The sequence below is a fragment of the Cryptomeria japonica genome, chromosome 1 (genome assembly GCF_030272615.1).
Source record: "Cryptomeria japonica chromosome 1, Sugi_1.0, whole genome shotgun sequence".
In the NCBI taxonomy this organism is placed as follows: domain Eukaryota; kingdom Viridiplantae; phylum Streptophyta; class Pinopsida; order Cupressales; family Cupressaceae; genus Cryptomeria; species Cryptomeria japonica.
Window position 1 is genome coordinate 636649828 of NC_081405.1, and position 144179 is coordinate 636794006.

At 36.0% G+C, this 144179-nt stretch overlaps 1 protein-coding gene across 4 annotated transcripts; it reads left to right on the plus strand.

Moving 5' to 3' along the window:
* Positions 1-37316: 37316 nt before the first annotated feature.
* On the plus strand, positions 37317-113104 carry LOC131042496 (1,4-dihydroxy-2-naphthoyl-CoA thioesterase 1). Of its 4 annotated transcripts, none has more exons than XM_057975806.2 (4): positions 37317-37696; positions 37793-37889; positions 85556-85747; positions 86472-86880. In XM_057975806.2, the coding sequence occupies exons 1-4, from the start codon at positions 37641-37643 to the stop codon at positions 86514-86516; spliced, it is 390 nt and encodes a 129-aa protein (XP_057831789.2). In that variant the 5' UTR covers positions 37317-37640; the 3' UTR covers positions 86517-86880. The 4 variants fall into 4 exon arrangements, with proteins under 4 accessions (XP_057831789.2, XP_057831791.2, XP_057831790.2 ...); XM_057975808.2 differs by lacking the exon at positions 86472-86880 and adding an exon at positions 89513-89545 and having other exon boundaries at positions 37318-37696; XM_057975807.2 differs by lacking the exon at positions 86472-86880 and adding an exon at positions 112827-113104 and having other exon boundaries at positions 37320-37696.
* The last annotated feature ends 31075 nt before the right edge of the window (positions 113105-144179 follow it).

Here is a 144179-nt window from a genome sequence, read left to right on the forward strand (position 1 = left end):
TTCCAAAAGCATTGTACTTACACATTGATAACATGTGGAAATATGCCATAGACTCAGAAAAGAAGATGAGAGAAAGAAGTCCAGTACATCTCTTTCCAAACATGTCAGTAGATGAGATAAGTGAACATCTGAAAAACTACCACACAAACTTCCTGGTCAAGCAAAGAGCCTTGAAACTGATGAATGGCCTTTATCTTGAAGTAGAGAAAGAGAAAAGAAAAATGGCTAGAAAGCTTTTGAATCAAGAGTACTGATGAGCAAGGTGAAGTTGAAATAGTGGATATCACCAAGCAAGATCCCACTGAAACTATACAACCTGATGAGGATGTCATGGATACCGAGGAACGGGAACAAGAAATGATCGAAGGGAATGCTTATGCCAAACTAGTATCGAGTGAGTCAATTTTGGAACAAGTCAAGTCCTATCCTCCGGTAAGTCAACATGTTTCAACCGAGACACCTCAGGATATTGAACAAGGACAAGAGGGTCAATAGTCTACCAAAGGAGAAGCTACTTCTCAGGCCACCGGGGAACAGATTTCTCAAGCCCCTTCAAGTACTAACAATGTTACAATACAATGTTACAATTGAGACACCGAGCAAGGATTCATCGAAGGCTACATCTGAGGCTAAAGAAATTGACAAAAGTGTTGCCTCTATCGAGAAACTGAATAAGCCTCCCAAGCCATTGTATTAGTTCAATCGGTGAAAGCCTCCTCCTCTAAAGAAAAGAAAATGAAAAAGCATTGTTTCAAGTTAGATTTGTCAAAACCAATTCTGTTGCCGAATGTAGACATATCCAAATTAAAAGGGAAAGCACTTATTGAATTCAGTGAACTATGCAAAGCCAAAGCTGAACAAGAGAAACAAATGGCTATACAAAAGAAAAACAAAGTACTTCAGAAGGTCAAAGCATTATTAACAAAAATGCTACCTGAAGCTACAGTGACAAAAGATGCAGCCATCCATATTCAACTAGATGAAATCCTCACTAAAATAGAAGCATCTGGAGTAGACGCATCTGAATACTTGAGTAAATTGAAGGACAAAGAGCTCACTGCAAAAATGATTGAAGAGGTCCAGAAAGCCATTGCTATCGGTAAAGTAAAACTTGTCAAATTTATTGCTGAGTTGTCCCCTCAACTCAAGCACATTCTTTATTTATTTTAGAAACTCTGTACATTTTCTTTATTCATTAAAGATATCAAGAATAAAATAGAAGTGATTGAGAAAGAGATCACTGATCTCTCCAATAAATTGACCACTGAGCCAAATTCTATTCAAAATTTCTATACCAAGTTACAAATGCTCATGGCTCAATAATTGGAACTTAGGAATAAAGAGCACAAAATAAGGATGGACATTATGACTCTTCAAACCTTATTCATTCCACACTTGTCCTCCATCCAAGAACAGATCAACAAGGCTACCTCCTTATCAACTCAGCCCAAGGGAAGCACTTTAGATGGTCTGATTTCCCTACTAGTTGATATTACAACTCAGAATTCACTCATGGATAGTGTCAAGGATGCACTCTTTGCCGCTCTCACTGATGCAAGAACAAAGTATAAATCCATTTTTGACCAGTTGCCTCCACCGAATGGTAACTAGTTTTGATGTTTGTCAAAAGGGGGGAGTATAGTGTATTACAAGAGAAGTATATCGAGCAGATCAACATATTCGAGTATACAAATAATTTTGACAGGGGGAGCAGTGATCACCGAGTAGTGAACCGAGCAGTGAATACAGAATATTGATCATAACACATGCATAATTAGAGTTATGTACAGTATATTGATAAGGGGAGTATATCCGAGTATACTATTTATTGACAATTGTATATACTGTCAGTTTAGTCAAATTTTGTAAGTATATAGATTTTTTTTGAGTTATGACTTTGAAAGAAATTTTGTCAAACATTTCAAAACTAATGTCAAAAGGGGAGATTGTTACTATTTTCTAAGTTGTCATTAGTTTTATGTCCAAAGTCATTCTATATACTCTAATCGGTTATTACTATCAAAATATTCAATCGGTAAGCACAAAGCAGTCGGTTATAGAAGAAAGGAGTCACATAGCTTAGTATACACCGAGATGTCTACTGAGTAACATTCTATGACTACCAAGCAGCAAAGATGGTATGCCGAGTTGATACACATCGAGTGAAATGTGTTACCAGATTCATTGAACCTAGACACATATGGGAAACGTGTTACAAAGATCGAGGAACAAGAAACCATTAACACATTGGAAATTGCACCTTAAGATTTTGTATGATTCTGAGGTCATCTATCCAATGAAATATTTTGTATGTTTATTCATTTAGTGAATCATGTTTGTAAGATCGAAGCATGAACAAGTTCGCCGTTACAAGAGATCTATTTATACAGCATGAATTGAGGTTCAATATGTGAGTGTGAAGCAAGACATATGTGAAAAGAAAAATCATGGGAAAGCACCGAGTGTTATGACTGTTATGATTGACAGAGATACACAGAGGTCACCAAGAAGGATTTAAGAGAATAGTCAAGGAAAAGAGTAAACAAAAAGGTTTACCAAGTTAATTTATGAGTTACCGAGGTATGCTATAAGCAAGGTAATTTCATTTTGAGCACATAGAATCTACTATAACATTTCAGATGTGAAGTTATAGATATTTTGTAACATTTTGATTGTAATATTTTGAGTTGTAAGAGAAACCTTTAACAGGGTAAAAGACTAACAAAGTCTATAAATTTTAAAGCCTTTAACCAGGGGCAGCATTTAGAATATGTGTTGTAAAATCCTTTAGCAAGGTAGATTTAAAGATCTTGATACTCCTAATAGGGTAAGCTATCAGAAATAGCTAAATATGTAGCTCTAACCGAGCAACCTTTATTATTGTAGTAGTGAAGTTGTGGGTGTCATCCCCACTGCAGTTTTTCTCTCTAACAAGGAGTTTCTGTGTAACCAAAATATATGTGTTATGGAGTGAATCATGTATGATTGTTATTTATTTGTTTTAGCATTATATTATGTTTCAGCAATATTTAGTTTATGCTTAACAGTGAAGTTATTATTGAGGATGTGTTTTGAAATATTGATTCACCCCTCCTCTCTCAGTACATTAGCTTTCCATATTGGGCCTAACACTTGAAGCATTATGTCCCTTATTAGTTCCCACTGAGAGGAAGGTAACTAATGCATCCGTTAGATTCAATTTTTTTAATAAGCTTGCCAATCGTTTTATAGTAGTTAAGAATATTTGTTTGCATTTGTATAGTTTTGATTTTTTCATATATTTATAATAAGAAAAATGTTGTTTATCTGTGACTATATTGGTAACAGTCATTGCATAATTCATATTTATTTTATTTTTAAAATTGTCGCTTCACCCAATGACCTGACATAGCTTTCTTTAATTGGCTCATTTACCTACCAAAGTTTTATTTGAAAGGTTCTAGTGGTTGTCAGATCTATTGCCACATCAACAATTTGTTATTGTTCTTTTCAATTGGACATCTGAGAAGCTAGCTAGGGCATTTTGCCATAAACGTCTTGTTAAAGTCTATTTGAGGACTCTAGTTTGAATAATGTTTGTGATGCTTCAAGGGATCATTTTTCTCGTTGTCATAGTAGATTAGGTTCTAGTCAATGGAGCCTTCACCTAATGGGTGAGCAAAAATTCTTTGATAAACAAAAAGATACAAGTTGCGCTACGAGCAACCAGCTATTTAGTCATTAGGTAAGTAAAATTTTCCCCATTTCTTTGTCTATTGTGCATTTTTTGGGGGGTTCTTTTTCCTACTTTTTTCTTTTTCTTTTTGTTGGTCTCAATCTCTAAAGGACATGGTCCCATTGGGTGGATTATGATCCACAAATATGCACAATGAGGAGTTAAAAATTCATGGCCAAAAAAGAGGTTCAAAAGGGTAATATATTTTTTTTACTCATTGTTATCTTCTTTTTGTGTTTTGATTTTATACATTTTGCTTCTTCGATGAAATTTTTAAGAAAAAAGAAATTGCAGAGTTGATATCATTCTCTAAATTATATTTCCGTGACAATTATGATGAAAACTACCAAACCATAGTTGTGATATTTCTAGAATGAAGAACATGTGTAAAGCTAGATGGCCTACTTTACTCAACAAGAAGCAAACATATTTGCTTGTCAAAAATCTCAAGCGTAAATGCTATTTTATCTTCTGAATACCTTGAAGACCATAGCAAAAATTGCCAATTCCAGAGATTAACCATGTTAACAATGTACCTTTTGCAGACATGCAACCAAAAATAAATAAAAATGTCTGATTTTGAGATCCAATTAGAAGGACATACAATAAAAAATACAAAATTTCTCACTAGTTTAGCTTATAAAAATAGAGGTTGAGATGGGGAGTAAGAATAGAAAGAAAGAGGTCATCAATCTATGTCACTGACGCAAAACTAATAAACAAATTTTTAAAAAGATTTTTTTTTAAATGTTGCATAATTAAATTTACCAACAATCAGCCCCTCTCCAAAAGTTTGTTTAAGAAGTAACAACACAGAACCTTGTAGCTAAATTCCACTTTGAAACTATTCTAGAGGAGTCTCTAATTACAGAATGCAGTACAACACATTCTCCTCTACCATTGTGTGTGTGAAAAGTGGACCTGTATCTGTATCTAGAATACACAACACTTCAATTAAGTCATTGTATGCATGGTTAGACAGATATAAACAATGAATAATAAAACCATAACAAAGCGACTCATTACCTTCTAGTAGATGCGAGTTTAAATTGCTCTCAAATTGCTAAGCTATCCAGTGACTAGACAACACCTAAACGAAGGGTTTTTAAATCTATATGAGCATGGATTTAAGCTAGATGGATGCAAGATTTAAGCTAGATATGCAAGATTAATCTAACATGATTTAAGAAATAAATGAATATTTAATATGCAATATCTCAATGCAAATTCTCAATGAACCTAGAGCAAAAATAGTATAATAATAATAATATATTCTCCAGGATTTTTTGAATGAGAGATGAAAGCCTGAATTTATAGAAAATTCAGAAAGAAACCAAAGGCTGAGATCAAATGATGATGAGCGGTCAAGATTTTCCAAGAGGAAGCACAATCCAAGTGAATTCATGTGATTGAATGCTTTTCTCAGTTTTAAAGGAAATTGAACTAAAATTAAGCTAAAATCAAGAAAAAACCGATTTAAATGAAATTGAACTAAAATTAAGATAAAATCAGGAAAAAAATGATTTATTATCTATTTCATTCAATTTTAATATTTAATTGTTTTAATTGCTTTCTTTGAGATTATCTATCAATTTTTAATTTGTTTTTTTCAAGATTATCTCCAATTCATTTCTTTTCTCAAATTTTAATTCTTTTTTGTCAATTAATTCCTTTTTTGATTTATTTCCTTTTTTGAAGATTTGTGCTCATAATTTCCAATTCCTCTTTCTTGATTTGTTTCCTTTTTTTGAAGATTTATGACAAATTGATTTATTTAATTAAATATGCTAGGATATTCAATAAAATAAATAGGATAATTGTTTAAAATGATTTACTTGGAATGATCAATTAATTAAATAAATATTTAATTAATATTGGTTGATTAATTTGCCATGTGACATTTGATGCTTAAAGAATTAATTGTGTGCTCAAGATTTATTTAATTGCCTTTGGTTAGGACCTTGGTGATGTTGTCGAGATTAGGGGCCCATGGTTTAGATGACCAATTTTAGGGTATTACATTTGCCCCTCTTTGAATTAATGTGCGAGCAGCGTGTTGGTTCAAAGAATAGTTGATGTCTAGGAGATACCAGTTCTGAACTTGATTGATCACGAACTAGATGAAAAGTGAGGTGTTTAGCTTGTTTCAAAGCGATAAAGTTGAATGAAGTCTGATTAAAGCGATACCAATCCCTAACTTGATTGAACTTAGGAAAGAAAAAAAAAGATACCGAACTTGAACTTGATTGATCAAGAAGCGAATCTTACTGATCTAGAACTTGATTGATCTAGACACAACGAGTGATGATAAAAATCAATCTTGAACTTGATTGATCAAGATACAATGAGCGAAGATAAATTATCCAGGTTGATCCAAAGAAACGAATACTGAACACCTACTTAGATTGAGTGTGACTAAAGATACTTTGTAAACCCTTGATTGAGCTTAAACGAATAATTAGCTTGATGAAAAGCGATGAAACTGATTAACGTTAAGAGATTGATTCGGATAAAAGACAAATATTAGCTTGATTTGATTTGATGAAACTGATATGCCCCTAGAGATTGATTTGATTCAGATGATCAAGAGATCTCAACTTGATATAAAGCGATGAAGTTGAGATGCCCCCAGTGATGAGGTCTTGTTTGATTTTCTTTAGTTGAAAAATATTTTTGGCTCAACTTTTGATGAAGGTTTGAAAATTTTCTCGACATTTGAAGATGTGAGGTCATAAGGTCACGAGTATGCCCTCTCGGGAGCGAAATCGAAAGATAGCGAGGGTACATAATGATTATAGGCAATTTTTAGCGATGATAAGTTGTTTGAGCACAAATTGATTCGGAGGAATTTTTGAAAAAATTTGCGTTGATTGATGAGAAATTGAGCGCAAAGGTGATTTGTAGAAATTAAATTGAGATTCAGCATTGATTCATGATAAATTGAGCTCAAATTGAAGAAGAGAATGAGAAGCTGATGAAAGCGCTAAGTGGTTGAAATTTTGTGAAATTTTGATGAGAGAGTTGACATCAGATTTCAATTTCGATCCTGAAAATGGACTCAGGATAGCCGATTTACAAGCTCGTGATTTGATTTCATCGTACTTGTGTTGATTGATTATGAGATGTTGTTCTATATGCTTTATTCTATATGTATTCATTTCTTTTCAGTATAGATGAATGAATGCAAATGGAATATGGGTGTTTATTTTTGTTTCTTTTTATGCAAATAAATGAGGAGAATGAGTAACTAGTAATGCAAATGTTTATTTTTCTTCATGCAATAATATGAATGCAAATAAGTATAAAATGAAATGTATGGATCTATATAAGATGCTCATGTATGCAGCTAACATCTCAATACACAAGTACTCGATCGGAGAAACGATGATGAAAAAGAGACCACTTAGGTGAGAAATGATGAAGATTCCAACTTCTCATTCAGAAGATAAAGAAATCAGTGTTACCATACGGAAATCACTCTAAATTCACAAAATGCAGAATGAAATGCAAGATGAGATGCAAAATGAGATGCAACTGAAACCTAGTCACTGGATTTGAATAGCTTAATTTTCATCATTGAGCGTTTTACAATTATAGCAGGCAGAGTAGAGTTCCTTTCTTTGCATGTGCAATATTAATTATCTTGTCCGCAATGACCCTTTTTTTTTGTTCATATCCTTGGACAGATTACGCATGGACCCAGATTGCACAATAAAGAAATTCCCTCAAAACATACAAAGAAATGATGGGAACCTCCCTGTAGCATTCAAATAAGCGGAGTCAAGGTATGTGTGGCGATTTCACCTTAATGTGAAGGCTCTTATCACAGACACCCAGCTGATTAGATGTTTTCAGATCATTGGAATCATTCCTACAAGCAGAAAAAAAAAGAAAATATTATGCCCCCAATCCTTGCTCCTCTTAGTCAAGATAGACTTCCTCGAGTTACTCAGAGGGATAATAATTGAAAACCAATATAAAAACAACACACAAAGAAATTTTCATGCATATCTCAAACAGTTTAGTGATTGTTTTCAGTTGTCTTGTTTTGCTTGTGTACTCAATGATAAAACTCTTCAGTATTCAGGAGATAGGTAACTGACTCGGAATGGATGACCAGGTTTCACTGATTTAAGGTTGACTTGGTTGATACTGCTTAGGACATGTAATGTGCCTTGTCGATTACCCAAGACTACGACATTGATTGGTTTCAAGCCATGAGGGTTCCAACAAACCAGGATGTGACAAAAGTGTCTGAAATATGTACAAGCGAAAGCAAATATGCAGGAAAGTGGGAATGCCAACGTTGCGTTGCTAGATGGAGCGCTTGAGTACAAGAGGGGCCTGCTTACTAGGTTTTCACCTGCTTGGCAAAGATTCATATATTTTATTTTTTTACCAAGGTGCATGTTTACCAGGTTTTCACCAGGGCATTTTCTCTCTTTTTTCATCATTTTTTTTTTCTTTTTTTTTTGAATTTCTTCAGGTCTTTTTCTGATTTTTATGATTTTTTTAGGACTTTTTCTTATTTTTATGACTTTTCGAGAATTTTTATGATTTTTAGGATTTTTTAAAGACTTTTTATGATTTTTTAGGAGTTTGTTCAGGACATTTTAGGATTTTTAGGATTTTTTAAGGACTTTTTATGATTTTTTAGGGGTTTGTTCAAGACATTTTATGATTTTTAGGATTTTTTTGAATGTTTGCCCCTGGTGTCTAGCAAGGCAAAAGGGATTTTGAGTACATGAATGGATAAGAGAATGATGGTGGACACTTTCAAGGACTATCTCACAATGTTAATACAAGCACAGGGTCTAGATATAGCAATGTAAACCAAGGATTTTAGCGATGTAAAGCAAGGATATAGTGCAGCGAAGCAAGGATATAGCGTAATGAAGCCATATGGTCAAAAGAAGTGGCCATGTCAAGAGGTTTGTGGAAAGCATGTTTTTGCATTTTGTCCATAGTGTTGATCAAGATCAAGGGATAGATTTGGATAAGAGGCATATATGATAAGCAAGATCAAAAGGGAGTAATGAAGGATGTAAGAGAGCAATGGAGAGGAGCTAAAGGGTCTAGATCAAGTGTAATAGATAGGACACATGGAGCCTGCAAAGATTCTTAACCTTGTCAAGATCAAAGGTGGAAAAGGGATATGAATGTAGATAGAGCGAATGACAGACAATGGAGGGTGAAGGATAATGGAGGAAGAAGGATAATAGATGGATGTACATGGATGGAACTTGCCCCCATTGTAAAGTGCAAAAGGATAATGGATTACGCATGACACCTATTTTCCAGGTTTCATCATGGTACTTGCACAAGGCACCACAAGAAGTGGTTTTCACACAAGGACAAATTTATTTCTCTTTACTTTTTTTTCATTTTTTTTTCATTTTTTTCATCATCTTTTTTTTTGTTTTTTTGAAAGATAATGAAGGAATGATAGGGGATGGAAGAAGGACCCCAGCGTATCGCTTCTTTGGATGGTACCATTAGAATATGAGTTGCAATAGACCATGGCTATGAAGGTATGCTCAAAGATGTTGGCAGGATAATGAAATGAAACTAGGGCAAGGATTTATGCAAAGGATTGGATAAGAGGGATGGAAGGGTGAAAAAGAGGTATTGGATAATGGATGAGATGTTGGAAGAATTGTGTATGGATAGATGGAAATGCTAGAAAGATCAATATTGGCGCACACCTTGAGGGATGGTGGACATATGGAGGAGAAGTGAATATCAGACTTTGATATTTGGATGGAGGAAAGGTTACAAATTCTGGGGCATAAGAACCCAAAATGGATGAAGGAGGTGATGGAGGAATAGACTCGGAAGGTTTGGATGGAGGAACAACAATTTTGGATGCCAATTTTGATTTTTCTTTAGACTGTTGTGCTTCAAGCAGCCACTTAGGGATCCACATGGCTTTTAATTTTTGATGCTTTTGTAGTTCCTTAGAGCGCATTGCTTGTACAAGTGCCTTAGGAACCCATATTACTTTTGATTTTTCTTCTTTCTTTATGGGCCTTTGTGGCATTTTGTATTTTTCTTTTTCTTTTTGGATCATATTTTTCTTTATTTTGACATGTCGATTAGATGGGACATGTTGATCCTTGGATACATGTGGATTACTTGACTTATGACTTTTATGCTTGGCATCTAAATTGCTTGGAGGGAGATGTGTGGATAGAAAGGAATGATATGGAGGTCTTTTAGATGGATGGAAGGTACTCAAAGATGTGTGCCTTTGTTGATCCCACATAAGGGATGGAGGGATATAGGGACCGAGAATGGATGGAAGCGACGAAGGAGAAGGCATGCATTTGGATTTAACTAGAGAAATGTAGGATTTATGAGAGATACCGACATCTTGAGAAATTTCCCTGAGGCCATGACCTTTAACATTTTCTTTAATATGGAGGGGTTCTTTCTTTTGGAGATTTACCCCTTTGCCTTTATAAATATTTTGACTTGTAGGATACACTTTTCTTTGGAAAGAAGGCACGAGTCCATTATGAGATGAAGGTGGAATGTAGGGAATGATAGGATCATGAAGTGAACATGGAGGATTATGACAAGGCGATGAAGGGATACTTTGATCTTGACATGGAAGAGGACCATTGGATAGGGTGTTTGACTCTTCATTTTGAATAGGATTGTTTGAAAAGGTCGAAGAGGCATCATGATCTTGCTTAGGAAGTGGATTAGGAATGAGATTTGGAAGGATGGTTTTCTCTTGAGATGGAAAGGGATCATCCTGGAAGAAATGGAAAGGTATAAGGGGATCATCATGGGATTCTAGGGAGGTAGGATATTTTTCAATCATTAGATGGGATTGAGGAGTTTTGGTGTCTTGATCTTGATTTATAATAGGACTTGTTTCTTCGTTCTTCAAATTATCCTCTTGACATGGAGTCACTTCTAAGGAAGGGGTAGGATTGTGCATAGGCGTAGGGGATTCTCGGAAGGTCTCCATATTTTGACATGATTGGGAAGCATTTTGAGTGGGAATCTCTGGAGTGGGTACATTTGGAATTGGAGTGCATGATGGCATAGGATCTGGGATTTTTAAATATTTATAGGAACTTGTATCAATATTGGGATTAACTTGGATTTCCATAGGAGATAGCCCTTGAAGATCAACATGAGAAGTTTCATTGTTTGAAGGAGATGGTATGGATTATTGCTGAGAAGTTTTAGGAGATGAAGGCATCATGGAAGGGATGGAGGCTACATATGGAGCCTTGATAGACATAGGTTCATGATTTTGATTATGCTTAGAAGTAGTTCCTTCTTTTTATTTAGGTGAGTCGTTAGGATCTTCAATTTCATTGACACCATCATCAAGGAGATCTTGAATCTTATTTTTTAATTCCATACACATTGAAGTCCTATGTTTGCTATGCCTATGATATGCACAATAACTACTCAAAACTGCACATCCCCACGTGGTCTTTTTAGGCAATATGATAAGATTGTTCTTAAGAAGCTCTTCCAAAGCTGACTCAATAGATTGCTCCAAAGGTGTAAATTGTCTATCTAGATAATATATGTCTTTTTGTCTTGGTGAAGGTGTTTTGTGATCTTGTATGAGATTTGGTCTTTGATTGTCAATTATTTGTTGGTATTCGCTTGTCAAATCACATAATCGTTTTAGCATTCCTTGAAGTTTCTCACACTTGATATTGTATATTTGTTTTTCAAATGGAGTCATTGATTTATTTTGTTGGATTTCCATGTCATATATTTCTTTCTTGATATCTTGAAGCATTTGAGCAAAGGTAGCCATGGGAATCGGAGCTAAGGTATCCATGAGATTCTTACTTTTGTCAAAAAAATTAGAAGAGCTTCTGGTTAGAACATGCATTTACAACTGACGGGACCGAGAGCTAGATGTGTTGCAGAAGTCAAGATCAAATTGTAGCTAGTTGTTCATTTAACGTAGTGATTGAGTGAAGTAACTAAGATCTGGTCTGGTTTTAGGAATGATCTATCCCATGTAAGACATTATCTAAGTTAACTTAGGTTTGATAAGATGTTTGTTTGAACTAGCTTTAGAGATGATCGACAAAATAGTGCAACGCAACAACAAACGTACACTATCAAGGTTGTTTATGCTCAGGAGGATGATAACTAGTTTTATGCTTGTTGTAGACTGATCTGGGCAATTTTGACTATTTTGACTGACAAGATCAGGAATTCGTACGACAGAGGATTAGACAGAAATGAGATTCTGACAGATAGAGTTTCAATGACTGACGACTACAAGTTTTTGATAAGGACTAAGTTTTTGTTGATTGACAAGGACTAGTTTTGGACTAGAACAGAGTTTTGATCACTGAGTTGTTGATTTGTTTGATTTGTTTTCTCCAGTTTCAGTATTTCATTTTCAGTTTCAGGGATGAAAACACAGAAAACACAAGATAAATAACAATTCAATCACAACATGCTAACCCTATGGAAGTTGGCTTAGAGAAGAAAACCTTTGCTTGCTGACTTAGGTACACACCCAATAGCTAATCAGAATACGGCCACTGATTCTCATGCAATGGATTCTCAACACCATATTAGCCGACTCCAAATGCTAATGGGGGCACGATATGGCAAGTGTCTTGGGAGAGTTACTACCTCTCTTGCACAAAGATTATCAACCTTTCGGAGGTGAATTGGGTAGCTTCCAATCTTATAGTTCTTAGTCAAGAATTCCATTTGAAATTACCCCTTGAAGTCACGCAAGCATGATTGAGGCCTATAGCCCGACAAGGTACCGAAACAAGTTGTAGTCACATAAACATGATTGAGACCACGAGGCCCTACAAAATGCTCGATATGAGAGATCTCAAAGAGAAAAATCAAATAATCCCATCCTCTGAGACTTTAATCACCAACAACCTATTTATTATAGTGAGTTGGAATGCTCAGGTCCAGCTGTACTCACTTGGGTCATTCTCACAGGGTGATTACTTTTTCCCACTGTGACAGGCCCGCTAAAGGTATACAAATCTCAAAACTTAGAAAAAGCTTCAAGGGTCTAGATTTCTGATTGCCTATAAAAGACAAGAGCATACTCTCCTACCTCTTAGATTTTTCTGAAAACACGAAAGACAATTTTTTTCTTTAACCAGATAGCAATTTAAGTGCCTGAGAAATTACTAAATGAATACACAATGTTTAGTCGATTCTCCTTAGGCAATCTGCAAAACCAATATGTCAGTAGTCATCTTCTTCTTGATTCTTTGGCAGGCGTATGTTTGATTGATAGATTCTTTGACAAGCGTCCTGCAAACATTAAAATCCCAAAATTAGTTGCCAAAATAACATATAAAAAAATCATCAAAATAAAATTCTATCATGCAAACTGTAAATTAAACTAATCTAACAAGAATTTCCATTTTTTATGATTAGCCTAGTTATGACAGTTTTGATAGTACTGCACTCTGTCATTTATAACTTTTGAACTAGAATTAATTTGGAAAATCGCTTCGGTGAAAATGTGGACAACTTGGTTTTACAGAACATATTACAATTTAGTTTAGATCCAACAGTTTAATAAAAAGTTATTCCCTCATAACAGAGACCATTTGTGACTATCATAGAAGAATACGTAAAATGATAGTACTTCACTCTATCATTCATAACTTTCAAACAAATTTTTTTTAAGACAATCGCTTCTGTGAAACTGTAGAAAACTTGGTTTTCAATAAAATATCAAAAATTGGTTTAGATCCAACGGTTCAATAAATAACTATGCTCTCCAAACCAAGACCATTTTTGACTGTCATAGAAGAACAAGCAAAAAGAAAGATTTTTATTTGCAAATTTAACACACGTTTATTAGTTATAAAAACCAAACATTAAATTTGTTCAACAAACATTAGAAATCTTGTAGTTGTGGGTTCGAGCCCCACGGTGGGTGCCAAAAATGTGTGTGTAAAAAGTGGACCTATATCTATATTTGAAATACACAACACTTCAATTAAGTCGTTAGATGCATGGTTAGTAAATCAATGAATAATAAACCATTACAAAGTGACCCATTGCCTTCTAGTAGATGCGAGTTTAGATTGCTCTCATATTGCTAAGCTATCCAGTGACTAGATAACACCTAAACGAAGGATTTTTAATCTATATGAGCATGGATTTAAGCTAGATATGCAAGATTAATCTAACATGATTTAAGCAATATTAAGCTAAATGATTTAAGCAAAATGAAATAACTAATATGCAATATCTCAATGCAAATTCTCAATGAACCTAGAGCAAAAACAACATAATAACAATATACTCTCCAAGATCTTTGAATGAGAGATAAGAGCCTAAATTTATAGAAAATTCAGAAAGAAACCAACGGCTGAGATCAAATTATGATGAGCGGTCAAGATTTTCCAAGAGGAAGCACAATCCAGGTGAATTGATGTGATTGGATGCTTTCTCAGTTTTAAAGGAAATTGAACTAAAATTAAGATAAAATCAAGAAAAAACTGATTTATTCTCTATTTCATTCAATTTTAATATTTAATTATTTTAATTGCTTTCTTTGAGATTATTTATCAATTTTTAATTTGTTTTTTCAAGATTATCCCCAATTGATTTCTTTTCTCAAATTTTTAATTCTTTTTTGGTCAATTAATTCCTTTTTTGATTTATTTCTATTTTCAATATTTGTGCTCATAATTTCCAATTCCTCTTTCTTTACATGTTTCCTTTTTTGAAGATTATTTATTTTTCAAATTAATTCCTCTTTTTGATGATTTAATGGCAAATTGATTTATTTAATTAAATATGCTAGGATATTTAATAAAATAAATAAGATAATTGTTTAAAATGATTTACTTGGAATGATCAATTAATTAAAAAAATATTTAATTAATATTGGTTGATTAATTTGCAATGTGACATTTGATTATTTTAGAAATTAATTGTGTGCTCAAGATTTATTTAATTGCCTTTGGTTAGGACCTTGGTGACGTTGTCGAGATTAGGGGCCCATGGTTTAGATGACCCTTTTTAGGGTATTACAACCATAAGCACTACACAATCTAAATAGTTGAGTTTGTTTCCCCTCCGAGCCAATATGGAGTACCACCTGTGCAGTCAAAAATTATTTTTGAAGCTCTAGTATGATAATTGCTAACCTAATATTACCCTCTGCCTGAAATATGTCTGGTTTGGATCCAAGCTTCATAAACTTCATTTTGGAAGATGTCTGTTTTGACTCCTCTTCATCCCAATTAACACTGCCCTTACCACAAAAAAAATCCCCCAGGAATGTAGTCTTTGTATTACGAACAATACTATTCCCAACCCAGAACCTAAATAGACATAACAAATTTAGATTTAGAAGTTAAACATAAATTAATGTATCTCAAGAAAAAAATTGAGATGGGTAGATGTGAAAAGAGTTGGATGGAAGTTTCCTCAAAATGTGAAATCGTATAAACCCTACTTGCATATTCCTGACTACACAAGGATCAAACTACTCAACGTAAATATATCAAAACTAGGGAGAAAAATATTGTATAACATGCATTTCATAATCTACATTAAGTTAAACACTTGAAATTTTTAAGCCATTTTCTGAAAATAATATTTTTGGGTACTTTATTGATCTCATTGATTATCTAGAAATTTACAAAAAAATGAAAAATAAAAAAATTAAGGGTTTAACCTTGTTGGTGTAATTATTTATTCATGTTGGATATAATTACACTTTACTTAAGTTTACTTAGGTACATGCATAACATAGTAGTTTGCATAAGAGACACTTAGGGAGATGTCCATACCTTTTATGGTGTGATATTGTTATTACTTTATCATATCCACTTATTGTGGAGTGATAACTCTACCTTCGGTGGGTGATCCACCTCATGTGGAATATTTTACTATTTCTCCTACCTACCATTGCATCTCATTGAGCCACATGTCATCATTGTGTGCTCTCTTGTCTCTTAGTCTTACCTTTATAGGAAGGCTCATATACATTGTATGCAACTTTTGATGATCCAATTGATCAGTATTTGCATATTGATAGAATACAGTTTATTCTCATCAACTATTTTATCTCTCTTTGTACCATTCATTGACCTCTGATACCATGTGAGAATTTGTTAAAAATAGCCAAGATCTAGGGCACAATGAATAGCACAATAGATAGAAAAAATAGATTGATAAGAAAAAACTGTATTCTAATCAATAGCAAAATGAGATCAACTGGATCGTTAGAATTACATACAATGTAGACAAGTTTGCTTATAAAGGCAAGGCTAAGAGACAAGAGAGCACACAAAGATGACATGTGGCTCAATGAGATGCAAGGGTAGGTAGGAGAAATAGTAAAATATTCCACATGAGGTGGATCACCCATCGAAGGTGGAATTATCATCCCACAATAAGTGGATATGATAAAGTAACAACAATATCACACCATAAAAGGTGGAATTTCTCCTACATACACACTCCTAATGTATGCACATCCCTAAGTGTCTCATATGCAAACTACGATGTTATGAATTTACCTAAGTCAACTTAAGTAAGGTTTTTTTTTTTTTGGGGGGGGGGGGGTTTAAACCCCCCCACGACCCCTCATACACATAATCTTCTCTTTCCAAACTATACCCGTGGTAGGCCTGCCACCCAACAGATCTCGACCACCGTACCAACAAATTTGATTTTTGCAGAGCTACTAATATTTGTACTTTTCGGCTCCCTGTCGGTCGCTCCATCTCCCGCTAGGCACCCATCATTTTCTCCCATGTACCTCCCTCCTCGATGGCTAGCTGAGCTCGTCGACATCTCTACTAGTCCCCACCAGGCCCACACTTACCACTGCCGCCACACGACAACTTGTTATTTGCCAAGTCAGACACCACATCACTAGCCACGTGAGCGACACATTGCCATGTGTTAGCTAGTGATAGGTCCAGATTTGTACACTTTCGGCCATATCATTCATTGACACAGTTGACACGTAGGAGCCAAACTTCCACGTGACCTTCTTTGATTTGACAAATGTACCACATCACCTGCCAACAAGCTGCCACACAGATTTGATCTACTTGCCATGTCATCAACCAGCCATCACATACAATCACCATTTTGTACAACCATACGACATGTGGCATCATCTCATGCATTTGCGTCATCATGTCTATATGGTACAAACAACCATGCAAGGGGATGTGAATTTCTCGCGATGGCCAGACGAGCATCAAATTTGAGCCCGTCGAATGCTGACATTAGCACTGCGTCAGCTTTTTTTTTGAAAATTTGTAGCCCCCTCTCATTTGGCTTTTTTATTTTGTAGTCTGACTTCAAGAGGCCATAACTTGCTCATTTTAGGTCTTTTTTGGTGTATTTTCTTTTGATTTGGGCTATTGTTTCATCCTCTTCACAGTGGTGGGGGAATTTTTTGATTTTGATAGACAAATTTTTCACAATTTGCAGTTTTTGATAACTGTACCTGTCCAATCCTCAATTTTGCAACTTCAAAGGCTTTGTTTGGAGTCATACAACCTCCTTTTCAGGTGTCATTTTTTTGAAAGTGCATGGTTTTTTGTCTACTTTCATAATCTACCATCAGTTTGCAGTGATTTTAAGTAGAAATTATACTTTCAGTATGTGGTCACTTTTGGCCTATTTGGTACTTGTATTTTGCTTGGATCTCAGTTTAGATCACTTGCAGTATGTTTTGGGGTCTCTTATAGCCTATTTGAGGCGGTTGTAAAGTTGAAATCAGAATTCCACCTTGCCTTGTTTTGCAAGTGGCCATTATACACGCACTAAGTATAAAGTGCCAAATCATCATTTTATTTTATTTTTTATTTTTTATTTTTTGGGGGGGTGTTTCTTGATTGATTAATTTGGGGGGGTGTTTTGTGTGATTGTGCATGTCTCTATCTTGTGTTTTTTTTCATTTTGGTGCTATGGGTTCTCCTAAATTTCCACTTTTAACTCCACATAATTATGCATCATGGAAAATTAGAGCATGGAGTAAGTTAATGGAAAAAGGAATCATTCATTATGTAAATGAAACAATAACACCACCACCTAATCCTAAGGCTGATCCTAATGCTTAAGTTGAATGTCTCATTAAAAATTAAATGGCACTTGAAACATTGAGAAAGTATGTGTCAAATGACTTCATCTTTCACATTGAGAAGTGTACCACAGTCAAAGAGGCTTGGGATATTTATGCAAAATTGTATGGTCAAGTTGATGAGATTAAGGGCTACAAGCTTGATAGTGAACTCAAAACATTGGATCCCAAGGATTTTGATACAATCCAAGATTATGTCATAAAGGCAAATGAGCTAAGAGAAAAGCTTAAGGATTGTGGCATTGACAAAAAGGATGCTCAATTGGTTTACAACTTGTTGGACAAGCTTCAATCAGAGTATCCAGCCTATGTGTCTATCTTTCACACCCATTAGTTGGCTCAAAGTGTCTCCTACACTCCACCATCCTTTGATGCATTCACGAAGATGTTGATTCTTGAGCAATCTAAGTTGGCCAAGATGGGGATTCTCAAATCTTCAAAGTCACAATCTTTGGTGGTTAATAAAGGGAATCAAAACAATCAAGGAAAATGCAAGAATCAAAAGCAGTCCAAGCCAAAGCCACAACAAGATGGAGCACAATCCTCCTCTCCACAACAAGGTGATTCTACATCACCACCTGAGGAGATCATATAAGGACAATCTTTTTTGTGCATATTGCAAGAAGTCGAGACATGATGAACAACATCCTTACAAGAAGGATATTGATGAATTGAAACATCTTCTTGAGAAGAACAAAATCAATTTGCCTTATAGAATGTCTACTTCGGCTTCTTCTTCCAAAGAAAAGGATAAAGGGAAGGATCACACTTTTGAGTCAAAAGGAAAGGGACAAGCTCTTTGTGCTACTACAAGTCATGATTCAGGGATATGGCTTCTAGATTCATGGGCTTCTCATCATATGGCATCTTCACAGTCTATGTTCTCTTCATTTGAGCCTTGCCACATGCCATAAATTTTGATGGGTAATCATACATACATGGATGTGATTGGGAAAGGATCTATTACCATTGGGGATAACTCCTTCAATGATGTGTTGTGTGTACCTCATTTGACAAATAACCTTATTTCCATCTATCAAATCACATATGAGGCGACAAGGAAAATTGTGGAGTTCACACCTGATTCGGTTATCATTAGAGACTTGGAGAGTAAAGATATCATTGCAACTAGGGTGGTGGATCATGCATCTCAGTTGTACTCCTTTTCACATTTTGGTCCTATTGATGAGGTTGATTCTTCATATGTTGATAATTCAGATATTGAGGAGAACATTGGGTACTTGAACTTGGGTGTTCTCACATGTGACCCCATTCTTGAGCCTTGCATTTCATCTCCTCCTATTTATATCACACCACCTATTGTACTTGATGATGCAGATGTTGCCACAGTTTTGCCTTCTTGTGATTCAGTGTAGCAGGATATTCCTTGTCTTCCAGCTTCAGTTCATTAGGATGACTACTTGACAGATATTGCAGGTTTGTTTGTAGAGTCCTACATTGCAGATTTGGGAGACATCATTGATGATATTCATCTTCTCTTTGATGAAGATGATCCTTCTTTGATTGTTGTGAGGGAACACTCTGACCCTCTTGTTCATTCTCTACATGATCATTCTTACAAGGTTGACATGATTGTGGATTCTTATGTACAACATTTGGAGGAGGTCTCTTTATCCTTAGAGCATGGATAACTTTAGGAAACCCCCCCTCGGTAAAGGTGTAAAATCCTGGTGAATCTTTCAATATTTAGGGAGAAAATATTAATTTTTTGGCCATTTTTTTTTAATAGGGGAAAAATGTTAAATTTTGTTGATGATTTTTTCTCAGTTGCATAAGAATTGTACGAAAATTAAGGCAATTTTTTCATTATATGCGAATCTTTTTCTTTTGCGTGATTTTTTTGAAAAATTAAGGCAAATATTTCAATATTTTGAGGGAAAAATAATAATTACATTGGCGATTTTGTTCATATTGGATGAAAAATGTGGAATAATTAAGGCGAATCATTCATTAGTTTTGGGGGAAAATAATAATTACATTAGCGAATATTTTTCAATCACATAAAAAATGTAAAATAATTAAGTCTAATCTTCCATTGCTAATTGTAGAAAAAAACTAATATAGCAAACACATCACATCTTAGTTGTTTGTGTCATTCATATCTGTATGAAATCTTTTAGAAAGTCACTTTTTGGCATGTATGAAATCTTGATCAAGGATTCTCTGCTATCCTTTTCCACAGAAAACTCAAAACACTACATGTGTCAGAAGAAGAAATATATGGAGGATAACACATATTTAATATTCAATGAGAAGCTACCAGTATTAATCTGTGTAGAGCTATGTGAGTCATGTATAGGTGTCAGGACTATTGGAATGAAAGCTTTCTTATGGAATGAGAGAAAAGTACATCTCACACAGATTAATACAGTATGTGGAATAATCCAAACTATAGGCCTGACAATCAATTGTTGCCACTTTGCAAATCAATAAATAGGGTCATTATTTGCATGTTGCATTTTGGAATATAGAAGATAGAAGTTATATAATTTGCATGCTACATTTCAGAATGTAGAAGATATACATTTTCTAGAGATAAGTTTTTAGGAAGTGTTGTTGCCTTACTTGTAGAGGTTTTAAAATGAAGTGCATAGAAGGTGCAACTGAATTCTGGCATAAGGAGATATGGCTGAAGGTTTGTAGATGCCATGAAGTAAAGAAAATTGATGAATTACCTTGTAGCTAGAGGGTTATTAAAATAGACAAAGATAACTAGAGGGTTATTAAAAGGCTCGAGTGCAACTACAGGCTTCGGCTGCAATTGCAAATAATTCTGATCTCTTTGGTGACCGCCATGTCCCCCTTATAATGGGTAGAATGCAGAGAAAGATGGGTGAAGGCATAAGGTAGTTCACATTCATGGAAGCTGGCCCTACCCAACTATTCACTTATCAAAATTTTTTTGTTCAAATGATTTATTTTGGCTAATCTTTCTTTATTTTGGGGGAGTATATTATAATGGGTGATGGCCTTGCACAACTATTTATTGTTAGGGTTTATCAAATTATCACTTTCTGGACCTACCAATAGGTAATATGATATTTTATTGATTTAAAGCTTCATAAAAGATTACAAAAATATTGGAGTCATCAAATAACCTCCATCCAACCCATCTATCTATACCCGCCACCACCGAAGCAAACTCTGAAACAAACCCTAACATCCCCCGACTACATCACTTCCAAAATATAATTATGAAAGAGTAGTATTAAAACATATAATAGTTTAAAAGTTTAACAAAATGCAGTATATCAAAATATACATTCACTTTCCACAACCTATTACAAGAACATACTAAGAAAAAAGATTGAATATTTAGCTGTTGTATTCTGGATCATCCTTGAACTCTTCCAACTTTCTCATCGCCTCTTCTGTGTGTGCCCTCGGCCTCAGGTCTCAACCAACCTCCACCCTTTCCACTTCATGTGTCACTTGGAGGACATCATTTATCCGTATTAATTCTGCAAAAGTTTTGAACACCTCCCATCCTCTTCTTGCGAGCTCTTTGCATCTCGCTTTCATCTCATCCTCTTGCTAGCGAACAAAGGGTAGTGGGTCCACAGGTTCCACTGACCCTTCAGAAATGATGAAACCCACTCCTGGAATAACCCACTCCCAAATTAAATCCATCCCTCCTAGGTATTTTGCCACAATTAAAGTTTGCAAGGCCCTCTTCACCTTCTCCACATCCTCTTCAAATTCTAATCCCCATGTAGTAACAAGGGAATATATTTCCATATTAGTCATGTAGATGTGACTAATATGGACAATCTCCTCTCCCAACAAGAGCTTCACCGCATCCACAAGTCTTTCATCCTTGAACAGGAATAGGCCCTTCAATCTCTTATTCGACACTTTGCCCATGAAGGCACCATTTTCTTCTCTATTTTGAATGTGAAACTGGCTTCCATGTTCCCTCTGCAACACTGTTGATACCCCTTCAATTCAATATTAGCCCCTACTCTCTGCAACACACTCTCTCAAAGAACGCTTAAACATGTTTAATAGAAATGGCAACCATAAATGAATAAATAATCAATACTCCTCATGTCCTACTGCATCGTCGAGAGCCAAGCTCATCAATGCTCTGCCATCAATGTGTTGTTTGAGCTTTGTTCTACAATCAATCCGCATGATTCGACATTAATTCCACCTCTATAAGTGCGAATGAGGCACTTTTTGATTTTAAATTTATTCATTACTTGGATTTAAATACTAGATTAATTTATTCACTTGTAATATTAAACTACATTAAATTTTATCTTTAATTTTCTTTCAGCTATCCATATAATGAGCTGCAAGTACTAGTTAACTATAATTCTATAATTAATTAATCAATCAACTTAATGACCATTGGATGATCACAGATCAACAACATAAGCTTTATTTCGGCTTGAAGTTCTGAAAGACAAAGGTTTCTTCAAAAAGTCATCAGAATAGAGATAGGTCTGAGCATTGTCTAATTAACTATTATAAATTGTATACTTAATTAATGAGGAGGATAGATTGGGCCAACCTTTTCCGATGTGTCCTTTGACCTCCAACATGCATAATCTTATTGGTCCACTTAAGAAGAGCTTGACGTCAACAGGGCCCATGTGTCAGGTGTGGGGCGGGGCTGCAGAGTTAAGGTGAACGAGCATCTTGATCTTGAACATTAAAAAGATTAACAATAACCATATCCCTCTAGCCCGCATAAATTTTTAGCTTATGTCGAAGACCGTGCGAGGGCGAGTGAATGTCTTTTGGGTGGCACAAAACATGGCCCCACTACCCCTTGTGGTTTACTTAACCATTCAAATACTCTTGTGGGGTAGAGGGGTGATGATACTCTAAATGAAACAAGCCTATCCCTCCCTCCCAAGGCATCATTTCTATCATTAGAATAACCACACGGGGGTGTGGGGAAGCATACAAGATAGAACCACAAATATTTTCCCTCTTCCCTGCAACATATTTTACTTCTTATGAAAGGCCTTGTTAGAGGAAAGGTCGTCACTTAAGTGAAATAATTTAGCATGTGGCCGCTTAAACTTAAGGTTCAAGGGGTTATAGAAACTTTGAGCGCTACGATAATTTAGACCTTAGATAAAACAATAAGCGACTCATGAACAAAATTTAACCTGTAAAGAAATTTATTTCTTACTACGAGGCACCAGTAAACACATGGTTTTAAACCCTCGAAGTCATAACTAAGGACCCCGTTAACTGTCTCAACCAATCAAAATCAAAATAGAAAGGAGGAAGGTGATCGCTTAGGGAAAATTTAAATAACTTAGAACTTAGGAAAATTTTCAAAACCCTAACCCTATAGGGGAAAAATGGAGCAAAATGCCAACAAAATTTTATCCAAGGAAGTGCACGATGGGGTAAAATATGAAAGTCGTTAATTTTAATTTTTGTTATATTTTGTTGTTTATAAATTTATTCATTACTTAGATTTAAATATTGGATTAATCAGTCAACTTAATGACCATTGGATGATCACAGATCAATGACATAAGCTCTATTTTGGCCCGAAGTTCTAAAGGACAAAGGTTTCTTCAAAAGTCACCGGAATAGAGACAGGTTTGGGCATTGTCTAATAATTAATTAACTATTATAAATTGTATACTTAATTAAATCTTAGTCTATACTTAATTAATTTTAATTGACGACATAAGCTCTATTCCGGGCCGAAGTTGTGAAGGACACGGGTTTCTTCAAAAAGTCCTGGAAATAGACTTTGACACACGTGTGAGCACTGTTAGGCATAAAAGGTTTTAATAAATGAATGTTTTTATTAAAAGAAAGAAAGAAAAAGAAACAAATTTTAACCATGGTTTTTCCCTTTGAGGAAGCTATTGAAATGAAATGAGATTGGACTTTGGAGTAACCAATTAACCAAGGAGATTCAGAAATTAGAATCCAGATTCGAGGGTGCAAGAAAGTCATTTCAAATTTAATATTTTGGGTAAGTTCCTGAGATAAATATAGAATGAACGCAACAGTGCAAACATATAGAGATGAATTCAAAATAATATTATAACACTTCAAAAATATGATCACTCACCTTTAGGTCACTAGCAGTCGCCAATGTAGTCAACAACAATGGTTGTTTTTGGTCTGAAACTTCACCAGTGATCCAAATTCAGAGCTCAGAACCGACCAAATTGTGTAGAGATCAATCTCACCTTTGACTATATTTATACCAATCCTTATTTAGCGATTTCGACAAGAATTTTATATGGTATACAAATATTTGGTGAATCACGCTTAATTATAACACATCTTATGTAATTTTCAAGGCGATTATGGGTCGTCCAATTAATTGGTAATTATAATAGAGTTGGAAAAAATTAGGGTGAATTGAATCACACTTCCACAAAATGCCAAGTGAATTGGGTCCTCCTAGCCAATAAATCTGTATATGGCTATTGGCGAATTATGGTCATCTATTAAGACAACCTCAGAAAGTGTAGGCGAAAATATTGAATTTATCGTGTGGAAAACGTAGATTCTATTGGTGAAATCTTGATAGAGATATAATTAATTACATAAAACAATGGGCAATTGGGCCATGCATTTGACAACTATTTATAAATTTTGAGCAACATGGCCACACCCTATCAGTACAATATATTCACCATTTTATAGGTCGTCAACGTGAAATATTCACCATTGGCGAATATTCGCCACTAAAGTAAACCCTTCCTTAGAGGAGACATGTGAGTATTTGTATATTGTTCTACATTCATCTCCACTAGATCTTGGAGTGCCTTTTTCAACAGTGTGGATTAGTTACCACCTTTGGAGGGGGTAACTTTCAACATTGACATGGGGACACTTGAGCAGTTTTCAAAGACTCCATACATCATGAGTTTTTTCCTATATCGTCCCTTCATGGTTGGGGAGACTTCATGGATACACCTTTGGTTTTGTTTCTTCCCAAGGGGAGGAACATTGTTCGATGATCATGGAGCAGTTTCTTCATTCAGTTTCGAGCTTCTACCATTGGTGCAAATTCTACTTTGAGGGGGGGCTACTTGGTCTCTCTTCTTCTCTCATATTGGGGGGAATTTTTCCTCACATGGGGTTTTGTCCTTCTCATACTTCTTTGAGAGTTCCTTTGTATATAGTTTTCATCTCTCTTTTGGGGGAAGGTTTTTTCCCATTGGGTTTTTCTCTCTTTCCCTGCTTTATGGGAGATTGCATTTGCATTTGTACATGGGTACCTAACATGGGCTCATAGTTGGGACCCATCTTGCATTAGTTTGTTGCATTGTAGACTTAAGTGCATTTCCCTAAGTTGCACTTAAGGAAGGGTGTTGGTGTAATTATTTATTCATGTTGGATATAATTACACTTTACTTAAATTTACTTAGGCACATGCATAACATAGTAGTTTGCATATGAAACACTTAGGGAGATGTGCATACATTGGGAGTGTGTATGTAGGATAATTTCCACCTTTTATGGTGTGATATTGTTACCAATTTATCATATCAGCTTATTGTGGAGTGATAATTCCACTTCAGTGGGTAATCTACCTTATGTGGAATATTTTACTATTTCTCCTACCTACCCTTACCTATCATTGCATCTCATTGAGCCACATGTCATCATTGTGTTCTCTCTTATCTCTTAGCCTTGCCTTTATAAGCAGGCTCATCTACATTGTATGTAACTTTTGATGATATAGTTGATTAGTATTTGCATATTGATAGAATACAGTTTATTCTCATCAAATATTTTATCTCTTTGTACTATTCATTGAGCTCTAGATCTTGGCTATATTTGTCAAATCCTTATAGACCTACGTTTATAAAAGTCATGACTCATTCCTATTTCATCGTTGCAAAGATTCACTCTTTTTCTAAATGGACATACTCTTGTCTACCCATATGTTATGTACACGGGAGAAATATGGTTTTCTAAATTCAGAAATCATACAAGAAGAAACCCTAAAATTAGGAAGATTTAAAATAGATCAAAAGAAGTGGACTAGCGCATGGTAATAGTGTGCAAAACCGTCAATATTGAAACCCAAATCGTGAAAAATTACACCTATTTTCCATTGTTCCTAATGATAAAATTTGTTTCTTTTGTGCAAAGCAGAGGCTTGATGCTCTGTTGGGTGATAGGCTTAGCCATTATATACAATGTAATGCTTAGTGCTTTTCAAAAAAATAAAAAACTTTGTAGCCTTCAAAACTTATCTGGCATGTTGCAATGACAATCCTATTCTCTGTTTTGTAATGTAGTTGGTGAAGAGAGAAAAAATGTGGAAGATCGATCGCTCTATTTATAATCATAAACATGTGTCAAAGAGAAGCCACATACACATAAAATAAAATGCCAAATGTGGAAATTAAGTCATCCTTACATGCCATGTGCCCACCTTCTTGTTGTCCAATGCCCAACATGTCATTTAATTTGTTTGTCACGCCTTAATTTGTTCCTATTTCCTTCCTACGAGACTGTAGATGGATTTTTTAAACAAGAGAAACCAACTGGCTTTGTATTTTTTTTATGTGCAACCACAATACTTGCTCGATGAAATTTTAAAAACACTTGTTTATTTTTTGAAATTCTTTAATACCCTATTGGCCTATGTAGTGAGCTTCTAGGCTCAAAAAATGTGGGGAAAAATCATTCAAATGTTAGAAAAAAATTCATTTTATTATTTAAAAATAAAATAAAATACAGAATGGTAAATTATGGATATTGAATTCAGTTTTTTTTCTTTTGCTTCTTTCAATAGTCCATCTTGTTGAAAAAATAAGTATATCTCTTTATATGGGTGCATTTTTTTGTTGTTACATAACACAATGTTCCTAACACCGTTCACTATGAGCTATCCATTACAGTAATAACATAAGCATTACATTTGTCCTTTGTAAACTTTGACAAGCTGATATTGAAAACATAAAATTATGCTCTCTAAAATATATTGATTCATCACTAATAGTTATTTGAGAATAAAATTTGCCCTTCAAAGCATGGCCAAGTTGGTTCCTAGCTTTATGTTAGACATGGATTTTTACTTGGATTGCTTCGAAGTAGCAAGCATTCTCGCTTGGAGAAGGTAACCACTATTTTACCTCCTCCCACCCACCCCTAGGGCTCAATATTGACTTGGTCGAATGATGGAGTAACTATGCCCATACTCCGACCCGTTTCATACTCCAGCCCAAGTATAACTGGTAAGTAAATTTGGATTGGGCCAACAAAAATAGGTGGGGGGTCTCATTCATGTAAAACTGGGCAACTATAGAGTATCCACAATTTCTCCATTTCCAACAAATACCGTATGTCTTTGAAACTAGATATGTTTTATTTCCCCTTTCTTGGATCTTGAGTCAAAAGGCACAGGGCTCAATTCACCTTGCACTTATTGCCATTCACGACATTAAATATTAGCTACGTGAAATTTCTACAATAGTAATCTCCCATTCTAGAATAAAGTAACATAACTCTTTATAAAGGTGCAAAGTTACATTATTAATTGCATTTCTTTAAATCATGAAGAAAATGCAAATAGGATTTTTAATATTCCACATGCACCACATTAAGCATTTATAGTACTTCTTGCACATTCGCGAAGATATAGAATACAAAAACATATATGTTTATGTATGAATATTTTAGAAAGTTATCAAAACCTTCCACTGTCAAAACAATTATCATTATTAGTTTCTTTATCAGTAAATTGATTTTCAACACTACAATCCATTACCTATTGTTTCACTGAAACAATCTCATATACTTAGCATGTACATTAACCTTCTCTAACTCCTCTCTACCGCCCATACATTTCCTTATCCTCTACCATCCACATTTCTAACTCTTGCCATCCAATAGAACAAAAATATGATACAAGTTAATAAATGGCTCTACTTAGCTGCTAGTAGCTTCTTAATTAAATTTTCTTATAGGCCTAGGATAAATCAGATTACCCAAACATTATCCATGTTCAAATATGGATAGGAGTTTCTTAAATGAAAAAAGAAGTGTTAGAAGTCTATTGTACAAAAGTGGAGCATGGAAATTGAAGATGTCCATATGCACTTTTAGCAACCAAAACATGTATGCTTGTGTGAGAGAGGTTAACTTAATGTGAAGAATTTTAAAGGCACCAAATCATCTCTACGACATGATATTGCACAAACATTGTTGGTGTTAAATATCTGATTGATAACTACTAATATTGATAGATGTATAGATTTTATGGTAGGCATAGGTAAATGAGTGCATAAGAATGATAAGACAAAGGTATCCAAATCTACATATTTAATTATCTTGTTAGGAGGTTCAAACCACTTGTCGGCGATGAATATGCTAGGGTAGCATGTGAAGAAGGTCGTCCATATGTAAAACTAAGATTTTATGACCTTATAGCCATTTTCTTTATTGGTGTGGTCACAATATTTTCTTTCTTTCACATTTTCTTCTTTGAGAATTCAAACAATGCAATTAATGACATAAGATTAAGGATCATGTGGGCTAGGGAGACTCACCTTGTGACTTCATTTCTATGAGAGGAAGCTCTCATACATGGGATTAAGGAATTGACTACTAGGAATGGGTGAGGTTAGAAAGGGGACATTTCTTTTTCTTTTTCTTTCAAAAGCATTTGAACGTAATCTTATAAATATATAAATTATGACAATCAAATTACACATCTAATTTTGACATTCTTTATATTCAATGTTCTTAATTTATGGATGAATTCCTTCGTACAAATTAAATCTTTTATAAAAATTTATATTGAAGAGAGAGAGAGGTCAAGAGGCATTTTCGTGGTTCGAAATTAGGCAGTTAACTAATGGATCCGTTAGCTTCAATTTGTTTTATAAGTTGGCCAATCATTTTACAGTATTTTAGAATATTTTTTTGGATTTGTATAGTTTTGATTTTTTTTTCATATTTTTATTATAAGAAAAATGTTATTTATTTGTGACTTTATTGATAACCGACGTTGCATAAATCATTTTTATTTTATTTTTTAAATTGTCACTTCACCTAACTATAGCTTTCTTTAATTGGCTCCTCAAAGTCAATATTTAAAACATAAAATAATTAATTTTTGTTTCCTCAACAATCACTTTATTCTCATAAGTTTCCCACATGTACGACTCCATCTTATCCAACAAGATATTTTATTAAGCTTCAAATTTATCTATACAATAACAATAATTATTAAATAAATAAATAAAATATGCTACAAATTCATGTCATCATAAACATCATTCATGTGTTGGGCTCCTCCCACTTTATCCTCTATGCCTCTTTTTAAGGGTTACATTCATTATCATATCTGTCATAAAAATTTTACATTGAAAAAAATAAAGAATTGGGAATGTATTTTTTCTAGTATATAGGCCTATATCTTTAAAAACATTTGTATAAAAAAGGGACAAATATTTTAAAAATTATATATTGGATTTTAATATTAAGTTTTGTTAAAAAGATATTAAATTTATTTATGTAGAATTGATAAAGATTTATTTGTGATTTATTATTAATATTTCAAACATGAAAATTAATAATTACAAAGTAGGAACTTTTAATTTTAGATATGAAAGATAAAATTAATAAATTAGTTTAATCAGATTCTCCATGAAAAATACTTCTATTTTATTTCCAATCTTGTAGTCATCTACATTTTTGTAATCACCAATAGTTATGAAATGCATTTGACACTGACATGAACCTAAAGATTGCACTCTTTAATATTTGTAAAAACTATTAGACTATTAGATTCTTGATGAAAATTATTTCCACTTTATTTCCAATCTTGTAGTCATCTACATTTTTGTAATTATCAATAGTTATGAAATGCATTCCTTCTTGAAAAAACCATCAAGACGTTGATAATTGCTTTATATTTTATATAATTATAAAAATATCACTTTTCTTTATTCTCATTTGGATCATATTGAAAATAATGGATAGAAATTTCAATTTTTCAAACAAAAAATCTTATTTTTGTACATTTAATAAATGAAAGCCTGCTATTTGTATAAATAGACCAGTCAAATAATTTAATTTTTTTTGGCATGAATGACATAATTATGCCGAATGCATACCCAATATAGAGTTTTCCACTCACTTTATCAAATCAACGATTCTGAGGAGAAGGATGTAGAATTAATCACAACCACATACTTAAACTTATATTAATTTTAGAAAATATATCTTGAATGACAAAAAATTAAATATGAAGTTTTCCACTCACTTTGTGAAATAAAGATTCAAATTTGAGAAGGATGCAAGACTATAAAATTAATCACAACCACATACTTAAATTTATATTAATTTTAAAAAAGATATTTTTTATGATAAAAAAATAAAAAATAAATATTTAAATATTATGAATTAGAAAAAGAATATTCATAAATGAAAAATTATAATAGAAATATTTTTTCAATATTATTTATTTTATTAAGATATTCTATCTTGTTTTCTAAGTTTCTTAAAAAAGAAAAAGAAAAAGTAGGAAAATAAATGTATTATTAAGTTTCTACAAAGAAAAAAATAATATTAAAAAAAGTAATTAGCTTTATTCTAATTCATTTTTATTCTCTTATAATGATTATTTTTCATTACGTGTAAAATTTATTTTAGTTATTTATGTCTTTTTATGAAATTATGAATAATAATTAAGAATTATAAAAAAATAATTTAATTTATAATTATTTATCTTATCATAATGTTAGTTATTGTAGAATAATCATATTTAGAATTAAAATATTTCTTTTATTACTATTTTCTTTGATGAGAACATTTTTAATGTTACCTTCTTTTATTTATTTTTGGACAAGCCAACGAAAAAAAATGTTACCTTCTTTTATTAGATATTCTATTTTTTAATTTATTTTAATTCTTCTACATTTTTTTTCAAGATTATCTATTTATTAAGTTAAAATTTAATTCTAATTATTTATATCTTCTTATGGAATTGCAAATAATAATTAAAAGATATTAGAATTAATCTAACTTGTATTTTTGTCCTATTAAAATTTTGATTATTGTAGAGTAATTAAATATTTGAAATTTATTTTAATTAATATAATAAAATAAATTCCAACTGAAAACCTAAATTAAACATTTAGAGAAAGAGAGCAGAGAGCAAGAGAGAGAAACTAAGTATTGATTAGTCATTTCATACCAATAATTTATAGATAGTTGTGTCCTTGAAGAGTTATACTGAGGGTAACATCTCTCTCTCTCTCTCTCTCTCTCTCTCTCTATATATATATATATATATATATCTTTCACTCACACACATTCCATATTTCTTCTTCCCTATCTCTATCTCTATATCTCTCTCACCCACACAAACACATACTTCCCATTTCTCCCTCTCCCTTGCTATCTTTATCTCTATCTCTAGATCTTATACACTCCTTTTACTTCATCTCTCCTACTCTCTCTCTATATCCCTCTCTACCTCTTTACATATCATTTCCTATATCTTTATCTTTCTGTCTCCCCCTCTCTCATAGCTACCCTCTTTCTATCTCTATGTCTCCTCTCCCCTTTCTATCTCCTTCCATCTCTTCCTCTCTCTCACCACCTTTATATTTTACGAGTTATATTTATTCTCTCTCTCCTTTATTTCCCTATCTCCATATCTTTCTATTCCTATGCATCCCTCTCTCCCTCTTTCTATCTTATCTCTCCCTCTCTTCCTCTCCCACCATCACTCCCTCTTTTTATATCTCTCTACTTCTACTCTTTCTAATGTATATACACATACACTCCCTATTTCTCCCTTCCTATCTCTATCAGTTTTATCTCTCTATTTTCTCCCCCTATCACTCTCCCTCTTTCCAAGGTCTAAACCTTTTTGTCTATTACTTGTCTTTATCGCCTTCTTTCTCTCTCATGTTTGCCCCCTATCTCTATCTCCATACATCTATATCCCCCTCTGAATCTATATATCATTATCTACACCTCTCTCTCTTATTCACTCCATCTTTCTTGTATGCTCTCTCTCTCTCTCTCTCTCTCTCTCTCTCTCTCTCTCTATATATATATATATATATATATATATATATTCGTCTCTCTCTTTCTCTTCATGTATATCTCTACATCTCTCTATTTCTCTTCCACCAAATGTGCATCACTCCCTCTATCTCTCCCATTTCTCTCACCCTCTTTCCATATCTATTTGTCTATCCCTAGATATCTTTGTTTGTCAATCTCTTTATCTCTCTCCCTCTCCCCCTCTCTATATATGTCCTTAGATATCTATCTCTCGCTCTATCTCGCCATCTATTTATATGTGTCTCTCCCTCTCCCTTATAGATCTCTCTATCTCTTCCTCTATATCCCCCTATCTTTCTATCTTTCTATCTCCCTCTACCTCTCTCTCTCTCTCTATATTTATCCATTTTCTGCCTTTCCCACTCTACCTTCATCTCTACCTATATCTTCCTCTCTCCCCTATATCTATAGACATGCCTCCTTTTATCCATCCATCTCTCTCCCTCTCTCTATCTCCTCCCTCTTTTTAGACCTCTATATATCTATATCTCTTTTCCTCTCTATATCTATCTCTCCCTATCACTTATTTCATCTATCCCTCTATCTCTATCTAGTTATCTTTATCTCTCTCTACCACATCTTTCCCACTCTTTATACATCGCTTACTATCTCTATCTTTTTATCTCTCCCTTTCTCTCTTTTTTTCCTATCTTTATCTATTCATCTCTCATCTCTCTCTTATCTCTCCATATCTCTCTCCTCCTCTCCATATTTCTCTCCTTATTCTCTATCTTTGTCTCTAACTCTATTTATATCTCTATCTTCTTCTTCTCTATCTCTTTACCCATCTCCATCTCGCTCTTCCCCCCTCTATCTCTCCCTCCTTCTAGCACTATCTCAACCTCTCTCTCGCTCTCAGCATATTCTGTTGGTAATGAGACTTGATTTTCTTCTCAATTTAAAGGTTTTGTTTCAATTATGATTGGATCGTTGTAAGTGGATGCATAGATAATCTGAAGCTATCACTTCTTTAATGAGAACTTTGTTGCACAAACAACAATATGAACTACCTAGTGACCTCATGTATTACCCAATTATATGCAAAAAAATAGACCAATGTTTCTACTAATTCACCTTACACACTTCTTTCGGTATACCCATTGCACACCAAGGTGCAATGGCTAGTTATTATTATGATGAAGGCATCTCTTATTTGAAATGGAATACCTGCATTTACAAATCAATGGTTTCAAAATGAATAAGAAAGGATGCAAGACGATTCAGAAGATCTCCACTCTCCATTCATTTGTACGCATAGCTTATTGTAGTCATCAATGACTGCATTCGTGTTGCATCATCATTTTTTCCGCACTTGTCTGCCAGTCACATCGGTCTCAAGTGTTGCACATCTTTGTAACTCTATTTTGGAAAAGAAAATAAAAAATTACAAAATGAAAGGACCCTTGCATGGGCTCCACCAATTTCCCTATTGTATACATGTTTAAGTTCACCGACCATAAAGCGTGGCAACGTATTATTGTTTACCACTATCTAGCCAAATCATGCTTACTTTCTGATATTTGCTCCGCCTTAAGTCTTTTTCAGTGCACATATTGCTAGGGTATGCATGGCTCTGATCGCCCTTCATCCTCTCTAGTTCGTTGGAATAAACAAATTTTATGTTGGAACAACTATGACAACTATGCAGTTATTCTGTTTTGTGTTAGGATTTGTTTTGAAAGTTTGGCAATCCTGAGAACTTTATGTTCAGCCAAGATCGGTTGTGGAATGAGCTTCTATAATAAAACTAAATCCACAATCACCATTCTTTGAAACCCATGACGTTGCATTCCGTTGTGCCACCTGTAAGATTGTTCCATTTCTGTTGGAATTGGGTTTGAAATGCTGACGATCAGGATTTGGTTGGAATTGTTCAGTTTTATGTTTAGTTGTGGAGAAAAGCTTCTGCAATTAAAAACTAAAGAGGAAATGCTCATGGAATTAGTTTGAACGAATATAATTTAAAGTTGTGCCCAAATGAATAAATGTCTATGGAAAATTGAGATCCATCTATATTCATGAAGGCAGGTTGCTCACACTACCGAAAACGGTTGATTGTAGGAAAAACAAAGCCTCTGCAGAATTTCAAGTTCCGTTTCAGTCATTTTTTCTAACCAATCCTTCCACACAAGATTTTGTGCTTTTTCATTTTAATTTCAAACTGGACTTTTTAACTCTATCAAGCCAGGTTTGCATTTGGGTTTCAATTTGATAGCCGTATGGTTGTATGTATGGTTAAATATTTTCAATTATTTTGATATATATTCAACCTCCATATGTATTTATTTATAATAAAAGTCTTATTATGTGAAGATGAATTTTAGTAGTTCATCGTCTTAAAAAAATATTTAAGAGTATTGTGAATTTAGGTCATGGAATTTATATAATATTATGATAGGAAAAATGTATTTCTAATCTGGAAAATCAAATTGCAATATTTATTTATGATATGAAAGTTTAAAGGTATAATTTGAAATTAAATTACTAATCCGATTTTGGAAAATATTTTTTAAAACAAATCAAAGATAAAATTAAGGATCCAAATATTTGTATAAATATCTTTTCTATCTCTATCTTCTTCTTTATATGTATCTTCTTACCCGCTCTCTCTCCTCAACTTTATTTCTCCCTCTCCCGCCCTCCCCCTCTCTCTATTTCCAACATAATCTTAGACTAATGGTAAAGGATCTTAATTATCCTTTTAGTCATGTTTGGATACCTATTACTGTATACAACAAATAAACCAAAATTTTCTCTAATTAACCTTCCAAACCTATTCGGCATACCCATTGCAAACCATAAGTGCAATTGCTAGTTATATTATTTGGATAGGGCAAATTGGAAGAACAAAAATAAATGTATGGCTAGTCATTTACCTTCGTCATACGGAAGGGATGTTTCTAGAAATTAAATTATAATAAGAAGTTAGTGTGGGTCCCTCCCACCTCTGGACGTGGACAAACCCACGTGACATTACCTTTTCACAACTTTTTTGGATATGTAAGAGGGGGGAAGAGGTGCTTTTCTGGTTTGACTCTTGGGATGGATATCCCCCCATCCTTGATTAGTTTACCAACCTTGGGAATCTTTTCCAGAGGTTCCTGGAGGCAAGGTGGTCTAGGGTGAGCGACTTTAAGGCTGTTTATAGGTGTGGGCATTTGGAGTTGGAGCGGTGGAAGGCTCCTAATGAATGGTCAATTGGTAGTATGGATGAAGAGTTTGCCGAGCTGTATGGCATTTTGGCAAGTAGACACTGTATCTCCCTTAAGGGTAGGGATAGACTTGCTTGGTTCCTGAATCCTAAGGGTATTTTCACTGTTGCTAGTGGATACCAGGAGCCGTTGTCTCGAAGATTAGAGGGGAGGGAGGTGCTTTGGTGGAAACATGTGTGGAATAATTTTTCTTAGCCGAAGTGTAACTGTTTCGCTTGGACTTTGGCTTTGAATAGATGTCTAACTTGGGACAATATTCGCAAGCAGGGATTCCTTGGGCCTTCCATCTATGTTTTGTGTGGTAATGGGGAAGAGGATTCCTCACACTTGTTCTTTAGATGCCCTTTCTCGTTGCTAATTTGGCATTACTGGTTGAGGGTGTGGAAGCATCCTTGTGTTCACGTAGATTCTTTTGTGGAGTTTTGGAGCAGTTTGGGCAGGCCTCCTATTTTGTCCTCTTTTCGCCAGACTGTCTAGCATATTGGGCCCATTTTCATACTGTGGTAGATATGGCTGGAGAGGAATAGGAGGATCTTTAGGGAGGTCGGATTGTTAGTTCAACAAGTGTGGAATAGAATCATTGGTATGATTCTGGAGATGATGGAAGCTAAATGTGCAGTGAATTTTCCTCTGGATAGAGGAGAGGCTGATATTGTGAGTAGGTTGGGTCTGCAGGAGATGTCACTCGCCTCAACATGTGTCAGGAGAGGTAGACGTGCTTTGAAGAAGGTTCAAAGGATGGAAGGTGGATGCCCCCTCGGGATGAGTCCATCAAGATTAACACTGATGGCTCCTCTAGGGGTAATCCGAGCCCTGCTGGGATTGGCAGTGTTGGTAGGGATAGTAGGGGGGAGGTGGTTTTCTTCTTCTCGGTGCATAAAGGGCAGTAGTCAAATAACTTTATGGAGGGATTAGCAATTTTCTATTCCCTGAAGCGTGCCTTGGAATTGGGGAGGCAGAAGGTTATCTGCGAATCAGATTCACAAATTATTGTTAACTTGTTGCTTGAGCAGAAGGTGAGTGGGGTTCATTGGCAATTGACAGGGATCGTTCACCAGATTCTTAAAATTAGTTCTATGATGAAGAAGGTGTCTTTCATCCATATTCCTCGTGAATGGAATAGAGCAGCTGATTGTTTGGCTAAGTGGGCCTTGGAACATGATGGTGATTGGAAAGTTGAAGGTTGGGAGCAACTCTCCCCGGATTACTGTCAGGACTTGCATAAGATATTTGCTGAGGATATGGATAGTTACGAAGCCGACTGATCTTGGGTTGGGCTTGTGGTTCCCTCATGGGGCTTTGAGACTCTGGTTCTCTTTTGTAATTCTTGATTCTGTCCTTCAATAAAGTTTTTACCCTTTATTCAATAATAACTCTTCCTCTACCTCTCTACATATTGAGCTCCCTCCCCTTCTTTTCTCTCACCCTCTCTACCTATCTCTCATATATTTCCATTTCTCCCTCTCCCTCTCCCTTTACATCTATCTCTCCCCTCATATATTTATCAATTTCTTTATCTCTTTATTTCTTTCTCTCTACCTCTCTATCTTTATCTCCCCCTCTACATCTCCCTCGATATCTGTCAATCTCTTTACCTCTATCTCTCTATTTTAATCTCTCTCCATCTATCTCTATCTCTCTATCTATTTCCCCCCTCTCCATCTCCTCCTCTATATTAGGAAGAATTTATCCTTTGCATATCTTGTTGATATTTACTATTATACCTACCACATACATTAACATTTGTAACTCCTCTCTACCACCCATACATTTCATATTCTCCTCTACCATCACATTTCTAGCGGTGGAAACAAAATGACATTTCATCATGGAATGCACAACTTACGAGGATATTCACAATCAATACAGAGATAGTTTGAAGGTTGACAACATGCATCAACTTTTTGAAGAAGATTGGATTAATCAGACAACCAACCTACTAGTTAAGATTAATTAAGATTAATAGCAAGAGACCCGACATGAAACAAAGTTTCAAGAGAAATTAAAGTTGTATTCCTTGATCTCATAGATTAAAGTTGGATTCCTTGATCTCATAGACTATTTAGTCTCATAAACGTCATTAAAATCTTTCATTCATTCATTCATAATTTCCATAATTTCCAGCGGGCTCATTGAACCTTACATCTACAGTTTTTTCATTCGTTGAAAATGCCAGTTGTACATGCTTGTGGTGTCTTATTCAATGTCAAGATGGATATTAAATTTCTTCTTTTCAATGGACAATTTTATGTACTAATTTCCAGTAAAACTAACGTTTTAATAAGTTCCCCATTTCGGAATACGAAGGCTAAGTGTCGGCGTGTTTTATTCTGCAGGTCTGCAATACAAAATTAATGCGACATTCTGTTTTAAAGACGATCTTTCGTTCTTTGACGGGTTAATCTAGTTCTTGGAAAATTTGTGCCGGTGGCAGAGCTCTTGAAGGGGTATACAGGATGCAAATTTGACCACTAGCATAGAAGACCCTCCGAATTTTAAAAACTGTAGGGATTGAAAATAATTGGTTCTCTTGTTTTTGAAAACTAAACTCTGCTTTCACATGGCAAAAGGAGGAGATAAAAAGAGAGTGATATGCCCAGAAGGTTTCGATCTCAGGTAATCTTTTATATGCTTTTGTTAAAAGAAGGAGGATGTTTTGGTGCTTAAGGGTTTAGCAGGAAAAAGAGACATAAATGCTCCAAATTGACACAGGCCACTACAAGTGATGGAATTCATTGGTTTTGAATTGGAAATTGTGACACCCACATGCATTCAAGGTCGCTTTGTGGTTTCAGAAAGGTCCGCTCAGGTACGATTAGGTGCTTCAATCTATGACCATAATTTCATATTAATCGTTTGAAGGTTTGTATGTTTCTCATTGCGGAAAACATTGGATCCAGTGTTTTTTGAGATTGTGGGCTATTCCAACCTCTTTGAACTTAAAATCACCTATAAACTCTGGCAATCTTTTTTCTTTTCCTTTCCGTTTTTTCATTATTGAATGAGTGGGGTGTTTTACACAAATGTCCAATTATTGATCAAGATGTCAGAAGGTTATGCAAGAGAGAAGTTGAGGTTATAATTGTGGACAACGAAATTTGGAATGAAAAGGACAAATGCTACTGCAATGCAGAATTCTTTAATTCGAACCACTGATGAAGTATAAGACTCTTTTGAAAAAAAAACAAGTCTGTAAAAAGAACTGTTATTGTCTTACGTTACGTGAATATCTGAAAGAAAATATAATCAACAATACTCAGACATTAATGGCACTTTCTCTGTCAATAGCCTTTAGTAATGCATAATTCTTTAATTCGAACCACTGATGAAGTATAAGACTCTTTTCAAAACCTTTTATAGCACTTGGGCACCAATGAAATGTTTCACAACAACACGATATCTTCTAGTCCATGACAGCATTATGATTCTTCATTCTTCTCTTTACAAAGTAGGCATTCTTTCTCACAGCAATATGAAAATCGTATTTATCACAACAACGCCCTTTTTATTGATATGTACATCAGCATACACTACACACCTCTAACTCTCCATTCGAATCAAAATATATATATATATATAGATAATGCCTCAAGTGGTTGGCTAACTGTATATAGTTTAGGAAGTTACAAGTAATTGTAACCAATCTCCAACCGCCAACTGCCACTCAACCTTCTTTTCATCGTGGCTTATTTATCAACAATCTACCTTCTTATTAAAGCATCGTACCTTCTTGAAACAAAAACGAGAGACTTTAATTATTTTGAATCAAGAAGATACAAACAAATAAAAGACTAAGAGCAACGATCTTCTCTTCTTCATTAAGGTTTGAAACTCATTATTTTCTGAAACTTATTTTCTGTGCATTCGATACAAGAAGTCTGCAGACATAGCCAAATGAGATCAGACATACACAAAAGGATTTTAATCAGATTACAAATAATTGATGCTGAGACAATCACAATCATTCCACAGTCGCTGTGCAGTCACACACACTCAGACCAGATTTCAAATGCATAGATAAAAAACGTGGAATCCTGAAGCTAAAGAAATTTTCAGATTCTCTGTATACTTCAGAAATACGATTGTTCTAAAAATATTTCTGAGAATATAAAACCTTGCGTAAATTCTTTGTGCAGCCTGTAATCATTTGACATCAATGACAAGTATTTTAACAACTTCCATTGTGGCATTACCCCCATTGGCATAAAGATCATTGTTGATTGGAGTATACATGTTGCTATAGACCAATCCTTCTGACCAATGTGAGATTAATTTTGTAAGAACCCCTGTTGTTATATAACTGAAATATAGGGAATATTGTCAAACATTTGACTGACAATCTGTTGTTCTAGTTTTCAGACTGAGAATTCTGCGTGTTATTAATTTTGAGACAGCTGTTATGCTGTTGCGTGTTATTGACACTGGCTGTCTTTTCTGATATTTAATTTCAGACTTATATTATGAATGTAACTCCCAAAGAAGATTGATGCAGGGAGCTCCAAACAACCAAGGAACCTTTTGGTGATGTTTAAGCAATAGTTTTTGGATTTTCAGATGCAATTTCATGAATTAGCTGCAAGAAAAAGAGTTTCTACAGCAGACTGGAATTTAAACAAACAATTGGCATGCATACACAAGACATCATGTAAAATAGCATGCAATCTTGTCTCTCCTTATTATTGAAGCAATAACCAATTACAACATGACTTCCAATGGTCAAGGCTTTTCTTTTCCAATGACTAGTTTCAGAATTTTCTGAGTACAAAGACAGCCATGACTTCATACATAAACAACATTAAATCTCATTGAAATAAGGGCCAAATGGAACCTGATTGAAGTGCCTAGCTTATAAGAAGACGAAGTAAGCAATAACCCCAAGTCTGAAACGAAATACTGTAGCCGTGTTACTGTTCACGACTACTGTAGCAGTGACACTGTTCACGCGGGTACTGTAGATGCGGGTACTGTAGCAGCTCTCAAAATAAATAATGACAATGCATTGGCAATGTTTTCCCCAATCTGGTCTTTCAACTTCCAGATGAATTTCATTAATCAGCTCAACATTCCATGGATTCTTCTTCAATTTGTGCATAAATAGTGACCCTGATTAAGTCACTCCCAATGGCAAATATCAGTGATTATTTCAGCACCTCAGATGCCCTAACTTCGAAGAATTTACGCTCTCCAAAATCCAAAGGTTGAAACCCTGGTTTCTTCCTCTCTCAAACTTCTCCCATTTCAAAAAGCACAATCATCAATAATGAGCTCTTCCTTCAATTAAACCTTTTATAGCCTCCCATAGAGCTCAATTTCTCTCTTATTATGCATTTATGATTATTAAATGACATTTAATATTAAATGTGCACAAATTCATTTAATAATCACTTGATATAAGAGCCTAATAAAATAATATAAATGGCCCCCTCATTAATGAAGTCATGACCCATAATAATAAAGTCACTTATAACTTTATTATTAACTTTTAATTACTAAATTATAACATAAAGTCATTTAATCATTAATAACTTCATTAATATTTAATACCTCGCCAAGCGGTCAGAAATGGAGGTCACCGCTGCAATTCACCAAATGACTAACTACCCGGCTAAAAATAGTAAGAGGGTCCATCTTGCAGATATCTGACTTACTAAAAATAGTATGTGTAGCAAAAAGAGTCCAAATGAAGCCGAACGAAAGCCAAACCTACAAAACTCTGACCACTAGAGAAGCTGCATCCCTCAAAGGACCCTCTATTCAATCTTATTAGCCTACGAGGGTCAGTGATAGGCTAATCTACCAAGCTGACAGATGTCAACTAGAAGTGGACATCACAAATTTTTGGATGTAATATAATAATAAATAAGTCATAGAAGCTATTTGTTTCAAGAACTCTATCAATAGAATCCTATTTAAATGAAATAATTTCTTGCAATAGTTTGGCCATGTGCATAGTGTTAACTGTTAAGTGATAAGAATGATTGCACTTACCATGATAAAATCTTTAAGAAAGATGATCTTTTATGTGATAGACATACTTGCTAGGTGTAGAGTTGAAAATTGCCTACTTTGCAATTTCTCCTCTATGTTCAGCACTTCGTTTAGTGTTTATTCTAGTAGTATGTTCGAGGACTCATTCAACTTATTCCTTGAGCCTATTACTACTCTCACCAAGCTGTCAAGATCTACTTTTCATCTACCTCAAGTATTTTCAAGACTTCAATTTCAACTTATCCTTAGTTGGATGCTAGGGCAAATGTGTCTAAATATTCAAACAAACTGTACAATGTCCAAATCTTAGTTATTATCTTTTCCAATAAACAAAATTAATGGTTGTTGCTTTCTTGTGTTTTCCCAATGGCCTTTTCAGTTCGTTTATGAAATGTCGTTTTAGTTGTTGAAAGAGACATGAATCATTCACATTGCTTCTTCTATTCTTTTTTTTTAAACATTCTCTACAAATTTTCTTTTTATTTGCTTCTTGCGACTTTTGTAGCTTCCTAATAGCTCCTCTCTATAGTTACCTTTCATTTGGTTTTAGTTTGGTTAAATTTCATTAAGTTTGGAGAAATTTATGACAATTTTAGTGCAGGCTGCCTGGAACTCTACCTCGGGTTATAAGTTTGGGAAAAACGACATAACTCTGAATTCCACCGTTGGATTTTGATAATAATTTGAGGAAAGGTCTGTAATAAGGTCCTTTTCAGTCTCACCGGAGTGATTGGCCTAGTTCTTTGATTTGTGAAAGTTATAGGTGACTGTTCTTTTATTTTGCATGCATGTTTGTCTAATTAAGTCTAGTCAAGAAGTGGAACAGTCAAGTTTTGAAGCATTCCATACAAAGTAGCCTACCTTGGTTCTGAGATATGTTGTATAAGGTCCAAACGGGTGTCTGAAACTATGTTTACATTTTTGATGTCGTGCTTGCACTGAAAATTATGACTGGAAAACCCAAATTGCTGTCCTAATTAGGCCTAGTGGAGAAATAGGACAGTCAATTTTTGAGCCCTTTACTCCAAAGTAACCCGTGTATTTCAAGATATGTTGTCAAATGCCAAAAAGGGTATCCTAAATGGTGATCAAATTCTGGATTTGAGGCCTGGTTGGGATATTATGCTAGAAAAACCCTGTTTACTGTCCTATAAGGCCTAGTGTCAAATTGTGAAAAAAATCACTTTATTTGAAGTGTTAGGATTTTGGCAAAGTGTTGTTCGAGCTGGTTAGAAGACAACCACCCTGCTCTGCATGAGTAATCCAAATCTTTTCTTCTGTCCTAGATACAGGTTTGGTATTACTTTTCAACGCACAAGCTTTGGATTCAAATTATGCAAGCATCGTGGTCATCCACAAAATGACATGTACTTGCTCCAAAAATTTGAAATCCATATTGCAAAAGGATACTATTGCAATTCTAATGTCTCTACCACAAATAGATGTGACCATAATTATTCTGGAACTTTGCTAGTTTGTGTTTCTCAACCTCTTGAATACTTATGGTTTTTAATATTAGGACACCATAGCAACTTTGTGTTTTCATACTTTTACTTGATTAGAAAGCTTTGAAATTGCCTACATCAATTTGCGCATCTCTCCTCCAGCCCATGACACCTTTGGCAACCTTCAAAATTAGGGACACACCTCTTTTCCTCTTATTTTTGCTAGTTTCTTTAAATTCTTTTCAATAAAGCAAATCACTAGTTATTTTGTTTAGGGAATGAATGTAGAATTATTAGGAAAAAATACACATAGATAAGGAAAAACTTAATTTTGTTTTATGCTTATCTAGAAAGGATAAAACGTTTTCTTTTATTATATTTCTTGTTCACTTAGATTAGAAATATACCTTTTTTTTTGCTTTCATCAGGATGACACTTATTACTGAGTAATCACTACTTTTATGGTAAATAGTTTCTTTAGCCAAAAAAAATCACTTCTCAATCTCCAAGAATTTGGACTTGCCTCAAGCACGTACTTGTACTAGATACTAGTTTTGGTTTGCTAAATGTATCCAAACGCCCAAAATACATTCCTCAATTGTTGCCCTATTCGGTATGACCTAGGTTGTAATGCCCCCTTTTTCAGCCTCGGTGAGTGGAAAGGAGATAATTTAATTAATTAAATAAAGTAGTCTTAAATTGATATTTTTAGGCGACTTGCATTTAGTTAATTATTATCATGAATATTTTAATGACTTCAGTTGGGGACCAACAATAAAATAATAGTCATTTTTGTGGAGGGAAAAGAATTTCAATTATTAATTATTATTTAAAGTGACTTTTTCTAGAAAGTTCCAAAGTAGATTATGTAATGTCTCCTTCCTAAGCTATTGATAATTGGTATCTGTTGGTCTACTCCTCGGGGTTTCTGTAGGCTAAGGTGTTGGATTAGGAAACTCTTAAGGTCTTGGAGACCTGTAGTTCAACTTATATGGCCTTTTCTAGGTGTTGCTTTGAGCTCAGATCGTTAGAAGATTCATGATGACACTTTTTGGGATGTTTTCGAACACTTTGTTAGTTATGGCTAGTATTAGTAAGTCACTGTTTTGGCATTGACGTTGTCACTCGGCATCAGTTACACCCTGACATAGTCAGTTTATGCATTTAATGTTGATTGGCGATTATTTATAATAAGAGATGTTATTTTAAGTGATGCTAATTGTTGTCATTTTATGAGACCCTTGGTCCATCAGTGAGAACCGATCAGAGATATGTTCCATGGACTAGCGTTGCCCCAGTTTGATCCAAGAGAAGACGATGGAATCATGAAGTATGAAGTGTTGTCTTGTTGGGAGTTCCTTTCCCAAGCCTTCTCTTCCTCTCTCTTTCTCAGAACTCCGGAACCCAGAGGTTCCGAAGTTCCTTCCTCGGTCTCTTGTTCTCTTGCCCCGGAACTCTGGAACCTCGAAGTTCTGGAGTTGCTAGTCTTCCCAACTTCGGTGACCTAAGTCTCCGAAGTTCCCCCAATTTCGGTGACCCAGGTCTCCGAAGTTCCTAAGCTTTCTATTCCTCTCTCTTTCCCAGAACTCCGGAACCCCGAGGTTCCGAAGTTTCCTTCCTTGGTCTCTTGTTCTCGTGCCCCGAAACTCCAGAATCCCCAAGTTCCCAAGTTCCTAAGTCTTCCCAACTTCGGTGACCCAGGTCTTTGAAGTCTTCCAAATTTCTTTCTGGTTGGCAACACTTCTGGGTGGATGACTTTTGTGACTTGTGCACCTTCTTTTGTGGAGCCACAAGGGTGCATTTAATGTTTTTGGCAGGATTTCCATCAAGGGAGGTATGGGGCCATGCTTGTTATAATGACTTATGTCATGTCTGCATACTGTGACTTTGGAAGGTCACTCAATCCACCCTTCTCAGGGTTGCCTTTTCAAGGTATGGCTAGGTTGCTTGCATGTATAGAAGTCAAGTACATGCACTTCCCTGCACTCCCAGACTGACATACAGGGGTCATGATCACTCTTGTAACCAATTTTCTATATAAAGGCTGTTAAGCCTCATTGTAAAGGGTTCTCTCCTTGTTGTCTTGAGCTATTCTATGCTCTCTCACTTCTCTTGTATTATTTTGTATTTTGCAACTGTAAGTTGGCCATTGGCCTTATAATTAATTGAAATCACCATTCTTGCCTTCTTTCAACTTATGTATGCTATGTTAACTTATTTCTGAGTGTGACTTGTGGGAAACCTTCTCCTCTCTTGGCATTCAGCAAATTCTAACCTCCATACATGTGTTGGGTCACTCATACAACTGAAGTTTGTGCATCTCCTAGGTATTTCAATCGATTCTTTGTGTCATTTCGGGTAGGGAGAGGAACAATCTCTTCTTGGTGCATCACCTTCTTTTATTTCAAGCAATTCTCTCTTCCCTTTACCTCTGCAAGTTGTTAGGATAGGCTTAGGAGTACGTTTTGAAGTGTTGAGTTGGTTCAACACTTGCACCTGGGTGGAGAAGGAAGCCGACCTTCTTTGGAGATTCAACCCCCTTGCACAAGGTCCCGCACTTCATGGTTGTTTCCATGTTTCACAAGGTTGCTGAGTTGATAGCTTAACAAGGGTGCGAGCTTTCGTGATAACTGTTTTTGGCACGCCCGGTGGGATTTAATTTCGACATACAGGCTAAGGATTCAGTGTTGTTCTTAGTGTCTCAGCCTTTGGAGGCAACATCTCTCAAGCACTTGGCGACTCCGCTCAACAAGTCCAGTTCTTGTTCATGCGAAGTTCCTTCTTCGGAAGTCCGGAACCCCCAGGTTCCCAAGTCACCACCTCCAGAACTCCAGAACCCCTAGGTTTCGAAGTTCGCAAGTCTGAAAACCCCAAGTTCCGAGGTGCCTAAGTCCTCAAATCCGAAACCCTGAGGTTCCAAAGTCATGCAGTCCTAAGCCCAAGCCAACTGAAGATTCGGTGTGTTCTTCAGTTCATCAGGCCTTTGGAGGCAACATCTTTCAAGCACCTGGAGACTCTGCAATCATTTGGTGGATCTGTGGTATGTTATTAGTCTCTGGTTGAGAGGGTCTGTCTGCTCTCTTTAAGCATTTTGTTAAACAAGCTCCATCTCTTTCAAATGCTTTAATATGAGTTCATATCATGGATGTAACTTCTATTCACCCCCATTCTATGAGAATGCCAACCATTTTTTCCCTCCTTACCAACAGGACCGAACTAGGAGTGCTCCTAGTTTCAACCCAAACAACTTCACTTCAGCAATAGGTGGGTACTTTCCTAATGCTTGCCACCCACCCACCCCTACTCAGCCTTCTTGGCAGCCCAACCAGCCCCAAGATGACGAAAAAAGGCAAATCGCAGAAATCAGAAGTGTGTTGCTTGATTTCACCAAGCAGCTAGAGGAGTTGAAGAGGCAACAAGAGTGGGATTTGCCGCAGGATCAACTTGCTTATCAGGCTCAGCTTCAGCAACAACAGATAGGGGCCCAAAGACAACAAAAGGAGTTCCTTGCAAGGCAGCTTGCCTCTGCTAGGAACGAAGAAATTAAGCAACTAGCAGCCATAGAGATGCGGCTCATACAGGAGGAGGTTTCTGCCCCTAGGTTTCCTAAGTTTGAAATCCCAAGCTTTAGGCAGGGGAGACCTCCCAAGCCTTTGACTACCCCCCCTAGTTTTAAAATTCCAAGTTTCAAGGGAGCTCCAGCTATTGTTATACAAGAGCCTTCTCCTCAGTGCCTTTTGCAAAACTCCCCACCACCTAGGCCGTTTCTCGATGCTATCTTCCTTTTTAAGGGCAGACTTGTTGTATGGAGTACGGATGGTTCCCACCCTCATCATGAAGAAGGGGTTCAATCATCCATTGGTGAGTCTTCATATGCTCTAAAGGAGGAAGAATCGACAATGCTGCAAGAGGATATTGAGGATAATCAGTTGCAGCAGTAGGTCATTGAACAAGAGTGTGAAGGAAAAGAAGAGGACACTGTCCTCTCATTTGACAATCTTCCTTTCTTTATTGATCATGAGGAGAAGGATATGTCTACACCTCCCCCGGTGGTAGCTTTGGAGCAACATGCTAGTCTTGAGGAGGGCACAAGGGGTAATGTTTTTACTACAGATTGCATGGTGGATGGATCGTTCCATGAACCCGAGGTTGTTGCATTCTGTTGCTAGGAGGAGGAAACAAAAACAAAGAGACAATCTAAAGATTTTAGTTCTTCTTTTGAGGTGTCTCATAAACTTGAGATTTGTGCTGATGAGTTGGATATCAGCACATGTGATTATGATGTATGTTGGTTCTCCCCTGTCCCTAAAAATGATGATGTTGAATATGAGGTCTTCATTCAAGGTGAAGATGTTTCTTTTAGCATTAGGGATGATGTGCCTGAGCTTGAATGTTTCACTTGGGACCAACATGCCAAGTTTGATGACGTTGAGCAACAACATGTTGGTCATGCCGGCAGTCTTTTGGTTGCTCAACTTGACAGTATACTCGAGCTTCAAAGTTTCCAATTTGATGTGTTTGAAGGTCTTGTCGGAAGTTCCTTTCCCAAGCCTTCTCTTCCTCTCTCTTTCTCAGAACTTCGGAACCCAGAGGTTCTGAAGTTCCCTTACTTGGTCTCTTGTTCTCTTGCCCCGGAACTCCGGAACCCCGAAGTTCCCAAGTTGCTAGTCTTCCCAACTTCGGTGACCCAGTTCTCCGAAGTTCCTAAGCCTTCTCTTCCTCTCTCTTTCCCGGAACTTTGGAAGCTCGAGGTTCTGAAGTTCCCTTCCTTGGTCTCTTGTTCTCTTGCCCCGGAACTCCAAAACCCCCAGGTTCCCAAGTTCCTAAGTCTTCCCAACTTCGGTGACCCAGGTCTCCGAAGTCTTCCAAACTTCTTTCCGGTTGGCAACACTTCCAGGTGGCGTGATCAACACTCAAAGCTTTAAATGCTCCGACGACTTTTGTGACTTGTGCACCTTCTTTTGTGGAGCCACAGGGGTGCATTTAATGTTTTTGGCAGGATTTCCATCAAGGGAGGTACGGGGCCATGCTTGTTATAATGACTTATGTCATGTCTGCATACTTTGACTTTGGAAGGTCACTCAATCCACCCTTCTCAGGGTTGCCTTTTCAGGGTATGGCTAGGTTGCTTGCATGTACAGAAGTCAAGTGCATGCACTTCCCTGCACTCCCAGATTGACATACAGGGGTCATGATCACTCTTGTGACCGTTTTTCTATATAAAGGCTGTTAAGCCTCATTGTAAAGGGTTCTCTCCTTGTTTGCTTGAGCTATTCTAAGCTCTCTCACTTCTCTTGTATTATTCTGTATTTTGCAATTGTAAGTTGGCCATTGGCCTTATAATTAATTGAAATCACCATTCTTGCCTTCTTTCAACTTATGTATGCTGTGTATGTTTTCTTACCTTCATCATAGGTGTATGTTTTGTGGCTCTTCTCTCATTTATGCTGTGTTAACTTATTTCTGAGTGTGACTTGTGGGAAACCTTCTCCCTCTTGGCATTCAGCAAATTCTAACCTCCATACATGCGTTGGGTCACTCATACAACTGAAGTTTGTGCATCTCCTAGGTATTTCAATTGATTCTTTGTGTCATTTCAGGTAAGAGGAACAATCTCTTCTTGGTGCATCACCTCCTTTTATTTCAAGCAATTCTCTCTTCCCTTTACCTCTGCAAGTTGTTAGGATAGGCTTAGGAGTACGTTTTGAAGTGTTGAGTTGGTTCAACGCCTGCACCTGGATGGTAATGGAAGTCGGCCTTCTTCGGAGATTCAACCCCCTTGCACAAGGTTGCTGAGTTGATAGCTTAGCAAGGGTGTGAGCTTTTGTGATAACACTAATGATATAAAGTTAAGTTAAATATTTAATTTAGTGTTATTTAAAATATTAACGGTGATTTTATAAGCTGGATGCCATGGGGACATAAGGATAAGTTAAATTAATGTTGTGTTTTAAAGTGGGGTGTCCAAAATGGGAGACATAAGGGAATTAAAAATAAAGTAAATATTTTATTCTTCCAAGGTTGGCGCGGGGTTTTGGAAGAGAAAATAAAATAGCTGTGTGATCTCATTTGAACTTATGGCATTGTGCTTGAGATTTGATAATAGGTTGTTGCTGGTTTGAACTTCGTTCATCCAAGGGCTTTGTGAGGATGAAAATCCTCATAGAGGACATCAGCTGTGGAAGTGAAAGATCTTTTCTGGCTGATTTGCAGGTGGTTTCATTAAGGAACTACGCTTGGGATTCATTGAAGAGATTTTCAGGTTGTGAAACAAGTGTATTAGAGGAGCAAAACATAGAGATTGCTTAATAAGTATTCTGGATATTGCTGGACAGATTTGTGAAAGGGATTATTGCAGATTTGAAGAGTCTGGAATCAGAATTTTTGCCCCTTATTGCTGGCCGTGCTAAACCCTTAGCAGGCTGACAGTCTGGGAAGAGGGAGGTGGATTGCTGGAACCTAGTTGCCTAGGGTTTGGAGGCATTCTTGCAGATTTTGGGATGCTTCATAGCCTTTTACTCACAACTGGTAATTTGGAGTTGGAGTAGCTAGGTTTTGCAGATGTTTTGACACCATTGGAGTTATAGTTTGTTGTTTTCAGTCCTTTGTCAGACTTATTTATTACAGAAGCAAATGGGTATGTTTGTGTTATCATTTTGAGTTGATTTAGCCATTTGGGTATTGTATATTCCATTTATATGTTGCTGTTCAAACTCTTTATCAGTTCTAAAATTTAATTGCAGCTTGTGTGTATTTCATAAAACTGTTTTATCGGTTATATGATTATCTAGGTGTTATTGCAAATATGTCTATTTGATTATATGCTTCATATTTGTCATTGAAACTCAATATAACCGCAGTTGGGTTAATGACTGGTGCATTTTATAGTTTTCCATTGGTTGCAGTATTAAACTATTTCAAAAAAAGTAGGGAGTATATTACAGATTATAAAAAGATGATGAAGGGATTCATTTGGGATTTAGAGCATTTGATATTTCATTAAAACCCCAGCTATGGACTTGAGCAGATTTCTATCACTGCAAGACAAAAACCCTTAGGAAAAGATTGGTTTCAGTGGTGTAAGATTCCGTCGTAGCCAATATGGCTTGATTCAGTTGGAGTCATGAATTGTGTGGAAATAGAGGTTTCGTGGTTATTTGCAAGTTTCAGGGATTCATTGTGTGCATTTAGAAAAATAATTAAAAATAATAATAAAATTTTGTACAATGGAGTGTTTCCCAGTCGTATGCCATATTCAGTTATAAAAGTGTTGTACCATTTCAAAATATTATCCAAGGGGTCAAAGCTCTGTGTTTAAGGCTTAAAAGCCTTTTTAGAATCCCCAGACCACACTATGCAATGAATCCAGGTCTGGTGTAGTAGGTTAAAAGACCACGTAGGCACATGAAGAATATTCAATGCAACAAACATGGGAAAGAGGTTGCATCAGTCGTACCATTTATTAAAGACAAATAAAGGTCAATGTGTTGAAAACGAGGCATTAATCCTAAAATAATCCGCTGTGGCAATCTTTATATACTTTTAATGCCAACGTTGCACTTTACCAAGGGTCGAATTGTACTTTATGAAGCTTAAAAGCCTTACACATCTATCTAAGGAATATTCTTGTTGGTCTATGTAATTTAGAAGAGTGCTGTATGATTTAGGGAGGCTAAGGGGGTGACATGAAAGGTCTTGAAGTCAATAGCAATAGTCAAACATTGGGCACAACTTTGTGAGTGGTTGCCACCTATAAAGTATTAATTATGCCCAAGATCCCAACCTTCCCTTGTTAAGGTGCAGTCACCACTCATAAAGGGAATCATTTCGTCTTAGTGAGTTGCTGTACAAATCCAAAGGTTGCTGTACCTTGTAAGGAAGGAGCCATACATGCTTTGGGGATCTGTCCAGCTTGGATGGATTTTAGAAGTTATTTGGTCAATCTATAAGGTCAGGAATAATATTTTATTATGTACTCAAATTGGTTAAGTATTTTCTGATGTAATTGTTGAACAGTAATGCCAATATATTTATAATGTGTTTTTTTTTTTTGATAAGTCACAGCTAAAGCGGTATTTTTTTGCTTTTCCTTGGAGCTAAGAACTAGTCGAGTAGACTTGAACCCAAAACCTCCCATATAGGAGGCTCGCAGCTAACCACTGCATTGTGGGGTCATCCCCATATTTATCATGTGGTATTAATGGTATGCAATGTTTCATATTTTGTAAGAGAAATTTGCTATCAGAAACAAAACTCGAGTAAACAATCTATTATGCGAAAATTGATTCAAAGCAATATATAATTATATTTGCAATTTAGTTGCTTGCAAGCAAAATTTCTTTAGAATTATTTCTAGTTTGGTACAAAATTTCTTTTCCCTATTATGGCAGTGGTATCAGAGTGATGTATCCTGCCAGCCAGTGGGGATTTGTGCAAGTTTATGATAACAAAAATCTCTTATGCAGCAGGGAGGCTCTCATATGTATTATTTTAAGTGAAGGCCAAATGATCCATCAGAACAACCAAAGATTGAAGAAGAAATTGGTATTGCAGATTTGTTTGGCAAGAGAGCTATTGTAATATTCCTATGATGGTCATTTTAGTCATTTAGTTTCTTTTTAGAAAATTTCTGTTCATGTCTTCTATTCTCAATCGTTTCCATTATGGAAAGATCTTTTGTATTTGCTTATTTATGGAGCCTTCGTCTCCTTTGTAATTATTCAATAATAAGAACATTCAATTATCATTTCATGTTATTAGAACCTTGGTTCCTTTTTTTTTTTAGTAAACAAATTCATGGCTCACTTACCTAGAAATTTCTAGAAGTTTTTTGAAACAATTTTGTTTTGTAAATCATGGGCTTTTATATTTTTTTCCAAAATAATCATGATGTTTTTTTACAAAAAAAATCATGGTGGGTTGTTTGATTATTTTCCAAAAAAACAAATCATGAAGGGTTTGGCAGGTTTTTTTCATGATTTTTAGGAAAAATCATGGTTGTGGGTTTTTATAGTTTTTCCACAAAACAAAGGTTTTTGCTGATTTTTTCACAAAATCGTGTGTGATCTCAGCATCGCATCGAGGGTTTGATGATTTTTCCACAAAATCATGGTTTCTTACAGCTTGTTGTGGGTTGCACCTAGGGTTTCTAGGGTGAACGATGTTCTTCTGCAAAAGTTTTTGATGAATTTTTTACAAAATCATGGGTGTTTTGCTTTTCATGATTTTTGGAAAAATTGTTGTTTTTCAAATGTACGAAGGTATTTAAGAAGCTATTATTTTTGTCTTGGTTTTCGTGTCTCTAGATAGAGGGAGGGATGACTTCGTTACCCAACATCATGGTGGAAGGCATTCAAAGGTTCACTATTGTGGTAATTTTGGTCATATGAGGAAGTTCTACAGAAAGTGGTTGGCTGATTAGAAGTCCAACCAAGGAGGATCTCAACAACAATCTCATGTCACAGCGCGTTTTGAAGAGGAGTTAACCTTATATGCATTCATGGCCAAATGACCGGTAGATTATGTCAAGTCTTTTGTAGGGTAGTTAGTAGAATGACCATTAAGGGAGGGTATTAATTAATATTGTAATCTTGCTATAGTGGTCATCTTAGTCGTTTAGTTTCTTTTTAGAATGTTTCCGTTTATGTCTTTATTTCTCAATTGTTTCTATTGTGGAAAGATCTTTTGTATTTTCTTATTTAAGGAGCCTTCGTCTCCTTTGTAATTATTCAATAGTAAGAACATTCAATTATCATTTCAAGGATGATCGGCAAAATTCTAGTATTATGCAAATTTTAAATGACTTGGCTAGAGGACAACAATTGATTCATTTGATCACTCAAACGGTGCAAAACAATAATGCCAACTAGAATAATGTAGGTAATAATGACAACAATGGAAACAATGGCAACCATGGAGAGGCAAGTAACACTAATATTCCTACCAACAACTCCAGGGCAGCTAGTAGAACAACACATAGATCACTAATGCTTGATTTCTTAGAGGCACAACCAAGTGGACAAGAATTACAATAGGGAGATGGTGAAAGTTTTATAGACTATTTGTGGGAGTACCACTCATTAGGTGATGAATTTCATGCAACCATGCCCTTGGAGATTTTTGCCAGGTGAAGTACAGGGATAGGCTTAGAGGAGACAGGGGACAAGGACCTATCTAGGAGTTGCAACGTAGAGTGGGCAAGTTGTCCATTCCTAGCTACGATGGTTCCAACAAGTGTACTGCATGTTCATGGGTTCATAAATTAGACTCCAACTTAACCCCATGTTAGAAAAAAAACCATTAAGTATGCCTCGCTTCATTTGGATAGGGAGGCTCATGAGTGGTGGTACCATGGTTTGGTGACCTTGGGACATGACAATATCACTTATGTAGATTTCACATGGAGATTGATTGATAGTTTGATAAAAAGGATTTGGAGGTGCAATCCTGAGAGTTGGCACAGTTGAAATAGGTGGATTCAGTTGACTCCTATGTATTTGAATTCTAGAAATTCGCAGTTATAGTCATTAATGTTTCAGAGCATAGATTGATTGTTGTATTTGTGGAAGGATTGATAGAGATACCATGTGGTTAGGTGAAAGCATTTGACCCACCTACTTTGTGTGATGCAACAAGAAGAGCACGTAACATGGAGTTTTCTACTCCAAAGGGTAAATTCAATTAGAGGATTCACATGCAAGACAACAAAAGAAGCCCTTTCAAAGAATAGTATCTTAAATTCAACCTCATCGGAGCTTACCATCCAAGACAAACAAAGAAGATTAATCTAAGGAAGAACATAGAGGGAAGAAGTCGTATTTCAAATGTAGGAATTGTGGGCTCCAAGTCATGGATGTCTTGGAAACGGGAAGATACATCATGTTGAGGTGATTTCTAATGAGGAGGAAGAGACTATAGATCCAACAGATTTGAGAAGAAAACAACATCAACAATGGGAAGAACTTAGAAGGAAGAGACTATGTATTTGAATTCCTGAAACTCTCAAATTTGGTCATCGATATTTTTGATCCTAGATTGATTATTTAATTTGTGGAAGGATTGATAGAGCCACTATGTGGTTGGGTTAAGGCATTCGAACCACCTACATTGCATGATGCAATAAGAAAAACATTTAACATGGAGTTTTTTACACCTAAGTGTAAATTTAATTTAGAGGATTCACATGCAAGACAACAAAAGAAGCCCTTTCAAAAAGAAGAACCTCAAATTCAGCCTCTTAGGAGTTTACCATCCAAGACAAACAAAGAAGATGAATCTAGGGAAGAACTTAGAAGGAAGAAGTTTTGTTTTAAATGTAGGTAACTATAAGGTCATAGATGTCTTGGAAAGGGGAAGATACTTTATGTTGAGGCGATTTCTAATGAGGAGAAAGAGACTATAGATCTAGCAGATTTGAGAAAAGATCAAGATCAACAATGGGATCTCAAGGATGAGGGTACTAAGGGAGGTATACTCGCTTCTCTTTTTGGCACACCAATGTATACCTTCAAATTTCAAGGAGTTTTGTGTGGATGTAGAGTTATAGTACTTCTTGATGGTGGTGTTACTCACAATTACATTGACAAGGAATTGGTGGTAAAAAGGGATCTACATGCAGATGAATTTGAAGGCTTCAATGCCATGGTGGCTGATGGGTTTACCATCCCTTGTAAGAAGAATATCAATAATCTTAACATCTTCATTGATGAGCACACAATTTGTGACGATGTTTATGTTATTGGCTTAGGTGGGACTGACATTTGACATAGTTCTTGGAGTTCAATGGTTATATTCATTGGGTGAAATTTCTCAAAATTATGAGACCATGGAGTTTAGTTTTCAGCATGAGGGGAAAGAGGTGACATTGATGGGCATTCTTCACTCTCTACCTCATCAAATGATAGCTAGAAGGATATAAGCTATCAGCTCCAAATTTCCTATCATAGCTTTGGGTAAGCAAGAAAAAACTTATTTATAAACCCCTCATGCTCACACATCTTCCACACATAGCATTTTTGCACCCTTTGAGTATCTTTGAGCAATTGTAGTGGCAAGTTTCATAGAAGCATGCCGAGAAATTTTTGGTTTTTAGGTTAATTCATTTTTTTTCCCAATCATGTAAATCTGTGATGGAAAAAAAATTGTGATGATGTGTAAAAAGTTGGTTGTCTTTTTGGACTTGGGGTGTTGTTATTTTGTGGACTGTTTTTGTACTTCAGTAAAGTTGGATAACCAAGTTCATGAGAAAAGTCTTGAAGCTTGTGGAAAGATGCTTGTAACTTCTAGACACATGTGATGATGTATCTTTTTCATGTAGACTAGATGTCTCATAGTTTGATTACATTATATTGGAAATTATTTATAGTTTTTTGTTCTACATTTGCATACAAATTGCAGCCTTGGTGTAGTGATTTGGATGAGAAGTTTGCAAGTTTATAGGTCTTGCTAGAATGATATTGGAATTTAGAGAAAAGTGTGTTTCACAAATGTAATTCTTGTTTGTAAAGATAAATACATACCCGGCGCTCTGTTTGCTGGTGGTGTTTTTTCCTGAAAGGATTTCTCCATGTAAATGTGGAGGTGTTTAATTTTTTTCTGTGGTCTGTTGATTTTGTGTGCTTTCCCTTTTCCATTATCATACTTGGTTAATACATGAACATTAAAACTTGTGCATGAAGTTTGTATTGTTGCTACAATAGTTCACTCTATTTTAAATAGATGTCACGTTGGAAGACACTACTCTACTTGGAAATATGCTGTAATGTAACTGGTATAAGGGAGTGTGGTTTGTCTTGTGTTCTCAAAGAAATTTAATGGAGACATCAACCACTTCAAGTACCATATTGCTTACATACCCTGTTGCAATACCTAGTTGTGTGAGAAAACCACAAAAGAGGCAAAATGAGAGATGTGGGCATCCTTGCATTGTCAGATGAGGATCAAATAGAGATGGTGAAGACATAAGTAGCCAATGATATTGACATGCCAATTGAAACGGAGGTAGATATGATAAGCATTGTGGGCTTTAGTTGTGGTGCATGCATATGGGGCTCATCCACCTTATCCAATTCAATTAGAGCTTGGTCAGACAACTTTTTTTTCCTTGCAATGTACCTAGACCACAACCTTTGTTGCAAGGTACAAGGTGGAAGAAGGAGGTGCACCTAGAAGTAGATAAGGAGTGCAAAATTCTAGTATTTTTACAACAAGATTCTCTTTAACGTGGTGAATGGTTGTATTGTGTATTGTGAAAATTTGGTGACAACATTTATAGTTGCAAAGAAAGGATACAAGGTGCCCTCTTCAAAGAACCTTAGTGGAAAGTTGCATCAAGATGTATTTGTAGATGCAAAGTCAATTTTGGAAGAACAAAAGAGCTTGTGGCAAAAGGTTGAATGCACTATTCTTTCAAATGGGTGGATCAATGGAAGGAACTCCACCTTCATCAATCTTTTAGGTGGCTTCAAATGTTGATATGGTTTTTTGAAGTCAGTTGATGTTTCTAACAAAATAAAGAATGTAAACACTTTGAGTTTAATGTTGGAGGAGGTTGTCTTAGATGTGGGCATAGAGAATGTGGTGTAAGTTGTCACTGACAATGCAACAACATACATGGTGGCTAGAAAATTGTTTGAGGAGAGGCATCCATCATTTTTTTGAACTCCTCATAGAACACATTTCCTTGATCTTCTCTTGGAGGACATAGGAAAACTTGATTGGTTGAGATTGAAGAAGATTCAAGAATCATCACATAATATATTTATAATCACTCTTGGGTTCTGTTGTGACGTTTTCACACATCGCCCCATTGCAAATGGGGACCCATGTTTTTTGCTTTTTAGGGTTTGTTTTTTTGGTCTTTTAGGGTTTTGTTAGTTAGCCTTTGCATTTTGAGTGTCGCCCAGATGATCACATGGATAAGCAAGTCCGGCTTGAGTGATGTCTTGATCCTGAAATTTGACTAAGTCTGGAATGTCCTGAAATTTGGGCTAAGTCTGAAAGTCCTGATCCTGAAATTTGGCTAAGTCTGGAATGTCCTGATCCTGAATTTGACTAAGTCTGGAAACTGAAAAACCTCAAAAAACTAGATTTTGCAATATAACTCCTGGAGGTCTGAAACCACTCTCAAACATCCTGAAAGTATATATGGAATATAACTTAAAGTATAAGAAAGAAGAAAGATAGAAGGTTATATTCCATTAAAATTGTCCTGATAGAGAGTTCGAAAAGTCAAATTTCGCTCCTGTCCTTCACTGAGGATCCAGAGCAAACTTCGCTCCTGTCCCTCCCAGGAGGACCAAGGCGAAGCGCTCCTGTCCCTCACCAAGGGACCAGGGCGATAATACTTATTTGGGCCATTCCTGACCTTGTTTCGACGAATTGAGACATCAAAGGCATGGTGAAGGGCAAAATGAGCATGATGGAGCATCCAGACTTGATCAAAAGCAATGAAATGATGAAGTTTTGCCTAGAAGGTCAAATCGCTCCTGTCCCTCACTGAAGGACCAGAGCGATTTTCTTTATATGCACAATTTTAGACCTTTTTTTGGACATCAACTTTTATTCATAGCATGAAGCAGGATGATATCTTCCCTAGCAAAGACATTTCATGGTGAAAAGTGAAGCATTTGGGCCTGGAGGACAAAAATCGCTCCTGTCCCTCACTGAAGGACCGGAGCTTGAAATTCAAAATTGCCTTGTCCTTGAAAGATTTGAACGATTTCGCAAATTGAGAAGATCAAAGGAGATACATTTTATCAGTTGAATATAACTTGAAAGCGCAATCATGAGGAAAATTGACCCTAGAAACAAAATCGCTCCTGTCCCTCTGCCAGGGACCAGGGCGAATTTAAGTGATAGCTCCCGTCCCTCTCTCAGGGACCAGAGCGATTTTCCTTATAAGACAGGTTTTGGGCGAAGATCAAGTAAGTGTTAAGTTTGAGGCAAGCAAAGGAGGCGTAACGAGTCCGTTGAAGATAATTTGAAGATTGTAAAAACGCCAAGTGAAGCCCATATTGTCCTAGGCGCTCCTGTCCCTCTCCCAGGGACCAGAGCGATTTCTTCCTTAGACAAATTTTTTGCCAAGTTAGAACGAAATCCAGGCCAAAGATGAATGAAAGGGTGCACAACGAGTCCATTGAAGATAATTTTGGAAGTTAGCAAAGTGTGATTGAGCTTGAAAATGCAAGTTCGCTCCTGTCCCTCAGCCAGGGACCAGGGCGAAATGGTAGTTATCTTGCCTTCCTCCCAAGTTTAAACCACTCCAAGTCAGGGTGTAAGGTGGCAAGGACGTTTTGAGGTGTCTCGACGAAGAATGAAGTTGCAAGGACCGCCAAAGATGAAGGAATTGCACTATATGCTCAAATTCGCTCCTGTCCCTCAGTCAGGGACCAGAGCGAAATTTCTAAACATGCTTAAGTTTTGAATGATAATCACGTTTCAAGTGTTCAAGAGGGATCAAAGGACACCGTTTTACATTGTGAAGGCGATTGCAAGTTGATAGAAACAAAGATGAGCCCAGGATACCAAGAATCGCTCTTGTCCCTCACCAAGGGACCAGGGCGAAAATCCTTCAAACATCAACTATGCCTTGTTAAGGACGAATAAAATAAGCGTGGAATGGAGGAATGACGTTGTTGCTTGCCTCATGATGAAGACTGGCGATCGAAGAGACAAAGGTCAAGGAGAAAACATAAGGTTCGCTCCTGTCCCTCACCAAGGGACCAGGGCAATTTCAACCTTAAAAGGCATTCATCCACAAAATCAAGTCGATCAAGCTCGAGGTTCCTAACAAAAATGCCAGTTTCAACGTGGAGATGATGGTTTTGAACGTCAAAGGCAAAAGAATCAAGGCTAAGATGATAATTCGCTCCTGTCCCTCAGTCAGGGACCAGAGTGATATGGTTTGTATCTTTCCACCTCTCCAAATTTTGGCGCTAAAACATTTTTTTTGAATTTTATTAAATGCTAAAAATCGATAAATTTAATTAAATAGCATTTAAAAAATTGCGCATGAGTATTTAATTAATTATTTTTGCCTTTAAAAAATCGAATTAATTAAAGACGAAGGCATTAATTAATTAATTATTAATTTAAATAAAATCAAATTGGAGCGCATGGATTTAAATTCTCAATTATTTTGCAAGGTCGGCCCCCTCTTTTATTAAATTTTATTTGTTTTTGGGCCTATTTTTCAAGTCGGCCTAGGGGCAATTATCAAGATGAGCGCCTATATAGGAGGGGTGTGTTGAGCATGTTAATCCATCATTCAATCATTTGTCCAAGTGCGCTTTTGAAGGAGCAATAAAGGAGTGCGAAATCTGGTCCAGGAAGGAGCGATCTTTGTTGAAGGCTAGAGGTGGAGCGAATTTTCCTCAAGGCGTTGAAGGCTAGAGGTGGTGAAGTTGATAGAAGAAGCACATTTTGAAGACTTCGATCCACATTTTGCTTAGCAAACTTGCTTAATTTTGCATCTTTTCTTAGAGTTAATTCCCAAGTGGAGGTATGGCGAGATTCTCCTAGTCTCAATTTTGAATTTTGAATTTTCAATCTCAGGTGGCTTAGTAAATTTAGGACATGATAATTCAAAGATTTATCATGAAGTTTCCTAATTAAAATCTTGAATCTTCCTTTTAAAGTTTAATTTTTAGATTTCAAGATATATTACTAATTTTGAAATGTTGTGTAGGCATCAAATGGAGATCCCGGAGTTGGAAAATCAAGCCAGATCAAGGACGATCAAGTAAGGACAAGGACGACCTTCTTCGATCCAGCCTAGCATCGACAAGGACAACCTTCTTTGGACTAACTTCATCAAGGGTGACTTCCCCAATCCAGCGTTCCAAGGCGAGGTACATCATCATCCTGCAAATCAAGGACACAAGAAGTCAAAGCAAAGGGTTCGTTGAAGAAGCAGATAGTTCCAGAAGAATTAATTAAAGCTAGCTTCTCAACAACATCAAGTTGAATATCTACCAAGTTCCAAGTGTCAAATGAGGTGGCATCCTAGTCATCGCTCATCCAGTCAGTGTAGTCCACCTCAGCATGTCCAGATTCGATGTACCTAACTCATGGAAGGTGGCACAAACTCCGGTGTACCTACCCCGGCTATCCATTGGTCGATTTTTCCAGAGAGGACATGTGTCCAAGCAATACAATTTTATCATTGGTCAAGCATTAAATGTTATGTAATGGTTGTAACAAACCCTAATTAGGGTTTTCATTGTTGAATCTTGGCCATTGATCTCGAATTGATCTAAGCCATCAAATTGTATTGAGGGCACTATATTAGCCCTGGCATTTCATTTGTAAAGGCGAATTAGCAATAGTTAGAGAGTTAGAAGATAGTTGGAAGAGTTAGAATATAGTTGATAGAATAGCAATTAGAGTAGAGTAGAGAGAGAAGGCAAAGATTGTTGCCAAGATGTTGTTGTAAGAGACTTGTAACTTCATTGAAGAAATGGTGAAATTCATGGGTCGATTCGACAATTTGCATGGTCTTTATACTTCTCATATTTGATTTCATGTTATTAGATGAGTGGAAGAAATATGCTTGATTGATGGTGAAATTCGCATATCCATACTACTAGCAGTTTGTTGATTGCAGACTTGCCTTGTGTAGTCAACTGGAATCATTCAGCTTAAGCTTAACTTCAATTGTCGCTTCTTCATTGATATGCATCAACCTGATGGTGTCTATGCCTGCAGTGATGATTTGAACATCATAAAGCTTCCCTTCGAAGATCACACTAGCCTTGTGGAGATGGTCCTGCGATGTCAAAACAAGACCTAGTTAGAGTTTCATCAAAGATCAATCATTGCTCCTACATTCTTAGTATTAGGATTAGATCCTCTCTTCGCCCTCATCCTTTTTCCATTTTTTTCAAATCTAAGCTAGTAACAGCCTTTGTTCCAGCAAAGCAGATCAGAAGTTCAATCATCAAATGTAAGTCCCCTTGTGATTCCAGCAAATCACATCATACCACTGGAGCTTGTCCACACGTAGAGACCCTACATACAAGAACCTTGGAGTCATCCTGATTGATCCTTTTTCGCGATATCTTCAGCAATCAGAGGCTTTATTCAAGAGAGGATAAGATGCCTTTGGGTATTTTATTCTGTGTATGATTGTGTACAAAATACACGTCAACAGGTTCTCAACTTGATGAGAGAACACACCAAGGGGAAAGAGTTTGTGTGATTGGGTTTCACAAGGTTTGCAACTAACTTTTTAAAATCACAAAACATTATTAGTGTGTTGCCATCATTGAAATAGATAGTTGTGAGTCAAGCTTGGCTAAACTTAAAATATTCAAAAAAGGCTGATGGAGGGAAGATCACAAAGACAATTTTTGATAATCTTTTTGAAAAAATAGCTATAGAGATTGTCAAGGTAACTTCAAACTTCAATTTAGATTTCAAATTGAGTTCTTTATTAAAATTTTGAAAGTATTTACTTTCATTGTAAGTTTGTAACTTTAACTTGTTTGTACTTGTACATGTTAGAGCTTTTGATGATGGTTAGGCCCTTAGTGTATGGTGTTGGATATTTTGTCATTGATTTCAAAGGTTGATGATCAAGGTCATATAAATCTCAAAGGATTACTCTAAGTAATAGATCAGCTTGAGTTGCTTGAGGTGCTTGGGGTGCTTGGTGGTTGCTTCAGCGACTTGGTTTCCTGCTTCAACTGCCTGGTTGGTTGGTTGAGGTGCTTGGGTGCTTGGTTGAGCTGGCTGGTTGCTGTTTGGTTGGTTGGTTGAGGTGCTTGGGTGTTTGGTTGAGCTGGCTGGTTGCCTGCTTCAGCTGCTTACTTGGTTGCTTCAGCTGCTTGGCTGTTTGCTTCAGCTGCTTGTGTGTCTACTTCACCTAGCTGCTTGCTTGTCTTCTTGTTTGCCAAGTCAGTTTTATTTGCCATGCCATCGGTTGGAGGTGGTTTCTTCAAGACTAGTCGGCCAATAATGGCACGATTACTTTGGGCAGTGATTGTCTTTGACTCATGGCAGAAAATCTTAATATGCCTTCATTCCAAGTACTCACGGTTTCTAGAAGTGTCAGATTTTAATGATTGGAGGTTGTGGTTATTCTCTTTTTTGGAATGGCATGTTATTGCTATATAACACTTTTTCTAAGTTTGGTATTTTTGATGGAAGTGAGATTTTCTTTTGAAAAGTCTATTTCAAGCCTGGCCTATGCATTTCCTTTGCTGTGACGTGGATGAAGTTTTCATCGGTTTTTTAAAAAGAGAATTGTATTTTTTAGAACATGGTTGCTGGGTTTGAAATATTGGCAGCAATGATTGTTACGTTTGGAGACAACTTTCCTTACATCTGGCGAAGTCTGGTATAGGTGCACTCTAAAAAAATGCAACGCTGCTGAAAATCGGGGTAGTGCGGGTAAAGACAGGATTGTTAGAATTAATTGTTTTGTGTTTGAAGAAAGGTCGTCTTTTTAATACGGATTCAATAAAAAAACGTTTTATTTTGAGATGGAGAATATATTGTGGGCTGTTATAAAAAAAAACAGTGGTGATACCTGTTTGGGTTTTATTAAACCTTTTGCAGATGCTTATTATCCATTGGAGTCACGTTTAAGAAGTATGGGAGATGATTCTTAGAGGTTTTTTTAAAAATATTTTTGGATTGCCATAAACCAGTATATGTGGGCATTTTTCTTTTAGAAAAGCTTGAAGAATGACTGGGTTAGTAGCATGAAAATCTTTTCTTTCACCATTGCCTTGGGAGACTTCCACCATAATATGAGCCTTAGGAATCAATGCTGAAGGTTGCTGTTAACATTTTTGGAATGGAAGCTTGCCAAGAGTTCTTGGGTGTTTTCTAAGATTTGTTTTCAACCTATTGTGTTATCATTTTGTTTTTTAAGACTCTTTTTTGAGGTTTTGTTGCAGGTAGAAGTGATGTGTCTCCTTTGGGGATATACGATTTTTGAGTGTGTTAGTTGCATAAAATGATACATTAATTCAATAGCACCGAAGCCGACAAGGACACTTTTCCCGTGCATTGTCAAAATTCTTAGTTGTGGATATTGAATAAGTCTAGTGTATATATATATATATATATATATATAGTCAAAAGTACCTTATCCGGGGGCTGTGTGTGAAATCCATCTCATTTGAAAGGAAAGAAAAAGTGGTGTGTAGAAATGACAAGTAGTCTAGTCTTGATATACAAATTACTAAGTTGGTGTTCTATTTGAGGTCGGTGCCTTAGTTGTTCTAAGTTGGTGCTCTATGTGTGAGTTGTAGCTCACTTTTGTAATTAGAGTTGGTGCCCATTTATGTTAATGAAAGCTATTTGATGCTGTGGTTTTTAACCCGAAAGGGTTTTCCATGAGAAATTTGGTGTATGCGTCTTGATGATTTCTCTTTTCATGTTTTATGTGGTTTCAAGTTTTAAAAAGTTTAAAAATCTGCAATACTGATTCGCCACCCATTTCCCCCTCGCAGTATTGTTTGTGTGCTCTTCAGATGGGCATCAAAACCCAAAGGGATACATATATGGGGCCATGGATAGGGCCAAAAAGGCCACCCAAAACTATTACAAAGGGAATAGAGACAAATTTGATCCCATTTGAGAGATCATTGATTGGAGGTGAAAAAATGTGGAGCGGGGAATTACATCCTCAAAACCCAAAGGGATACATTTATGGGGCCATGGATAGGGCCAAAGAGGCCATCAAAAACTATTACAAGGGAATAGAGACACATATGTGATCATATTTGGGAGATCATTGATTGGAGGTGAAACAATCAACTCCACTACCCACCATTTATAGAGAAGGGAAGTACTTCAACCCTAAGATTTTCTAGTTCAATAGCTTCATAGATATTAAAGGGGAGGTTATGTAGCACCTCTCAACATGCATTAAGAGAATGACACCTAAGGTTGAGGTAAGGGACTTAATTGCAAAATTACAAGAAAGCTAAACATAAGCTCCTTTTTTCGACACTAGCTTTTTGAAGGAGATCCATAGAGACACTAGGTAACAAAAAATAGAGTCTTTACTAGTGCAAGTTAATTACAATTGGTAATAGTGCTTACTTGCAAATTTTTGAATTTTGTCTCCACCTTGTAAGACTTTTAGATGTGAGCATAATTGGAGTTTGTTTTAGTCCATTCACATGAAGAATCAAAATAAATTGATTCAACAATGCCTTAATGACATAGCTTTTGTGAAATACAATCTTTGGCTAGACATGTTTACACAGAGCTTTAGATGATATCAATCCCTATAGTGATTGGATTGCACTGGATGAGGAGACGCATATGTTTACAAAGGATGGTATTACTGATTTCAAGAGGCAAGCTATGGAAGGTGTAGATGCAATAGAAGTAGGAGAGTTTAGATTGGAAGACATCATTGTAGACGATGTCCAACGTGAGGTAGAGGAGGACTCACTGCCATCTAGTATCATGGTGTCATCATAGGTGCAGCCTACTAGGCCAAGTGAGGAGTTGCAGCTGATTGTGAAGATTAGACCCTTTCCCTAATATTTTACTATAATGGGGAAGAGAAAATTTTAAAATCTCATAATTTGTAACTATGCAATTTATGATAATGATTTTCAAAGATAATCATCATAAATTCATAATGATTATGAGCTAGCTGTTTTATTTGCATGATGATGTGGTTTTGTACACACCCGCATTAAAAACACTTTCCCAATAAGTTCTAGATCCATTTGAAACATTTTGTATAACATTTGTGCATTTTATGAAATTTAAGTATTTTTTTAAGTTTATGAGATTTTGTTGTGTCAATTTTTTTTGTACTTTTGAGTCCAAGTTGAGTTCCGAGTTTTTGAGCTATGAGAGAGTTCATTCCATAGCCATGGCCACCAAAAAGCTGCTTGCATTATCACCCCCAAATGCAAAACCTTTACACTCTTTTATAATCTTTTGTGATCACTACCATTACCCATTTGAGCCCATCACTTTGCACACATTTGTATTTAATTTGCCTCTCAGGGTTTTGTCATTTTGAGCACTATTATTGAGCATACACCACAATCAACAAGCACCTAACCTATATCAATGCTGTTGTTTGGTTGAAATGTACCTCCTAGGGGACTGATTGAGGCAGTCACCCAAACACAGTAACCAATTGTTTTTTGTCTCCATGCTTTAAAGTAGATACAAAGAGATTTGGAGTGAATAGATGACTATACATGAGAAATAAAGCCTATAGATAATATTAACTATAGAGTAGCTTTGGAAATTTCATATCCATACTTGACAAGAGTACTAGCACCCAAGGAGGTCCCTCACGCCTAGCTTGTGGTGTTGACACACCCAGGGTTGGGTGCAAACACACTCTTGTTTTCAAAATGTTCTAAAAATGTCTCCAAAATCACCACAGAGCATATCTAGGAACTGCACAACACATTTCTAGTCACAAAGTTAACAAACACCAAGTGCAAACTTTCCTTTTTGTAGTTCCTTTCTAGTAGTCATTACCATTTACATTTCTCAGTTTTAAAGACTCATTATCACTTCCTAGCGTTTTGTTCTAGTTGTTTATAGCTTAGATAATTGTTTGTTCATATTATTGCAGCCATTTAGACTTATTTATCTGATTTGTTTTAATAATTAGTACGAAAGAAATAAAATGGACTATTTCGTGGGAATCGCCTATTATTTTTATATTGCAAGAACCTATTGAGTTTGGCTGGCCTCGAAGAATTGTCTGTCATAATGGATGACACTAAAATTTTTGGAACTGTGGGGCTTGTTGGTTGAGACAAGATGCAGGCACATATATTGTACATCATATGTTGCCATTAACTTAATATGATCCAAAAGTTGGGCAACCAAATTTAATGTATAAAATAAGTTTATATAGAGGGTAATGATATTTAGATTTATTTGAGAAATCATCATATTTCATAAGCCACCATTAAATCCTTTCAAAGTTGAAGTGTCTGAAGCTAATGTGGTAAAGTTATCTTTTTATTCTTATTTAATTTAGATTTTAATGTGTAATTTATACTTTTTATATGATCTACTTTGTTTTTTAATTGTTTATCCACTCAACTTGATTATGCAAAAGTTTTGCAACCAATTTAAATGCATAAACCTAATTTATAGTTTATAGAAAGGCTAATGAGATTTATAGGTTTGTAACCAATTATCGTATAAATCAAAAGCCATCTGTATGTTTTTAATGAAGTTGAGTTGTTGAATGTAACTTACAATAATAGAATTTTTTATTGAATTTAGTTTTTTTTTTAATCTATTTTCTAGGTTATCTAATTTGTTTATTAAATGTTAAATTAAAAAACAAAGTAGATGTTTTAATTTAAATTTTTTGAAACAACTTAGAAATTGAATTTTTTTTTTTTAATATCCCAATAGGTTTCTAACGTGCAATTTGCCTTACATATAATCATCTTGAGACAACATGTGAAGGTGTGAGAGATATTGTGCACCATGGTTAGCCAAAACTTTTGTTTATATGGAGACAATCAAACACAAAGAGAGTCCAAAAAGTCAAAGTGCTTATCCTGGATGATAATTGATGGGCTTTTGTGGATTACTTGTTGATGTTCATTGAATCCATCACAAGTATGATAGACAATTAGATCAAATTAGCCAAGTTTGGTTGACAATTAGATCAAATTAGCCAAGTTTAGTTGACAATTAGATCACTATTGACTCAATTTTTGAGTAAATAAGGGGCATTATAGCAACAAAAAAGCTCACCCCTTTTGAAACATTTTACAAGTAGGTAGAACAAATTTGAATTTAACAGTAAAACAAAATAACTTCCTCTTGCATCTCCTTACCTTTGCTTTGACTCCAAAATATTAGAGCATAGAGTTACTCTCTTTGCCTAGAGGGTGCCACCCTATTGGAATGTTGTGGTTAGTTATGGGTATAGCATTTACTGAACTCGTCCTTGATTTAGATATAGAGGATATAGTTGGAGAGTTTAGAAATTTCATAGTTTGAACAAGTCACAACCTTAACATTCTTTGGGATAAGCACAAATACATTGATAGCCTCCATTACTGAGGCACCATTTACAGCTTCTTGCTATTCAGGTTGTGTCATGGGTATGTAAAAAAAATAATTCTCTTTATTTTTGAAATTCCTTGGCCACCTTTACCTTTATAGTTTGTAATTTTATAATTTATAAGTTGATTCAAAGTTTTTAATTTTGTATTGACTTTGTTGCAATAGGTTGCAAGTTCCTCTTTAGCTAAGCAAAAATGGAGTAGATACTCCTTTTTCCACTTATTTGAGTGTAGCCAATTGGTATCCAAAAGGCAAATGATTTAGTGTATGTGCATTCTAACTTGTGCTTCATATCACACAAGCAAGTTGAGTACAAGGATGGGTGGTGAGGCATTGAGATGTAGTGCCAAAGTACCTAATTTGGACGCTTCTGTTGCACAATTTTCTTTAGTTAGAGTGAGGGGCATGAGGCTACTATGTAGAAGTTGATGGAGATTGTAATCTTGACTTGGGCCTTTTTATTATGCTTCCCATTGAATTATAAACTTCTGGCACACCTTTGGGTTACGTATTCTCTTATTTTGGTACCTTGTACCTGTTGATTTTTTATTTTATTTACGCACATACGAACATAGAATAAAATACCCAAAGGTATCTTATCCTCTCTTGAACAAAGCTTCCCAAATGCTGAAGATTGGCTTAAAGATCATTTGAGACAACTCCAAGGTTCATAAATGTCAGATCTTGACGTGTGGATAAGCACGAGTGGTTGTTGTGATTGCTGTTTCATCAAGGGGCCTTTTTTGTATGAAGAGACTTATGAAGTACTTTGCGGATGATATGCAATGAAGTTCTTTCATACTACTACTGGATGCTAGTAAAAAAAAATGGCAAAATATGAGTATTGCGAGGTTCTAATCTATCCTAGGAATGAATGGACGAGGGACGACTACTAGTCTTAGCATTGCCATACAAGAACAACTCCACCAAAACTAGTGCAATCTTCTAAGGATGTTTGGAGATTTTCATATTGTTACTAATGTTGAAAATGTTAGCTAGTTCGGATACTTGATTATTGAGTTTGAATTTTGTCAAATGACAATTAAAATTCATATGTATTATCTCAATTAAATTTGTTATTGGGCTGGACCCAAATGTAACATCGGAAGCAATTAAATATATTATTGGGCTGGACCCAAATGTAACGTGTAAAGGGAATTACATATGTTATTGGGCTGGGCCCAAAGGCAACGTGGAAAGGCAATTCAATGACTATTGGGCTGGACCCAAATGTCTAACGTGGGAAATGTACAATGACAATATTACATTATTAACATGCAAGCCGACTTTAGGATAATTGGCGCCAAAAGGTTGATATATAACCACTTCAAGATGAAGCCATTTGAACACAATAATTATCAAATGATATTTGCTCTCCTAGTAGCGATCCTTCCTCATGCGAACTTGTATAAGGCAATTGTGCAAACTCTTCAAGGTTGATTGTGGTGAAGTTGTCAAAGCTCTTCATAAGGTCTCTTGTGCGAATCTAATCTCAACATCTGCTGCTCCTCCTAATCATATGCTGTTAATGAAGGGCTGCATTCATCACCGATATCTTGAACAACAATTTGAGATAAGTCATTGCCTTGTAAACTGTCTACATTTGAGATAATACATATAACATTTAAAGGCTGGGTTTTTCACCTCCAAGAGGGAGGTTTTCCCAGGGTATTGGTGTCTTGTGTCTTGTGTTTTATTGTTGTTACTGTTTATGCACAGTCTGATTATAATCTAATTGGTTAAATTAACATCTGATTGCTTAAAATTAACATGGTATCAGAGCTTTAGGTTCATTCAAATAATCAGATTATTAGTTGCCCTTCACTTTCAGTTTGTTGTTTTAGTTTTGCAAGATGGTTACAGGTCTGAAAGTAGAGGATAGACTTGAAGGTGCCCTCAATTTCACACCATGGAAGGTTCGTGTCCTCCTTGCTCTTGAAGAATTAGAGCTGTTACAGTTTGTGGAAGATATGGATCTGATTGAACCTTCGGATCCGGAAGAGCTAAAGCAATTCAAGAAGAATGCTCTCAAAGCAAAGTTCCTTATTGATTCCGTAAAGGATCATCTTGTTCCAATCATCTCCAAATTGAAGACAGCTCGAGAGATGTTTAAACATCTAGAAGGGATATATGAGATCAACAACATCAGCCGGACACTTACATTGAGGCAGCAACTTCTTCAAGTCAAAATGAGCAAAGGTGATTCAGTCATGTCCTCCTTCATGAAGATTTCAGAATTGAAGGACCAACTCAATGCCATTGGAAGCGAGGTTGTGGACAAGGATATTCTCATGATTGCTTTGAATGGTCTTCCTGACTCTTGGGATCCTTTTTATTCAAAGCATAAGTGGAAGAGCTGAATTCCCTTCCTTCGATCGCCTCCTGTCAGATTGCATTCAAGAGGGGTCACGCCTTGCTGCCAGAGAAATGCATAAAGGCTCTCATGGAGGAGATCAACATGTGTTTGCATCTCAACATGTTAGAAGAAAGGGAGGTCATTGGAATAAGAACAACTTCAAAAGAGATAGAGACTTCAGACCTCTTGCTTACGATTCAAGGAAGAAGCCAAGGGATCTTTCACGTGTCCGTTGCTTCAGATGCGACAAGTTTGGACATTATGCTAAAGAATGTCAGAACTCGCCCATGCAAGGAGAGGCCAACCTGAATGAAGTTGCAAACTCAGAAGACAATGAAGACTACCTCTTCATTTCTACCTTGTCCAACAATGTGTCAACCGATAGCAACACTTGGTTGATTGTCAGTGGTGCATCTAGACACATCATGGGATATCAAGAGCATCTCTCAGACTTGATGGAGAAAGAGTCCAACCTTCATGTGGTAATTGGTGATGATGCTCAGTATTCAGTAAAAGGTTTTGGTAGCACTTCTTTAAATTTAGAATTTGGCATGTCCTTGCATCTTAGTGATATCTTCTTAATTTCTATTTCTGCTCTAGAAGATAAAGGTTATCAAATAGCATTTTCTGAGAGTAAAGTACTTGCATGGCCTAAGAAATCTAGTATTAAATCTGCTCGTGTTATTGGAAATAGATATGATAGTTTGTATAAGTTTTCAGCTAACCCCATTCGAGCACTCATTCATGAAGCTCCTGAATCTAGCGAGCTATGGCATAGAAGGCTTGGTCATCTTCACTATTAGGCACTTCCTTCACTTGAAAGGATGGTTAAAGGTATGCCTAAACTTAATCAATCTCATGATGATGCTTGCAAAGGTTGTGCATTAGGGAAGAACACTAAAAGTCCATTTCATAAAAGTGAAAGTAGAGCTAAAGAAAAATTAGCACTTGTTCATTCTGATCTATGTGGACCCATGTCTATTCCTTCACCTAGCGGATTTCTATACTATGTTACATTTATAGATAATTTTTCTAGAAAGACTTGGATTTACTTTCTAAAATCTAAAGAATTTGATGAAGTGTTAAGTAGGTTTAAAGAATGTAAAGCTTTAGCTGAAAATATGTCTAGTAAAAGGATTAAAGTGTTAAGATCTGACAATGGAGGTGAATACACCTCAAGTAGCTTCAATGACTTTTGTGTAGAAACAGGAATTAAGAGGGAGTTCTGCGTTCCCTACAATCCTCAACAAAATGGTGTAGCTGAACGAAAGAATAGAACCATTGTTGAAGCTGCCAAAGTTTTGATTCACGATCAAGACCTGCAGATGTTTTATGGGCTGAAGCATCCAAGACTGTTGTGTACATTCAGAATAGATGTCCTCACCGTGTCCTGAAGAACATAACTACATAACTCCTGAGGAAGCTTTCACAAGAGTCAAAGCAGATATCAACCACCTAAGGATCTTTGGAAGTCCTGTCTATGTTCATGTGCCAAAGGAAAAGAGGACTAAGTTAGAGCCTTCCGGGAAGAAGGGTATCCTTGTTGGATATAGTGAATCTTCCAAGGCATTTCACATCTACATTCCTAGTCAAAGGTACATTGAGGTAAGTAGGGATGTCACCTTTGAAGAAAATATTGCTTTCAAGAAATCTAAAGGTTCTCTTATTGATAATGATAAAGAAGTTAATGATAATCAAGATATGGATATTGATACTAACCCTGAGATTCAGAGGGAGCCTATTGAGCCTCCTGAACCTATTGAGCATGATAATCCTCCTGAGCCTCTGGTTCCAACTGATAGACCTAGAGATATTGCAGTTAGCAAGAAAATACCACTTTGGGTTAAAAGCACAATTCAAGATGCAGAAAAGTTTGCAGCTCCCAGTGGCACTTTCAGAGAAAGTAAGAGACCTCAGAAGCTCCCTAACTATGTTGCAATGATTTGCAACATCATTGAGGTTGAACCATCCAGCATAGAAGAAGCTATGAACCAGCAAGCATGAAAGTTAGCTATGGACGAAGAGTATCAATCCATCATCAAGAATGATGTCTGGGATGTTGTGCCTAGACCTAAAGGTAAGTCTGTTGTTTCTTCCAAATGGTTGTTTAAAATTAAACATGCTGCTGATGGTAGTATAGAGAAATATAAAGCTAGTTTTGTAGCTCGTGTTTTTTCTCAAAAGGAAGGCATAGATTATGAAGAAACATTTGCTCCTGTTGCTAGATATACTTCTATTAGAACTATTATAGCTATTGCTGCAACCAAAGGTTGGAAATTACATCAAATGGATGTAAAGACTACCTTCCTTAATGGTGTTATTGAGGAAGAAGTCTATATTGAACAACTTGAAGGCTATGAGATTCATAATAGAGAGACTCATGTGTGCAGATTGAAAAAAGCTCTCTATGGCCTCAAGCAAGCCCCTAGAGCTTGGTATGAAAGACTTGATAAGTACTTAGTTTAGGATTTTATAAGAATGATGCTGATCCTAACATTTACTTTAAAGTATTTAATGGTGAAATGCTAATTTTGGTTCTATATGTTGATGATTTATTTCTAATTGGTGAAGATAGTCTCATCATTAGGTGCAAGAAAGAATTAGCTACTGAATTTGAAATGAAGGATCTAGGTCTAATGCATTACTTTCTAGGGTTAGAAGTGTGGTAAAGATCTAATGAAATTATTCTAAGTCAAAGTAAATATACTATTGATATATTGAAAAGATTTGGTATGATGGATTGTAAACTTATGTCTATTCCTATGGAAACTAACTTGAAGAAGTTGAGTATTTCTGCAGCTAACTCTGATTTTGCAGATCCCTCAGAGTACAGGCAATTGATTGGATCCTTGATGTATCTAGTCAACACTAGTGTAATGTCCCCTTTTCTAGGTGACATGAGATGAGCAAAGGTTGACCTACCATTCGAGTTCCTGTAGTTCAGACGACAGTTCCTACATTTTAGGGAGGTCTCCTATTTTTTAGGGAGAACTGGCAGTTGACTGAATGACCACCTAGGGGACCAAGGAGTAGAGCATGATCCTTTTGAGTAGTTACAGGTGTTTGGAGAGAGGTCCCTACTTTTTAGGGCGATTCCCTACTTTTTAGGAGGTTGTGGCAGTTTCCATATTTGAGGTTCCACGAGACCATACCATGGTTTCAGTTTCAAGAAGATTGGGTGTGTTTCCTAGTTTCTAGGAGCATCCCTAGATTTTAGGGATGGGACTACCAGTTGGCCCATCTTGTTCGACATCAGTCACAGATAGGTGACAAGGTTAGATTCATGTTTGGTTGGTTATTTTGGGCTATTATTGGATCTATGGAAATATTTTAATATATTTAAATATTTCTTAAGATAGTGATTAAATAAATTAAAATAAGGCTATGTATATAGCCATTTCGGAGTAATAAGGGGTTTTTGGCTTCATCTGGTTTGATATGCCTATGTGTTATAGCTCGTTGGAAAGGTCTTGAATTTTGCTACATGATTCTCACCTCCCGGAGTCTTTTTGGATGCTTGAAGCTATTTATTCGCAATAAAGTGATATTTTTCTATAGTTTGACGCCATAATTGGGAAAGTGTCACTTTAATTATAAAGCGCAAGCTTTATTATTCGTTAGGGTTCGACTTGCAAAGGGAAAGGAGTTATAAGGAGATGAAAACCTAATTGATAGCATCTTTGATCATTTTGAAACTTGCGAATTTGGGAATTGCTTTGGAAGAGTGATTTTGGTCTGGGACGCAAACCTCAGGTCTGAGCTTGCTGGGACGTAGCCCTCAGTAGGAGTTGACAGTGGATTTATCCAGGACTGCACAGAGATTGTCAGAGGTAGAAGACACATCTTCTTGGCCTGAAGATTCAACGTGCATATTGGGGGTTTCAACAGGGCGGCTGGTCTATTTCAGCTGGCACGTGATTTGCAGCAGCTTTCACGCCTCCTTTGCAACCACGCCTTGTTTGTATGTTGGCTTGAAGGGTTGTATTTAGCTTATTTGGTCTTCCTTGTTCGTTGCCAGTAATATTCCTCCATCTGGCATTAATGTAGATTGAGAACCGCTCCAAATAAATGTATGGATTCTTGCTGAATACAAAACTAGGTTATTTGCTTGGTATGATTTGCAGTATTTTTAGATTGCTCAAGTGTTCTTACATATGAACATTGTTTACTGTTTTATTTCACAGTTGTTGCTATTTATCACATACTTTACTTATAACATCAAAACCCAAAAAGAAACAATCCCTTTTTGCAACTTCTGTCTATTCTATAAGATCACCGGAAAATTACAAAAATATAGTATGTTTAATTAAGAATTTACAGCAGCAACAACAAAAGGATCCATTTGGGATCTTTCAAGTAGACCAGATATTTGCTATGCAGTGAGTGCACTTAGCCAATTCATGAACCAGCGAAAGCATGTTCACTTGGTGGCAGCCAAGCACATCTTGAGATACTTGTGTGGAACAATTAGTTATGGGCTGAAGTATCCAATCAACACAGTAATCAATTTGGAAGGCTACTCTGATTCTGATTGGGCTGGAAGTGTTACTGACAGGAAAAACACTTCAGGAATCTGTTTCAACTTGGGTTTCGCTATGATCTCTTAGGCCAGTAGGAAATAGTCCTCAGTTGCATTAAGTACTGTAGAAGCTGAATACATTGCTTCAAGTGTGGCAACTAGAGAAGCAGTTTGGCTTCGCAAGCTTCTTGCTGGATTGTTTGGACAACCTTGGGAATCCACTGTTATCTATTGTGATAATCAGAGTTGTATTAAAATGTCTAATAATCTCGTGTTTCATGACAGGTCAAAACATGTGGAAACTCATTATCACTATATTCGTGATATGGCACAAAGAGGTGCCATCCAACTGAAATATATCAGCACTGATGAATAGGTTTTTGATGTTCTCACCAAGCCTCTAGCTCGGGTGAAGTTTGAGTACTTTAGAGAGAAGCTTGGAATAGTGGAGAACACATAATTGATTGAGAGGGAGTCTCAATCTTAGTGATGCAATTCAGTCTACATCTTCCATCCTCTGCGGGCAATACAAGGTGACAACGTGTCCTTCTTTGGGAGAAGGCTGAGGTGTAAGACCGCTTCCACCCTCTGCGGGCAATGCAAGGTGGATCCATCCTCTGCAGGCAATGCAAGATGGACATCATGAAATGAGTTCATGATATTTATGTGTTTTTGTTGCAGGTATACTCTATAGAGCCTATACATTCATCCTTGCAGGCAATGCAAGATGAAAGTCATGAATGGATCATGACATATGGCAGATATCCTCCCTAGCTAAGAGGGAGTGTTGAAAATGTTAGCTAGTTCGAATACTTGATTATCGAATTTTAATGTTGTCAAATGACAATTAAAATTCATATGTTTTCTCTCTATTAAATTTGTTATTGGGCTGGACCCAAATGTAACGTGGGAAGCAATTAAATATATTATTGGGCTGGACCCAAATGTAACGTGTAAATGGAATTACATATGTTATTGGGCTGGGCCCAAAGGCAACATGGAAAGGCAATTCAATGACTATTGGGCGGGACCCAAATGTCTAACGTGGGAAATGTACAATGACAATATTACATTATTAACATGCAAGCCGACTTTAGGATAATTGGCGCCAAAAGGTTGATATATAACCACTTCAAGATGAAGTCATTTGAACACAATAATTATCAAATGATATCTGCTCTCCTAGCAGCGATCCTTCCTCATGCGAACTTGTATAAGGCAATTGTGCAAACTCTTCAAGGTTGATTGTGGCGAAGTTGTCAAAGCTCTTCATAAGGTCTCTTGTGCGAATCTGATCTGAACATCTGCTGCTCCTCCTAATCATCTGCTGTTAATGAAGGGCTGCATTCATCACCGATATCTTGAACAAAAATTTGAGATAAGTCATTGCCTTTTAAATTGTCTACATTTGAGATAATACATATCACATTTAAAGGTTGGGTTTTTCACCTCCAAGAGGAAGGTTTTCTCTGGGTATTGGTGTCTTGTGTCTTGTGTTTTATTGCTGTTATTGTTTATGCACAGTCTGATTATAATCTAATTGGTTAAATTAACATCTGATTGCTTAAAATTAACAACCAAGCATAGACACCATCACTTGAATGCATACCCATGATTGAGTAACAATTGAACTTGAGCACTTTCAATGATTCTAGTTGACCACACAAGGCACACTTACAATCAGCAAGAGGCTAGTGGTATGGATTACGAGTTTCACAATAAATCAAGTACAACATTCCATTATTCATTCTAAATACTTAAACTAATATCAAAGACTGATTTGAGAGGGTGAAAAACCATAAAATAAGCTTCAAAGATTGAATAGAAACACCATAACTTCAATGTTTTATTAATCCAAAAGCCAAATAACAACAATTCTTCAAATCCTTCTCTTATCATTCTTGAACTCTATCTCTTATAGCTAATATCTAATCTCTCTAGCTGATATCTAACTTTCTAACTCTTTACAAATAAAATCAGTGGAGTTTATATAGTACTCCCAAATACAATGAAGGGTCGAGATCAAATGAAGATCAAAGGGCAAGATTTTGCAACCTAAACCCTAATTATGGTTTGATACAAATGGAACCCTATTTAGATAAGCATTATCATGAAATCAACCAATGAGAAAATAACATGTGATGGCACGAAAATCAAGGAAGCATCCTCCAATGAGAAAATGAATTGCCAAGTAGGATCATAATGAACTCTCTTCTAGAATCTTGTTTCCTTTCTCTCCTTCCCTTCTGGGATGTTCAATGAATCTAGTCACTATGCCCTCTATCTTAGTCATCGGAATTTCGGGTAGAGACTTAAACTGTTCCTCCATGTGCATGACTTCATCAAAGCTTTGACGATGGCATTCTCCCATTCAGGTTCGAGCTCTTGAGTCTTGTTGGCTAACACTACGAGTTCAAGCGTATCATCCAACTGTCCTTTTGTGATCATTCCATCAGTCCCATGAAAGATAACTTTTACTCTTTCTTCCAACTCTCTGGCTTCTATAATCATCCCATGATCAATCTTCCTCTCCAAAATGATCTGTGCTACTTCTACTATCTTATCATGAATACGATGTATATCATCTTGAACTTGACTGCACCCATTTCCAATCTCTTAAAAAATGATCTTCTTCGTGCGAAGTAGACTACTCCATTGTAGAAAGCTGGGCATAGATCCTTCTCTTCTTATCTTCTCTCTTGATAAGACTTCCTTGGGTGTTTTCCTTATTTCTTGCAATACTGGAATGATAACATCTCTGGCATGAGCAAATGCTTCGAATGTAATGTCCCCTAATAAATTCTAGTTTAAGTTCAACTAGAATATTATATTAATTATCCATTTCATTAATATAAATTAATTAATAATTAAATAAATTATTCTTAGGTTAATTATTTTATATTAGTATTTCTTCACTAATATAAACTAATTAATAAGCCAATAAACTATTGTTTTTTTTTGAAATGGAATAAGTTTCGGGTTGGTTTCCAAACTGTTTCGGGATGGAATGGATTCCTTTCTAAATTCGTTTTTAAATGGAGGCACTGTTGGAAATGGGGCAGCAGAAAATATCATTAGATTTAATAACTGGTAGAGAGGTCATATTCATCTCTGTAGTTTTCGATAAGAAATACAGAGTATTCCTTTCGTCAATAATAATTGGCCTATTGGGATTTTCCTATTGCTATTATATCCATGGTGGAGTCGAAGCAAGAGGAAGGATGCAATTAAAACAGAACGGTGTGATGAAATTTCCAGAAATTCAAAGATTCAATATCTTTATGTTTTATTAGCAATCTTTTGCTTGACCTGTGATGGTGTTTCCGGAAAGAGTCGTTTCAGTATAATAATTTGAGTCAACACCGAATTGCCAACTTGGCTGTGAACGCTTTAGGTGCACAAATATTAAAATCTTTACCAGTTGCAAACTGCATATTCATTTCCTTTCATTTGCAGAATTAGGAACATTATTTGAAATGATCAATAATCATTCCCCTATTATATCGAACTAGTATAAATTTGTTGTGAATTAAGCAAGAGGAAGGATGCAATTAAAAAATTCAAAGATTCAATATCTTTATGTTTTATTAGCAATCTTTTGCTTGACCTGTGATATTTCTTTTCCTTGCAAATAAATTCAGTTAAGGAATTTTACATCGAAGGCCTCTATGAGAACATGATTTCTTGCAAGGACTTTTATGACTGTGTCGAGTGTCTTCATTATGCCCTTCATGAACTTACGAACTTTGGTATATGAGTCTTCTATCTATGTATCCATCAATTGTGCCGAATTCCTCATCTTCTACATATGATCAACTGATTCTGTAGGAAGCAAGGGTGGTGGTGTAGCTGTTGGACTCTGATGTCTCAATGGTTCCTGGAATTGTTGGAAGTAGTTCCTCCACGCACTTATCTCCTTTTCTAACCTTCAATTCTTTTCTACTTCGGCTCTTAGCATATCATTAACTGCCTTCAATGAATCATTTGCATCACCTATGGCATGCTCGGAGGTGAGTGGACCCAAATCAATAGTCTCCATATCATACTCATCTGCTGTGATCTCACCTTCATACTTATCAACCCTTGGAGTAGCTATTTGCAACTTCCTAGATCTTGAATCATCTCTAATCACTGTGGACATCTTTGTAGCTTTCCTTTTCTCGGTGACTTCTCGAGTCCGGCTTAGACGGCTCCCTATGTCGTATGTTGGTTCTTCATCAACTACTATCACTTCTTGGGCTAATCTTTCCTTAAGCTATTCAGGAATAGAGGATCTCCCTTCTTGAACCTGTGTTTCTTCATGCACTTGCTCATCTCTAGGTGGTGAAGTAGTCTCATCGTTGTCTTCTTCTTCATCTCCTTCGATCTCTTGAATGTGATGGGTGAGATCTTCTTGTCCTTGTGATGATTTCTCTTTGCCTTTATCATTGTGAACTGTGGATTCCATTGATTCATTTGCTCCTTGACTCAATTCCTTCTCTACCCGCTGTTCATCGTGTCTTTCATCCTGGTTTAACTCTTCTTCATGCCTGGAGGAGGGACGACTGGAACTTGATTTATGCTTTTTCCTTGATGATTTCTTTTCTCCACGATCTTCTTTTCTCTTTGTACCTCTTCAGTGAGATGGTTCAGAAGCATCCCCCACTCGTGCCTGCTTCATCTTCACCTTCTTTCCTCGCTTCTAAATGGAATGTCATTGTTATGTTTTGCTTTTTCAATTTGTGATGATGTATGTCTATCCATATGCGAGTGTATTCCAAGACTTGTTTCATCAACTCCTTCAAATCTACATCCTCCATGTCAACCCAATTGATGTTGATCTCCTTGCTTTCTTTGGCATAGGCTAATTGAAGATATTTGCCACTATCGTGGACTTGATCAGCAACATTGAACAACTTACATTTCCTTATGAAATCGAGAGGCAGTCTGGAATATATCTTTTTCTACACTTCCACATCATCTTGAATGTTCATCCAATAGTCCTCCAACTACCACTGGTGTTCATACTTCTTTCCCAAAATTCCTTTTACATTATCATATGGATCAAAGTGATCTCTGGGAGTGAATGGCTTGAGTGAATAGAGTGCTAACTCTTTCTCGGCATCCTCAGCTACCTGAAAGGAAGGACACACTTCAATAGAGTCTCCAAGCGTAATAGGAAAAGAAACATTGGTTCTGTGCTTATGCCTGTATGCCCTGACATATGCCACCAATTGTCTCACCACCTCAAGTAGAACCACTATGTCTGTCGAGTAGCGTGGCAACATGTAGGGAGGAGAAGGACATCCTTGAACTTTGATATAAGTGAATTTAGGGAATTGGACGAACCATGCACCATGCTATTGAACCAATGCTTGTGCTTTTGGAGAGTCTTTGCTGAAGTTCTCCTCAAAGCGTCCTTGTGATGTGCATAGTGAATGCATCATTCACTCTCCTATAGTGTTGTTTAGGCGGATGATGAAGCTGCGTATAACATTCATGCACTTTTATTTCTGCCAGTCTTCTTCCGTCTATACCCCTATACATTAGTCTGGCATACTCATAATTTCTCGCAAGAGAGTATATGACATAGGAGCTCATGTAGAATGTTCTAGTGCGCATCAACCGTCTTAATTGTAGATTGATACTATTGCTGATGAACCTCGCCCAATTGATTGCATCCTTGCCATGAGTAACCGTCTCTATGAAGTAGAACATCTAGTCCTCGAAATATGAAGCCTAAGGTGCACCAACCACTCGATTAAGTAGGGTGATGAAGTCTCTGAATTCATCTTTGAAGTCCACCCTATGTAATCTGTCGGGTTATCTACTTTTACTACCTCTACTCTTATTTAACCAAAACTTGTCGATGATCTTTGAACAAGCTTTTGGATCATCGTCGTAGGTGGACTTAGCTCTCTCCACACTTATGTAGACCATGTCCTTAGGCTTAGGTAGATGAAATGCTTCACTGATTGCTGTCTCTGAGAGATATGCAAGTACTATTCCATCCTTCCCCACTATTCTTCTTGAGGGAGAATCATAATGTTGAGCACATTCAACGATTAACTCATAGCATTGTACCGTAGGAGGAAAGCCAGCTGCATTTATGATCCTACTACCAATCATCTTCTTTGCTGTAGCAGTAGGTTCACTTGTGTACAATGGGTTCCGGAACTTCTTGGTGTCGAATTTCCAGAGATTGGTGTCTCCTATTTTGCTCCAATGAGACGTGATCCTGGTTTCTAATGCACTGTTCCTCGAGTCTTCCTTGATGAGTGCTTGATGGGTCATGGTTTTATTTGGTTTAGGAGCTGCCATCTTTCACCTATAAGAGATATGTAAGTTAGGATAATGGTGAAAGGTATGTGAAATGTTGATACAATGAAGCCTATTCGCTTAGTAGGCTACCTATGATATTGATCTAAACCAATTTTACATCTGAATGAATATGAAATTGAATGCTAAATAAGACTGATTTTACCCTTATCTGCACTTTCTCAATGAAACAAGGAGGTCTAATGTGTTAAGACAATCAGTATCTGACTTTAATCAGACCTGTACCTGATCCTTTATCAATCAAAGTGATGCCTTTACCTCTGATTTTGATATTTGACCTTAAATCTGATCGATGAGGTGAATGCTAATGTCCAAGGGTTTGCTGTAACTGGATAATTTCGTCTTGTGAAGGGTGAATTCAGTTCTCTTTAGGACGAATTTGGTGTGATACTGGTGTAGTTCGCTGTGAATATATCTCCTCCCTGAGCAAATTCGTTGTCTCTTTGGTGAATTTCCCTGCTCAGTGATGGAATCCGCCTTGCTTGATCACTGAACCTGCACCTCCAATGACTGAATTTACTTTTGATGCTGACTGAGATTGCTAATATTGCTAATAAAATTCGCCTTTTCTGATGAAATTCGCTGACCTTAATGAAGTTTGCTGCTTGCTGATTAAATTCGCTCAAGAGATAGAGAAGTCTGTTTGATTTGATGGTTTGAAATGAAGGTTCAAATTCCTTCTTATAGGCAATCAAGGCAGGGGGTTGTGTCTTTTCCTATAAAGGCCGACTTGGTTTTGATAAAAATAAAATTACAAATCACTTTTTAATGCTGGCCGACTTACATCTTTCAAATTTGGATTTTGTTTTTGGGTGCCAAAGTAGTGTTTAGTTAATCTTTAAAGTGCATTGAAATATCAAGGAAATTCGCTCTCCTAACTCAATTCATGAAGTTCGCTCCTCTATGCTTGAAGATGAAGTTCACTCTTGTATGCTTGAAGATGAAGTTTGCTCCCCTCCTTTAATTCATGAAGTTCGCTCTTGTAGGCTTGAAGATGAAGTTTGCTCCCCTCCTTTAATTCATGAAGTTCGCTCTTGTATCCTTGAAGATGAAGTTTGCTCCCCCTCCTTTAATTCATGAAGTTCGCTCCTATATCCTTGAAGATGCAGTTCTCTCCCCTCCTTTAATTCATGAAGTTTGCTTTCAACTCAAAATCAGATCGGCTCAAGGTAAATACTCTCACATCATCTCTCGGGCATATGAAAGAAATTCGCTCACTTAGGAATACATGAAGTGAATTTCACTTCACTACCTTTGCATATGAAGTTCGCTCTTGGAGGCCATTTTATGAAGTTCGGTCCATTAGGCAAGCACATGAAGTTCAATCTTCCAGGCTTGAACTTGAAGTTTGCTCTCCCAGGCTTGAACTTGAACTTTTCTCTCCTAGGCTTGATCATGAAGTTTGTTTCAAACAAACTTTCTTCCAATCACTTCATTTTTTCATCAATTCAATCCTTAGGTTTTTCAAGTTATCCTCATTCAAATGCTCAAATTCAACATCAAACACACACTCAAACAAGGCTCCTAGGGGAAATTCGCTCTCCATCCTCAAGACCTGAAGTTTGCTCTCCTTGCCTTGAACATGAAGTGAATTTCAAATCAGAACTCTGACTCACCTTTGCTCACTTTCACTCACCCTCTCAACTTTGATGTGTGATGCTATGTTCACTATGAAGTGTTAGGAAGAATTTTGCTCCAAATGCTACACACATGAAGTGGATTGAAATTGAACACTAAGTGTTTGCTCACTCACCTTGCTTCACTCTTTCCATTCAAACTTGCAAGATAAGGCTTATGGAACAACTTTGCTCTCAATTAAGGGCATTCGAAGTGAATTTCGCTCCTCATGAGGAGCACTTGAAGTTTTCGCCTTCAACCTTGAGCACTTAAAGTATCACTAACGTGCAATCTTTCACACTCTTCGGTTGAACTCATGATCGACTTGATTCCCATGATATCTAGAAGCTACAAACACTCATTTTACCCTCGAGAGGGAGATATTAGACTAAGAGACTAGGACCTGAGCAAAAAAATGGGGCTCGCCATCTTGATGGGGTGATGTGTGAAATGGTCACAACAGTACCTAGCATAGGGCCTACATATGTTAGTCAGATCACTCTTATTAAGTGGCCTACATGTGTAACATTAATTTTGGGATATTTGCCTTGACCAATTAGGCCTATCCTGTTTCTCTCATCATTTCATTTAATTCACAATGATTTGGTGTCTAGGGGCATCATGGCTTTCTCTCCAATTCTTCATTATTTCATTTACTCCCCTTGTTTTGAAATAATTCATTTCTATAATTTGATTTGAGCAAAAACACTTTGTTTTTGTTACATGTGGTTAGTAAATTCTTCAAGGTATTAGAGTAGAAATCCCCAACACTGATTCAAAAGAATCTCGCTCTATCGGGTGCATATGCAAATTTGCCTATTGATCTGAAAATTTCACAAAAAAAATATTAGGGGTTCCGTTTTTGTTCAGTGAAATGTTCATCCATTTAGGGCTGTATATATTCAGCTTAATTTGATATCCATATGGCTATCACAAGGCTGTTTTGAACTTTACAAAGGTCATAAATTTTGTATCCAAACTTTGGTCAAGTCCGTTGTTAAAGCATATTATAATGTTTGTTCAGAGATCTTCACACGGATATATACTTTGATGCTTTTAAGAGCATTCTTATATATTTTCAATACGTTTGAATATAAAGTAATCTCTTTCCAAGATTCAATTGATTTGTTGATCAATTGCATTCATAGGATGCAGGAGATGGACTTGCATAGCATTTAGGAGGTGGACTTAGGGATTGAACACTTGGTATGTCCCTCTGGGATTAATTTTCCCATGACCATTAACTTGTGGTCAGCCTTAGGATTTGTGTGAATTAATAATATTCGCATTATCTAATGCCTAATTTCCATCATTATGATTTAATATTGAGGTTTGATTCCTTTCATGTGTGAGATGAAAGTAAACCTGCAACACGCTTGTTTGATTCAATTTCTTTCATCTGTGAGATGAAGGAGCATCGCCATTATTTTTAGGAAGAGTCAAAGTTCAGCTTCTTTATTTGCAAGTGGGAACAATTTCTGTGCATCATCATTTCTTTCTTTTGGATTGGCTTGAGTTTCAAGAGTGGCCCTTGTAAGGGATGACCAGATTGACTTATTCCTTAGAGGTCACAGTCAATCCTCATGGGGATTTTGGAGATTGTAATCTTGACTCATATGTTTTCTCTATAGGCCCCATTGAATTACCAACATGTGGTACACCATTGGGCTACCTTTTCTCATATTTTGGTACCTTGTACCTAGAAAGTGGCCTTAATGTGTGTATAAATAGAGGGATTCCTGTCACTATTTCATCTAATTCATAGAGATTCAATTATTTATTTATTCAAAGCTTTCAATGCTACTATACATGAAAATTGGCACACATGGAAATGTTCACATGGTTGGATGAGTGGACAGATGACTAGATTTGAGTGTTTTGTGGTTGAGGTAAATAATAAATGTATTGGTGGTTCAGCTGTATGTTGGAGCAGAATTGTTGGAATGGTTATACTTGCTAATCAGTTTTCAAAAATGTTGGGCCTTTTGAGGAATAAAGCACCCGCAACAGGTGGAACCTCTCCTTGTAGCTCTCTTGCAAGGTCTGATTGCAACCTTGGACGCATTAAAATATAAATTCCAATTTAAGTTGTTTGTTTGTTGTCATGTGTGAATTTCTTTGTTTCCCTTGAATGAACGGATGGGTTGGTTTGTGTTTTTCTTTTTTAAGTGGTTTGAATGCCTTGATTCAAATTGTTTGAATAGTTTGTGAAATGAGATAGTTTTGTTTATTGTATTGTTTTTAAAGGTTCTTTTGTTTTTTATATAAGATTTTTTTTTTAATTTAATTAAGCAAGTAAAATGAATTGATCTAATCAATTTTCTTTAATTAAACTAAATGATTCTAAATTTACTAAATACAATTTGTTTTGTTTTTGTATTATTATGGGATAACCAGATAAAATAACTAACTAATTAATTAATAATAAATAATTGATAAGTATTATTTAATAAAGTTAATCAATTAAATGAATGCAATAATCCTAATCTTTCTCTAAACAAGAAATTTGCTTTTATGGATTTTGTGCAAAGCAGTGAAAACAAGAAAACTAATTTCTTTGGGTATTTTCAATAAAAGCAAAACAAACAATAACTAAACAGGCACTTTTCAATCACTTTATCACAAGAAGATATGCATACCCTCTTTTCGAACAAGAAATAAATTGCTTCTTTTTTAATGCAAATAAGAGAAGTTTAATTCAAAGCTTTGAAGCTTTTTTGCCAGATTAATGTTTGAATCTTGCTGTTGAATTAATTTCTAAAGGTGTTGTTGAAGGTAACTAAAACTCCATTGAGAAAAAACCCAATGTGCCCTTAGAGCTTACCTTTGAAAAACCTCAGAGGGTTCCCAGGAAATCACTATAGGGAAGATCCTCTTGGGTATCTAAGTTTTCTTTCTATATTGTTTCTCTTTCTATGTTGTTTCTTGAGAGTATATGCTTTTCGATTTAGAGTCTTCTTCTTTGAACTTTTTTATTCTAGCGAATTCAAAAGTTGAACTTGAAGCTAATAAATTAAATCTATGTTAATTCAGACTATTTTATAGGTAAATTTTCCTAAACTGTCAAAGAAATATCAAAATCTAACTAAAACAATACACTTCCATTCTTGGAGGTGGGTTGCTGCAAGTATAGAGCAAATTCTAAAATGAAGTTGGCAGTAGAGTTCTTAGAGTTTCAAGAGTCAGCTTGTTCCCCCCCATTACTTGCAATAGCCAGAGAATGGGTCTATCTCCAAAGTAAGGCAGAGCTTTTATAAAATAAGATAGGGTTATAGCTGAAAAATATATAGCTGAAAAATAGCTGATTTGTAGATAAACAAAGGTATCAGGAAAGCATTACGGTGGGCTGTTGTTTTATTGCTTCTCAAAGTTTGCACTTGTGAAATGGCAAAGAATTGTTTATTTGTAAAACCCCTAGTGATGTGGAATCAAAGTCATGATAGGCAGATCTAAAATACTCACAATTGGAGGAAGAACTTAAGGGAAACTTGTATTTTTGAAGCTAATCACGTGTTTGGATAAACTGGATGAGTCTGTTGCTTTGTGTGAAGTTGCTGCTTGCAAGAGTAAAAAGATCGCTGCCTAAATCAAGTGGCGAAGTTGTAACTTAGGGTAGAAAAGTCAAATATTAAGCAAAAACACACACAAACAATTAGCGGATGATATATAGGAAGCAAAGGAAGCATTTGGGGAGTTCTAGATGGTCAACAAATGCAATTCTTCCCTGGAGTGATCCAAAAAAGGTTTGACACAGCTTGGAGGTTGGTAAAGAATTAAATTTTGTACATTATGAAGAGTTCACAGTACGTGGAAATAATAGAGCTAGGAAAACAAGCCTGTATGGAATCTCTCCAGTTTATTACCCTTGACAGACATGCCATCTTTTAGATCTTATCCAAGATATTTTACAAGATAATAAGATATGCTTTTTATTACAGATGATTATGTCTGATTGGCACATTAATATAGGTGAGGACAGGACTTTAAAGTTACGGAAAACATGTGACTTTCTGCTTGCTGAGATTTATATTTAATCATGAATGATTGCTTGATTATTAACTTTCCAGTTGTGTGGTCATATTATCTACCATCTATGCAAAGACTTTTGCCAGTAGTAGAGTAACATGTTGATACACAGCATTTGTAGAATCTTCCTTTATGTTTGTTTCTTCACTTTCAGACCACTGTGTTTCTGACAGGCACATGGAGTTCTTCATGGAGGTATATCAGCCTTCATTGCTGAGAGTCTTGGAAGTCTTGGTGCTTTTGTGGTTTCTGGATTCCAACCAGTTGCAGGAGTGGATCTTAGTATCAGTCATCTTCGGGCTGCTCCTATTGGTTTGGAGATTGAGGCAAAAGCAACTCCAGTTCATATTGGGGGCAGGTTACATGTATGTTCTCTTTTGTTTTTACTCTTTGATTGTTTCTCACTTATGCATAGTCATGTCTTTTTGAGAGCATAAGTCAAAATCTATATTTCATGCATGCATACTTTGAGAGGCATACATAATTCAATTTCGTGTGCAAGTTTATGTCCACCTAAGTTCTCTCTTTTGTTAAGTTCTTTTCTTTCATGTGTCCGAGACCTGAATAAGTTTCTCTCAGGTTCTTCTCTTCTTTGCATGGTCACTTGGCCCTTTGTACATCTTCCTTTTGGATCTTTAAATTCAAATCGTTACATATATCCCTGTCTGACTTCACATTTGATTAGTGGAGGTTCTCCTCATTTTGTGAAAAACACAGTAATTTATCAGTTTCTATCAAAATCAGCAATGCTTTGAAACTTTCGCAGTCAGCCCTATTTAATTTCAGAGATGATATTAGGTGAGGTCCTAGTTATATTCCAAGAAAGCTAATGGAATAGTAAAAGTAAGTCTTATCATTCACAATATAGAAGCTCTTGATGCATATATCTAGCTTTGTAATAGTTCACCATATGAGCTTCAGCAGTGTTTTTTTGTTTAAACTTGTTGATGGTTGCATATCCAAAATTTTGAATCCTCTTTTCCTTGAAAATCAATCTTCCAACAGTGTCTCTATCTAGATGATCATTTTCTGATATATGTTTCCTCCATTCAATTTATAATCATTTTTTCATCAATTTATTCTGGACAGGATTACTTTGAGAGTTCTGTTGTTGTGAGTAAACAGCTCCTGTGAGTTGATGGGATTGGGAAATATAAGTTAATTTTACATATTACTTGGAGAAAAATATATCTTGGGAACTAGGCCTTTGCCCAATGCTTTGTGGAAGTTGACCTCCTTGAAGTTGCGTCTTGGTCCTTAGTTCAAATTCTTTTGTCAGACATGGCTACTTGATGTTGTCATTGATCATGTAGAACCTGTAGCATATAATCTCCCTATTCAGGAAAGTTTTTTCAGCACCATTGTTGAACTTATCGAAGATTATATGCTTCTTACAACCCAAACTTTATAGCTGCTTAATCTTGTAATAATAATTCCAAAAATATCTGGAACAAGATGGTTGATATATGAAAGAGAAAGAAAAAGAGAAATTAGCTTATGTAACCATTTTGTTTTCGTTGTTGTACAAAAATGCATGGTTTCCCTTAAAAAAAAACTCTAGACCATATTAAAGTATTATTTCCTTATGTTTAATTTAATGGTCAATATTGTATCTTAGTGTAAATATGTTATCGATTGTTTCATAATGGAAACATCGATCGTGTAACTCTATAAACGATCGTTTGATCATTCATTTAGTTCATTCATTATTTTACCAATTACTTGTTTAATATGGTATTAGAGAAATAAGCATCTTGGGTGAAATTTTTTAAATCCATAATCCGTGAATTTTTGTTCACGTGAGATTTTTCTGTCGTGGGTTTCTAAGTTGGTAAGGATTTTTTTTTTTGGTGGGCGCAAGTCAGTATTTCTTTTTTTTTTGTGTGGGCGTTTTGACTTCCATTTTACGACCTCTGCTATTTTTCGTCTATGTCGCATGGGTATTGTTTTAACCCATGTTGACTCTTTTACAACCCCTCTTCTCGTCCTTGTTGAAAATTGTAGCTAGCTCGGATACCTGACTATTGAATTTTAATGTTGTCAATGACAATTAAAATTCCTATGTATTATCTCTCATGCAATCCGAACCACTTAGGGCTAGGCCCAAACACATGTAACGTGAAGGCAAATGATGTAACTTAGGGCTGGGATCAAATACATGTAGCTTGTAATTATATCTTGCTATGAATATCGGGCAAGACCTATATACAATGTAACCTGTGGATAGGACAAGCCCTATATAAATGTAACTTGTAAATGATTATTGGTCTGACCCTATATTGGGCGCCAACCTTAATATTATTATGAATTCAATTAGCAAGGCCGACCTAAGGCTTCTAGGTTAGTTTGTCTCATATATATACAAAGTCATTTACAAGCATCAAACATACAGTCAGAAAATCATCCTCTCATGATCAGCGAATTACTTCTGCTCATCAGTGAACTCATTCAAGGTTTCATCTAGGGCTAGCGAGTACATCTCTGAGATCAGCGAACTGCTGCTAGGGCTGGCGAATACATCTCTGAGATTAGCGAACTGCTGCTAGGGCTGGCAAATCCACACACAAGGCTGCAAACTTGTTCTAAGGGCTGTGTGTCACCTTCAGACCTAGCGAATATTCTGCATCAGATTGTGAATTTCTCAGATAAGTGTTGTTCATTTTGTTGTGTGCCCTAATTCGGGTTATCTGCTGATTATACCACTTCATGTGTGAAGTGAAGTTGTAAGACTTATACTGATGTCTGAGTTAATACAAATTTAGACTTTGTTGCTGGGTTTTTCACCTCCAAGTGGGAGGTTTTCCCAGGGTACTGCTGCGTTATGTGTGTTTCCTTTTTTATTTTCTGCTTACTGTTTTCAGTTTGATCTTAAAACTAACAGTGCCATCCACAACTCAAAATCGTGTCTGTATTTCGGCTCCCCAAGCTTGCCATATGTCACGATGGAGGAAGTGGACCAAATTGTGTCCAAGTTCAATGAATATCAGAAGAAAGGGATACAATCCTAAAACATAGCATCTTGCGCTACTTGTCTCTTTTGCAAGTGATCTTTGGTATTATTTTGGGAAACTCTATCTAGGGTTGGGTTGTTTAGATCTCAGCCGTTGATCTTAGATCGATCTCGGTCGTTTATTTTTCTTTCAAAACTCTATATAAACCCTCATTCTCTCATTTGATTGTGTTGTGGAGAGATTTATGAAATTGTTGCACAAAGCTATTTGAGTAATAAAATATTCATTATCAGTATTGTTTTGAAATCTTTTTATTGCTAAATGGTTGCATGGTTGCATATTCCCTTTCAACAATTAGATTAGATTTGCTTAAGTAATTTGTTTTTAAGTTGTTAGATGAATGATAGATCTAATAAGTATTGATTGGTGAAATTTTGCTCATACTTTTGTTGGATGGATGATTGCCTTTCAATGTGTAAAGTTAGCCTAAGCTTTAACATGGATGTTTAACTTCTACTTGGAATGGTATTGTTCAATTGTTGGTATTCTTTTTTAGTATGAAAATCTTAAGCATAACCTTAGAAGATTGCACTCGCTTTGCGTAGTTGTCCCAGTATGGCGAAACAAGGCGTCGTTACCAGTTTCACCCAATCTTTACCGCCTCGAGTTCATAGGAATGGCTTAGGAATAGCATAGAATCCCTGAACCTTCATCCTTTTTATCTTTTTTAGTCCTAAACCAGAAAATCCAAAACATAGAGCATAAATTGTCAAATCTGCCTAAGTTCAACTTGTGAACGACACCAGTCGATAAGCGTAAGTCTCCCTTGAGATTTTCAGCACACACTACCCAAGCAGCTATCCCACTAAAGTCGCTCGTTTGCACATATAGACCTTGGAGTTGCCGTGTGGTCTTTCTCACAATCTTGGCACAAGTAGTGATTTTGTTTATCCTAAGTGTTTGGTAGAACGATAAAACGTCCACCAACAGGTCCACATAAAGTGGGTTACATCCTTCAATATTGACGTACATATGATCTTATAAAAAATTTATGGTTGTTTTGTTTATCAAATGTATGTTCTATAGTTATCTGAACTTTAATTCTTGTTTTAAGGCTCAAAAAGTATAACCATATATTTATGATTTTCATATATTTTTTGTATGGACATACATGTGCAGCAGCTGCACATGGGTTGAATGAACAATATTCGAACGGGCATAGAGAGCACACAATGGGGAAGGTAAACTAGGTAGAATGAATGAATGAAAGATTTTAATGACATCCACGAGACTCAGTCTACGGGACCGAGGATAGCATTCTTAATTAATCTTCAGATTATTTTCCCTGTCCAATCTTCTACTATTTATTTTGACTAGGAGGCTAGCAGTCTGATTAATTCTATCTTCTTAAAATATCAGATGCATTTTGTCAACCTTTAATCTATTTTGATACTGAGTGCAGATGTCCTCATAAGCCACGCACTCCATGATGTAGTGCCATTCTGTTTCTACTACCCCTTTATTGCAGAATATGCAAGTTCTTTCCTCCCATGCTTCTTTAGGTATCTTCCACCTACCGATCTCGCATCTAAGGTGGTGTGACCCGGTTCTTAGTTGTGCAATTAGCATCTGCGCTTTACCTTTAATAGCCCCTAAATATGTATTTTCACTGTAGTCTTTTGTTGGATTAAACTCTTTGATGTAGTATGCTTTTTTCCGCCCAACTTGCTTTGTCCACATGGTAATACGAAATTTTTTAATAACATCACTTTTTATTTCACGGTTGGTGTTAGGGAAGTCATGCAAATCAATGTTCCACTTGTTCATCCAATTGTTGTTCTGCTTCATCCAGGTTTTCTTCCTTTGATTTAGCATCTCTTCCACAACCATTTTAGGCCAGCGATGCTTATCCATGTTTGCAACCTTCTTTAAATAACATATCAATCAGGCTATAGCCGAAGCTTCCAAAGGAAAAGTACTTTCTTTAGCTAACAAAATTTCATACGGGATCCTGCTTTTAACTTTGAGATTGCTTGTTATTAAATGCTCTTGGATTCTTTCTAGTTGCCTGCAATTGCAGTTTGACATGCTGCTACCCCATACTTCATAACCATAGAGAATAACCGATGTGACTAGAAGACTAAAAAGGGTTTTCTTGGTTTTCCAATCCCAAAGTTCCACTTTTCTGCACCTATTTTGAAGTAAGCATGAGGCTTTCCAACCTCCTTGTATCCTTTTTGTCCTACAAGTCTCCCAACTAAGCTTGTAGTGAAAGTCGATCCCAAGGTACTTGTATTCTTTCACTATTTCCAATGGACTGCCTTCAAAAAGAAAGGTAACTTGTTTGTCTTTTCTTTTTTATGAGAAAATCATGATTTTGGTCTTGGATATGTTCACTTGCATCCCAACCTCTTGACAAAAGTCTTTTAAAGCTTTCAAATGTTCTCTTAACCCATGAACTGTTTTTGAAATTAGGATAAGATCATCAGCATACAAAAGGAGTTTCACCACATAACCTGCCAACTGAACACCCTCACCCTCTGTTTTGTTTAACCAAGCTTCTAACTTGTCAATGTATAGCCCAAAAAGTGTGGGAGATAGAGGGCAGCCCTGTTTAACTCCAATATTGCTGCCAAAACAATGTAACATGCCTTCACTTGTTTTGATTTTAGCTCTAACCTTCTCATATAATCTATGAACTGCAGCTCTATACCTATCCAGTAGTCTAGCTCTTCCATTCTATGTCGTAGTTTATCTCTAGGTATCGTGTCAAAAGCTTTCTTAAAGTCCACAAAACAACAACAAGCTTCCTCACCTTGAGTGTTCCAAATTTTTTCTATCAAGTGTCGAAGAGTGATGCAATGATCAATGGTAGAATGTCTTGCCCTGAAACCTGCCTGCCCTTTAGCCCTTTTACCTTCCTTCTCTGGTCAGCTGCTAATCCTACGTTCTAACACGCTCCCAAAGAGCTTGCCAAAGAGAGGATTGACCATAATCGTGTGATAGTTAGAAGGGTTATTGATATCCCCGTTTTTAAAGAGAGGGATGACCACACTAGTTGTCCATTCCCCCGGGAAACCTTTCTGAATGATGTTATTGAAAATTCTCCTTATATGAGGGGCGAGAATCTCGCTTCCCCATTTTAAGAATTCAGCTTGTAACCCATCTATGTCCTGTGCTTTACCACTTGCTAAATTCTTTATGCCTCGATGAATATCCTTTGTTGTGAAGAGTTTCATTGAAGTGTTAACAACAGGTGGATAGTTTTTCTCATGAGTGCGTTCATAAACGATCTTGGCATATTCCAAACATTGTGCATCCGTAATGCTATTTTCAGTCTTCTTTTTCTTTTGCTGCAACTCCTTCCAAAAACCCTTGGGATTATGCCTTCCAAGAGAAATTATTTCCTTCCTTCTTTCATGAACATATTTTTCCTTTTTTGATTGCACCAATTTTACATATTTTTTCTTGCGCTCTTTGTCCATTCCACCCTCTTTTAGTGATCTCTTGGCTGCCTTACAATCTTCATCATACTACGGATTTGCCGAAAAAGTGTTTGTAGCCCTCGTCCTAGATTGAGATCTTTTGCATGACCTTAGAGCCTTGTGGATTAATGGGATCAACGGGCTGCCATGAATGTGGGCCCCTATCTTATTGGTTGCCTTAACCTTTCTGTTATACTTCATATTGTGTAACTGTTGCTTAAGATCAGCACTAAAGATTTCTTTATTCTTTTGATTTATAAGGATTCTTCCCTTGGAAGGACCTATCTTTTGCATGTGGTGAACCTACCCATTGTGTTGACTGCATGGAGAAATGCCTAGTTTAACAAGAAGAGGTGAATGATCTGATTTCAGCTCAATAGGGCACTCTCCAATATCGAACTTCAGCAATCTAGAAATAAAACTCTGTGAGCAAATCACGTAGTCTACAACACTTTGGCCATTATAAGTATTGCATATGATGCCCCCCGATCTTGGCCAATCTTTCATGCCATTGCAAATGACCAAGCTGAATAAACTACAAAGGCCAAGTAATTCTGCCCCAAACTGAGACGCGCTGCCCTTACCATCTTGAGAGGTTCTTTCCCAATGTTGATCTCTACCTTCTTCCAGCCAAAGAGGATTGTTTTCCCCTCTTGCTTCATTGCTCAACTGAAGCGACTGGTTATTAGCTGTCCTTGCATTAAAGTCTCCCATTAGCACTATGTCACCAAACGTACTGAAAATAGAGATATCTTTTATTAGTGATGCATAAGGGTCTTCGTCGTCTAAGTTCCTCTTCTTATAAAACTTGAGTTTTTTGGAGCAAAGTAGCAAGCGGCCAATTTGAAAGTCACCCCATTCTCTGTTATTTGCAGCCATATGTATTGTTTATTTGTGTCTTCTTTTTCCACTTTTACAATACCCTGCCACTTCTCATCTATTAGAACTGTAACTCTGCCATGACCTTTGCCCATTTCACTCCCTTTGTTCCAAACCGAAACTTTCATAAATCCTTCAAAATCTGGAACTTTGCAACCATCATGTTCATGTGTTTCTGTGAGAATGATAATATTTTTTCCTTTTTCTATGGGCCCCAACCCAGGTCCTCTCCTCCACGGATATCCTCTGCAATTCCAACTTATGACATGTAAGTAATCCTGTGGGGCCCCTAATCCCTATTTCTTGTTTGAAAAACACTCAGAGATTTGGGCTTTCCCATTCTTCAACCATGCCCACTTTCCCTCATTTCTTGCTGTCTTTACTTTCTCACATTCTTTCCTTTGTTCTTTTTGTTGATCGAAGGTCAAATCATCATCTAAAGAAATGTATGTGCCTCTAAGCAACCCTTTGTTTTTTAAGAATCATGTTCTTATCCTCTAGATTTCTTAAGGTGACTCTTACATGTCTATCTCTACCTCCATCCATCTTCTTTCCAATCCTATTTGCTTGTTGGATATACCCTGATCACTGCAGTTTGTCTTTAAGGAAGTCTCTATTGAGAATATCGGTTCTCTCTTTCTCACCAAAGTCCCCTAAACCCTTAATTATAATGTTTGCAGCCTTGGTCTGCTTATCTTTTTCTTCCCTTAGTTGTCTTTTGACTTGGTTTTCAATGATTCCTCTCTGCTCGCTTGCTGGCCCCCTTACCACTTGTGACCATGACTTGGCCTCTTCTATTTGTTCTCTTAGCTGATTCTCTTTTGACTCTAGGTCTGCCAATGCTGATTGGATCACCTTTATTTGCATTACATTTTCTCCTTCCTCTGTTATTGGCTTCTTGTTTTCAGTTGTTTTTAGTTGAACTAACTCGTGTTTTAGAATGTTCAAATCTTGCTAACCCCTCTCCATGTTAATCTGAAGATTTAGAATTTGTTCTTTTCGTATTTTATTTTCTTTTTCCAACTTGCAATTGGATTCTATCACCATTTTTGCTTTGTTGTCTTCAAATCTCCCCTTGGCTTCTAATATTTCGAGGTTGTTCTTCAATCTCATGAGCTCTTCTACATACAAATCTAATGACCATATAAGAGGTGTGGATGTGGGGCTATAAAGTTCCTGCGCCACTTTTCCGGTGCCCTTCTTGCTTGTCATGAGCTCTTCTATTTTGCCCACAATCCCTTCTATCTGGTCCACATTTGACTCGAGATCCTCTGTGTCCCCTATCAGCTTCTCTTTTCCTTTATACTCAGCCTGGCCAATTGGTTCTCCCTTTTGAAACAACTTATTAGTTATCTCTTTGTTACTGAAATTCAACTTTGGTAAAATCACAGTGAATTTTTTCTTTTGTCTTAGCTGTCGAGTCTGTTTGCGCCTTAAGATCCCCTTATATTGTTTTGCATTTACGAAAATCAGCCTTTCTCCAGTGTTTGTATACTTTGATGCATTTGTTTGAAGGGATCTTATTAACAAAGATCTCCAGAATTCTATTAAACTATCTTGACTTAGAAGGTTTGACAACACTTTCAGTTGTAAATGAGACTTCCATTATTCCCAAATGTTTTGGAAAAATATTTGTATTTGGCCACTGTGAACCTTGTGTACTGCATTCCTGCCCTACCAGATCTAATCCCTGTGACCCTATTGCCTCTATGCCTGTCAGATCCAAATTTCCCTTCATTTTGCCTTGTTTTGTTTTCATGTGGTAAAATATTGTGTGGGTTTGGAGTTGTATGCAGGTTTAACCATTTTTGCTTCCATTTGCCAAAGAACAGACAAAGTAAAGTTAAAAGAATGCAAAGAATGCATACAAAGGTGGAGAAAAGGCACCCGTGAATTTTTTGTGGGATCCACTGACTATAGGGCCCTTCCCTATCCGGTTGTCTGCCACTGCTTATGGTGCCTGTCTGTCTGCTTCACAGTGCCCTGCCTGCTTGGGATCCACGATGCCCTGTCTGCCTGCTTCACGGTGTCCTGCTTGCTTGGGATTCACTGAGATGCAGTTGGGATTCATGGTGCCCTGCCTGCTCCCCTCGAATCTTCCTTCTCGCGAATCTTCTTGCTCCCCTTAGAACAATGGAGATTGAATGAGTAATTGGAAGCTTTATTTGTGAAGATTGAAAGAATTACAAATGGGCCAACAATATGTGAAACATGTTTACGCTACACTAACCCCTTAGATAAATATGCACAAATACTCTCTTCACTTTTAATTGAATCAATCTAAATTCTATACAAAACCCAATTTGCTCGTTGAAGGTTGAACCCTTTTTGTGACCAAGAAATGCCAAAAACTATGTTGCCATGATGGATTGAAGTAAGTTGTTGCCATAAATGTGTGCTCAGGAGGAAATCCAATCAGGAAGGTGCCATTTGCAAAAAGAACAATTGGCCATTCCACAACAAATTTGAACTTGATAGCTGTTTGACCTTCTAGAATTGACAAACTATTAGAAAATCTAATCATTGTCGTTTGGCAGAAGTTAAATGAAATGACTAACTCCTTGACATCTAATGGGGACTACTCTCTCTAGGGTATGCACTAGACTAGAAACATGTTATATGGGGTGACAAATAAAGGGCCTAAGGTTTTATGTCAGTAGAGTTGTGTAGAAGAAAAGGAAGCAACACCAATTGGCATAGAGTGGGTGAGACGTTGCAATCATCAAAAACACCAGCAACATGGGTATGCAATTTAAGCCTATGTTCAAACAAACTATCACAACATGAAGGTGCACAAAAGACATTTAGGTGAATTGTAGGAATACAGATCAGATATATTAAATATCAAAGAGATATCTAATGTGAACCCTTCTAGGATTTCAATCTCACAAGCTTTCTTAGAAATTTTTTGCGCACAATGTCATGGCCCGATCTTCTTGGGCTTTAGCTTGTTGCATGTTCCTTGAGAAAACTGTTCTTTTCTCAGATCTTCTTGGGCTTTAGCTTGTTGCATGTTCCTTGAGAAAACTATTCTTTTCTCAGATGCACCATGACTAACTCACCCTCCAATAAGTCTTCTCCCTTTGATGCTCATTTGCATGCAACCTGTACCTTGCGTTGCTTTCCTCCAACTATTTTTTGACTTATGTGTGAATCTCCTTCATGAGCTATGCAAAGTTTCCTACTTCTACACTTACACATTCACCATCTTACAATCTCAACAAATTTATGACACTTCATGGGGATGTCCCATACACCACTTGAAATGGCTTCTTTCTTGAAGATCTATCCATTGAGTTGTACACAAATTCTGCATGCACCAACATAGTGTCCCATTGCATAGGCTTCCTACTAGACATTTGAGTAGATTGCCAAGACTTTAATTGGCAACCTTTATCCACCTATTCATTTGCAAATGATATGCAAAGCTGTAATTTAGCTATATGCCCAATTTCTTCCATAGAGGGTGTTAGAAATGGCTAAGCAACTTTTTGCCGTAGTTGATGCAATGCTTCGTGTCAATCCATGCAATCAAACTATCTCCTTGAAGAACAGATCTGCTATCCTAGATGTTTCATTTGACTTTTGACAAGGAATGAAGTGCACTATTTTAGAAAATTTGGCCACCACTATAATGATAGAATCATTTTCCCTTTGTGTGCATGATAATTGAAGGACAATATCCATGGACAATTTGTTTGGAAGGCCCGTGTGGTGTGGATAATGGCTTGTAGAACTTAGTGCTATGTGCCACTCCCTTTGTTGTTTGGCAGATCCTGCACCTTTCCATGAATTTGTGTACATCTTTGCACAAACTTGACTAGTGATTCATCTCCTCGAACATGGACCATGTCATGTCATGTCAAAGTGCCCTCGAAGTCTACCTCCATGCAACTCTTAGATGATGTTCTTCCCTATTGAACTTCATGGAATGAACAATTGTTGCCTCTTGAATAGGTATCCCTCTTGTGGAAAGTACTCATATAGGCTTCTATGTCCAGCTTAGGGCTTCATGCGTGCATTTACAAAATCTATATCTGTGGTATATAGATCATCACTTCCATGCCCACCAGTTTAGCTATCATTTCAAACAAGAGCATCTGCCTTTGGGCGAAGTCATTTGCAACATTGTTTGTTCTACCTCAACACTAGAGTAACCCCTCAGATATTCTACCCACATCATGTGCCTTTGGTTGAGCTTTGCTTGACTGTTGATTAACTTCAAACCTCGGTGGTTTGTATACAAATTAAACTATCTTGGCAACAATTAATGCCTCTACTTGTGCAAAGCCCATATTATGGCAAAAAATTCTTGGAATAGAATATTAATGTCTAGCCTTGCTCAACTTCTCACTAAAATATGTAATTGTTCTATCCTTAGCTGCACTGACACCTATTGTAGGTGTGCAAGACACTCCTTTGTCATCTTGCTAAACATTAAAATATTAACAATGTAGATGACCACAAGTTTGGTGAGAAGTGGGCCCAAAACTTTGTTCATCAATCTCAAGAATGTTGTTGGAGTCAACCCAAATGGCATCATCATCCATTTGTATAAAGCCTTCTTTAATTCTTTATTTTAGTCTTCCACTCATCTTCATTTTTAATTCTGATATTATGATATTCACTTTTGTTGGTTAACATATTTGTCACCACTAATTTATGTTTAAATGGCCCTGAAAATGCCTAATTTGTGATAGCAAATTTAACCAGCTGTTGGATCAGTTGTTATTTATTATTTATTGATAACAACTTTCTCCTGAATTTTAGAGGTACAACTCCCTCTTATGATATAATTTGATTTTTTGGGTATGCTTTTAAGCAGAAAGCAGGAAAAGTAAAGGCAGAGAAAGAAAACACTTCTCAAATCTTTCTTCTAACTTCATGCAAATATAAAACAAACACAAAGACTCGTTCCTTTTAAAAGTACAAACATATATAGAATATGTAACTGAAATATTCTTCAGATGTTGTCAAGCACACAGACCAATAACCACCCTTTAAACAAAATAGATTGTTTCACTTCAGAGAACTATCAGAATACCAATCAATACAGAATATAGAACACTTAAAATAGTTATTATGCAACAAAGGAATAATAACTCATAAATCGGTTTACAGCACAGACTCAAAACTGATCTCTGTATTTCAATTGTTCAAAAACTGCATAGTGCAGAGACTTATAAACGTCTTTATCAGAAAAATATTCTGTTTTCTTCAACTACTCAATGCCCAAGATTAGAACATTACCGAAAGATCCTTACAAAGCTTATTGATTGCATAAATATATTCTTTGAAATGTAACTGATTCTACAAGACTAAAAGTTTCCTTAAAATTTGAAAACTTCAAACATTTGATAACTTAAACTTTTTCAAATGAAATTAGTAGAAAAACAATATAAGCATTGTGCTGAGGTGGCACAATATTCCTTTCTACATCATCTTTGTCCTTTACTGGGGATGAGCTAGGGATTGGGGACCATGACGTTGGAGCGAGAACTCTAGCTTTATAAGCACAAAATGCTTTAACAGCAGCAACAAGTCCATGGTGCTTAGGGATGATGACGTTGCTACTCCTTAGCTCCCAAATTGCCTTGTCATTCTAAATATGTTCCATTCTATTCTGAAATATTGGTTGATGGCCAACACAATTCACCATGGCGATATTGATGTTACTTAATCTTTTCATTGCTTCTACACTGAATGTTTGCTTATTGAAAGATTTCTCAATCATTGCCTTAAAATTATCTCTGATAGATTGTATATTAATGATTTGAGGATCATCTTTAGATTGTATGCTTGAGTTAACAACTCAGAAGTCAACTTGAATGTTTGCCTTCAGCTGCCCACATTCCCTTGATAGCTTGGTTTGTTCCTAGATGCTCTACTTGATGACCACTATTTTCCATTTGATGTTTTTTAGCCACAGGAGATGCTTATTTTCGTTGGTATCTTGAAACATTTGTTCTGCACTAAGCTTATCATTCCCCATTTTAATCATCTCTTTAAGATTCTTATCCACTCTTAACCAAATGGTTTCTTCTTGCTTTGATGCATTGATTTCATCATCAATTTCCATCTTCCCGTTGTCGATTTCACCATATAATTTTGTAGCTCCAATGAATTCTGATCCTTTTGATACAATCTCGTTTATCCTATCTTAAGTCACTTTGCCATAAGATTGGTGCCTATATATCTTCTCAATTACTTCCTTCTTACTTCGTGAGCTAGGGTTTAAGGAGGAATCGATCTTGTCCAATGGTTGAGCTGAGGTGTCTACTATAGACTTAAGACAAGCAATAAAAGTTCTTTCTTGCTTTGCTTAAGCTCTTCTTTAGATTGCTTGTCCTTCTTTGTTCTCCTGACAAACTTGGCAGATGACACTTGGAAGTTATGAAGGAGGGCCCAATCCTGGTGATATTGAAATGCTTTTTAGTTACCTTTTTGATATCCTTCTTCGCATATGAATCGGCAACCTCTAGAAACATATGGCTCAAGATTAATTCTTTCATCAATCTGGAAGTTGTCTCGGCCATTTTGGGTTGAGGTGACTTTTGGAGCAAATAAGGAACCTCATCAAATTGGGGAATTTTTCGCTGAGTTACTTTTCTTTTCTTTAAAAGTGTGTTTTATAGCCAAGAGGGAGATGTCTTAGATGGAGAACTAGAGGAAGCTCCAATAGGATTAGGGGAAAATTGTGGTGGCTTCACGGGAGGAGGTGTAGTGAACGAATGCCTTATTTGATTGAAGGAAGAGATGTTGGGTTAAGATGGAGGTGAAGGATTGGATGGAACAAAGGAGTTTTGATGTGAATGTGGTGGTGAGGAAGTAGGTAATGAGTGAGATGAAGAGTCGAGGATGAAGAGGAACTTACCTAAGAAGGGGAGGATGCAACATGGATGGTATTCCCTTCACATGGCTCCTCCTGGATAACTGCTAATTTCACTTTCTCCTTTGCTTCCTTTTCCCCTTTGAGCCATCTTTGCATGTCCTATTAGGATTCCTCTTTCTTGGGGGATCTTCACCACTCCATCTTCTCCTACAAATTGAGAACTGGTGGATGACATAGGATGGTGTTGGAGTAATTTAAGGACAATTATCTAATTATTTATTAATTAGATCCTTTAATTGCTTTTTCGCTTAAGCTAAACTTAGGTGCTTTATTTTATCTAGGTTATGCTTTTTTAGTTTGAGTCACTTAGAGGTATTTCTAGTTAGCTTTTCTAGCTTATAGTTGAGCTTAATTTAGCTCCAACTTTGCATTGCTTTAGTTCTTTTAATTTTAGGATTAGGGCATCTCTTGCTTTCTATAAAGCAAGTCTTTCATTCATTGTAATTTTACCTTCAATATTGTATCTCCAATATTGTTTTGTGCAATAATACAAAATTCTTTGGTTATAGAGCATACTTTATTTGCTTGATCTCTTTTATGTGATAGGTGTTTTGCTTGCAGACGATTCTTGGCTCTTATGGTTGATCATCAACTTCTACAGATGGGAGGAGGAAGGATTTGCTTGGTCTCCTTTTTGTTTTAAATTTTTTTCCGTTTCAAGAGGCATTGTACTTGACTTATCAACAACCTTTCTCAACACCCACTCTTGTGTCCTCCTCAATACCATTTACATTCTTTCTTCTATAGTTCACACCTCTCTTACATCTCGATTAATGGGCAATTAACTCTGTTTGGACGAGAGCAAAATATATGTGGGATCTACCAAATCAGACTTGTCATCATCTATGTTTTGGATACCCTGATCTAATTGGAAAGTTTTGATTTGTTGTAATAATAGTCTCATCCAATCCCTTTTTCTGACCTCATTCGCTATCATAATCAGCCCAATTATCTTCTAATCCTAGGAGTTGATAGAAATCAGGCAATAATTGTAGAGTGTTTCTAATTTAATCTTTGTTTTCAAAAGGAAATCTCCTCTCAAATAATTGCATGATATATCTCACCGAGTCTTTCAATATTTAGTGCATCAAATAATGAATTGCATGAATAGTGGGCTGGACCAATGGGGAAAGGGACCCTTACCTTCTTCCTTTCTCAACACCTTTTACATAATTCACCTATCTGTCTACAAAACCTTGATCAAAATTTTTTTTTTGTTAACATATCGGGAGAATTTGCATGGAAATCCACAAAGCCCCTAATTTCAATGTAGGTGAATCTTCAAAATTGAATGACATAGCTCCCGTATGTATTGATTAATTGGGTAGCTTCTGGAACTCATACAGCCTTGTAGCTCCTGGATCACATGCATTGTGAACGTATTGTTCACCCCTCATAAACTTCTATAGTTGTTTTCCAATTGGAGTTGTGGGTAATGGTTATATATTTATCTCATCAAAATTATCAATTTCAACTAACCTTGTCCAGGCTATCATGCCAATAATAGCGTAAAATAGATAGGATGACATGTAGAAAGACTTATCTAGCTGAAATTGGGTTATTTTGCTTTGAATTTTGCCATTTATTATAGTTCCTCAATCTATGAATTGTTCTCCAGGAGTGATGACCATAATGAATAGCTACATCCATTCCTCAAAATGATGAGCGTTGTCATTACCAACCAGTTGTCGAGAAGCATGATGCAATTTGAGATGTTTGCAAAATTTGATCTCTATAGCTTTTTGAGCAATTGTGATTTTCCCTTTGTAGGGATTGCCAATCACTGCCTTGCGATTGTATTGCAGCATGCACATTTCTTCTCAGTGAAGTGTTGATAAGCAATTGTGGTGTCATGGTTTGCAAATACCTCTATTTGGGGCAATCTGAGGAGTGTGGTGAAATATTCCCCTTTCAACCCAGCAATCACTTTGTTATTTGCAGCTTCACTTCTTGAGTCCGAGGGTCATAGTAGTTGATGCATTTCAGAACCAGGTTTATGCATTGTACGACCATGGGAGAGCTAGCCACTTGTAACAACCCATTACCTACCAGCTTTTTGGTCGTTGGGGACTTATTCTCAACATTCATTCTTCTCTAAAATTCCTCGAGGTTGAAATGGCCTAGCTTCGTATCCCCAATTTTAGGCGTGGTGCTCTCCAAACTTGACAAATGCTAGTACTCGAGGTATTTGTACATCATTTTAGCGAAGATCAAATTATAGAGAAAGCAAACCATATCTTTCAACACATTGGTAAACAAATCCAGAGGCAAGTTTTCATGAAATTGGTCTAAATGACCAAAATTTATCTTGTACAAATTATGAGAGCAAAAGTAACTATGTACCTTTACCTTTGAAAAGCTCCTTTGCACTAGATGGCACCTGAAATCTTTTTTGCACTGCTCGCTAGATGCACCCTATAAATCCTCCTTTGCAATTATGTTAGCTCCTAACAATTGCTCCTTAGAATGCTTTCTTTGCATTTCATTGTTGCTTTATATCGGTCGACATTCAATGTTCTCGAGCATCATGAGCGCATTAATGGTGTCTTTAATGTTGGCACATCAATGATACATTGCTTTCTTTGAAATGCAAACTTTTTAAACTTGTTTGTTAGAAGTTAAGAGAGGTTTTCAAAACCTTATTGGCCTTTAACTATGGTTTCAAAACCACCCATTGTAACAAAAGAGATGGTTTTGCATTTACAAAATGGCTTCGACCTTTGATGAAACACTTTTGAAAATCTCTTTCATTTTGGTTATGGTTATGAATAGGCTGTCGGATGCCAATGACGTTGTGACAACCTCATCAAGTGCCAAAATGGGTTTCAAAACATTTAACATTCGTCAAACACCACGTTGGACACTACTCATTTTACTTTGTGCCGAGGCATCTTCGTGGTCAAACACAAATTTTCAAAATTCTTCATGTTTTTTTGCTTGTGGAAGTTTTGAACATTGCTTTGGGTTTGAACACGGTTCTAGAAATCTTATTGGGAGTCGATAGGGTTGTGCTAACCTTGTCAGGGTCCAATGTGGTTATGGAAACTTTGTTGTGCTCCAACACAAGTTTTGAAATCATATGGGAACGTTGACACTAATTGTGAATATCTTTCTTTTTTTAATAGGGATCACTTCATCAGTCCTTGACACATTTTGACAGCTTTATTTCAAAACAAAGAGGTTGTGAAAGGACAGTTGGGTTTTGACAAGGTTGCGGGAACTTGGCAAAGACTTATGGGATGGTGAGAACCTCTTTGCTAGTTGACAAAGGTTTTGAAACTCAATGATTTTGTCGATGACACAATTCTCAGTCAAAATTTGAAGGAAAAAATCACAAATAATATAATCAAGGTGACAACTTTTGTGATCAATCTTGAAAAAAATAGTGCTCCAATTAGCCAATCCATTAAGTCATCCACGTGTGACAATGGAATCTTGTACTTGATGGCAATCTTATTGATTCTATGGGAGTATGCACACATCCTCCATTCATCATCCTTATTCAACACTAGTATTATAGGCATTGCACAACCACATAGACTCTCCCTAATTAGACCTTGTTCTAGTAGTTATTTAATCTGCTTGTGGAATTTTGTACTCATGTTTGGAATCTTTTTTGTAGTGCCTTGTTTGGCAAATTGGAATCTAGAATCAAACTAATGTGAGTTGTTGCACATTAATGACAATCTATTTGGCATCCCCTTACCAATCACATTCGTGAACTCTTTGAACAACACAATGACTTCTAGCTCTTTAGAATTGTGTGACTTCGTTTGTTTCTTTTGTGCAGGCTTGAGTAGTAGCCTAGAACAATCCTACAAGTCTCCCACCTCCTTGAGAAACTATCTTGTTGACAAAAAAAAATACCTTGCCCTTTTGTTTGGATTCTCACTCGTCCTTCATGGCAGGTAACTTGAACTTCTTCCCACCCTTTCTCATTGTGAATGTGTTCTTAGACCCATAATGTATTGTGCATTTATCATTTTTCCATGGCCTTCCCGATGACACATGGTAGGCATCCGTCGTGATCACATCGCACAGTACCTCATTCGTATATCCACTAATGTGGAATGCAACTTGACATTACTTTGTCATTGTGAGTTACTGGCCCTTCGACAACCAAGAGAATTTGTATGGTGTGGCATGCACAACTATCCTCAATCCCAACTTCACTATTTTCATGGATACTATGTTGTTGGTGTCGTCTCCATCAATCATCAATTTGCAACACTTTCCTCTTAACTTATGCATAGTTTGGAAGAAGCTTGTCCTTAACCATGGTTCATTGTCCGTGTATGTAGGTTTCTGGACTTACACAAAGGTTGGGGATAAACTTTGGGTTTGCATCTTTTGCTCCACCACTCAAAGAGCTTGCTTCTTTAGCTTATGCAACATACACATGCTTCTTTGTGCATCCCTGCTTTCACTTGATGTTTGTATTACGAAGTAATTGGTAAAATATTTGCTTAATATTAATAGAGATCAATAGATCTTTATATACAAGAAGAAAGACGACGTTTCCTTAGGAAACGATCGTGAAGAATAGAAACATTCTATTCTAGCTAATAGCTAACTAAGTATTTACAAAATATAACAGTAGATAACCATTAACAATAAATAGAAACTATCTATTATCGTAATACCCTCCCTTAATGGTTAATCTATCCACTACATTAAGCTGTCCTCTGAATTTGACAAACTTATCTGGACCAAGTGGCTTGGTGAGAATGTTTGCAGTTTGATCCATTGTAGGAACATACTACAAGTCTATGATCCTGTCTTCAACCAAGTGCCATATGTAATGACAATGAACATCTACATGCTTGGTTCGTTCATGGAAGACTGGATTTTGTGCTAACTTGATAATGCCATCGTTATCAACAAACAAGGTGGTCGGTCCTGCTGGTGACATCTGCATATCCCCAAGCATCCGACGAAGCCAGACAGCTTCACAACCTGCCTTAACTGCCCCTCTGTATTCAGCCTCTGTAGAGGAGAGAGAAACAACCTGCTGCTTCTCACTGGTCCATGTGACGGCACTGGATCCCAAACTAAGCACATCCAAAAGTTGACTTTTTATCATCAACAAAGCCGACCCAATTCTTTTCTGTGGATCCACGAAGTCTAGGATTAGAACTCCGAGAGTAGAGAATTCCATAATCAGTAGTGCCCTTCACATAACAAAGCACATGCTTTGCGGCTATCCAATGATCAGCCTTGGGAGCTGTCATAAAGCGTGAAATGTAGCTGACTGCGAAGCTGATATCAGGTCTAGTAGCAGAGAGGTAGATGAGACTACGTACTAGTTGCCTGTATGTAGTATCATCAACGGGAGGAGAATCAGACTGGGCTGATAACTTCAGGCCTTTCCCATAGGTGTAGATGTAGTCTTGCAATCCTGCATATGAAACTTGTCTAATAGAGCCCTAACATATTTAGACTGAGAAATGAATATACCAGAAGGCTGCTGCCAAACCTCAACACCTAGGCAATAATGCATTATCCCAAGGTCAGTCATGTCAAAAGACTGGCATAAACTCTGTTTGATTCCCTGAATCAAAGATGCCGAATTGTCAGTGATGATCAAATCATCCACATAAATGACCAAAAGGATGATATCACTGTCAGTAGTTTTGATGTACAAGTTTGAGTCTGAAGAATTCCTCGTGAAGCTTTGATCACTGAGGTACTTATCAATTTTCATGTACCATGCTCTAGGGGCCTGCTTCAAACCATAGAGAGATTTCACCAGTCTGAGAACCTGGTGTTCTTTACCTGCAACCTTGAAACTTGGAGGTTGCGTCATGTAGACCTCTTCTTGTAGGTCACCATTCAGGAAAGCACTCTTGACGTCCATCTGATGGACATTCCAACCAAACTGTGCTGCCATGGCTAGGACTAATCTGATAGTGCTCATCTTGGCTGTAGGAGCAAAGGTCTCCTCATAATCAATGTCCTGACGCTGAGAAAAGCCCTTTGCAACTAAGCGAGCTTTGTACTTATCCAAAGTACCATCAAACTTGTATTTGATTTTGTAGACCCATTTGTAGCCAATGGGTTTCTTCCTTGGTGAAAGATCAGAAAGTTCCCAGGTGTGATTCTTCAACAGGCTTTGGTGTTCAGATTGCATAGCCTGTTCCCACTCTGGAATACCTTTGGCCTTGGAGTATGTCTAAGGTTCAAACACACTATGAATGTTGGCCATGAGAGCAAAATTAACTGTCCCTGCATGTTTGCTCTTTTTCCGAGGAGTGCTCCCATCGATGAGTTCATCATCCCAAAGATCAGCAAGTGTCTTGGCCCACCATTTAGGCCGGAGAGGAGAAGGACCAACATTAGCATCAGGAGATGCTTTATGATCAGGTTCCTCATCAGAAGAGTCTGGATCAAAATCAGGTGAAGCATCTGCAAATCTGGGTGATCTTGCAGGAGAAGTCGGAGGTGTATGTACATGGATCATTGGGATAACTGGAGCTACTGGAGCTGCAGGAACCCTCCCATCAGGTGGACCTAATGGAAGTCTAACTCCCAAATCATGAGCCTTCATAGGTTGGTCTGCTGAATCAGGAACAAGAGAGACATGCATGAAGGGTCCTCGTTGCTCATCAAAGACTACTACATCACGACTATACAAGAGACTAGATGTCTGAATGTCAATCAAGCGGTAGGCTTTGTGAAGACTACTGCATCCAGTAAGCATAAGTTTCTGGCTCTTGGCATCCAACTTGGTGCGTGAAGCATTAGGGATCCAAACATAACCAAGGGAGCCGAAAACCTTCAGATGACTGATTTTGGGCTTGCGACCTGACCAGGCCTCTTTCGGAGTCTTGCCTTTGACCGCCATAGTGGGTGACCGGTTCAAAAGGTAGACTGCAGTGTTAATTGCTTCTGCCCAAAACTGCTCCAGAACACGTTTGTGGTTGAGCATGGATCTAGCCATCTCAGTGATTGTTCTGTTTCGACGTTCAACTACACTGTTCTGTTGGGGTGTGTGGGGTGTGGTTAACTGGCGCTTAATGCCATGAATATCACAGAAGCTAGAGAATTCATTACAACAAAATTCCCCCCCATTATCTGATCTAAGAGCAATAATAGATTTCCTAGACTCTTTTTCAACTAGAGGTTTAAACTTCTGAAATACAGTAAACACTTCTGATTTCTTTGCAAGAAAATAGACCCACATTTTTCTATGGAAATCATCAACAAACAATAGAAAATACCTGGACCCAAGAACAGAAGGAATAGCCATAGGGCCGCAGATATCAACATGAACAAGCTGAAGTACCTGAGAAGCCCGCCATGAATCGCCACTTTTGAAGGGTGTGCGATGTTGCTTCCCAGCCTGGTATGCATCACAAACTCCAAGCTGCTGAGTCTAAATCTCTGACAATCTGAGGACAAGCGCGTCCCGAGCAAGCTGAGCAAGATAGCACACATTTAAGTGCCCATATCACTGATGCCAAAGTGTACTGAGAGAAGATTGTCGAGCAGCCATAGCGAGGTCTTGAGAAACACTAGAATCTGCAAGTTCGAAAAGATCATGATCCTCAAGACCAACTGCAACAACTGACTGAGTCTCCCGATCAGTGATGGTGCACTGATGTGAACTGAAGGTGACATCCAACCGTGGAGAGTGTCGCAACATCTGACTGACTGAGAGTAGATTGAGTTCCATCCCTGGAACGTGGAAGACATCGAGGAAAATGAGATTCCTCCCAGCAGACTGAATCTAAATGTTGCCTTTGCCGACAACCGTGTATTCTTCCCCACCACCAAATATAACAGAATCTGAATAAGGCTGGTAGTCAGTGAACTAGTCTCGATGGTGGGTGAAATGACGAGAGGCACTTGAATCAATATACCAGGCAGACGATTTGACATGGTCTGCGGGTCTTTTAGCCATGAAGGCGTAAAAGGCAGATTTTGTCTGCTCAGTGTGCTTTGCACTGTTTGCTTTGGGCTGCGAACTAGATTGCTTAGCTTGGGCAGCTAAGGGCTTCTGACATTCAACCTTCATGTGACCATACTTGTGGCGATAGTTGCATTGAATGTTCTTTTTCTTCGAGCCTTTTGATGCATGAGCAGAGGGTTCCTGCTGAGAAGACTGCTAAGAATGAGACTTGCCCTTATCCTTGTGAAAAGAATTAGCAGCAAAGGCTTGTTTTGTGGAGGTGGAGCTAGAACTGCTACCGAACTGCTGTGTCCACTGATCTTGCTGAAGCAGAAGTGTGCAGAGATCTGTGAACTTTAGATCAACACAAGTAGAAGTGATGTTGAGAGTTTCGATAAAATGAGCGTAGGACTTGGGTAAAATTTTAAGGGCGATTACCACAATGTCCTCTTCCTCCATCTTGCGTCCAATGGCAAGCAGCTGATCACGGATTTTTTGAATCCTATTCAGGTGATCCTGGAGCGATTTCCGCTCATCCATCACAATAGAAAACAGAGTGTTATTGAGAACGAAGGCTTTGCTTTTATCAAAAGTCTCATGTAGGGTTTTGAGATGCGCCCATATCTCGGCAGCTATTTTGCCAGATGGAATCTAAGGGAGTTGATCATCAGCTACCGATAATTTGAGAAGCATCACTGCCTCCCGATTATGCTGGTCATATGCAACCTGATCAGGACCAGCTGTAGTCGGACGCTGAGTAGTACCCAGAACCACCTGATCGCTGCCGCGATATTCGAAGATGGTTAGCATCCGCTGCTTCCACGTGCTATAATTTCGACCATTGAACTTTTGATTTCCCTCGAGCAGAATATTTGTCAGAGATGCCATGGCACGAATTTATGTGAAAAACTGAGAAGGCACGTACTTCGAGGTAAAATGTCGGAGGACCCAAAAAAATGAAGAGGCACCCAAAAGAGAGCTTGAAAAACCTAAAAAGAATATGCTGTCAGAATTTGGATCCGCTGGCTCAAAAATCGAGACACCCAAAAAAAACATATGATAGCCCAGTTGAGCTCTCGAAAAACCCACCATGAATCTGTGCTCAAAATTTTTTTTGACTGAATCTGGGGGGTCAAAACCCTAGCCGAAAGTCAAAAAACGTGGGTTTGACCAAGTTGCAGGTTGCAGAAAAAATGGCGGGTCTGTACTGCGCCGAAAAATGCCGAAAACCCTCGCCAGACAGACGCAAACAGGAAGAATCCTGTTACATGGGATGAACACAGTCCTTAACAATCTCGAAAAATAGAAGATTTAAAAAAAAACAGAAAAAATTCTTCACGAATTTTTGTTTGAAGAACTTTTGAAAACAAAAAATTTCCGAAAATCTGCAGCAAAACCAAGAGGCCCGAAAAATCTCAGAAAAGAATTCACAAATTCTTTATTCAGGCTCTGATACCATATTATGAAGTAATTGGTAAAATATTTGCTTAATATTAATAGAGATCAATAGATCTTTATATACAAGAAAAAAGACAATGTTTCCTTAGGAAACGATCGTGAAGAATAGAAACATTCTATTCTAGCTAACAGCTAACTAAGTATTTACAGAATATAACAGTAGATAACCATTAACAATAAATAGAAACTATCTATTATCGTAATAGTTTGGACACTCAAATGCATGGTGAACTGTTTGTCCACATTTGAAGCAAATTCCATTGAAGCCTTTGTATCAGCTTCATCATCCTCTATCTCCACTTATGTTGGAGATGTGTTCATGCTTGGCATGGCACCACTAGTTTTTGCGCTCACCTTGTGTGTAAAGCTATGCCTTCTTGTCTATGGAACAATTTTCTCCACCTTGAGTGTTAGGCGGTGGGCCACCTTGATAGAATGAATTGTACATCTCATCCTAGATTGAGATGCGCAATCCATTTACACACTTGGACACTTTCATAGAGTCATCTTCCACATGACTAGCATGAATGAATTGTCTGTAGAACTCCTCCATGTACTCCATAGCTGTCTCCCTTTGGCATAGGTTTTGGAGCTTTCTGAATAGATCCAATGTGTGGTTGGTTGACATAAAATTTCTCTTGAGCTTTCACTATGCGATCCCACTATGAGATCTTATGCTTCTTCCCTACATGATTTGTTTGGATTGAGCCCCACTAGAAGTCAACATGCCCTTTCAACTTTATGGTAGCATATTTGGCTCATCTTAGGTCTTTGATTGCTTTGAACTTAGTATTTCTTTAGCTCATTGATCCAATCAACCAACTCTTCTAGATTTAAGCTTATCGAGTAGCTTTGCAGATCAAACCTCAGCTTGCTTCTGACTTTCATCAAGGTGATTGCAAATCTTTCCTCTATTGTCATGCTCTCAACATCATTTGAATCCATGGAACCACCTCACATTACGATCTTGTCTTTCATCATTGCTGATGTCTTCCATCACTACCAACCTCCTCTATGCAGTCTCAATGACCTCAAATTGTTCTCTAATAGCTCTCAACATATTGGCTAGATCTGCAATGTAGGCCACTTGATGGTTCCTTGCACCTCCTCTTCCTAGCCTATGAACTATCTTCTCTGGTTCACCTACAATGTGACAACATTTTGCTCAATTGCTTAAGCTGAAGAAACTTATGTGAGCTCACCTCTAGGACGGAGAATACTCTCTCTATAATACCATTTGGTGTTGAGTCACATGTGAGTTAAATGAACAATTGTCGAATGGGCACACGGAGCACACAAGAAATGCTAAACTAGAAAGAAAATGGAGCTTGACAAGAAATCATAAGCTTCATCTGTATAGAATGAAGGAATTATTGAAACTAAATCATGCTTCACTGCTCAACCACTTAGAGAAATATGCATAGAAACTCTTTGTGCTTGCAATCAAATCAACTGAAGCTGTATCTAATACTCAATTTTCTTGCTGAGGGTCAAACCCTTTGAATGACCAACTGAAGCTGTATAAATGTGCACCCAAGAGGAAATCTGATAAGCAAGGTGCCATTTGTAACAAGAACAATTGACCATTCCACAATGAATTGGAACTTGATTGTCTTTTGACCTTCCAAAACTGACAAACCTTTAGAAAATCCAGTTGTTGCCATTTGATGAAATGACAAACTGCTTGACATTTGACATTGGCTCACCTTTCCAGTGCATGTGCTACAAGGATGTTGTGTGGGGCAACAAGCAAAGGGCATGGGGTTATGAAAGTAGAGGTGCATAGAGAAAAAGGAAGCTGTGCCAATGAGCATAGAGTGTGTGGGACACTGCAGCTGCCTAACACATTGACAACATGGACATGCAAGTTAACTTTTCACGCAATCACAACACAATGGTACTCACAAGATTAGCTTGCACATAGGGAATTGCAAGCTATGTTTTTGGGTGATGCAAGATTGCAACAAGAAGGATGCTCTGTCATCACCTACACAAAATGCATCGAACCCCCAATTTTTTTTTGCTGTACCTTTATGCAAATCCTTGTCTCAAACCCAATCTTGAACCCAAATTGGTAACTTAGGAGAAAACTATAGCTGACAAATAGCCTTTGCCTAATGCTTTGTGGAAATTGACAACCTTGAAGATGAATTTTGGCATCTTTGCTCCATTTCTTTTGTCAGATATGACTAATTAATGCTGCCATTGATCGTGTAGATTCTGTAGCATATAATCTGCCCATTCAAAGTGAAGGTTTTGAACTCTTTATTTGAACTTATAGTAGATTTTGTGCTTCTAACAACCTAAACCTCATAGCTACCTAATCTTGTGTTGCTAATTCAAAAAATATCTGGAGCAGTAAGGCTGGTATATGAAAAAGAAAGGAAATGAGAAATTTGCCTCTTAACTGCTCTTTTTTTGTTGTCATATTAAAATGCATGGTTTCCACCCGAAAAAATGTTTGGGACACTCAGTCTCATTTCTGGTAAGCCATGATTTGGGTCTCTTTACAGGGCAATTTTACATAAATCTGTTTACCTAGGTGATTCCAAATTATCCCCGAACCACATATATTTTAGATATTGTATAAAACTGGAATTAAATATAAATAAATGAAACTGATTGTGATTTACTTCCTTGTGTTGCACTGGGATGGAAGTGATTAAAATATATTAAAAAGTTGTAATTAAATTCAAATAAAGGGATGTAATTGCAACTTTTTCTCTGTTGTGTGTTGCACTGGGATGGAAATGTCAAAAATATCCTTTACAAACCTTCTTCAGGATGGATAATTGATGGTAAGTTGTGAATTCTATTAATGATTACTCTAGTTCTTGCATACATCTTACCTCCATTGCTTTGAAAGGTGTGTCAGTAATGCTTCATTTATTTTGAACATTGATATGAAACATGCTTTCTTTGTTATCCTTGGTATCACATAAATTGAATTGTGACTGTATCTTTGACACTGCTCACTGAAATCTTGAGTGATCTATTGCCATAGAAAAATTGTTTCTAACCTCAACTTTATGTGGGGGGGAAATAGATCCTTTGTGGAAATTCTGTTTATATATCTCTTTGGTATTCTTTTCTTCATAGGCTGCAAGTTCACCATTCGCTGTCCAAAAGTAAACTATCTCGATTCAAACATTTTATAGTTGTAACAGTTAATGTATATGTTAACCATTTCAAAAAATTATCCTGCAGAGATCTGTTGCTTTCACATTTCCAAGTGTATTGCAAAATTTATGGATGCATGCTTTTATTGCCCATCCTAAACATTCTTCTACACATACCATTATATTGAGGACATGGTAGCTTGCAGATCATAGTTTCATGAAGTTTTATAGTTTCTCTTAGTAACTCAAAACTACTTTGTTTGACTCTTTTTATATCAAATCAACTGAGGCTATGGTGCATTTGCAAGTAGGCTTGTGATTAGCTCCTTGAATCATGCTGTGTCTAATTAGGAATGTTTATATCATGGCAGAGGTGGGGTGGAATTTCCATGTCATCTTTTTCTCTATTTATTGATTTATAATCGGTTCATTAAACATCATTTAGCATCTTGATTTGTCTAATGTGTATGTTCCCTATAATTTGTTTCTTCTTTATGGAGCTAGTTTAAGAAAGACTAAAAAGCTTATGGTGTATTGTCTTGTAAATGTAGCATGGACCCTTGGGAAACATCTTTATTATACATGCACAATCTTTGAATTATGAGTTATTGCTTGCATGACATCTTGTATGTTAGCTTAGGCCGACCATAACTTTGTTATGCATGCACAATCTTGGAATTATGAGTTACTGCTTGTATGGCATCTTGTATGTTAGCTTAGGCTGAATTGGGAGTTTATAAAGTCCTCTGACTTTGTTGACTGATGTTAGCGAAACAGGTTTGGGAGGTGAAATTTATTTCTGCAACAAGTTCATCAGAAGGACTACCCAAGCAAGAATCTTCTCAAACATCGGAGCCAAATCTGATTGCAGTGTCAAAGTTAATAGTTACTGTGCAACCTTCTAAGCGTGCTGCAAAATTGCAGGATGACAAAGCAATTCCCTCCAGACTTTAGATATATGCTTCATAATTGTGAATTATGCATAAGAAAATTGTACACTGCTCTAAGAACTCTCCATTTAAAAAAAATGTGATGTTATATTTTCTAGGCCCTTGCAATAAGTATCTTTTTATGTTCCTTTCAAATAAATAATTTGGTTTTGTTTTGCAAAGGTCATAATATCTAGGAGAAGCTATGCTTCCTTGTTGACACCCAACTTTGATCCTTAGGTCTCTGCTACTGCGGTTTGATTCACAAGTCTCTTCACTAATGCCTTATATAACATTCTTGATTTACAACCCATTTTTTACAGTGACAAATTCCTATAATGGGATTTAGTTACACATTAACTCTCTTTACCCTATGGGATATGGTCATAAGAATAGATGTTCTTGATTTTTCCATGACTATGGATATACTTGTTACAACATTTTAAGTCTCGACTGATGAATTTCCCTTAAGGTTTGTTCTCCAACAAATGGAAACACTAATTAGAAAAATCTAAGGAGGCTTCAGAAGTCTAGCATACCAAGAGAACCATAGCAGAAGAATGCAATATAATCCTAAACAAAAATATGAATTTAAGGAGATTTTGAGTCAATGCATACCTGTGCATTGGCCATACCCCAAAAACACATGATAAAAGTTTTGATTCATCACATTAAGTAATTCCATTAATATAGGGTGAGGACCACAACACTGCATAACCATATCACTTAATAAAAACCGCTGATCACTGAAACCATTATTGCAGTTACGTGTAAATGTACAATTATTAAATGTGCGTGTAAACATTCCATGTGATAAATTGTATTTGAAATAGAGTATATGAAAGAATAAAGTGATTGATCAAAGAACTGAATATTCTTGAGGTCTTAATGACCATAGGAACTTGTTACAACGTTGTAAGTCTTGACTGAGAGTGCCCCTTGAGGTTGTCCTCCAAAAAACTGGAAACATTAACTAGGAAAATTTAAGGAGGATTCAAAAGTCTAGCATACCAAAACATGCAATATAAATCAAAGACTAATTTGAAGGAGAATTTTGTCTCAATGGAGGCCTGTGCATTGGCCATGCTCCCAAAACATGCGATGTACATCTCTTGATTCATCACATTAAGTAATTTTATTAATATAGGGTGACAACCCTGACACTGCCTAGCCATATTGCTTAATATTGACCGTTTATCATCTAAAACATTATTCCAATAATAATATTCAAATTTTCAATTATGGATTGATGTTTCTAATCCAACCTTCTACCTTCAATTCCAAAATTTAACAGACACCAAAACAAAAAAACAAAGATTGTCTTAATTTTATCACAAATTTTGTAGTTTAGAAAATAATTTTACCCAATTGAATACATTCATTAATTTTGCCAACATATTATAAATAAACATCAAAATCTGCGAACATTTATTTTACAAATATGGCCATTTAACAGCCTCTCTCTGGATACCATATTCTATACACAATCTCTGTAGACTCACAATGCTCTTACTCCCTCTTTCACTCTGTTCTTTGCCTGAGACCCAACTCCTTGGTTTGCTTCTACTCACAATGCCCTCCTCTCTCTACTAACTTATATGTCGTTTAATAAACTGCTAATGTTTTCATTGACATCAGCCTAATTGTTCGATGCTTTCCTCCCAAATCTCCCCCAACACATCTACCCCTTCCCAAAAAAACTTATTTCATTGCTTTTTATTTTTTTCCTTCTATTCGAGGGATGTGTCTTGGCTTTTCATTGACCCCTGCAATTATATCTTCATCTCCTTGATGCCTTCTTTCAATTCATTCATTGCATAATAATTGACAAAGGGGAGTTGAACAGTGGCTTTCGGAGATATAACTTGGTCACTTGTATTTGTTTGGGAGTTTCCAAAGCCTTTTCAACAAATACATAATCGACAATCATTACTTAAAAAGTTACACAGCTTTTTTATATTTGCACATTTTATTTACATGTCTACCAAGGCACTTACTAGTAAAAGGCCAGTTTATGCTTCGATGGATATTCATACCTTGTTCCAAAACACCCACTTTAGTACTGATCATGAGTGTGCTCTTGAAGGTTGTGGAGACTGGCTTTACACCGGCCAATTGCATTCGCTTAAATTTAAATGGAATTCCATGAGATCACAATTTTCATAGGGATTATATCGAACAATTCATAAGCTTGGTCTTTGTTTCCACATTTTTCATACATATCTACTAGGCAGTTGCAACTCTAAAATCCTGACTAAATTCATAACATACTCATGACCAAATTTGTATGTTTAAACTTCCCCTTTCACCTTCCATAGTCACAGTCAAAGCTAATACATCTAATATATCTGCAAGTTACTTATTAATATCTGATTCTATCATCATCTCATAATATGTCTTTGAAGTGTCATAATGAGGTCATAGAAATTATAAGAGGTTTAGTCACTGATATCATAGAGCTGAACATGGTGAAAATGAAACTCTGCAAGGTTGAAAGAGAGATACCAAATCAAAACAAACCAAAATTCAAGAAAATATTTTTTTGGTGGTTCTGTTTGCCAACTCGCCCACCAAACATGCCAAGTAAGTAAAATGTTCTATGAGTTGGCAAACCCAAGAACATTTGGAGATGCATGGGACAATAATTCCATGTTTGTTTTTTAACCAATTTTGCTCCTTGTCTATGGGAGCCTTTCCTCTTCAGCTATTCTGCCCTTCACTAATCTCAACACACAAGTCACCTTCATTGGTGTTGCTCCATAACTCGAAACAACTTCCCAACACGTCCATATCTTACTCCTACTTTCACTTCATTCTCTCTTGAGACCCAACTCCTTCCTTCTTGGGTCGCTTCTACTCACGATGTCGTCCTCTCTCCGCTAACTTATATATCATTTAATAAATTGCCATTTGTATGCGGGAAAAGCGGGTCGATAGAACTCAAAATGCGAAAAATGGAGCTCTATGGAGCCTTGCTCACACACTCATAGGAATATGGTCATTTTTATACGTCTACACCATTAATATCATCAACACCAACCCAATTGTTCGATGCTTTTCTCCCTAATCTCCCCCAACGCATCTCTCCCTTCACACAACTTATTTCATTGCTTTTTATCTTTTTTCCTTCTATCTAACTACAATTGACCAATTGCATTTGCTTAAAGTTTCCATGGCATTTTCCACAAATAAAATGAAATTCCATGATAACACAATTTTCACAGGCATTATATCAAACAGTTCATAAGTGTCGCCTATGTTTCCACATTTTGCATACACATGTACCAGTTGTTGATGTGTTTTTTGTGCACCTTACAACATAGAATAAAGTATTGAATACTCTATCCTCTTTTGAACAAAGACCTTTCAAATGGTAAGTTATGTGATCATATGAAATGACTCCAAGGTTCCTATAGTCAAGTCTTGACTTTATAAATCGATAGTCTCAGTGTGTTGATGTGATTGCTGGTAATCCAAGGGGACTTATGTTTATGAACTACAACTGAAACATGAACATTGGATGTATCAATCATGTGATGCTTCTCCTAAATTGATTCAAACTCAAATTTAAAAAAGGGGAAAAGGTTTAGAGAATCTGTGCTAACTCCTAATTACTAAGGACAATGACAATAATGAATGATGCTTTGATAGACAAATCCTTCATGAAACTACTTTCTACTTAACCAAATATAGCTCACACCGCCATAGAAAGAGTGCAATCTCCTAAGGTAGTGAAAGATCTTCATATTGTAAATAATCCATTCAAATACACAATACTAGTGCAATCCAAATGAAGTATTCACAATCGAACTTAGCCACAATAATAATTAGTTTTAGGCTAAATATGCAAAATAACTCGCAATCAATAAGGTGTAGATGGTATGAATTGAAGGATTCATCAAATATCATCACACTTCTTCATCATAATCAATGAACTCTATCTAAATTTGAGAAGTAACAAGGAACCATGCAAAATGCAGAAACACAACACATACATCAACCATAACTTAAATGAAAATATTGAATTGATTTCGACATAACTTGGCAACAATTTCAAGCTTCCTCCTCTTATTCTACTGCTAACTATTATCTAATTGCTTGACTACTAACTATTAACCTTTACAATGAGAAGACCGAGCCTTATATAGAGGACTCTAAAATTCAATTGCTTAAAGCAATTTGAGATCAATGGCCAAAATTACAAAATGAAACCCTAATTAGGGTTTGTTAGAACAAACTCTCTCTTGACCAATGAGATCATTACATCATATAAGACCCTCCTTTGATTTCTAATGAATGAAAAAATAGGTTAGGTACATAGAATAATATTTGATGTAGTGCCATGTGTCACGTGTAGTTGTCCTCTTTGTAGGATGAACCAAGTACATAGAATCTGGACATGTTGATGTGGCATAACTAGATTGGATTGATGATGACTAGGCACCAACTTAACTTGTTCCTTGTAGATTATCATGAAGAATTTTTCCATCTTGAGCAATATCTCTTGATACTTCACATTATCCGGTTGCTCAACGTGATGAAGTGGATCATATTCCCAAATTACATCATCTAAGTGGTTAAGTTTCTAACTTTGATTTACTCTTTCGAAACTATCTTTTTCCTTGATCACATTTGCATTTTCATCTCCATACTTGGGAATTTTTCTTTATGATGTTTGATGTAGACTTTGTGATGCTTATACTTGATCACCTTGCTTAGATTTGAATCCCTAGCTTTAATGTATGACATATCCTTGATATGGGGAAGTATCTCATGTGTATGTGGCATATTTGCATGTAGAGTCTCTCCTTGTGAAGCAATCCTCATTTAAGAATCTACCTCTTATATTGATAATATCCTTGGATTTCCGAAGGAAATTCAAGATGATTGCAAAATTCCCCTTGATCTTTATTTGAATACTTTGATGTTATAAGCTCCTTGTGTTGAAGACTTTGAACTTGTAGGGAAACACTTAGGTAATAGCTACATCCTTGAAGTTGTAGTGTTTGATTCTTTGTAAAATGTTATATTCTCCATGTGGTGGAAATCCTTCCATCTGCATTTGTTACTTGTGCATGACGTCCTTTCCTTGCCTTCATCAGTGAAATGTGAATTTTGCTTGCTTTGGAATGTTAACCTTTTCCTTGCATAGGTGAGTTCTTTCATGTATGATGTCCTCATTTCATCCTTTCGCCCTTGCGATAAAACTTGAAATGAAAATACTTCGGAATCAAGAAGCATGTAAAAATAATAGAATGAAACCAATCTCCTAAATGAAAATAATGCAAATCCCTCACTAATCAAGTGTCAAACAAGATCTGAAAACAAGATTGTGAGCCTGGAAATGATGATTTCGAGTTAAAATAACCAGAATGCCTTCAGCCAGAGGATTGACCTCTTAATTAGGTCTGAACAAACAGGTGCAAATACCTCCTAAATTTGCTTAATATCTGATTTATAAATTCACCTCAAAATGAAATGAATTTGCCCTATTTCTGCTTATGAAACTCAATCCTAAACTTGTCGATGGATTTGCTCAGGTCTGCACTATTATTTCATCTGGGCCTGCCTCTTAAGGGTTTGAATTCGTTCTGCATACATTCGCCTAGGTCTGAGACAAATTTGCCCTGATCTGTTGCTGGTCTGCTTCTAAATCCGCATGTGATTTTGCCTTGATCTGTTTGGAAATGGTTTGATTCTCCTTGTTTCATTTTCAATGACAGCTTTGAGACATTAATTTTTTTGAACTTGCAACCCTATCTTTGTTGTATTCTGCTTGAATATCATTGGGAATAACTTCCTTTTCTTTTTATTCTGCCTTCCAACTGCTATGAATTTTCTTGAGAAATAATTTGATTGGATTTGAGAAAAAACTTGTGATCATTCCTTTATATGCCCTCATACTACACTTCATGTAGGGATCTGCTAAGAAGGGTTTTATATTGACTTTTGAAATTTCATATTGCCTCAAAACACTCAGGTTGGCCAACTTTGAAGCCCTTATTTTTTGCTCTTTGAAACCTCAAGTGGGCTTGCATGGGTTCATGTATTTCACCTTCCTTGAAGATGTATAAAGGTAAGGTGAACGCTTAGCCTCAAAACTCATTTCATACTCTCATTCAACATTTATTCTAATATTATCTTTGCTCTGAGTTTAGGTGTGATGTGAATTGATTCAGATTTTTTAGGATCTTCAAGTTTGATTTCTAGGGTTTGATTATTGATTTTCTGATGTCTTCAGGTCTAATTACTAGGGTTTGATTGCTGATTTTTTTATGTCTTCAGGTCTAATTCCTAAGATTTAGGTCTAATTTAAATCAATTTGCTCTGCCCTTTTATGATTTCAAATTTGCCCTTATATGCTTCTAATTTATGAAGGCGAATTGATGTTTCTTTGAATGAAATGATATCCCCCTTATAGCATCCCACGATTCAAATTACCTCCTCACTAGATGACTTCTTTCTTCTCCATGCAATTTTACATTTAAATAATCATTAATCAATATGAAGCACTCAAGTTTTCCTTGCTTATTCAAGAGTGGAAATTTGACTTGGAGAAGGAAGGGATGGAAAATTGCAAGGAAGAGGGAAGATTTCCCTTCCTCAATTTATCTTTTAATCACCTTAAATCACCCAAAATGAGGAGTGAAAAAATGCAACCTACAAGGAAGGAGTTTCAAAGCAATATGCACAAGGAAGGTGCAAAATTTTAGTAGGAAGGAGGAAGGTTTGATTTCCTTCTCAAAATTTTGCTCAAGGTTTGATCTAAAAGTGAGTGGGAATTCACACTCTACTAGGAAGGTTTTGTTTTTCATGCCTCAAAATTTTACCTTCTCCATTCACTGTTCAACTAAGAGCAAGGGTGGAAATTCACCTTGTAGGAGGAAGGAGTGGAAAATAGACTTGTAGGAGGAAGATTAATTTCCTTGTTATTCCACCTCTTTGTTCCATTTTTGACTTGTATTGCTCATGTTTGCTTGAAGAGTGGAAATTCAACCTCTAGGAGGAAGAAGTGGAAAAACACAAGGAGGAAGATTTTGATTTCCATGTTTTTTTTACTTTCCTCATTCCATTTTACTAGAAAAATTCGCCTGGAGTGGAAATTCAGCCTCTAGGAGGAAGATTTCTCCTTTAACTTTCCTTCACTTCTCTTCACTTCTTGATAATTCACTCTACTTGCAAAGGGTGGAAAACGAACTAACACGAGGAAGGGGTGGAAATTCATACCCCACAACGAAAAATTTCACTTTCATCACATTTTGCCTTGTAAATTTCCCTTTAGAGTGGAATATTGATCTCCACAAGGAAGATTTCCAACTTCTCTTTCACTTAGAACTGAATTTCTAGGAGTGGAAATTCAATACGTAGAAGGAAATTTCTAATTTTAAATTGTCTTGAAACAAATTCCATCACTTAATACGATGCTTCATCTATTCTCCAAAAGGTGGAAAAACGACCCCTAGAAGGAAAATTCAATTTTCACTCACCTTGACCTCTTTCCTTGTAGCATGACAGAATTTGACAACCCTCCTCAATCTTGGAGCAACGAAACTAAATTCTTCTACAGGCAAAGATTAACTATTAGGACCGAACTAAAAGACGACTAGACACCTAAGCAAAGCAAAAAGTAGGGGTCCCCATTTGCAATGGGGCAATGTGTGAAAACATCACAACACTAGGGTATTGCAACTCTAACATTTTGATAGAATTCCTAACATACTCATGACCAAATTAATATTTTTAAACTTTCCCGTTCATTATCCACAATCATAGTCAAAGCTAATACATATAATATATTTGCAAGGTACTTTATATCCAATTCTGTCATTGTCTCATAATATGTCTTTAAAGTGACATACTGATGTCAGAGAATTTAAGAGGTTTAGTCAATGATATCATAGAGCTGAGCATGGTGAAAACGAGACTATGCAAAGTAGAAAGAGAGATACCAAATCAAAACAAACCAAAATTCAAGGAAATACGTTTCGGGTGGTGTTGATTGCCAATTTGCCTAGGTGCTCTTGCACCATGGGATGCATATGCAAACAATAGACATGAGAAGTTGTATTGGAGTTTGAAATAGAGGATATGAAAGAATAAATAGATTTATACACATAAATGTAAGGTTATGAGTATAAGATAGTTGAGACTAAAGGCATCTGACACTAAATGGTGATTAGTTTGCCTTAACTTATTGTACCATTTTGAATATGGACTCTTGCACAATGTACAAGCCTAAAACTTAGCCAAATTCTTTATCAAATTTAATTGCCGAGATTTTGGAAATATTAATATACATAATTAAAGATACTCACTTGAACAAAATTCTTGATCAAATTTAATTGCATAGATTTTGAAAAATATTAATATACACGATCTAAGATACTTGCTTTGACCAAATCCATGCTCAAATTAAGTTGCCAAGATTTTGGAAAATATGGATACATATTCAATTATACCCATGATCATTAATTACATGTATAATTTAACAATATGTAAACTTAAATGTAAATCAATCCAAAACACTATCGTGAAAATGTATGCATAGCATTGTAGGTCAAAAGATTTCAACTTCATAGGGGGGCCACCACATCGATGGAATATAGAAGGTGAGGTTTGCACACCACTATTCAATAAATTCAAAACATGATTCAATTGATCTAGAGAAGAGAATATAGGAGGTAGGGCCAATTTTTGCATAGGATTAACCATTATGGAGAAGAGAACTATAGTTTGCAATGGCCAAGAGCATATTGTTGACAAGGGTGTAGGCACAACCTACCTAATTCATCTTTTCCATTTGGATTGTCTTTTGGTCAGTTGAAAACCTCTACATCTTTTCTGTGGATAAAAATCATCAACCTATTTTTCAATCCACCAAGACAAAAATACATAATCAAGGACAACCACGATCATGTTACATATAATCATTAATTGCATTTATTGTTTCTTAAAAAAAAAAAAACTTGGTTGTAAATCATTATGAAGCATTGTCGTCAAAAATGCATGCATGGCATTGAATGTCACATGTCTACCAAGACTAATATAGAAAATGGAAATACAACAAATGAAACAAATTAATGTGGCATTACAATCACATATTTGTAAAATGAAATTTAGTGATTACATGTAAGTTGACATCGTAGTGGGGGAGGATAACACCTCAAATCACAAATTTACCTAGTGAATTGTATTGAGCACACATATCCACCAAGTGAAATATAGTTTGTGCATGCATCAAAGAAATTAAAAGGGTAAGTGTGACCTCAAAAGAATATCCACCTTATGAAATGTATGGCTATTGCACATATTGAGCAAATACAATGCAATTAAATATAAAGTGAATGTAGACTAGACAATGACATGGTTAGAGACTTATCCATGAGTAAAAAAATAGTAAAAAAATTGGATCAACTAAAAACCAATGAGTATATGTTAATAAGTAGTATAAGAACCATGTAAAGAAACCACATTATTTTAAACATTAGAAGTATCAATTGTTGAAATAATAGCTAGCTCGGATTCAATTAAATTTCAGTGTTGCCAAATGACAATTAAATTGTAAACAACATGTGGGATTTATTCTCCATTATTGTAATTGGGCTAGGACCCAAACATAACTTGAAAAATGTAATTTAATGTGAGCCCCAAAGGTAGGCGGTAACAAGCAAATTAAGTTCAAATACAAATTGAGCGTCAAGTATTACAAGTCGCCCAAAATCATACCTAGCCGACTCATGCAAAAAGAAGATTGAGTCTTGTATTTAACAAGACTCAATCTTCTCTTCCATCCATTCGATTATTCATGCGATTACATTTTGATTGATAACAAGACTCAGTCTTCTCTTCCATCCATTCGATTGTTCATGCGATTACATTTTGACTGATAATTCTAAAATTATCATGCGAATTCAGCTTCAGTTTACACAACGCATTGCTACTTTGGAGTCTACATTGCGAATACATTAAGATTGCTATTTTGGAGTCTACACAGCGAATTCATCACTCTATTCTGCTGAGCGAACTTGCATGCATTCAAACTGCAAATGTTATTCTTCATTGTTCACAAACCTGTGCGAACTTAGCTGGGCAATATATCGTGAATATCTACCACAAACTGGGCTCACCACCTTGTGCGAAATGGCGTTATGATCTAAGCGATATCCTCATGCAAACATAGCATTGAATTAGATTCAGTTGGTGATTGATTTCGATCTGCACATCGGCATTGGGACAAGCTAGATGACTGTGCATCTGTCATTGATTAGATAAGTGTAATCTGCTAATTAATGAAAAAGGTTTTGATCTGGACTTGATGCTGGTTTTTCCTCCAAGAGGGAGGTTTTCTCAGGATATTCTTAGTGGCTTGTTTCTTTTGTGTGATTGCTTTGTGTTATTTATGAGTTATATCTAAATCTGATCACTAAAATTAACATCAATGATAATTATGAAAAAATTAAAAAATTAAAAAATTAGAAGCTCATTATAATGAAATAGAAATTGGTGTATGAAACAAATTAATCATGTGTAATAGTGAAAATTAAATAATAATACCCCTTTTACCTATGTTTTGGACCCACTTTCATTATAATATCCATTATGTAATAATTGAGTTTACAAGTGGAATATATCTGCACAAAGCTCTAGTTATGACATTACATTACCCTACCTTATGCCATCTTGTACCTATCAACATTTATTCTTATAAATTGGTCCTAATCAACATATTTCTTATTCACCATCATAGATCATATTGGCAAGTGTAGAGTTACCCAGGTCATTTACACAAAGATGGATTTGGGCCTCATTTTTAAATTCAAAATTTAAAATTGGATATTGTTCATTCCTTCCTAATATCTCTTGCAACCTGACTTAGCGTACATTGGTTTTGATTTGTGTGTTATCTTCTTGTATTTAAGGATATTCATTGTTCTTTTTGATATTCTCTAGGATCATTAGAAGAACATTCACGTGAGAGCATCATGCTCGAATCATAGAGCATCCTAATTGTGTCATCATCCTTAGGATAGTGCATGCTTGCTTGTTGTCTTTAATACTTTTTATTGCCATGAATTAGTTTGCATAAAGCTTGATTGAGGAGAACATGATCCTTGCTTGGTAAATTTTTCAAATTGAAACATTGTAGAGACAAATTTTATGTGGTAGAGACAAAATTTTTTAGTCATTCATTCCTTGCTATTCACTCTTGTGGGTCTAGGTTCAATTTTGTGCATTACATAGTTTCATTGTTGCAAATTTGAACCAAAACATAGTAAACAAAATTTATGGATTAATAAATCTAGATTGATTGTTTATTTATTTATTTGAACTAGCTTAGATATTTATGTAAATGTGATTTATTCCCTATATTATTTGGTGAACTCGACATTCCTACATAACCTAGGGTTTTGACCTAATGGTTAATCCTTCTTTTATTAAGGTTTTTATATTTGATTTTTTATTGCATTCGCCTTATATCAAATTTGATTAGGGGTTCAATTCACCCTATTAGTTTATCATTGATATATCTTTATTAGGGTTTTGGTTTTATATTGCTTGGTATCTATTTTATTTCTACCCACTCATTGTTCCTTGTCCACATGTTATTATTCTTTATCATGGATAATTCCTCCTACTTCATATGTTACTATATTTCATGGTGATTCTTTATTTATGGCCTATGGCAATGACTTAGCAACTACTTCATCTTTATATTCATTTGATACATCTAGGGGTGTTGATTTATGTGTTGTACCTTGTGAACACATCTCTTCTCCATTTTATGATAGTCTTTTGTTTATGTATATGTATGCTTCTCCATGTACCTCTTGTGGTTCATCTTTCCTTGAGAAGTGTAGTAGTGTAGATACACATAGTGTACCTTCACATTTTTTCTTATAGTTTATTAATGAGATATTTAGTGTGGACCACAATATTACTTCCTTCTCTTTGAATGACGTGCTAGATGATTTTGATTCATGGTGATTTGATTTATGGTACATTGTTTAACTCCCTTACAATATTCATCTAATAATAATGGAGATATAAATTTGCACGATAAATCCTTCTCATCCTTGTATTATGTTTATATACATGATGATAGTACTTTAATACATGCATTTGGTGGTTTTGTGGTTGATAAGGCTAAAAATTGGTTTGATTTGTATCATGATTATTATACATCATTGAATGCCTCATCATGTGTTTTCATAGATTACTCTACCATTTGTCCTAGAACCTTCTTTTTGTGGTCCTCATCTTTCACATTCTAGTGGTCTTTCCTTTAGTCAATCTCTAATGAAAGGTACTCCCCTTACAAGTCCAAACACAATAACAACAAAGAAACAAACAAAAAATGCAAGAAAGAAACACTTGGTTTCTATTGTCTCAATGAAATTGAGCATTTAGAAAAATTACAAAGTACAACCACATGGACTTTTTTATTACAAAAATATGTAAGTCGAAACCACAATCTACCCTTTGAACTGTTGTCCATAACCTCTATTTGCCTTCTTTATCTAGAATGTGTAACTGCCCTAGAATGTCTTGGAAAATGAACCCCATTTTGGGTGCCTGAAGTCTAACTGTCCATTTTTTCGCTCAAAGAAGATATTTTATTAAGAATTGGAAATTTAAACTTCATCAGTACAATTTTTGGGAGCCATAAATTTCAATCCAACCATTGGATCTTCAACCATTATATATTGTTGGAAAGCTCGTGAAGAGATCTACAATGCCAAATTGTGCCAACTCACCTAACTTGAGCCCATCCAAAGCTTCTAAGGTCCTCAAAGTTGCATTCAAAGCTATATTGGAAAAAATTTTGAAAACAAAAACTTTGATATCTCTCAAATGTCACAAGATATTGAGATGATTCTTTCACCATTCACTTTATATTTTAGTTTTGCTCCTTGGGGTAAGTTTTCAAGTTCATACATGCACAAACGTCAACTTATTAAAATTATTAACCTTACCATTTTTAGCCTTTATTGAAAAACGAAATAATATTTTTGTGTGATGCAAGATTTTCTTACACCCTAGATGCTCCTACATTAATCCCATGGACTTTTCTAGTCATCATGATGATAATCCACTTTTTGATGTTAATGAGGACTCTACTTTGGATCTTTCTTTTGCTTTATATGTATCTTTGAGTTACTATGAAGGACATTCTTATATACCAACTATTGAACAAACACAACTTAGACATGTATGGGGATAATATTCTAGTAGTTGAAAATGCATCTTTCCCATCCTTCCGCTCTCTTACACAATACATGCATGCATATGGATATGGAACATGTTGAGATTTAAGAATTATATTTTACCTTATTTGAGCTTCCTTATTAGTAGGATTGACCATCCAAGATTCTTTTAAGCTAGATGATTCACTTATTTCATGAAGACGAATTGCTTGCTAGATTGTTTCTATCAACCTTGAGTAGCCATGCATTTACATGGTTTTATTCACTGCTTCATGCTTGTCACATCCTTTAATGATTTAGCTAATGTTTTCATAAAACATTTTCATTACAATATTGAGCGTAAGAAATCTTTTGTATTAGTCATTGTTTGCAAGTAAGAAGAGCATGCATCAACTAAGGATTATATTTTTTGTTTTCAAGTTTTGACTACTAATTTGAAGTTTGTGCTATGGGAGGATGAATTTCAACCCATATTTATTGATGGGTTACTTGTTATTAAAAAATAAGTATTTAGCAAGCCTTTAATTCATTTTCAGATTTTTGTGCTAGTATATGTAAATGTGAATGTGATTTATTGGAAGATCATTTTTATATTAATATATATCTAACACTTCCCCTATTCATGAATCAATGACATTATCACATTTAGATAGTGGGGGTAATGTCTTGTACCTAATGTTGATCATTATGCACATTTCAAACCAAAGGATTTAGAGGATTTACTATATTGGAGTAGGTTGTACATGTTGTATTAGAACTACTTTTGGAATACAATCTTATCACTTCACCTCCAATTAAGCCAACACATGTCCATATTTGCATCTCACAAGGGTGTGATTTCACAATAGTGTTTCCCACTAGAGAGATATGGCAAAAACATAATTTTTAGAAGGTAACAAGTAGTTAATTTGAAGGTTAAATGCCTCCCATGTGTAGACATGCTTCGAATGAAAGGGGACCTCTAAATGAAGGGGGAAAGCTCAAATGGGAACTTGAAAAATCCCTATAGGAAGGGATCTTCAAATGAAGGTCCTTTGAATCTTAGGTCTTTATGCTACTCTTCTTTTGCTCACCTAATTTATAGAAGAATTACACACTTTGAAGCAATGTTTAGACCATCGGATGTGAGATTTTGTACGATCATAGTTCTCAATATAAGATTTTCAAAAAATATAATTTGTAAATATAATTATCATATTTATTTTCTATTTTCTAATCAAGGCATTTTAACAAACATAAAATTCTTTATTTGATTCCTTGTGAAAAAAAAAAAAAAAGTGGAAAAAATTCTAAAAATAACATACACCCTTCCACCCCTGATGTCCTTGTTTCAACATTTTTTGATATATACAAAAAAGTTGTCTATCATAATATTATTTTAAATTGTAATTAGTCTAAATTAAAAAAAAGTAACAAATAAAATATGCAACAAAAAATGTTAGAAAAATACATGCTCTATATATTAGAGTTAAAAACCTTTTTTAAAGAAATTACGAATATATCTTATTGCGGTTAAATACATCATGGCATAATATCACTCATCACAAATTCTATAAACTATGAAAAAACAAGTTATCAAGAAATGTTTAAAAAGTTATGTTGGGTGCCAAAATTATTTCTTATGCTTGTAGTGGGATCAATACACTTTAAGGCTAGGGATATCTCCACTTCTAGAGGGAACAATCCGTTTCTAAGTATCAATTATTGCTAACAAATTGTGAGTGATGATAGAGCAATTGCCAGGTGGATAAGCTCTCATTTACTTCAAGCTTAGCTAGATCTAAGAGGGTATTTTCAGAGGTATCTTTAACATGATTGAGCATAACTAAATATAGACAAATAAACAAATCATAGTAGTATGCAACATGCAATTGATCCCAAAAGTTGTTACTAGATCAAGGATGAACCTACCATACATATAACCTCTATTAAATTGAGGAAGACATCATCAAATAACTACAAGATATGGGTCTGCAAGAGATGCTTCTCTTCAGGTAAAGTCTTTTAGGCTTGATATAGATGTTTTCTTGGTTAAAATATTGAACCATGAAGTGCATACAAACTAATGATCCTACTCCTAAACTATTAGTTAGAGATATTGTTCACTTTAGATGCATGGAAATCAAACACTTCTAGGCTAGGTGCTTTATGTTGGATTATAAAGTTGTGACCAAAAGACAACACATAGAAATGACAAAAGAGACATGATGTTATTAACTAGACATGCCTAATTATCGTTCTTGAAACTCAAAAAATCAATATATAATATCGAATAGATCATTAAAAGAAATCATTTAGAATGTTGTGATATTCATCTAATCTCTATTGCATGCATACAAGCAAATGTGGTAAGAGTAACCCCTAATTTGGGAAGAACTTGTCACAATTCCTTGCTTAGAAGTTTCCTTTAAGATCTATAAATCATGAAGGAGACATTCAATTATAAATATCTACAACAAATAATACCTCTTCGTGATTTGCAAAATGAGCTACTCAATAGGAGATTGGATGTGCAAAATTTGGAACCCTAGAATCTCTTTAGTGTTGTAGTCATGGGGACATGAGAAATTATGACCATCTACTATTTTTTCAAATGAATTAATATTTATAACATTTTTCTTGGTCATTGAACCATTGTAGAAATTTATCAAACAATTGAATCTCATTAATACTAAGTGTGGAAAATTCGTGATCCTATAAAGTCCACTTAAGTGGTGGCTTGGAGTTGGCATAAAGATCACCTACATTCAAAATCTTAACCATTGCATTCATGGTGGCATGGATTTCATCATCCCATTTTTATTTTGAACTTGGATTTGGGCCCTTGGAATGAACAAATTTGGGTGGGAAAGATCAATTTGGTTGTTGCAAGAGTCAACTTGATATTAATGGTGCTTTTTGGAAGGTTCAACAAGTAGGGGAATGTAGAAAAAGGGTGTGGGATTGAATGTGAAGATGAGATGTCTAAATGGAAGGAAAAATATTTCAAAGTCAAGTTGAACTCCACACAAGAAGAAATGGAATGCAAAACATGATTTGAGATTTTGTAAAATTTCCATGCAAAAGTAGGCATAGGTGATGGATTTTTGGAATTCTAGAACTACACCTAAATTTTGCATAAAAAGGATAGAAGACAACATGGAAAAAACATGTCGGACCAAATGGAAGAAGTGGACAAGGGGTCAGGGGAATAGAAAAAACCCAAATCCCTATTAGAATTTCATAGAGTGGGGAAATTGAAGGAAACAAAGAAGGGAAGGGGCACAATATAGTTTTGTAGGAAATCTATGTAAGAAAGGAGAGAATTAGAGGTAGAAGAAATTTTTAGATCCTCATCAAGATCCCACAAAAGGGGTGGAATAATTGGAAATGGAAGAAGTGAAGGAAGTGATAGACCTTGCACAACTTTAAGGTTGGATTAAACACTAGAAATAAATACTAGATTGGTAGGAAACATTCATATGCCCAATAAAAGTCCACAATACTACATCTTAATCAAAATTGACATCTCCTTGCCTCTCCCTGGGGATGTAGTTCTTATGGTTGGGGATAGGCCTTGGACTCAACCAATGGACTATGAGGGTCTCCCCTTTCGCTGTCGAAAATGTTTCTCTATGGGCATTTAGCTTCGGATTGCTCTCTTTCATGTCACAAGGTGTTGCTACGTGGTGGAAGGATGCTACAACTATTCACTTGATGGTCAATGCTTTTGATGTTGATTCGATTGACTCCTCCCAAGAGGACGACACCTCTACCCGTGATGAGGTGGTGCATCTTTCTACTGTTGATGCTACTCTCAACCCTCTTGTAATTGTTGTTGTGGCCTCCTTTGTTCTTGAGGCTTTAACTCTTGTTGCTCTTGTTCTGTAGCCTGATCTTCTTTTGCTAATTTTGCTCCTGGCGCTATTCCGCGGCAGCAGCCTGTTGTTGTCTTTGATAGAATCCATGTGGGGGCCTCTCCACTTGATTCTTCTTTTGATGGTCCTAATGACAATATTTCCTGGACTATGGTTTGTCGCGGGTGGAAGGGGAAGTCATCTCCCCTCCCCCAAACCCCTCCTTGGCAAGGCTTGGGTGTCTCTCCCATTCCTTGAGTTGGGTTTGGGTTGTTGCTGGTTTGATAGGATTTTCCTTTTTTGCTTTTTTGACCTTTTTTCGGAGCTTGCTCCCCTATTTTGTTGTATCTCTTATTGCCTATGGGTTGTTGTATTAAGGGTCAACACCGTTGTTTCTTGCTGCTTTCTTAATCGGAGAAAAATGATTAAAAAATGACATATTTAGAATTTTTTGGATGGTGGCATCTTCCAACATGTGATAGACACGTGATGGATGAAGGAGAACATGTAGGTGAACTTGATAAAAGAAGGCCCATTTGAAGATCTCTCAAATTGGTCATATGTGATGGGAAAGAGAGGCCTAAATTCACAAAGGAGTTGAGACTCAAGCAATGCACAAAGGAGTTGATTTTCAAGAAAATTTTGGCAATGTTAGATTGAATCCCAAGAAGCTAGATAAATTATTTTAAATTTAAAAAAATAATAATTAGAATTTACACATGAAATATAGAAATTCCTCAGTGCATATCGTCTTCAAATTCTTAACAATTTGCTTAGTACTATAAGTAACAAAAAGTGAAAATTTGGTTTTAAATGTCAATTTTAATGTCTTGTTTAGGTTAAAAAGTGGGATACACTCTTAGGGGATAACTTGTAAGAAAAAATCTACTGGTTATGTTGATCATATCACACTATATGTCGAGGTTTCAAATAAGACAATACAAAGAGAACATAATATAGCATCTAAAATGTTTATTTTCAAGCTTGCACCACACTTACATCCTTATATCACATTATTGGTCTTTGGGGAACCCTTCATGGTGACATGGATAGTCCCATGAGAAAAATTGGCTTTGGTGACACATTTTTAGAGCATAGTACTACGCTTTATATTTTTCAGTTGTCGTTGCACCAAAAAATCGACCTATTAATGCCCGATACAACCACGTGACACATAGAATCCATGGGAGGTGGTTAAGCCATGTCGCAAACCCGTCGCTTGCACTGCACAACACAAGGAGACCAGGGGCACACACCTTGCAACAATTTTCTATCATGTTGTCACCATGCTTCTGATTAGAATGTGTATAACGTAAAGACATATTTCATAGTGCATGTTGAAGCAAATCACTTTAAACATAGGTTGTATTGTTTATGTCACTTATTCATTTTATTTTGTATAATTTATACTCTAGCCTTTAGCTTACTCCATTTATGTTGTGATCTTCCTTTCCTATTCTTCTAGTTACCTTATATGTCCTTAAACTTTGGCATTTTGCTTATGGCATGTTTGTTGTGCATCTCCTAATTTAATTTTACTTTGTATAGTTTATGCTTTGCTTCTTCACTTAGGGGCATCTTTCCTTTTTTAATTTTATGTTTTAGCTCACATGCTTTCTTATTTTACTCATTTAGCGCCTATGCCCTCCCATATGCCTTTGTTGACTTCAATATCTTCCCATGTTCCATGGTTAACATACATGTTAACAAATCCACTAATTTTGAATATGGTTCTTGCTCGTGATGTCCTAGCTCACTTCATGGCCACCATTTTGGCCCCTACTCGCTCTACACCTACCACTTTGACCCTTGTTCCTTCCACTTCTATGTGTGAGGGTTCCCTAGATTCTTGCTCGGTCTCTCTCATCATCCCTACACCCACTATGGCATCTATTTTGGCAAGTGGAAGGAATATGTTATTTTTAGCTTGTGGACTCATCTTAAGATTTGGGGGCCACACTTTGTGGTGCAATCATGGTCGAATTTCTTATTAGGGAAACCTACCATTCAACTAAATCTCATAGTGGAAGCACACAAACATTGAATAATACATTTCCATATATATTTTTATTGATTTCAAATACAAACTTACAATCTTGATTAATTCCAAAACAAAAATCATTTGTTATAAATGACAACTTTCACATTCATGGGCAGTTTTTGTCCCCCCTTCACATTCAAACATGTGAGACAATCTTCTCTATTATGCCCCCTTCTTTCTAATTGGTCAAAAGACCTTTCCTTAATCTTTAAATGACCTCTTTCTATCAAAGGCTAAAAAATTCTTTACAGTGTGACACTCTCCCTTTTTATACTTCCTCCAAGGAAGTTGAATTGTTCTCTAATAGTAATGAATCAAACAATCTCCCATATTTTTTTTACGGATACTGGCATCTTTTAGTGAACAACAAAATATTCTATCACTGATGGGAGTATTTTATTAGTCATTAGCATATTCCTTTGCTAACGTTAGAAGCCCTCATTTTCCCTAAAGTGATTTTTAATTTTTGGCATCACTTGGGTGCATGATATTGGTTTTTTGTGAATAAGATATAATTGGAAAGATGGTTGTGAGCACTTTTTAGTGGTGCAAGTGGTTTTCTCTTTTTTTTAGTTGGCGAATTTTATCATCCATTGAATTTAAATACACGTTTTCAACTCCCGAGCTCATGTATTTTCATCAGTTCCTTCATTTTTCTCAATTATTATGGCATTGGAAAGTTCTTTCAAAGTTCTTACAAGCTATCCATTCACATCTCCCAAAATTTTCCCTAGGTATATTTTGTATTCTTTTTTGTTTGTTTTTACATTCTAGTGAACTACTTGAACATTTTGGCACTTGAAAACTTTCTTTTTGTATGGGATGACTTCTTTTAGATTTCCTTACATGTATTTCCAACATTTTTTTTCCCTTTGTGGACAACTTGAGCATCTTTTGAATATATTTTCTCATTTGTAGATACACTAGGATAAATTGTCACTGTTGTACATTGGAGGAGTGTAGTGCCTTAGTTTTTTTTCCATCTTACCTTTGTCAATTGAGTGTCCATCTACAACAACATGAATCCTATTGATTCTTGCCTCATGCATGTGTGTGTTGGTTTGCACACACTTTTTCAATTACAAGTACTTTCTTGTGCACATTCACATGTTGTTTCTTCTCCTTCATGCACTGTCATGTCTTTTCCTTGTCATCATTAAGGTGGGTTTCTACTATTAGTACTAATGCTTCCTTGGTTTTTCTTTAGAGTGAGTTATATATTCAGTATTTGTTCCTATGTACCAAGTAGATGCAACTGCTGGATACCCATGTATTTCAGTGAGATGAAGCATTTACCATATATAAACTCTTGCATTCCTATTTTATGGAGGTGGCCTCTCATCATTGTATTTGTGACTTGCTTCTTTGCATTGGTTAAGTAGTGTCGGTTGGCTCACTGATGCAAATTTATGTGTCATTTGTATATTTGACTGACATATGTTTTTCCTTTCTTTTCCATCTAATCATTGTTTGAGTAGTGTCATTGGAGACTCTCATGTAAATTGTTGTCTTCTTGATCCTAATCTTCATTCTATTTTCAAAGGAGATTCTTCATTTTAGCACTATATTTGTCAATATTCAACAATTTTTTGCAACTTCTTCGTGTTGCAATGATGTTCTTCATGTTTGTACTCTTTTGGGGACATTGTTTTGGAGGATTCTTAGTCCTTCAATTATATTTATCTATTTGGGAGAGGATTTTTTTCCCATGAGGTTTTCTCTTTTTGTTTAGTTATGAAAAATCTTTTCATTTGTACATGAGTATTAGTTGTCGTAACCCATCTTATGCATTCAAAAGTATAGGTTTTAGCTACTTGGTAAGTTGCACTTAAGGGTTCAGTTAGAGTAATCTAGTGCTCTAGTTCTTAAGATTAGTTAGGTCATGTTCCTTTTAGATGTCTCGAGTCATATGATGAGGAAACATGGCATGATCTTGGTTTTTCCTCTTAAGGGATTTCCTTAGGTTTGCTCTTTTTTTTATAAGGATGCACTATAACATAATCAATAAATCTAGTGAATTTTTATTTTATTTTTTTATATAAGTAAGGATGCACTATATCACTATCAATAAATTTAGTGAAGTTTTCATAATCAATATAAATCTTCTTGCTAGATCAATTTGGCCTCCACAATCTTGCCATTTCTTTGTGCATGATAGGTGTTTGCTTATAGATGATCTTTGGGGGTTGTGAAGTTTTGGAATCATCTCCAAAAATTTATTTCATCCCTCCTACATATAGTTCATCATCAATTTCGTGTTTACAAAATTATGAGAAATAACACATTACCTTGTTGGCCTCTCTTTCATCTTCTATTGTTGTATCTCTTTCTTTTATACTTGCAGTCTCCTTATTCCCTATCTTAATGCCTTCAATAAGACATGTTTAAGGTGCATTCTCCTCCTTTCTTTCTTCATCCCTTGGCATGAGGATTTATTATTCTTGAATGTCATTTTCATGACACTCTATTGTCTTCTCTATTCTATCTAAATTATGGGATTCATCTTCTCCCATTTGTATTTGTTCCATCACCTCTTCATTTTTCTCTACTATTTCTCCTTCCAATAATATTTTTATATTATTTATCTCCTCTTTTAACAAGAGATTGTCTTCTTCATCAATTTCCTTGTCAAATATAGAACTCAAATTCCATTTTCTGAACTCCTTCATCTCTCACCTCTTCTCCTTCATTTCATGCAAACAAAATAACATAAAATAAAATAAAATATTCATTACTATTGTTCACCTTATTTACACCCTATATCCTCACATTATTCGAATTTATGGTCCACAATAACCATTCTCTCTTTCCTTTTCTCTTTCTTCTTTTATTTTCTTCTTTCACCTACATCTATGTGGATTGCTCCCACATGTTTTTCCTTCCATGCCCCTTCTTTCGGAGGCCCACAACATCTTTGTTCTTCACTTATTTCATTATCCTCTTTCAAGTAGATTTTCTTCTTCCCAAGTTTCTCTATTTGAGAAGAGATAGAGAAGAGATACACAATTCTTCTCCTTCTTCAGGATAACAATCTATCATTTCTTCATCCTTTTCAACATTGTGCCTTTCCTTAGCCACCATCTTGCCTTCACAAAACCTCTCCTCACTTTCTCACTTATCCACTTCAACTTTATTTTATTGGTCAATCTCCAATAGATTTAACCTGGCCTAGACTTTCTTCAATTATTTAATAATAAATTTATCAATGAAGCACCCTCAAATTACAAACATAAAGGCACGTCGTGGTCCAAGGTGAGCTTATGTGCAGAAATCATGAAGGAGTTTTGCTCAAGTGCCTAGATCATAGGCAAGTTGATGATGAAATGAAAGAACGTCACTATGGTGTATGTGGTGGATATTTCAGGGCCTAGATAATTATGCATAAAATCTTGTGAGCAAGTTTTGGTGGCCTACATTGTTCTAGGATGTTGCACAACTAATAAGAAATGTGATGCTTGTCAAAGAATTTTTGGCAAGTTTAAGTTCGTTGGTGCTCTTCCTATGTTTCCTTCATCAATTAAGGTCCCCTTTCAATAGTGAGGGATTGAATTCATTAAAGAGATACAAGAAAAATCTAGCAATCAATATAAGTGGATTATTGTGACCACAAATTACTTTACTAAATGGGTTGAGGCTATCACAACATAATGCAAATTTTAAGGTGGTAATTGACTTCCTTATCAACGACATTTTAACCAAGTTTGAAGCTCCAAACTAAATTATTATTGATAATATTATGTTTCAAGTCAAGGGATATGCAAGATATGTGTTTTGAGTTTGGTATTTACCTGATGCATTCCCCTTACCACCCTTACCACCCTAGAGTAATGTATAAGTCAATTCTAACATTGAGAGCTTGATGGATACCATCAAAGGACCTTGGATCAAAATAAGAAAAGGTGGAATGACAAGCTCAAGTATGATCTTTGGGTTTATAGAGTCCAAACAAGCCATTGGACGTAGCCTATTTGAGGCGGTCTATATAGTAGAAGCCATGATGCCTTTCAATTCTAGGTTACCTATATATCAGCTATTGCAAGATGTGGATGATGATCAATGTGATGCAATTCCCCATCGAGTCATGGCATTGGATAAGTTAGATGGCCAACAAAGAGTAGCTCATGACAAAAATAATCAACATAAGCAGATCTTATTCGAATTTACTGTTATTTATTCAAGAGGAGCCCAAAGAAAGGCAAAAGTGTCAGAGCTTCCAGTGGTTGGAACCTCTGACATGGTTCTGTGTTCCTCTTGCACGGGTCCATGAATTTTACTGTTGATTTTCCCAATGGCCTGATTTGCCACGAGAGTGTTTTCAATGTGTTTTTTAGACCCATCCAAGTGTAGAACAAATTTTAAGCGTTTTTGCAACCTGATTACTTGCAAATTATGCTCAAACGTGTTTTTACTGCTCACTCATGCCATTAATGCCTTCCAACGTCTACGCTCACAAACCTACTTTTAATAGAACCATTTCTTCATCTTCTGCGTATAATTTTGTAGATGTAAATGTCATATGTGGACCAATTTGGATCAACTTTTTTTTGGAGATTTTTTAAGCTAGATCCGTTATAGTTAAGTTTGAGTATCTAACAGAACATCAAATTTTGAAAAAAAATTTAGTTATCAAGAGTGCATTTCTGGATTCGATTGTGTGAAAGATTTTTGCATCAAGATTTTTTTGACTCTCTTCATCCTGATGATGGATCACGGAGTGTGATCCGAAACGTTGATGCAAACATCTCACAGAATCAAATCCAGAAATGCACTCTTGATAATTATATGATGGATTGTGGAAATCTCTTAGAACTGAAAAATTTAGTTGTTTCCGCACGTAAATTTTTTGAGTTTTATGATGTGACAACCTAGGATTTGATTTTGCTGTGGAATTTTTTGAGTGAAGGTATTCATTTTTATTATTGGATAGTACAAAAAAATTAGAGCTCAACAAAAGGATATTCAAAAGGGTAGGATAATCAGAAAATCGACTACAAACCAGTTATAAGGAGGCAATTAATATTTTTCAATTGTAAAAAGAATGTTGTAATATCACTTGTTAGTTTTATGTTTGTTTGTGAATGTGTAAATTTGAAAAATGTATCATCTTGAAATATTTTCTTACTACACAATTGTTGATGTGAATGTAATCACTATTAAAGAGATTTGACAAATCTTAAATTTGTTATAAATATTTTGTAGTAACTCTTTTATGTGTATGCATGTGGGTTTGAATAATTCATAGATGGATTATTAAGTAGATAAAGTTATGAAGGAAATTTTTTGATGCTTAGATAAGTAGATCATCTATAGTTGTCACCTTCTCTTGCCATTTTCATCTTATTAATTGTGACTTTGTTGCCTTGAAATAGATACCAATCTTTGTGTATGTGTTCTAGTCACCTTACACCTAAACACAATCTTAAAAAGCTATTTTATTTTAGTTTCAAATTGAGTGTTCATGATTTCATTGTTTGCAAAGAGTAATTACAACTCTGGGAAACCTTTCTGAGTTTAAGCTAAGCTCAAAGTGTAAAAGATAAAACCCACTCTTGTTGGGTTAGCTCTCAATCCTCTATAGTTATGTTAATGAATTCATTTCATTCTATTGTTGGCAACCTTGGCCTCACAAATGAAATTTCTCTAGAAAATGGAGCAATGATTATGAGACCTAATAGGGAGTACACAATGTGATAGGAAAGACATGGTTCATGATGCCTCCCAATGTGGTGATTTGCCTCTTAAAACATGTTTATGTCAGTCAGGTGCAAGTGTACAATGTGATCATGAGTGCATGCCAAAACGATAATTTGATAAGGCGCAAAGAATGTAATTACAACATATCATTAACAAGTTATATCTACCTAGATAATTAGGTACAAGATGACCCTAGATGCCTAATAAATGACATGTGATAATTGAAAATATGTGATCATGTTGATGCATAAGCATGCAAGTGCAAATTGATAAGATATGGTCATGAAGGTACATGACAATTTAATGAACTCCAAATGGGTAGGATGACACAATGAAGCTCATAATGTGAAAGGGGCATAATAAATGTAATTATTAATGAATAATCACACCCCTATATATAGTGGCCCATAGCAATTTCATTTCAGATACAAAATGTTGATTGAATTAAGTACATTGGTTTTTAATTAGAATTGGAAAGGCCATACATATTATTGCCAAACTAGGAAGTATGTTTGAAAGAATGGCTACAATTGGGTCAAAATTTTCATCATAGTTTTGTTTTATCATTTTGACTAGATTTGGATGTGCACAAAGGACTAGGTGTCCTACTTGAAAATACTATTAGATGACAACCTATTTATATGTGTAGCTTACAATCTAATGTGTTTACTCATCTCTCTTCAATGGTCTTGAGCTCTTGTAAGTGGTGTTCCTGGTATGAATAATCATCAATGTTATCATGGAGGGATAGATGTAAGGGATTCTCAAGATCAAGCGGCATTATAACCTCCATATGGGGTGCAAATGTAGTAGAAGTGGGTATGTGGATGCAACAAGGCCATAAAACAGGAACAATATGTCTACTCCAATTAATATCATTTTTGTTAATCATTTTTTAAAGATTTGTTTAATAGTTTTTTGGGTTACCTCAACTTATCCATTGCCTTGTAGATGATACACTATTGAAAACCCTTGGTGTATGTGAATGTGTTCTAAGAATAATTTAGCTCCTTATTATGTACCACTCTTCATCACAACAATAGATGGTGGGACAAGTACATAAATAAGATTATCTATTGTAAACTTGTAGATATCAATAGTCGTGGGGGTTTTTAAGGGTATTACTTCAATCCATTTTATGAATAATCCATGGTAGTGATGATAAATATATGTCTATCAATAGAGGTTGGGGGCAATTTTACCCATAAAGTCAAGTCCCTATGTAGTGAATGGTCATAATGATGTATAGGGATGGAGTTGGTAAGGTACACATTTTAGATTACTATGTTTCAAGCATATTGTAAATTTCTGGATAGTCATACGAATCTTTTTGCATTTTGTTCCAATAGTAACCCATGCATAATATATTAAGTATTAATATAGTAACATGATTTCCAAATATGCCACCATGGTCCTCTTGAAGGGTAATGGTCTTTTTGTTATCATTGGGGATCAAAGTAAAAATCCATTAAAATTATGTCGGTATGTAATTAGTAAATATTTGGCCAATGGTTTACAAATCTAAATTAGGGTAATCTTAGAAGATTGGGGTGGGATGCCTCCAAGTCTAGGTATACATATATTTCATGAAACCTTAGTAGTGAATGGCAGAAACCTAGCAAGATGCATCGTCAATAGAAGGTTGTCTTACTCTGTAGAACCAATGCGAATTGAGGCCCTTCATTGTTCATACTTATTAGGGAAGCAAGACTAGTCATCACATCAACGTGTTATCTTTATAATGGTATAAGTATCAGAAGAATCATGCAATTATAACTCAAAATCATCATATTGTGTTAATCTATCTTCTTTGGTTTTATACTCATTGTTTGTCTATCTACAAGTTTGGAGTGGCCATGAATATTGATAGATTTATCTCTGATGAAAAATTGTGATCTACAACCCAATGATCAATGCCTCATACTTTTCCACATTATTAGTGGATAGGAAATCTATCTTAATGATGACAATACGAGGTCACCTAAGGGAATAATTAAAATCAATCCCATTGTTGAGTTTGTCCTACATCTAGAACCATTGAAAGATATGCTATAAGGGGAGGAACTATCAACATGCAAGCTCATTAGGAAATGAAGCATCAAGAGGTACATGAGTCTACAGGGCATTGATGCTATAACTAATTAATTGATAATGACTTGTCCTTTGATAAATTTTGTGAGATGAGTTGGAGATCAAACTCAAGAAGTAGCATCACCATTGAATATGTGGCTTGATCTAAGAGATTATCTTTATATATGTATTTTAAAGGATAGTTGTTCATAGTAAAACAAGGTACAAGGAGCTAGGAAATGTCACTGAAGTAAATAATTATTTTAAAAATTAAAAATTGACAAGAAAATAGGATATATATGATGAGAATATACCTAAAGATATAAACATATAAATATTTAAGATATACATATAGATATACCTAAAAATTCACAATGTGTAATAAATCCAATAATATAATATAAATATTTATGAGAAACAAAAATATACTACATAAATATAGAATATATATGGCAAAAATATATAGGTAACTAATTATGAATTAGAATAACTAAATGCATATAATGTACATATAAATATTTAAGGTATACATATAAATATACCTTTAAAATATCTATCTATAATATATAAAAAAAATTAAAAAGAGAGATATATACGGTTATAAATTATCTAAACATATAATTTCCTTGTACCTCATGCATCCTCTCCTCTCTCATCCCTTTGTCTTATCTTTTTTAGTTAGTTTGGATGTACAAAATAATGATGGATCACAGAGTGATCTAAAACGTTGATGCTCAAAATATTACACAATCAAATCTAAAAACAACATTAGTCTCATAAACTATGGAAATTTGATGACATTAAACAAAGCATCTCTCTCCTACAATGAAAGGGGAGATCCCCAGAGTGAAGTTTTTCAGTCCATGATCTATCCCAAACAAGTAAGACAATATCCCTAGAAAAATCCTTAGAGGTGTAAATGTCTACGAGAATGTAGGCATAAGTAGTATGGCTATAGTTTACCATCATAGCATCTTCATGTTAAAAAACAACCAGGAGCATTGCTAATAGATTCAAAACAAGACACTTCCCAAAACCAGAGAAGAAGATTGTGAAGTATGACACAAATGTTTAGAATACTTAAGGATTCTATAAGTGGGTTGAAGGTAGGAAACCAAGGTTTAAGAGAGAGGGTATGTTTTCCGCTAATTAAAACCCCACCATCTAACACCCACAGATCCTATCATCATCCAATTTGGAAGATACCATGAAAAAACCTTAGCATAGGCATAGAGTTAAATCATGTTCTCAATGAGGCGCATCCAAGTTTCCAAAGCCCATGTATTTAGATCGTGAAGCGAAGGCCATAAACCATTAAATTTGTACATGAGAGTATGACATTTGAAGTGTTCTTCAGTATCTAAAACCTCCTACCCACTAATAACAAGTGAGGAGGAAGGAGAGAAAGATAAGAGTTTGCCTCGTTGGGATGGGAAAACATAACCTAATAGAAGGCGAGAACCACCATTAGGGAAACCAAATCGTGCAACTTTAGCATAAGAAACATTTGCACCGTCAACACCAAGGCCAATAGAATGTGTTACACAAACCTCAAGAATAGCGGTATCACCAACACCAATCAACAAATCTATCACACCAGTGAAGGATTATGATGATTTAGTTGAAGTATTTCTTTCTCCCAAGTTTGATAATTGTAATAGGTATAAGCACGTATGCTAAGGCTTAGTGAGGTCAAGGTAGTTGTCCTGCCACCACCCCTTTGTACAATGTAGATTTATATGTATATAATATTTTTATATTATTAATGGGGTGGGAGGTTGTGGTAATTTACCTCCACCCTTGAACTCCATTGTTAGTTTGTTAGGTGGTTCTTAGTAACATATTTACTTGTAGACTTTAGGTTTTCAAAATCTCCAACCTAACTCAAAACCAAAAAATCCCTATACACTCAACATTCTTCCCATATCATTAGTACCATGATACCTCAAGAAAAAGTACTTGAACACTCTTTTTACATGTCCAATATTCTTTGATTGGATGCACCATGAACTTATTTAGAACTTACTTTTCTCATGTCCTCCAAATCCTAAACAAGTTTAAGACATCATGTTGTACTCAACTATATGTCAATTTGGCATAGGGGTTTTAATTGCTACATTTTGAACCTTCACTACACTATCTCAACATGCTTCCTCTAGTTTAGACATAGTAACCTTTTACTTCTATCCCTACATACCTCCATTATGAGAATACACCTAGCAACTTGTAAGTCTTTCATATCAAACTTACTAGAAAAATAAACTTTATGTTCTTGAATTGATGTTTTTTTGTCTTCAATGATAAGCATATCATCAACATAAACTTGTAGTGTAGCTGATGGGTTTGATATATAAGCTATAAAAGAATTTTGAATCATTGATAAACTTTGTTAAAATACATAGACTTGAAGTATTTTTGTTGACTTGTTATATTTAATGTGTAAATCATGAGAAAATGGGCATTCTTGATTTAAGTAAAACATATTAGGATATCTAATTTAGGATAAAATAATAAATTCTAATGTATAATATTGAGTTGTTAATGTAGCTAGTAAGCCTTGATGTAATTTAGGATTTGTAAGGTTTTAAGTAAATATTTAAATCCATTAAAAAATTACATAAATATTGGTTCAGGACAATACAAAGAAAATTGTAGGAGAAGGTTTGTCCAAGAAAATGACCCTAGAAACTTGAAGGAGGAGAAGTGAAAGGTAGGTTGAACAATGCGAAAGTGATGATTATCAACACATGTGAGAAGAGGTCCTTGATGACCATATCAAGGATTGGTTGAGGTGTATGGATCGAGGAATTATATTTTATTGGATCCCTAGATCCAAATGAGGTGATCATCTAAATCACAAATGTAATAATTATTGAAGGTTGAAGACATCTAGGATTTACAGAGGGTTAGAATTTCCTAAATAAAGATAAAAGGACATGTAGCATTGTAGTGAAAGATGTAGTCTAAGAGTGAGGAATAAAAAGGAGAAGACCACCTATTAGGATTGGATGGTCGCAAATAGGGTGAGTTCCTCCTTGGGGACTAATAGTTGTATCCACTAAATAAATTGCATAAAATACAACAATGTGAAGGTGGTATAAGTGAATACATTAAGGAGCTCTACAAAATCACAATTTGGTTTAGACATCATTATTTAGTCTAGGAAAAGATAGTGGAGCATGTCAATGCCTTACATATTGGAAATTAAGATATGAGTATGTCGCAACATTAAACCATCGAAGAGGCATATTATTATGAGATAAAGGTTGTGATGAAGATGCATAGAAGGTAACATAAGAGTGGTAGAAGGAAATATGGAACAAGTAGAGCGAGATTTGGGTCACCAACCAAAGCCTAACAATCCCCTAAGATCTCTCCTTTAATAACTTCTCCATTGAATGAAAGCCTACTATGTTCAAGGGTCTTTCTTGAATCTTATAGAGATTTTATGGTTGGTCATTAGCTATGAATTGCATCTACTTTTCTAAGAAATCACATAATATTGGACCAAGTGTGTGTAATAATTAGGCCCCTAGAACCACATCACAACTTCTAAGGGAAAGGGTGGGCATATTAAATCTCAAATGTAATCTATCATAGAAAGTTAAATGTATTGAAATTTACATTTACATGCAAGCATTCTTCCATGTAAGTCTTATATCCATAATGGTATTGAATGAATGAATGTAATGACATCCACGAAACCCAACAGTTTAAAAAATCGAAAACCAGAAATTAACTCGTTTTGAATGAACAGGGACTCATGATGGTGTTGAATGAACAGGCCAAGAAATTGAAGCTGAGGACAAGCATAAGAAATTGCCAGATTTTCACTGGTTCCTAGAACTCCCTCCTACGTCAATTTATTCCTGTTGGAGGCCAAATAATCATTTTAGACATTAACGATGGAATGTAATGTGGAACGCAGAAGAAAAAGTGAAGGACAAAGCAAGGCAAAAGTGTCAGAACTTCCAGTGATTGGAACCTCTGACATGGTTCTGAGTTCCTCCTTCAGGTCCTTCCCCCAACAGTTCCTCTTGTCATGGGTCCCAATGGCCTGATTTGTCACGAGAGTGTTTTCAATATGTTTATTTTAGACCCATTCAAGTGTAGAACAAAAGTTTTAAGTGTTCTGCAACCTGATGACTTGCAAATTGTGCTCATGCTTGCCTACCTGCTTTAAATAGAACTATTTCTTCATCTTCTAGGCATAATTGCAGATGTCAATGTCATAAGCGGATCAATTTGGAGAATCATTTTTAGAAGAAGATTTTCTTATTGCAGATTTCTTAATCAAGATACATAGTAGAAGATCCAAGATGTAGGAAAAAAGGAGATTTAGCAGTC

What these genes read in the sequence shown, in the direction of transcription:
- LOC131042496 (XM_057975805.2), top strand. Translation starts at nt 37,641, where the DNA reads ATGGCAAAAGGAGGAGATAAAAAGAGAGTGATATGCCCAGAAGGTTTC. An exon ending in CCAGAAGGTTTCGATCTCAG is followed by an intron (nt 37,697 to 37,792) that starts GTAATCTTTTAT and finishes AAATTGACACAG; the next exon opens with GCCACTACAAGTGATGGAAT. An exon ending in ATATTGGGGGCAGGTTACAT is followed by an intron (nt 85,748 to 112,834) that starts GTATGTTCTCTT and finishes TTAGCGAAACAG; the next exon opens with GTTTGGGAGGTGAAATTTAT.